Source organism: Vicugna pacos, chromosome 23 (genome assembly GCF_048564905.1).
Source record: "Vicugna pacos chromosome 23, VicPac4, whole genome shotgun sequence".
NCBI classification, from domain to species: Eukaryota; Metazoa; Chordata; class Mammalia; order Artiodactyla; family Camelidae; genus Vicugna; species Vicugna pacos.
The window spans coordinates 37,475,671-37,612,948 of NC_133009.1; the positions used below are offsets into that span (position 1 = coordinate 37,475,671).

The 137,278-nt window shown below is 61.6% G+C and overlaps 4 protein-coding genes and 1 long non-coding RNA gene across 12 annotated transcripts in view; 1 reads left to right on the top strand and 4 right to left on the bottom strand.

Moving 5' to 3' along the window:
- Window positions 1-4,745: 4,745 nt before the first annotated feature.
- Window positions 4,746-45,598, bottom strand: KIF21B (kinesin family member 21B). Its single transcript, XM_072948812.1, is given in 37 exon segments — window positions 4,746-4,978; window positions 5,389-5,499; window positions 5,501-5,585; window positions 6,006-6,205; window positions 6,560-6,730; window positions 7,556-7,673; window positions 7,907-8,071; window positions 8,291-8,471; window positions 9,262-9,398; window positions 11,016-11,054; window positions 14,460-14,570; window positions 16,076-16,150; window positions 16,234-16,439; window positions 17,144-17,201; window positions 17,382-17,433; window positions 17,630-17,795; window positions 18,049-18,150; window positions 18,240-18,434; window positions 18,540-18,687; window positions 18,840-19,072; window positions 19,429-19,497; window positions 19,991-20,098; window positions 23,005-23,204; window positions 24,861-25,052; window positions 25,746-25,845; window positions 26,191-26,272; window positions 26,614-26,814; window positions 26,887-26,950; window positions 27,612-27,801; window positions 28,832-29,027; window positions 29,479-29,594; window positions 29,872-30,039; window positions 30,314-30,448; window positions 30,528-30,677; window positions 32,604-32,786; window positions 33,012-33,234; window positions 45,271-45,598. Coding segments are annotated over 37 exon segments (4,974 nt in total). The 5' UTR covers window positions 45,312-45,598; the 3' UTR covers window positions 4,746-4,975.
- A 201-nt stretch (window positions 45,599-45,799) lies between these two features.
- On the top strand, window positions 45,800-50,153 carry LOC140688818 (uncharacterized). Of its 3 annotated transcripts, none has more exons than XR_012063661.1 (3): window positions 45,800-46,026; window positions 47,281-47,538; window positions 49,070-50,153. It is a non-coding gene; the product is annotated as an uncharacterized lncRNA (long non-coding RNA). The 3 variants fall into 3 exon arrangements; XR_012063663.1 differs by lacking the exon at window positions 45,800-46,026 and adding an exon at window positions 47,089-47,172; XR_012063662.1 differs by lacking the exon at window positions 47,281-47,538.
- Window positions 50,154-57,049: 6,896 nt separating this feature from the next.
- On the bottom strand, window positions 57,050-115,927 carry CACNA1S (calcium voltage-gated channel subunit alpha1 S). The gene is made up of 44 exons (XM_072948263.1): window positions 115,576-115,927; window positions 113,367-113,472; window positions 101,458-101,597; window positions 99,632-99,774; window positions 99,320-99,472; window positions 97,964-98,169; window positions 96,630-96,733; window positions 94,827-94,972; window positions 94,384-94,465; window positions 92,400-92,560; window positions 89,112-89,337; window positions 88,277-88,484; window positions 87,232-87,352; window positions 86,621-86,735; window positions 85,640-85,733; window positions 84,851-84,920; window positions 82,039-82,171; window positions 81,287-81,416; window positions 80,432-80,491; window positions 78,914-79,020; window positions 78,372-78,459; window positions 78,077-78,184; window positions 77,228-77,280; window positions 76,840-76,986; window positions 76,225-76,426; window positions 75,656-75,814; window positions 73,978-74,088; window positions 73,359-73,442; window positions 68,343-68,399; window positions 67,400-67,528; window positions 67,203-67,268; window positions 66,403-66,494; window positions 65,627-65,786; window positions 64,589-64,716; window positions 63,739-63,835; window positions 63,336-63,438; window positions 62,372-62,473; window positions 61,970-62,094; window positions 60,461-60,589; window positions 59,562-59,812; window positions 58,527-58,612; window positions 57,761-57,852; window positions 57,418-57,555; window positions 57,050-57,301 (listed from the first exon to the last, which is right to left on the bottom strand). Exons 1-44 carry the CDS (start codon window positions 115,725-115,727, stop codon window positions 57,050-57,052), a joined length of 5,616 nt encoding a protein of 1,871 aa, XP_072804364.1. The 5' UTR covers window positions 115,728-115,927.
- Window positions 115,928-117,248: 1,321 nt separating this feature from the next.
- ASCL5 (achaete-scute family bHLH transcription factor 5) lies at window positions 117,249-117,821 on the bottom strand. The gene has a single exon (XM_072948257.1). The coding sequence runs from the start codon at window positions 117,819-117,821 to the stop codon at window positions 117,249-117,251; it is 573 nt and encodes a 190-aa protein (XP_072804358.1).
- Window positions 117,822-133,542: 15,721 nt separating this feature from the next.
- TMEM9 (transmembrane protein 9) overlaps window positions 133,543-137,278 on the bottom strand; it is a 13,321-nt gene continuing 9,585 nt past the window's right edge. For 2 of the 6 annotated variants that reach the window (XM_006213234.4, XM_072948813.1), the window contains exon 6: window positions 133,543-134,329. In XM_006213234.4, coding sequence (XP_006213296.1) covers window positions 134,183-134,329 — 147 coding nt within the window. In that variant the 3' untranslated portion in view covers window positions 133,543-134,182. The remainder of the gene's footprint in view (window positions 134,330-137,278) is intronic. The other 4 variants (XR_012063665.1, XR_012063664.1, XM_072948815.1 and 1 more) reach the window with 4 other exon arrangements.

Sequence of the window (137,278 nt, forward strand, 5' to 3'; positions counted from 1 at the left end):
GTGAAGCTTCCAGATTGGCCAGGGTGGGGGCGGAGGCCTCCGTGCCCAAGGGAGTTGGTGCAGTGGTGCGTGGTTATCGAAAGGGGCAGGTAGCTCAGATGTTTGGTGACATCTCGTAACACCACGCCCCAAGGTCGCTGGTCTTCCTTGGCTTCACCCACGCACGTGGTGGCTCCCTAAATGTCTGTTTAGAGTCTGTGGTCATAGGCCCTGGGAGGGAACACAGAAAATACCAATATGAAATCATCACCTAGAAACAAAGGCGGGTGAGTCTGATGCATGGAAATTGCATCTCAGTAAGACTGTTGTGAAAAGTGGTTTCTTAAGATCTGAGCCTGGAGGGTCATCGCATGCAGAGCTCATGTGGGGCCAGCGGCACCACGAGGGCCTTGGGAACACGGGGGATGCTCAAGCAGGATCCTGAGTTACTTACATGAGCGTCACTGGTTCCTGAAGAACAGGGCGACAATGGAGTGCAGTGAGTTCCAGGCACGAGGCTCGCTCCGGCTTCACTTTATAGGAACAGCTCTGTGTCTCCCGGGTGAGGAGCTCCTTGCAGGGCTGCTCAGCATCTCATAGACTTCAAGATATTTTTATGTTAAAATAGTGGGGTTATGGGAGGGTACAGCTCAGTTGTAGAGCGCATGCTTAAAATGCAGGAGGTCATGGGTTTGATCCCCAGTACCTCCAGTTAAATTTAAAAGTAAATAAATAAACCTAATTACATCCCCCCAAAACCCCCAAAACCAAACAAAAACAAAGAAAAACATTTTTTAAATAGCAGGGTTAATAGAACAGAGAGATTTTCAGGGCACTGGGGAGGAGGGGAGTGTGAGGTTTTAAGACTGGGAAGCACTGATCTGGAAACAAACATGGCGCCCGCATTGGAGCGGTTTCTTTGTGTGACCATCCTGTCTGTGTCTCCTCCCCCTAAGTGGCGAGGGAGGGACCCCGTGTCTGGTGTGCACCCCGCACGGCGCCCACCCACCTGCGAGCAGGCACTGCCATGCTCGTGACAGGAATGGTGCGGGTTCGGTCGGGCTGGCCTGGGAGCCGATCTTAACTCCGCGCTTAGCTGAGTTAGGGGCTCCCTCGCTGAGACTTTCCTCATTTCAGAAAGTGCAAACCCACCTGCCACACAGGTAGTGAAAACCCAAAGAGCGATGCCTGGAACCATGTCTGGGATGGAGCAGGTGACCAGGAAACACTGGTGCCATGCCTCCAGCTCCACACCTGTCCCGGGAGGTGACACGAGGCCAGAGGGATCGCAGCTCCCTCGACACACTTCCTCAGTGAGGGACCTCCGAGCCTGCCCCGCCCGCCACTGGCCCCCGCCCAGGGAAGGGCCACCAGCCCAAGGTCTCAGAGTCACACCATAGACAGTGGTCATTCATGTTTTATTTATGACAGTTTCTCAGAACACACACATCCAGTCTGGGAACAGAAGTGTACAGCATGAGGCTTAAATAACGTTCCTACACTATGTACAATCATCGGCGGAGGTACAAAATATCTGTACACCTGTGCGACCCACCCAGAGCAGGGGCGTGAGCCAGACGAAGCCTGCGCCTGGGCAGGAGACAGCTAGAGAAGAGCTGGTGGGCAGGGCAGGGCTTCCCGTCAGGGTTCCTCTCTGACCCTTGGCTCTTCACACAAGGCCCTGCAAGGCCCTTGGGACAGCAGTTCAAAGGGCTGGACTGGGGTGTGGTGGGGGACTGGGAGCTCATCTGAGCACTGAAGTGGGGGAACAGCACAAAGATGCCTTAGGGAAAACAGAACTTTCCCTATAACTCTATCCTTGCACATCAGAGGGCCGGGAAGGGTCTGGGGGCCAGGAGAGGAGGGCTGTAGGGGGCACTGGCCATGCCCTAGCTCCTGAGCCCACAGCAGGAGGCCTCGCCAAGCTGGGAGCAGCATGCAGTTTCCTGGCTGGGTGGCAAAGAGGCAGACACTGGGCTTCAGCCGCTCGGCAGAAAGGAGCTCAGGGTTCTTGCAGGCCGGCCCTGCCTACAGCAAGCCGGTGAGCACACTGGGCACAGGCCGTGGCTGGACGACCAGGGGTGAGCCCGCATCCAGCCCAGACGGCTTCGGGCACCCCGGGAACACGGGCCTTGCCACGGGAGAGGGCAGGAATCTGCAACTCCACCGAACTGGGCGGTGGGAGAAGGTCCCGGGGACAGTCTTCCCTACGGTGGTTTGTGCTTTAAACTGCAGCGGGACTGGACAACCGAGGGCGGAAGACTTCCTAAGCTACACCGTGGCCACGGTGGGTGGGCAGGGAGCCCCTCCCAGATCCACAGCTGTCCCCTCCCGAGGGAGAAGTGGCACTCTGACCACCTCAAAGGCGCGGGTGTGCTGGCCTCTGCCTCTCCGCCTCTCTCCCTCCTCGGCACGCTCCCGGGTCAACTCCACGGGCTGCCTTCGAGGGGTCAGGCCCCAAGAGGGATGAAAACACTGACCTGGTTAACACTGAGGACAGAGGTTGGCACAGGGCCGTGCCGAGAGGACGCAGGCAGTGGGGATGGAGGACACCTCAGCGCTTGCACGGGGCTCAACCCGGGAGCCGGGGTGTGGGTGCAGGCTCGCTAGGCTCCCGGGGCTGGGATGCGCCTGGGCTCGGGTAGAGACCTGGGCCTGCGGGGGTAAGAGGGCAGCACTCCTGGGCCCCCTGCCCGCCTGCGCAGCCTGCCTGCAGGGCCAGCCTTCGGGGAGGACAGGCCTCGGGCCGAGCCCCGTCTGAGCAGGGCAGCCCGGCGTGGGCACCCTCAGTCTACGTAGGACAGAGCCTGTCTGGGGGGCGCCTCCTGGGCTGGCTTGCCCAGGCGGCCTGCCGCCAGCCCTGCATTGTGCTCAAGTCACCACCATTTTGTGCTTCTGACCTTAGGGTGCTTGTGCAGAGAGGGGTGCGGGGGCCTGCCCCCAGCCACGATCCCCGACGTCCCTGAGGGAGCGGGCAGACCTCAGCGCTCTGCAGCACAGCTGGGGTGGCTCCCAAGGCTTCAAGTTCAGAGTCAGTGCTTCTCCCGGACAGCAGAGCTGGCCCCACCGTGAGGTAGCTGGCCCAGCAGAAACAGCAGAAAGCGGGCAAGGATGCCGGGCACCTCTCGGGCTGCAACAGACCCTGCAGCTGCGGTCCAGCCGATCCGGTCGCCCCAGGCTGGGCAGCCAGTCTTTTGTGTTTCTACAGTTTGTAAACAGTCATGCAGACAATTCTTTCCTACAGGTTGCAAGACTGAAGCTTCCCATGGGGGCGGAGAGGGAGAGGGATGAGGGAGGCTCACACTCTTTTCTGAGCAGGCCCCAGGATGGTCAAGTAGGAGGGACCTCCAGTCCCAAAGGTAGACTGTCCCAAGCTCCAGGCACATTCCTGCAGCACAACGGCTCGCTCAGACTTCGCCCCCACATCCAGCAGGGGCCCCTCACAGCAGGACGACTTCCTTAGCCTGAGGGGCAGCTCTGGTCAGGGGGACAGGCCGTACTCCTCCCTCCTCTGCCCTGTGTGCCAGGTGCCGCGGAGGGAGGGGCACCGAGGGCAGAGCCCAGGGCCACCTCCTGAAGACCCAGGTCACCGTGTCCTCTAAACAGAGCCGTGGCTCCCGGCGCCCAGAAAGGCCGGGAAGCACAAGGCCAGTTAACCATCGGAAAAGCAGGCGGACAGGTCAGGGCGGGGGAGGGGCGGGCCCAGCGTGCTCCCTCCCGGGCCCGCCTGCCGCTGGAAGGCGGACTTAACAATGTCTCTGGAGCTGGGAGTTCACAGTCCCAAAGAAACTCAGTGAAGTCCCTCCCTCCGCTGATCTAAAGGGAGAGCCCCCTTCCCTGTGCCGGTTAAGGCTTGAAAAAGCATCTCCGGAGAAACCAGAGAAAGAAGCTAGGGGCTCTGCCTGGTTGGGGCGAGATGCAGGGGGCTGGGGAGGGGCGGGGCCGGGTGCACCATCCAAGCCACGTCCTGGTGGACGGGCCTCTGAGCTGCTTCCTACGTGGCCCACGCAGGGCTCTGGCAGTGGGGCCCCGGGTCTGGGATGCGGGGGCCATGGGCAGGAGACCCCGTGGTGAGAAGACACATGTGGCGCTGCGGGCATGGCTGGTGTAAGGCTGCCCAGGAAGGGTGCCAGCCCCGGACGGAGGAAGGCACTGACGTGGCAGGCGGCCAGAGTCGGGGCACTCAAGTGGTCTCCAGGGCAAGGCGGGGGGCAGGCCCGGGCTGCAGAGCAGAGCAAATGGAGGGGCAGCCCTGGAGGGCGGGAGTAGGACCCCCTTGGGGACTCCTGGCCCCCAGGAGAGGAGGGAAAGAAGATGTGGGAAGAAACTTCAAGTCAGTTTCCAGGAGGCAACAGCAGAAGTAAAAATAAATAAGGTAAACCATTGAAGTATCCTGCTCATCTCCCCAAAGGAGGCTCTACAGCAGCTCCACTGTGGTCCAATCAGAAAGGAGCCCATGCAGCGCTGGGGTCCTCGGGGAGCGGCTACCGGTGGCCGAGGGGCTGAAGGCCAGCTGCACGCCCAGCTGCCGACGCCTGGTTTCCACGGTTACCTGAGGGCTATCTTTTTGGGCTCAGAGGCAGGTGCAGTGGCTGGACCAGAGGAGGCAGGGGAGGCCTGCTCGTCTGAGGAACACGGTGGGGGGGCTGCCTCACCTCCCCTACAGGCCCTGCCCTGGGCCAAAGGCTGGAGGAAGGGCATTGGCCAGCTCGGCAAGAGAAAACCGAGGCCAGGGGTGGAGAGGAGAGAGACTACGGGAAACGCCCTTTGGCTTCACAGCTTAATTTCCTCCCGACCTCCCTGTCCCCAAGGAGGGGGTGGACAGTACCCTGTGAGGAGGCTGGGGAGAGGCCGGGGAGCAGCAGAGGGGCCTCTGGCCCCAGCTTCCTCTCCGCGGGGTCCAGGCTGCTGGGCAGAGGGCCGGGTGGCCCTCTGACCTCACTCCTAGCGGGTGCCACTGGGTAAGCGCCGGGCAGTCCAGAACTTCACCGTCAGGTCACTGGGGTGAGCAAGAGAGGACTGGTCAGCTCCTGAAGTGGGCCCGGCTGGCGCCCACCCGTGAAGGCGGGCCTGGGTCTCCCACTCGCTAGGCAGCGCTGGGCTGGGGCAAGCGATGCTCAGGGCCGGGGTGGCTGAGGGTGGAGGGGTGCGAGGCAGTGGGCGGGCCTGTCATCCAGGCCCCGTAGGATTCTCATCGTGGGTTTTCTCTGCTGTTGCTACTTTGTTTTGTCCTGTCCAGGCCTGAATGCTGCCCCTCTGCCCTCTGCCCCGGGCACCCCTCTCCTGGGGGGGTCTGTCCCCCATTCATGCTCAGAAGGAAGAGGGCCAGGCAGGGCAACCTCTGGGGGGTGGGGGGAGCAGGCAGGATGTGGAGGGAGAGAAGGGAAGGGGAGTAAAACAATCTCGTACCGTGAAGAAGCAGCTCAGATCGAAGTGGAGAAAGAGGGGAAAGGAGAGGGGGAGGCTGAAAGAGGAGGGGGGGCGGACGTAGGGGGGAGGGGGGAGGTCAGGGCATGGTGGTGGCTCGGCCCTTTATGGCCAGGACTCGGCGAGGAAGGCAGGGGGTGAGTCCAGGGACGTAATTCCACAGCTTTACCCGGCAGTCACTGTGGGGGAGAGAGGCGGAGGGAGGGGGTGGAGAGAAGGGACACAGTGGGGACAAGAAGGAAAAAGAAGAGACCCCCTGAGCAGCTGCCCAAGGGACAGAGGGCCTGGGCACCCATGGACGGGCCCAGAGCTGGGGCTGGAGGCAGGGGGCCTGGGGTGGCAGGACTGCTCTGCGGTCTGAGACTCCTGGTCAGGGGTCAGGACTGTTGGGTGAGATGAGGTGGGGGGTGGGGGGTCGGTCCCGGCCTGGGGCCCAGCACCGCCCCTGCCCCCACGCCCGGTGGGCGCTCCGGGAAGGCTGGCGCGCAGGCCGGGGGCGCCTGGGGAGGGGTGGGCTCCGTCGCCTGGGCCTGGGGGGCCCTGCCCAGGCTGGGGGGTGGGGGCACCAGAGCAGAGCCCTGTGCCCACCCAGCACCCACCTGGAGGCGGTGAAGACGTGCCGGGCGTTGGTGCAGATGGCGTTGATGGGGCTGTCGTGGCCCTTGATCTCGCCGATGGGTGTGAAGTTGTCCACGTTCCACACCTTGATGACGCCCGCGCGGCAGGCACTCAGCAGCATGGGGCGGCCCGGGACGAAGGCCAGGGCGCACACCCAGTCCTTGTGCGCGGTGGGAATTTGCTGTGGGGGAGCCAGCCGTGAGGGCGGGGAGTGGGGGAGCCCCCGGCAGGCAGGCCACACTGAGCTGCACAGGGGCCACAGGGCCCAGAGACGGGTCCTTGCACCCCTCTCCCAGGCTCGGACCTGAGACCCTGCACCTGAGGAGAAGCCTTCGGCCCTCCTTGGGGTCAGCTGGGCTCCACAGTCAGACCCTTTCTGAGAGCCGCTGTGTGAAGGTGGAGTCAGGAGAGCCTGCCGGCCAGCGGGGTGAACCCAGAGGGAAAGAGGATGCAGAACAGACCAGCTTGGGGGGCTCTGGCCCAGGACGCAGGGTCCCAGGCCCTGCCTGAGGGCCGCCTCCCCCCACCCCCACACCTGCACGAGCTCCTGCTGTTCCAGGTCCCACTTCTTGATGCCATTGTCTCGGGAGCCGCTGAACAGGACGTCCCCCTGGATGGCCAGACACTCGATGCCGTCGTAGTGCGGGGGCTCAAAGTTGTGCGTGGGGCCCACAGTGCCCGACACGCACTCGCCCAGCTCGAACATCTGCGGAGGGAGGGCGGGAGGAGGAGTCCGGGGAGGGCCCGCCAGGCCGCCCACCCACCCTGGGTCCTGCGCGTGGCCAGTCCCCAGGGCCGCACACCAGGTGGAGGGAGGGGGCCGCCTGGGGAGGCGGGAAGACTGACTGAGGTTAGCACAGGGGAGACCCGCAGGCAACACAGGGCTGCGGTGGACAAGGGAGGGCTTGGAGTAAGAGCCTCCTGCCAAATTTTTTTACTTCATGGGGGAGGGGAGAGCTTGGTGGTGGAGCGCGCGCTTAGCAGGCACGCGGTCCTGGCTTCAGTCCCCAGGCCTTCCACTAAAACAGAAAATTTTACAATAAACAAATATGACACTGCCTGCACTTTAAACAAAAGCATTCATCGTAATCCCACCATCCTCTCTTTCCTTTTTTATCTGCTCCTTCCCAGCTTCTGACCCTGAACGTGCGTTTCTAACGACACGATCAGGAAGAAAGAGGATCAGGGCTGCCTGTGCCCTGTGGGTTTTGCGACGTCTGTCACGCAGTGAGTCGCACTGCAACCTGTTCTGTGGGTTTTCCCTCATTTACTCGACTGTCACTCTGGCCTTAGACATTTGGGTTCGTTCCCCTTTCCGCCATTTACAAAACACCGCTGAAATCTCGGCTTTCTGCGCACACCTTCCTGCTCCTTGGGAGTAACTTTTTAGCATAAATTCCCAGAAGTCTCATTATTTGTCACGACTGCTCCCAAGGCAACGGAGGGGGAGGGATGAGGTGGGGAGAGAGCGAGAACTGTGAGAATGGACCCCCAGCCCTGCCGGGCCTTGAGGTCAAGGTCTTCTCGGTACCTTAACATAGTGGTCCTTGGAGCCGGTCACTACCAGGTCATGCTGGCTGGCGGTCTGGGTGACCGTCAGGCACATCACAGGGCCAATGTGGCCAGTCAGCTTGCCGATGGGCTGGAACCTGTGGCAGGGAGGTCCAAGCGGGGAGGTGGATTGGGGGACCCCGGAGCGGGGCTGGGGGGGTCTGCTGTGGCGTGAATACCCAGCCAGGGTCCCTCCCCCTTGGAGCAGGACGGAGACCCAGACACCAGCCGCCTGTATCCTGGGGGCTCGGAGGAGCAGCCTGGGTCCTGCCAGCCCTGGGGCACCCCCCGCCCCGCGAGTCCTGTGTCCCTCCCCTGGCCCCTCCCTGACCTGCTGAGCTCCCAGATGCGGACGGCGTTTCCCGAAGCGGCATACAGCATGGTGCCCGAGGGGCTGAGGGCGATCTGGTTGACCTGGTGCTCGCCCTGGGCGCTGGTGATGCTGCGCGTGGACGCCGCGGCACAGGCATCGCCTGAGACCACCTGGCCTGAGGACCTGCCGCGAGGGAGACGCAAGGTCAGAGGTCAAGGCGTCAGCAGAGGCCAGGACACCTGGCAAAGCCACATAGAACTGATGGCCCGCTTCTGCCAAGAAGCCTTCCCCAACAGATGGACAGGAGCCACGCTGCACCTGCAGGTTCCTGGTCCCATGAGGGTGGGACCAGGGGGCAAGCTCCGCTCAGCCCGCCGCTGCGAGCCAGGCCGGGGAACTTACGTGAGAGTCCGGATGCACTTGGCCGAGTCCCGGATGTCCCACACCTTGATGTAGGAGGTGGACACAGAGAACACGAGCCCAGAGTGGCTGCAGTACTTGATGGAGACCACGTTGTTGGGGTGGCCCTTCAGAGCAACGATCTCCTGCCCGGTGACCAAGTTCCACACCTTACAGCTGCGGTCTGCAAGACGGCCAGTGTCCTGTCACCTCAGGGGGCCGGGCATGCCTGTCCCTCCACCCACTGGGGCCACCAACGCTGGGAGAGGTGATCCAGGGATGCCCAGAGGAAGGGGCTCCAGGTGTGGGGGAGAGAAACATGCTTGCGCCTGCTCCCGTGGAGCAGTGTGTGCACAGAGACGCAGGACTTCAGTTCTGTGAGCACGGCCGAGGGGCAGGGCCGGGGCAGAATCCCCGCCTGCTGACAGCTGACCAAGTTAACAAATGGTGGTGAGCAAACTTCAGGGGGAAAACTTGGAATCGACCAATCTGACCTAGACTGACAGCTGTCTCCCTCCCGCCACGCAGGTGTAGATAGCGTTTCCTGTTTCTCTGCCAGCATGTCTACCACCCAGCTGCTGCGTCTGCTGGTGACGTTCTCTGACTTTGTTGCTGCGACTAAGGAACGGTAGCTTTGTAGACTTGTGCTGCGTGGCCATCGGTGCTGGGGGGCATGGGGGTGCTGGGGGCCTGGTACTCGGGGCTGAGATGAGCAGACAGGGGGCGGCACCTGACAAGCTCCCTGGAGTTTCCGAGGCAGGTCTGGAAGGAGGAGGTGGACGGAGCCCCTACGGCCAGCTCTGAGGGTACCCGTGGAGGGGATCCCTGAGCCCTGGCAGGCAGTGAGCCAGCCGACCCCCCACACTCCAGCCGGGCAGCTGTGTTCACATCTCCTGGGCAGCCCGCTCTGGTGAAGGGACCAGGAGGGAAGGGGGAGGCCCTGACCCTACCTGGCAGGTCTGGGCTCCACCCACCTTTGGACCCGGTGAAGAGCAGCTCGTCCGTGGCGTCCAGGCAGAGGATGGGCTTGCTGTGGCCCTCGGCCATGGAGACGCACTGCAGCGGGGCCGTCCGCGCGCCCTTGGCTCCTCCGACAGGGGTGATGGTGCCCCTTCCCAGGAGAGAGGGAGAGAGGCACCCGTCAGCCCGGGGACTACGGCCAGGCTCACAGGGGAGGGCCAGGCAGAGGGGCACAGGGCAGGTGCAGGAGGCTCCAGGCACCCCCGCCACAGCCCTCAAGGCCTGAGGGCTGCGCGGGCAGGGGCCTGTGCTCCAGCAGCCCTCCTGGCGCCACGCTGAGCACTTCTGGGAGCAAGCCCCCCAGGCACCACCGGCAGAACCAGAGCACGTGGACCCCACCCTCAGGGAGGTCCCCTTCGAGGCCGGCCCGACCTAGACCTGAGACGCACGTGCTCCCAGGGCCCGGCAGGGCAGGCAGAGACGCGAGCTGGAAGGGGCGCCTCTGCTGCCTCGGCTGCCCCAGGGGGAGGCGCGGGGCGTGGAGAGAGGGTGCTCAGGCTGCCACGCCCCCGCAGAGAGCCGCACACGCAGGTGTGCACCCCACCCCACGGCCTTTTGGGACCAGCACGGTCAGGCCTGTGACTGCTGTTACAAAGGGCTAAGTCCTCCCAGGGACCCCTCCTCGGCTCTGGGGAAGACATCTGGGCCCCTCTGAGAAACGAGACTACAGGACTCAGAGCGGCCCCCCTCCCCACAGACACTCAGGGTGGCAAGCAGGCTTCCCCTGAGCGGGAGGGCCTGAGGATGAGGCTCTGTTTCTCAGGGAGGCCTTTGGGAACAAGGCCCTGCCTGAGCAAGTCCAGGCTTGAAAGTATGTCCTACTTTCCTAGCTCTTTCCAAAGAGAGGGCTGACCCTGACGGTGACACCGTGGCCGAGAGCATCTGAAATGACCGATGTCCCGCCAGCGGCTTCCCAGAGCTCCCGCGTCCAGACTCAGCTGGCCCACCCCGAGGTCAGCGGTCAGAGAGGTCCAGCTGCCCCCCAGCGTCGCACACACACGGACGGCCCCCCATGCCGCCCCACCCCACCCCAGCCCCCCACTTCCGATGCTTGTTTGGGCCCAGCTATGTGGCTGGGAAGGCACCTAGGACAGCTGTGGGAAGATGGCATGTTAACAGGAAAACCCTCCTCTGATGGAGAGGCCGGGGAGGAGGAGGGTGGCAGGCTTGCTGCGGTGGGAGGGTCACAGAAGCCTCACCCCAGGCCAGGGAATGGTGAGCAGCACTGGGAGCCCTCAGTGGAGGGTGGCCCTTTCCCAGCAGGGGCTCAGGCCCCCTAGGTGCTGGGACGTGCTCCTCGAGTTGGGGGGCTGCGTGGAGTGGGCTGTGGGGAGAGGGCCACAGGCCAGGAGAAGTGGGCAGGGGCACTCCTCACTCAGAGCCCAGGTTGGGAGGCGCCCACGGACACAGCTGAGCAAAAGCAAGGATGCCGAGCACGGCGGACTGGTGGATCCCCCCTCGGCAGAGCTCAGCCCGGCCCGGCCCGGCCTCCAGGCTCCGGAGCACCCCCTGGAGCCCCCAGCAAACGACCCACAGCCATGCCTCCCCTCAAGCCCCCAGCTCCAGCCTGGTGCAGTCAGAGGCCACGCAGCACCCCCGAGAGGGAGGAACCAGGGACGAGGTGGGGCCACGAGAGGAGGGGGCTGCATGCTGAGGACAGGGTGCAGGGGGCGGGGGGGAAACAGAGGATGAGCCATTCGGTGTGTACCTCAGGACCTCCGACAAAGAGGAGTCGCTGTCATCAGACCTGGGGGCAGAAAATTAGCTGGATTAGGGGGGAGGGGAACACACACGAGGGAGCAGAGGCGGCAGCAGCGCGGGGAGGTCAGAGGGCGGTTATCTCTGCAAGGGGAGCGGAGAGAGGAGACGGGAGGCCAGAGGGACAGTGGGAGAGGGCACTGGCCTGGGAGCTGGGGGCGCCCCTTGGCTAACGGGGGGCTGGGGCGGGGCCTCCCGGTCCCAGGCTTCGGCTGCCTCACCGCACAAGCTGGGGGGCACCCTGCCCCCTCCGAGCAACACTGTGCCTGCCCCCACCCTCCTAGGGCGCTAGTCTCTCCCAGCTGCTCCTCAAGGACTTGCTGGTCACCAAGCCCACTGTCCCTGGGAGCTGCTGGGACTGTGCCCAGGAGCTGGCTCTGCACACACATGGTTCCTGACACCTGGCCCCTGGACAGGGCGGGGGTCTGGACATCCCAGGGCTGGGATGCCGAAGTCCCACCCAGTGCTGCTGAGAGGGACCTGACAACTGTCAAGGGGTTGGGGGGGCCTGGCTGGTGTGGGGGGGCCTGGTTGGTGTGGGGGGCCTGGCTGGTGTGGGGGGCCTGGCTGGTGTGGGGGGGCCTGGTTGGTGTAGGGGGGCCCTGGCAGGTATGGGGGGCCTGGCTGGTGTGGGAGGGCCTGGCTGGTATGGGGGGCCTGGCTGGTGTGGGGGGCCCTGGCTGGTGTGGGGGGGCCTGGTTGGTGTAGGGGGGCCCTGGCAGGTATGGGGGGCCTGGCTGGTGTGGGGGGGCCTGGCTGGTGTGGGGGGCCTGGCTGGTGTGGGAGGGCCTGGCTGGTATGGGGGGCCTGGCTGGTGTGGGGGTCCCTGGCTGGTGTGGGGGGGGCCTGGTTGGTGTAGGGGGGCCCTGGCAGGTATGGGGGGCCTGGCTGGTGTGGGGGGGCCTGGCTGGTGTGGGAGGGCCTGGCTGGTGTGGGGGGCCCTGGCTGGTGTGGGGGGGCCTGGTTGGTGTAGGGGGGCCCTGGCAGGTATGGGGGGCCTGGCTGGTGTGGGGGGGCCTGGCTGGTGTGGGGGGCCTGGCTGGTGTGGGACAGCCTGGCTGGTGTGGGACAGCCTGGCTGGTGTAGGGGGGCCCTGGCAGGTATGGGGGGCCTGGCTGGTGTGGGGGGGCCTGGCTGGTGTGGGGGGTCTGGCTGGTGTGGGAGGGCCTGGCTGGTGTGGGAGGGCCTGGCTGGTATGGGGGGCCTGGCTGGTGTGGAGGGCCCTGGCTGGTGTGGGACGGCCTGGCTGGTGTAGGGGGGCCCTGGCAGGTATGGGGGGCCTGGCTGGTGTGGGGGGGCCTGGCTGGTGTGGGGGGCCTGGCTGGTGTGGGGGGCCTGGCTGGTGTGGGACGGCCTGGCTGGTGTGGGAGGGCCTGGCTGGTATGGGGGGCCTGGCTGGTGTGGGGGGCCCTGGCTGGTGTGGGGGGCCCTGGCTGGTGTGGGGGGGCCTGGCTGGTGTGGGTGGGCCTGGGTGGCAGGGGGGGCCTGGCTGGTGTGGGGGGGCCTGGTTGGTGTGGGGGGCCTGGCTGGTGTGGGACAGCCTGGCTGGTGTGGGACGGCCTGGCTGGTGTAGGGGGGCCCTGGCAGGTATGGGGGGCCTGGCTGGTGTGGGGGGGCCTGGCTGGTGTGGGGGGCCTGGCTGGTGTGGGACAGCCTGGCTGGTGTGGGACAGCCTGGCTGGTGTAGGGGGGCCCTGGCAGGTATGGGGGGCCTGGCTGGTGTGGGGGGGCCTGGCTGGTGTGGGGGGCCTGGCTGGTGTGGGAGGGCCTGGCTGGTGTGGGAGGGCCTGGCTGGTATGGGGGGCCTGGCTGGTGTGGAGGGCCCTGGCTGGTGTGGGACGGCCTGGCTGGTGTAGGGGGGCCCTGGCAGGTATGGGGGGCCTGGCTGGTGTGGGGGGGCCTGGCTGGTGTGGGGGGCCTGGCTGGTGTGGGGGGCCTGGCTGGTGTGGGACAGCCTGGCTGGTGTGGGAGGGCCTGGCAGGTATGGGGGGCCTGGCTGGTGTGGGGGGCCCTGGCTGGTGTGGGGGGCCCTGGCTGGTGTGGGGGGGCCCTGGCAGGTATGGGGGGCCTGGCTGGTGTGGGGGGGCCTGGCTGGTGTGGGGGGCCTGGCTGGTGTGGGGGGCCTGGCTGGTGTGGGGGGGCCTGGTTGGTGTAGGGGGGCCCTGGCAGGTATGGGGGGCCTGGCTGGTGTGGGGGGGCCTGGCTGGTGTGGGGGGCCTGGCTGGTGTGGGAGGGCCTGGCTGGTATGGGGGGGCCTGGCTGGTGTGGGGGGCCCTGGCTGGTGTGGGGGGGCCTGGTTGGTGTAGGGGGGCCCTGGCAGGTATGGGGGGCCTGGCTGGTGTGGGGGGGCCTGGCTGGTGTGGGGGGGCCTGGCTGGTGTGGGGGGGCTCCTGGTGTGGGGGAGGCCCTGGTTGGTATAGGGGGCCTGGCTGGTGTGGGCGGACAGCCTGGTTGGTGGGGGGGCCTGGTGCTCTCCTCCTTCAAGGCAGGTTCGTGGAAGGAGCAACGTTTTGACCCAGCAAGGGGAGGGGCTGACGTCAGGCGCCAGGCCCAACGACCAGCACTTTGCAGCCTGGGCTCCCCCAAAAGACAGCACCATCCCCCATCTAAAAGGACTGAGAAGCCGTTAGAGCTGAGGGGAGCCTCCTGGGCTGCAGAGAGCTGGAGTGGCAGGGGCCCCAGCAGTGTGGGGCGCACAGGAAGGAACACACGGCGGGCCAGGCCCCCCCGGGCAGAGCCCCACCGTCAGGGCCGGAGCCGGCGCGAGTCAGAGCTCTGGTCTGGGCCCAGGTGGGCCTCCTCTGGGTGGACCCTGGGGCCTCTCTGGGCCTCAGCTCCTCTTTGCAAAACACGGAATACGACCCTCGAGGCTGGTTTGCAGTTCACGTGTGCCAGCCCAGCGCAGCGTGGGGGCGACGCGCATCAGTGTGTGGGTGAGTGCCCAGCGGGAGGGTCAGGAGGGGTGGGCTGGCCCCACCATGTGGAGGGGACAAGGTCTCCTGCAGGGACGGTTCACGAGGGCACTGGGGCCTGGTCGCAGCGTTAGTGAGAAGGCAAGTTGAAGCTGAAGGGGCTTCGGAGAGGAATTAAGAGTCCACAGGAGGATTCAGAGGCAGTTTTGGGAGGCCCTCGAGGTGCCCGACGTGCATGGCCTCCCCTGCCCCAGCTGCCCGGCCCCAGTCCTGGGGCTCCCCTCCTGCCTCTCCTGCGGTCCCGGCATGCCCAGGGCATGGCAGGGTCCTCGCTCAGCACAGAAAGGGCACAGGTGCCGCAAGAGGGTCCAGAACAGCGAGGCCAGGGTCTGCCCGCCGCCCCACCTGCCTGCGGTGAGGACCGGCCCGCAGGCTCCCTGTCCCCTCAGCGCCCCCGCCCCATCCCCGGCCCCTGACTCTTACTTGTCCAGTGCTGATCCTTGGCTCTGATTACTGGTGAGACGAGAGAAGACGTTTCGGTCGTTGCGGGGCCGAGTAGGAGGGGATGAGGGGGGTGTGAACCCGTCTGTGGACCTGGCAGGCGGGCGGGACACAGGGCAGCATCTGTTAGCACCCGCACCTCTGCGCGGCCGTCTGTGTCGCTGTCTGGCACGCGGGGCAGGTTCTCCCTCAGCCCGGCTGCCGCCCAGCCCCCGGGGGCTGCTTTCCACAGCCAGTCCTCCTTCTCCGTGGGTCTGGGAATTCACCTGCTCACTACAGCCTACTAGTCACCCCAAAACAGCGCCAAGGGCTTTCCTGGTTGTTTGCAGACATGAGGACAGCAGCGAAAACTTGAGTCCCCAAGCGCACGCGCTCCGGCGGAGGCCCAGAGGGGCGCCGCCCGCCGCCCGCCGCACACACGCGGCTTTCCCACAGTCTGCTTAGCGCCGCGCTGGGTGTACTTTTGTGCCCTTTGTTGGTGATGTCAGGCTGAAATGGTGCTGCAGGGCTGTGGTGTCCTGAGCTCCGGGAAGCCGGGCATGATTTTTGGAGAAAGTGCACGTGAGAGGAGCTTTGCTCAGGCGTGAGTCCTTGCGCTGTTGGCCATGAGGCCAGTGTGCATGGACTAACGACACCTTTTAGACAAGGTGCCGTGAACAGAACCCCCGTGATGGGCTGATGAGAACGCTGCGGCTCAGAGGCCCAGCCCCGTCCCGCCTTAGTGGCTCAGGGCCACCGAGTCAGTGCTCAGTGACTCAGGAACCGTAGTGCTGCCAAGAGCGGGACCCGACGGTGGGGGCGGGGGAGTCCCAGACCGCATGGGCCTGCCCCGTCCGTTACCGCGGCCCCTCTCCTGGCACAGCTGTCCTCAGGTTCAGCCAAATCCCCCCTTCCCTGGACAGCCATCGTGAGTTCAGACTAAATCGCCCCCAACCACAAATTCAGTGTGCTCCAGGGTGACGCGGTGGCCTGAGGGGCCCCAGGTGCACAGAGGTCATTCGGCTCCTCCCACCAGAGGCCCGTCTGCAAGCCATGAGCCCGGGCTCGGAGACAGGAGAGAGGGACGGGGTAAGTCCTCCGCCGCCACGGCAGGTGCAAGGGGGCACCTGAGCCCTGTCCTTCTCCTGCTTCTCTGTGGGACCCGGGGAGGCCACCAGACAGCTCTGAAGATCTAGATGAGCTGGAGAGGCATCTGGAGACCTGCAGAAGCCCACGGGGCCCTGAGAGGCTGGCCGGCTGGGGACCTGCCACGGCTCTGTGTCACCTCCTGGCTGTCCTTCCCTTCTAACTCCTCCCACGTGACAAGTCCCTGAAAGGACCGGCAGCCATGACTGGGGCAGAAGCACATCGGTCCAACAGCCAGTCCAGGCCGCAGCAAAGCTGCCCACACTGAGCTCCCAGCAGTCAGCAGGTTTCAGCAGCAGGCTTGGTCCCCAGCTCAGGGGGGACCTGAGCTGTGGCTGACAAAGTGGGGAAGGGGCCTATGGGGGAGCTGAGCGGGCCCAGATGAAAGTGTCCACAGCGGTCTACAGCGGGCATCCCGCCCCCGGGACTGGATGGGCAGCGACCCTGCCACAGGGTCTGGAGCATGCCCTCACCTGATGGGCTGCCCTCGGTCATAAGACTTCCTCCGGGTCAGCGGGGACGTCTCGGCGCCTCGAGACTGCCGGGGGCTGGAACGGAGGGTCCAGTGAGGCCCAGGCCCACCTCCTGGCTCCCCCCGCAGGCCCCACCCCCAGCTCGGCCCCCTCCTTACAAAGTGCTCCCTCTGGTGGGCAGGCTGATGGTCCGCGAGACCTTGTCCCGGTAGTAGGGGTCTCGGACGGAGAAGCCCACTCCGTCCTCTTTGATCTCCACCAGGGAGGCCAGGGACTTGGTGATGTTCTTGGTGGAGGCGTCCAGCGGGGGGCCCAGGCACTCGGCCGACACAGCCTTCATCTGGGCAGACAGCGTGGGCTCCCCCTGGGGCGGGAAGGGCTGAGTGGGCCCACTGGCCCGGACAGGACCACACAGAAGGGGGAGCTGGGGAACTTCCCACAGGGGGAGACGTGCCACCTGCCCGAGGCAGAAGGGCTGAGGGAAGGGCCAGGCAGACACCCCTAGACTGTCTCTCCAGGCCCCTGCAGAGTCCAAACCAACAGGAAGGTCTTCACCCTGATCTGCACGTTGTGAACAGTATGCCTTGGCTGGCCTCTGCTTCACCAGCTGATCAGTTTACACAGAAGCTGTGCCCAATTCACTGTTCCCAGTCCACAGGCTTCCCCCTTCTCCCTTTAGTAAACCGTTTCTTGGTTCAGTCTAGCCTTGTAACCCCTCCCTCCACGTCAGGCAGACCCCCTCACTGTTGAATCAGTTATCTGCACGCAGGATACCAGACATCTAGGGTTAGCCTCTGACTCAGCAGGAGGCAGAGTCTAGGGTGGGGAAGAGGGAGGTTTCTGAAAGTGGGGCCTCTGGCTACGGTGACATCACTCCACCCTCTTCACAGTGATTGGGCTGTCACAGGTCACACGTCTGGGCAGCACCACAGCGCCAGGTTAGACCCTTCTTGGCACCTGCATCCCAGCTGGAGGCAACCCTGGGTTGGGGCTGGGGGTGAGGGCAGAGCCACAGGAAGGCAGAGACCAGGCTGCGGGGGGCCTCTGCCCACCTTCTGTGGGGCTTACCTTGAACTTGAAATCGTCATGGCTGGTAGAGCCTTTCATAGTGAACGACTGGGAGAAGCTAAGGAGGAAACAGGGTTGGGGTGACCGGTCAGGATGCTGGCAGCAAGCGTCCTGGCTCCCTGGGACTTGGACTTGTGAGTCCCAGAGAGCCCCCAGCCCTGGGACCCTACAGCATCCCCTCGCCCCAGACCCCCGCACAGCTGCGAGCCCACCACTCACTCCCGCCCCGGAAACTCACCTCCCCTCAGAGAACTCGGAAACCTCCTCATCTGTGCTGGCGTAGCCATTCTCTGCGGAGGGAGTGGAGGGGTGAGGCCCCACGGCGTGCAAGTGGGAGGGGACGGCCTCCCTTCCCCCCTCACCCTCTGGGATCAGGCAGGGCCTCTGGGGAGCCTGGGCAAGAAAGGGTCTGCAGGGCCGGAGGCAGGGAGCCCCGGGAGTGTCTGGGGCCCCGAGGCCCACGCCCCACGCCGCCCCGTCCCGTACCCTGCTGCACGTTGTAGATGAGGGCCTGCAGCTCGGGGTGGGCCTCCGCCTTCTCCCGCAGGGCGTCCAGCAGCTGGTGGTTCTGGGAGGAGCCCGCTATGTCTGTCTGCCTCAGCCGGCCCTCCAGCAGCCGGATCTGGGCCTCCTTCTGAGCCACCTGCAGCCCCTGCGGGTGGGGAGCAAGCTCTGGGGTTACCTTAGCTCAGCTTGGGGCTGTGGGGACCCCATCACTGCCCTCCCCAAATCTGCTCCCAAGACGCTTGGAGGGCCTCCCACTAGTCCCCAGACCTCACCTGTGCCTGCCACGGACTTGAGATGCACCCCAGCCCCCTTCACCTTCCCCACGTTCACGCTGCAGGACACACTCCCCAAATGGGCTGAATCCTCTCCCCAAAATGCACATGTTGATGCCAGCCCACCTTGTCGATGGACGCCTTCAGGAAGTTGTCCAGCAGGAGACGGGCTTCGGCCAGCGAGCAGGAGCTAATGACCACCGACGTGTCTGTGGAATCCAGCTCCTCCTGGGACCGGGAGGCAGAGGGCCTGTGTCACCAGGACGGCCCCACCTGCCCAAGTGCCCGCCGCCCCGGCCCGGCCAGCCCACAGGCACCTTGGTCTCCTCCAGCTGCACGATGGTGGCCTGGCAGTCCCCAATGCTGTCATTGATGTAGTCGATGTTGGCGGCCAGCACCTCGATCTCCTCCGCCAGCTCCTGCAGCCCCTTCTCCTCCTCCGGGCTCTCGGCCTGCAGCCTCTCCCGCTTCCTCCGCAGCGCCTCCTGCAGGAGGAACAGCTCCTCCCTTTTCTGGGGGAGGGAGGAGGCCTCAGGGTGCTGCCGGCCCCGCCCCTGCGCGCAGCTCCCAGAGGGGCTCCAGGCTGAGGGAGGAGACGGGAAGGGGCGGCAGCCCACCTTGATGAGCCGCTCCATGTCGGCCTCCAGGTTGACGATGGTCATCCTCTGCATGACGATGTCGATGATCCTCCGCTCCAGGGACTGCCACTTCAGCCTGGCGGCCTTGCTGAAGCTCTGGCTGGCCCCCTTCTTCTGGAACTTCTTTCTGGGGGACCAAGGCCAAGGGGTCCCGGCAGGACCACCCTCAGTCTCGGCAACCGCGTGGAGCCCCTGACCCAGAGCTGACAGCGGAGGGGACCCTGGCGCTTGCCTCTCCCTGGGCCCGCCCCCATGGGCCAGGTGCCCCCACTGCCTCACCTGGGAGGGCGGGTGCCAGGCACAGCAGGCGTGGGGTGGTTCCCCAAGAAGTGGCCCATTTTGCGGTCCCACTGACGCACGATGCTGGAGACGGAGCGGGCCCCCGACTCGGCCTCGGACGAGGTGGTGCTGGCCGACACCTCGGCCCCGGAGTCCAGCATGGGCGGCTTCAGGCCCACTCGCCCCGCCACCCGCTCAGACATGGGCTTGGTCAGGCGCCTCAGTGCAGAAACCTGGGGGCCCAGAGGAGGGGGCCTGGTGAGCAGGGTGCCCCGGAGCCCACAGAAAGGCCCAGCTTGAGGGTGCCTGGCAGGGAGGAGATGGGGGCTGCTCCGTCCTGGCTTGGGTTTGGGACTGAGAAAGGGCCAAGGGGTCTCGGATGGGAAATGAACACAAAGGAGACTTCGCTCTTTTAAAACGAGCGTCTCAGGCATTTGGACAAGCGCCAGCAGCCTGCCCCTGGGGCCTAAGCTCTCCTGCCGAGACAGGCCACCCAGAGTCAGAGCACGAAGCGAGGGGGGAGCCAGGGCCACGGGGCGCCCCCAGGAGAGGGGACATGGCGGGGCCGCAGGGGAGGAGCCGAGCTCACCTCCTGGGTTTTCCTCCTCAGGACTATCTCCTGCTGCCGCTTCTGGGACTCCAGAGCCCGGATCTGAAACTGTGGGTGGGAGAAGAGGTGGGGTCCACACTCAGGCCCTGAGCCGGGTCTGTGCAGGCTGGGCTGGGAAGGCCTGGCCTGCTCTGCATGTGAGGGCGTGGCTTTCGGGGCAACCCTCGTGCAGCCAAAACTCGTTGGCAAAGGGCTTAATGGCCTTTCCCCGAGGCCACCATGTGGGCCCCTTTCTGCACAAGAACTAGTCTCCGGGCCTCTTCTCCCCACTTCGGGCGGGGAGCTCTGGACCAGAGGGCAGGGGCCTCTCTGCAGGGCTGGAAGCTGTACAGCCTTACACGGGCCTGCTGGGGACCTGGCAGCTCCCTGCCCTGAGCTGGGCTCCAGGCCCTGCTCTGAACCACAGGGGGCTGCACCAGGGCCTGCAGGGGTCCTGCCCTTCGGCATCGGGCCATCTCCTGTCACTGCTCGGGGCGGCAGGAGCTGAGGCCCGGGGCACAGGGACCCTGGGGACCCGGATGTCCTCAAGGCCACCCCTCACCTCCTGTCGCCGCTGCTCCTTCTTGAGCTGAGCGATCTCCCGGTTCCTCTTGGTCTCTACCAGCCGCCGCCGCTGCTGCTCCTCCCGCATCTGCTTCATCAGGGCCACCTGGGATGGCAGAGGGGTGGCGGGAGCGGTGGGTGCCCATAGCCTCATCAGTGGGGGCTGGAGCTGCCCCCCAGCCGGGTCAACCGACCGCCAGGAGCAGCCCCACTGCCAGCCCGGCTGTGCCGGTGCAGCCACCCTGCTGGGTCCCACCACGGCCTCCACCGCTCGGAATGTCGCGGCTCCTGGTAGCCCTCACCCAAAGCCACTGCCTGGTCCAGCCATCCTAGGACTGGCCTGAGGGGCTGGAGGCCAGCCACCCCGCCAGATGGAACCTGACCTCTCTCCCACCCACAGCTGAGCTGCTGACCTGCACACGCCCAGGCCAGGCTCACGGTGATGACAATAAAAACCAGCATCGTTTATTGAGACCACGGTCCACGCCAGGCCCCGTCCTCATGATGATCATACAAGAGAGGCATGATCGCTCCCGTTTTATAAATGAGGAATGAGCTTCAGTGAGACAAAGTGACTTAAAGTAACAAGTGGCCAGACTTCTAGCCCAGGTCATTTTGCCTCAGTTCCTAGCACGGCCACAGGGACAGCATCACTGCAGGTCACAGCAGAGCTGGCCACCGAGCACAGGGCCTGGAGCCAAGTTCTCAGAGGCCCGGCCAGAGGCACAGAGAGCACCACCAGTGTGGTGTGGCCAGAGGTGACCTGGCCTTATGGGGAGCCGCCCCCCTGACCCTCACGTCCCAGTACCCAAGGCACAGAGTGCACAGTGCATAGGGGTCAGACTCCTCTCACATGACAGTGGCATGAGAATCAGGTGCAGGTGGTCCTCCTCTGCCACTGAGGCCTCAGACACCCCGGGAATGTCAGCAGGCTGCCCCAGGTCAGCAGGGAGGAGAAACGACCTGGGGGGGGAGGGGCCGGGTGACTGCGTTGGCTCCTCCCCCAGGAGGCATGCTCTGTTGGGGGGATCTGCAGAGAGAAGGAGGGCTCCCTGCTGCTGGCCTCTGGGGTCCAGGCTGAATGTTCCCCCAAAGGGCTGGGGACGATGAGAGCAAGTGAGGTGTCAGCTAGGACTGGACCTGAATCCACACACTGAAAGCTGCGTGCACACCCAGACGGCGGCCCTCTTCTGGGGTCTGGGCTGGGGGCCTCCCGGGGAGGGATGCATCTTTCTGGACAAAGGCCCATCTGTCTGCCCAGCTCTGCACGGGTGGCTGAGCCCTGCCAAGGTCATCACAGGGGTGGTGGTCTCAGGACGGGTAGATACATTCCGGGCACATGGCGGCACAGTGCCTGAGGTCGGCGCTGTCCTGAGGTGTGCAGAAGACTTGCCCCCTCTCCCTAGGACACCTGTGTAACTGCAGGGCCTGGCCCTGAACTGTGGCAGCAGGGTCTCGGGCACTGGCTCTCAGGGCATCCAGCTTGGCTTCTGTCCTTCCGACAGAGATCCTGGGACGGCCCAAGTATATTCTTTTCAGCCTCTTTCCCAGGCTCACAAAAGCGCAGTGAGCTGGGCAAAGCCGGTCCCCGGCTGAAGGGCCGAGCAGGCTGAGACTGAAACCCAGGAACACACAGGGACCCTCTGTCCTTCACACACATCCTGAGCATTATTACATTATTTTTCCAGGCTTCAGAGATGGTCCTCCCTCATAAGGCTGTACCGTAGGGTCACCTCCTGCTGAGACAGCAGCTGGCCAGCACTGCCGGGGCCACCGTGAGAGGCATTAGCCAGGGAGCCTCCAGGGAGACAGACTGCGGATGCTGGCAGACCCCCCAGAACTGCTCCAGGATCTGCAGGGCGCATAGACCCCAAGTGGAGACGACCAAGGCCCCGTTTCTCCCTCCTGCCACCAGAGGGCGCCCGCTGACCCAAGCCCCCCCCCACCCCGTGTTGTCCTGCAGCCCTGTCTCAGCACCTACAGATGCGGTCCACGGGCAAAACGCCCCCTAGCGGCCAGCGCAGAACGGCTAGTCTGGGCACAGCAGGACGGGCCCTTCTCCACCTGGCCAGGCTGATGGGGCCCTGGACATGTGGCCCAGGCTGGCTGGGGACAGAGTCTGCCCAGGACAGGTGGCTGCGCCTGATGGCTGCGGGTCCACCACTCAGAGTCTACGTCACTCTGTAGCCTCTCTCCTCTGCACACTGGTCAACACCAGCCCAGTCAGCCCCAAGAGCACCGGGTGATCCCCTCTGCGGGGGCCATTCCCAAGGCCAGCCCTCCACAGCTCTCTGGGGTCCTGCCGCAGGGCCTAGCCCAGGGCTGTGGAGGGCTGGGTACACGGGGTGGACAGGGCCTGGGCAGGAACCCGGGGGGTGGAGGACACAAAGGGAGAATGCACCCGAGGGCCTGGGTGAGAATGAGAGCCTGCCTGACACGGAGGCGGAAGACCCAGGAGCCAGACTCGAGTGCCCGGAGTCCCGGCAAGTAGAAAAGCGAGGCAGCGAACAGAGTGGGTCCCAGCGCTGCTCTAGGGGGCTGGACCCGCTCTGAGCCCCAGCTTCCCACACGCAGCGTGGGGACCACACCAGAGCTTCCTTCCCGAGCTTCTCCTGGGGACTGGATGTGGTCACGGTGCTGGGCAACTGGCCGAAAGCCACAGCAAGCATCCCCACAACGGTCACGGGTGTTGTTGTTGTTGTCTTTAGCAACGGCGGCACAGACCCAGGAGCAGTGAAGAGTGGGGCCCTGACGGCACCCTGGCTAAGACAGTGTCTGGGGCCGGGCCGGGGCTGAACCAGGCAACACCGTGTGTCAAGATTACCATCCTCACTGACAGTGATGATTATTTTTAACAAGAAAGTGGGTTCTGAGACTACATTGCCCCCCAGCCCATCTCCCCTACCTTGGCCTCCTTCATCGTGGCCCCGCCCCCAGCCACCACCTTGACGTCACCCGCCCCTGCCCCCAGCCCCGACCTGGGTGTCACCCCAGCCGAGCCCCGGCCCCCACCTTGGCCTTCTTCATCTCGGCCACCTCGGCCTGCAGCTTCTTCAGCTCCCTCTCGTAGCGAGACTGGTTCTTGAGCAGCCGCGCGTGCTCCTTCTGTGCGGCCTGCAGCTTCTGCAGGTCGCGGTTCATCTCCCGCAGCCTCTTCTCGTAGTCAGCCTTGATCTTGTTGGCCTTCTCCTCCGTGTAGCACTCCATGGTACCTGTGCGCGGTGGGGGCAGCGGTCGGCACCACGGCCTGTGTCTGGCAACTGGGCTGCTGTGGGCTCAGATGCCGCAGGTGGCCCGGGCTCCAGGCTCGAACCCTCCACTGCCTGTCCCTCCATGTGAACCCGGGAGGGGGCGGTGCTCAGACTAGAAGGGACCAAGGCCTTTCCCACTGCGATTCTCTGAGGGACCGTGACGGGGTGTTTTCATCTTGAGAGCTCTGAGCTCCTGTTGAGTGTCCCGGGGGCTTCCCACTGGCTCAGTTCTGACCCGTGACTGGAGGAAAGGGCTGGGGCCAGGGGGAAGGGGAAGAGTGGGCAGGAGAAGCCAGAGTGACTTGGGCTCGGGCAGAAGGAGCAAACTGGTTCTCCACGCTTGGCCTTTCCTACCTGAACTGCATCTCCACATGCACGTCCAACCGACGTGGCAAACAGGGGCTGACCCACCTCCCAGTCCCCATGCCCTCGCCATCTCAGTGTCCACCATCACATCTTTCCTGAAGCTCATCCCCGGAGATACCCTTGGCTGCCCTCTCTGAATTCCCAGCCAATCAACCAACAAAGCCTTGTCTCCACCCTCACAATGTATCCACCTCTCACCACCTCCAGGCCAAACCCTCTCCCACCAGGACCTTTACAGCAGTTTCCTAACTGCGCTCAACTTCCACTCGCGTTCCCCACACAGCAGCCGGAGCGATCTTGTCAAAATGCTTTTAAAGCTTACATCCTGTCCCTCAAAACTCCACTCTTCCATCTCCCATGGAGAATAAGACAGATGTCCTTCAAATGGCTGACACTCCTGGTCCCACACTCCTCTGATCTCTTCTGCTGCTTCTGACCCCTCAGTGTGCTCCAGCCATCTGCCCCCTCATCATTCTGCCAACCTGCCAGGCACATGCCTGCCTCGGGGCCTTGGCGTCTTCTGTTCCCTCTTCCTGCAATGCTCTTCCCCACACTCGTTTGGCTCCAGCACTATCTTACCTCCTCTGAGCTCTAGCTCTGATGTCAGCTTCTCAGCGAAATCTCCCATGACCATCCTCTTTAACGCTCCCACCCCCTCCCCCGCATGCCCTGTCCCTCTTCCCGGCTGCATTTTTTCGTAATGCCTATCCCAGCAGACATGCTATAGAATCTGCTGTTTCTCCTGTTTATGTCTGTCTGTCCTCAGCAGAACACAAACCCCAGTATCTCTAGCATCCAGATCAGCGTCCGCTCTGTAAGACGCATTCAACAAAGGTTGCTGAGTCCGTGAATGAATGAGGGAAGGCAGGAATGAATGAGTGGGCTGAGAGCCGCGTAGGATGACAGCCCGGGAGAAGCAGGTTTGTGAACGGGCGCAAAGGAAATACCCCAGGGCGAATGCAGGGGAAGGAGCTGAGGAGGGTTGCGCTCGTGAGCCTGGGGACAGAAAGGATTCTAATAATTAAGGTTCTGGTAAAAATAGTAACAATAAACTGAGAGTTCAGCACAGGGACTAGGGTTGGACACAAGAACTTTCTGACTGGGAGGAAGAGCACAGTGCAAGGTCAGAAGGCCTTGCCCACAGCAGGGCTTTGGATGGAGCGGGGCCTCGGGAAAGGGGACGGGGCCCGGGAGGAGGGGCCTCATGGAGCGGGGGCGGGGCCTCGGGTGGCGGGGTGGGCGGGGCCTCACTGAGGTTCTGCAGCACGCGGTCGCGCTCCAGCTGTGTGTCCCGGATCTTGTTCTGCAGCAGGATCAGCTTCTCCTCGTACTGGTGCTTGAGCGTCTGCAGCCGCCGCTGGCTGTTCTCCAGCTCGTCAATCAGCTTCTGCTTGATTTCGATCTCGCAGGTCAGGTCAGCCAGGTCTGCCTGGTAGTTCACCTCTGCAGGAGCAGAGACAGGCTGGACCCGGCCTCCGGGGCCAGGGGCCAGGTGGAGGGGGCCGGGCCTTCCCCTGGCCAGCTGCCACCAGCCAGTGACCAGCGGCGAGAGGAAATGACATGGCCCACGGTGGGCAGGTGCTGCAGGGGGTGGGGGGGCACCTCTAAAGAGCAGCCTTGGAAGTGCAGGGCCGGGCCCAGGAGGTGGGTGAGGATCAGGCGTCTCGCCCACCCCTGCTGTGCCAGAGCCCGATGCCCACCCACTGTGCACAGCCTGGGAGCCAGTGCAGGCGAAGGAGGGAGAGGACCCAGAGCAGCTGCAGGACTCTGGGGCCAAAGTGGAGGCAGGGCCGAGCTGAGGGGCACGCGTCCTGATTAGAGGAGTGGGCTTCGGGCCAGCCGGACCTAGGTCCGAGGCTGAGCTCTGCATCTGCCACACTGGGGGAGGTCACCAGCCTCCTCAATGGTGACAAAGGGAGGGGTCCTAACACCTCTGAGGATGGAGAGGGTGGGGCATGTGCAGGCTGAGCTAGCTCAGGGCCAGGCACACCGGGCACCAGTGAGGGTTTGCATCCCTGTTGTTCCTACTGTCACTGGTTTCCCGCCTGAGTTCCGGGCCCCAGACATCCACTGCCCCGAGCAGCGTCTCTGGGCGTGGACAGCAGCAGCCCCACGTGCCCCCCCAGGAGCACACACCCTTCTCCTCGGGGTCAGAGTCCGAGTCCACCAGGCTCTCCTCGCTGCCTGAGTCCTCGTCCTCGTCCTCACAGCCGCTCTCCTCTTGCTCCTCGTCCTCCTGGGTACGGGCACCATCAGGGCAGCTGGCCCTCCGCACTCGGGGCGTCGGGGGTGAGGAGTGGGGTGAGGCATGGTGGGGGCCCTCCGTTCACCCTCCCTCCTGGGAGAGCCCCCCACTCTCCAGCAGCCTAGCCAGAGCCCCTCTGGGGGAGCCTCCCACCCACATCACCATTCGGGGTGAGGGGCTACGGGATGGACATCACTGTGGAGACCAGAGATGCCAGGAGACTCAAAGATCACCTGGAGGCTGGCCCAGCCCCTTCCCCTCCCTGTACAAGGATGTCAGTGGGGACCCCCACTGCAGCAGGGACGGGGGTAGCATGAGGGGGTGGGGGTCCCTCACCTCCTCAGCCTCATTCTCATCGGTCTCCTCGCTGTTTTCCTGTTGGATTTTCGCCCTCTTTTTGAAGGCCTCCTTCTCTGGGCTGCGCAGGAGTGAAGGGTGGGCAGGTTAGGGGACTCCCATGCCTTAAGTGTGTGGGCAGGGCTGTGGTGGGGACAGGAGAGGGAACAGGAGGGGGGTGGGGGATAGCAGTGTCTCGTCCCTGCTCTGCAGGGACCTACCGCTCTTCCCTAGCCCCCAGCCCAGAATTAACGCTGGGGGACTCCACCCTCCCTCCCCTTGGAGGAGAGCATTGCATCAGAGAGAGGAGTGAGGCTTCTGTCCAAAAGGTAGGCCCGCTCAGTGAGTCCCCAGGGCACCCCAGGTGAGTGCTGTGCACAGGTGGCAGGGTCTGGGGGCCTGCCCTGGGGAGCCTCCCCTCACCTCTTTCTCCGCTGCCTGACCTCCTTCTTCTTGAGCCGCTCCAGGTCCTGCTTGGCCCTGCGGATGACCTCAGAGGCATCCTCCATGGAGCTGGCTGGGGCGACTGGGGATGCACCCAGGGAGTAGGGGCCCCTGGCTGAGGCCCTGGAGAGGCTGCGACGCAGGGACTCGTTCATGGCCTCGCTCTCCAGGAGCTTGGTCCTGCAGGGGGCGTGGTGTCAGCTGAGCGGCACTGCCTCGGCCCCCACGGGTCCCGGGTTGAGGCTCACTCACCGCAGCTCCTCAATCTCCCGGATGTAGTTTTGGATCAGAGCACCGATGGCCTCGTTGCCGTCTCCTGAGGGAAGGGTGAGGAGGAGGGGTGGTCAGAACGCTAGCGCAGTGGCGCCCTTCAGCTGCAGGCTACTGCCTGGTGCCTGTGCCTCCAACAGGGCAGCACACCAGGTCCTCTCCAGGAAGGGACCTCTGCCAAACAGGGCCGCGTCTGCACGCGGATATGCACAAGCGCTGCTGGGAACAGCGGGGTTAGAAGCAAGCAAGTGCCCGTCAGGAGCGGCTGTTACATAAATCATTCACCACCATCACATGTGGAGCACTGCGTGGCCTAAGAGAATTAAGTAGGTTTATGTGTTTTAACACGGAAGGATTCCTGAAGCATAGCGCCGAGTGAAGAGGAGGTCCTAGGACAACACATACGGTCGCATTTACAGAGAAAGAGAAGCGTGTGTGCACACGCATGCACACGAGCACACATGCATGCACGGATATTCAGACTCGGAGCGAGCGTCCTGAGCAAGGAGGTGTACCGCACGCTGCCCACCGAGGCTCCTGAGGATAGAGGGGATGAGGGACGGGGGCTCAGCGAGCGGGGACTGTCACCTTCCACTGGCCTAGTGCCTGTTCGTGGAGGCTGTGGTCACAGCATGCCCTGGGAGCTGACTGGCGGGAGAGGGCCCAGCCTGCCGGTGCTCCGGGCAGGCGCGGTGCAGCCCACTCACCGGCCTTGGCCAGGAGCAGGTTGGCCTCCTGGCTCATGAGGTGTGTGACGCGGTTGTTGATGGCGTCGATGGCCTCCTGCATGGCCTTCACTCGCAGGCGCAGCGCCGCGTTCTCCTTCTGCAGCATGGCGTTCTCCCGGAACAGGTCACTGTAGCCCTCGGTGCCGTCCTCCCCCATCACCCTCTTGCCCTGCGAGGAGGGGCAGGCGGGGAGCGGTCAAGAGCGGAGAGTGGTGACGATGCTCTGCCCCAGCCACCGCCCAGGCCTCTCCCTTGCCATAACAGCCCTGCCAGGCTCCCCTGCCCTGGTTTCCCATCTCCAGATGCTCAGAACACTTACCCCGGCCCCCATGACAACAAAAAGTCCAAATTATGTGACCAGCCCCTCCAGGCCACCACCGTCTCACTCAACCTCCTTTTCTAATGATCACTTTCCTATCTCCAAACACACTAACCCAAGGGTCAAAACCCGAAGGGCCCAGGCGGCTGGCATAAATGAGTAGGTCGAGGTGTAAGCGACAGGGGGTGGTGGGGACTGCAGCAAACAAAGTCACACTCAGTCTGAAAGGGGCAGCACTGGGCCACTCCAGCCAACTTGGTAGCATACGTTTCTAAAGAAACGTAGCAAGTTTCTGAAGAAAATCTGAAGCTCCCTAACTTTCAGAAAGGTTGACAACTACGTTGCATACTTTTAAAACAAATGGCAAGTCAAACCAAAACCAACTTGCATGCCAGGTTTGGGCCGGGGGCCCCGGCTGGTGACTTCTGCCTCAGTCATATGAAACAGGACACCTCCCTAGAGGCCCTCGGCTTTCCCACCTCTGTTCCTTTGCCCGGGGCTTGTCGGCATCCTAGGATGCCTGTTCCACTTCCTTCTGCTGGTTCCTCATTCATTCCTCAAAACCCACACAAAAGGCACCTTCCTCCGTGAGGCCCTCCCTGAGCAAGTAGGGCCAGCCCTCTCCCCTGCAGCAGCCCCCCTGCACCCTGGGCCACTCGCGTGATCCATCAACTGTCCTCACTCTGTGCTGCAGCCTAGGGGTCTCATCTGGCCCAACACGGCAGATTCAGCAGACGGGAGACCCCCGCACAGAGCGCCTGCCCTGTGCATGAGATCTGTGTGCGAGTCAGCAGGTGAGCCCCACACTCCACGCCGGGACTGGTGCGCAGTTATGCCCCCGAGCAGTGCGGCCAGGCGGGGAGGGGATGGGCCTGCTCACCGCCTTGTACTCCATCAGCTCCATCTGCAGGCGCGCGATCTCAGCCCGTAGCGCGCTGATCTGCTGGCTGGTCTTGTCCTGGTTCACCACCACCTTGTTCTTGATGTTGCGGGCCCGGTTGGCGTACTTGAGTGTGTTCAGAGTCTCCATGAAGTCCCGGTCCGAGGGGCTCACGCAGGCGATCATGATGGTCTGGCTGGAGAGTGCGGGGGGTGGGGTGACAGATGAGGCGAGGGCAGCCCCAGAAGCATCACCTCAGAGCAGACTTCTGCTCCTCAGCGCCCGGAGGCCCCAAGGACCTGGGCAGGCCCCAGGGCGGAACCCAGGAGGTGGGGATCAGGACCACCTGGCCTCGGTGTCCACTGCAACCGTAGCAACCGCGGCGAGGGCGGCTAGTGAGGCGGGGAGGCTGTGCTGTGCCACGGCCAGAACCACGGCCCTGCCTCTCCTGGGCTCCAGCACTTCTTCAGGACCATCCCTCCCTGGTGTGCCGACAGGGAAACTGAAGCCCCCCACACTGACCGACGGTCACGGCAAGCCTTCAGGGGCGGGAGAGCCTCCTGTCCGCGGGCCTTCATGCCCCAGCGTCCCGTCCCTGTGCCCCAGCAGCCCTCACATCTCCCATCGCCCCGATGTCGGTCGGGTACCTGTTGCCGCCCAGTGAGTCCTGGAGGAGCCGGGTGAGCTTGGAGTCCCTGTAGGGCACGTGCACCACTTTCTTGCTCTGGTCCCCCAAGGCGCTGATCACGTTGCCCAAGGCCAGCTGCAGGAGACAGACTTGGCTCTCCAGAGGCACTTGGGGAGAGGAGTGGGGACCCCCCATCCCCAAGCTGTCCACACCTGCCTCGCTGACCCCAGCAGCCCTCTAGTCCCCAAGGGTTTAGAGGCAGATGTGATAGTTGGTGAAGTTGGGCACTGGGGCAGGGGGAGGGTGAAGGCCCAGCAGTGACATACAGTGTCCCGAGAAGGCCAGGACAGCTGTGGGCCGTGGGGCCTGGGGAGGGTCCGAGGCTGAGCTGTGCTGGCCACGGCGTGCCTACCAGGCCACAGTTGATGGAGATGCCCTCCTTGGCCCGCTCGCCGGTGGCCCCCGTCCGCTTTAGCCGCTCCGAGCCGGCCAGGTCCACAAAGTGAAACTTGGCAGTGAGCGTCTCAAACTCGCTCGTGGGAGCGGCGCCCTCAGGAAGCCCAGCCATGGCCTCGTTCACCTGCAGGGAAGCCGGCAGGTGACTCCCAGCCCCTGGCAGTGCTGCCGGGGGATTCGGCAGAGCGTCGGGGGTCGGGGGGAGGCCTCGCACACACAGAGCATGGACAGCAAGTGCACGTGTGGTTCTCGGTCAGTCCTCACCACCATGGGGGTATGGCTGCCCCATTGCCCGGATGAGGCAACTGAGGCTTCAGAAAAGAGAACCCGGGTGTGCTGGCCCCAGAGCCTGGGCTGCGTCCCCACCCCACCTCTGGAGATGCGCGCAGGCTCCTCACCAGGTCAGGCTGGGCACACACACGCATCTGGCACACGTGGATGGTGAAGATGGCGTGGGAGCGGGAGCTCTGCACGTTCATCTGGGTGCTGGCCGTGGTGCGCGACAGGGCGCCCTGCTTCAGGCACTGGATCAGCTGGGGAGGGGGCAGGCATGAGGACTCGGCTGGCCGCGCAGCCCTGCCCCCCGCCCCGGGCGGCTCCCAGGGCGCCCACCTCCTCCTGGGAGCTGACGAGGCGGGAGGTGACGCCCGTGGTGTAGATGCTGCCAGTGGCATCCTCGTGGATCTTGATGTTGGACCTGCGGTGGCGGGCGTCGGGGTCGCGGGCGCTGTCGAAGAGGTCCAGGATCTCCTCGTTGTAGAGCTGCAGCAGGGAGATGGCTGCTGGACACACGTGCAGGGCCCACAGGGGCTTTCTGGTATCACATGCCAGCTCGGCTTCGCAGGCGTGGAAACCAAGGCTCTGGGAGGCTAACTGGCCACCCGGGTCCCCTCTGGGCTTGGGTTCTGGGATTTTTCTCCTGGACGGGGGTGGGGCAGCCGGTCCCCATGCAGAACCATCCTGAGAGGAAGCAGCGCTGAGCGCTCGGCCCTGGCAGGGGGTAAGGGCATGAAGGGGACAAGGGGACTGGAGTCCTCGTGGAGTGAGGAGGATGCGATGGGGCTGGGGCAGATCCCATGATGCTACCAGGTCGGGATGCGGTTCCCGATGAGGGGAGGCAGGGCTGGGAGCAGCACCCCAACCCCCATGGTCCCGGGCTGATGGAGAGCGGCCTGTGGCCCGGCCTCTGAGGGGCATCTGGGGACACCACTGGGAGGGGGCCTGGCCAGGGGCAGTTGCCCCATTTCAGATGGTCTCTGCCTTGGAGACGCCTGCATTTGAAACTGCTGGCAGGGAAGGTTTCACCTGCTGGAATTTTCACCAGGCGGGGAGCGGGGGCTGGAGGGCCGGAGGGCCTGGGAAGCTGGGTCAGTGGCCAACAAAGCCCTCTGCAGGGAGGGGCAGGCCATAGCACTCAGACATCCGAGGCTTTGATGGCCTTAAAGGGACAGAAACACCCCACAGGAAGGGGAAGAGGAAACGGGAGGGGCTGGTACAGATGTGGGGCCTTGGTGTCTGTCTGTCTGTCTTTTGGGACAGACGTACAGCATCATTTAACCCCTTGTGAGTTCCCCCTGGCATGGTTTTCTAGGTACTGGACTGCTCTTTGGGGCTCTCTATGCAAAAGGATGGAGAAAGGGAAAAACAAAGAGATGAGGAAGCTTCTAGAGACACACGGTGCAGGACACACACACACACACACACAGAGGCAGACTCTTCCTCAGAAACAAAAGTCCAGAAGGACAGAGAGAAACCCTCGAGTCTAAAATCAGTTTCCTTAAGAGGGAGGCAGGCCCTCCGCACACCCAGGAGGCAGTGGGGGTGGGACACAGACCTGGAGAGCGGGGACCACATCCCTCCCTCGGAGGACCACCCGGCGCAGTCAGGGCACAGGGCACACGGGCAGGAGCCCGGCCTCACACCCGGCACATGCCCCAGGGCCGGGTCTGTGGGCTGAGCTCTTGGATGCTGGGACCCGGAGCTGCCTGGCTCAAGCGTCCCAGAGCAGGAGACTAGGCAAGCCGGGAGCTCACGAGAAGAATCCAGGTCCACTGGCCTTCCGAGGGGCGCTTCGGAGAGCCACTTATACAGGCCGGAGGTCCCCTCTCCATCCCCAAGCCCTCAGCTGCCATAAATCCCAGGCTCGGCACCCTGACCTTCTCCCAGACAGAGGCAGGGCCAGTTGCAAAGAGAGGCCCCGCTGGGGGAACTTCCTGTCCTGGGGTCAGAGAAGGCTCAGAGGGTCAGGAAGGACCTCAGCCAGGAAGGGACAGGGCAGGCCACTCTGAGGCTGCGGAGGACCCCTGGAGGCCAGAAGAAGGGGTGAGAACCAGAGTTCCCACTCTGTGCCGGGCTTGCGCTTCCTTGTCACCCCTAAAGCCCCGGGGAAATAGGTGTTGTCACTCCCGTTCTGCAGAGTGGAGAAATGACCTGCCCAAGGTTACCTGGCTGGGAAGTGTCAGAGCTGATCAGTCAGGGTGTGAAGAGCTCCTAAAGGCTCTCACTGACCCCAGCCCCATCGGAGCAGGGAACCTCCGGGGTCCCAGCTGGAAGTACTCCAGCTCCGGCTGGGATGTGCCCAGCAGCGGGGAGCTCCTCGCCCACCGAGGCCTCTTCCGCTGCGCCGGCCCGGAGCCCGGCTTCTACAGTCTCGCTGTCCCTGTCCCTCCCCGGCCCACCCATAGGTACCTCCAGGAACTGGGCGCTGACTTTGAACTCAGGCCCAGCCACGCCCTGCTCCTGTGCCCGCCGCTTGCGCTCAGCAATGCCCCCAAAGAGGTGGGCGATGGCCCTCGGAATGATGCCCTGCTCCTCCTCCGATGTCGCCACATCGAAGCCAGTGCCCATAGTGTACGTCTTCCCGGCCCCTGTCTGCAAGGATGGAGGGACGGCGTCACCTGGCACCCCTGGGGGCACCAGCGAGCCCGGACCCCGGTTATCTCCCAGCCTGGATCCCCGCCCACCCGACCCAAAACCACACCCTGCGGAGTCCGCCCTGACTGCCAGCCCTCCCGCTGATGCCAGCAGTCAAAACCGCAGCTGCTCCCAGGGCGCTCGGGCTTGGAGTGGCCAGGTAGGCGGGGTGGGGTGGCGTACCTGCCCGTAAGCCAGCACCGTGGCATTGTAGCCCTCGAAGCAGCCCTCCACCAGCTTGCTCACACAGGTGGAGTAGATCTGCTCCTGCCAGGTGTCCAGGTCGAAGACAAAGTCATAGGTGAAGGCCTTGTCCTTCCCCAGGAGAACCTGGGGCTCCCCCGGGGTGACCGAGGTGCAGATGTGACAGCCCTCAATCTTCTCTTTTGACAGCTGAGGCCGGATCCTGCCCGGGGCGGGGAGAGTCCTGGGTCAGGCCCAGCTGCAGGGGGCCCTCCTCCCCGCCTCTGCCTGCCAACATGCGCCCCTACCAGGCCCCTCCTGTTCCGCAAGTGGGAGGGGAAGGAAGGACACTCAGGAGCCCCCTCCCCGAGAATGAGGGCAGCTCGGGAACACTACAGTAACAGCAACAGCAGGAGCTACACCGACACCATCAGAAGCAGTGGCTGCTCACTTTCCAAGTGCTCTGCACGGCGAATCCATGCTGACGGCACTTTACCTAAATGAATTCATGTGTCCTTTACCTGAAACCTGTGAGGTGTGTATTCCTTACCCAGCTTTACAGACGAGAAAACAGAGGCTGAGAGAGTTTACATGACCTGCCCAAGGTTGGTAACAGAACCTGACCGATCTGACATCAAAGCACACACTCCCGATTGCCTGGGGGGCCCCAGAAGTCCGCGTCCCACGGAGCAGGGGAGAGAAGACAGCTGGCCCCCTCTGGGGAGGCAGAGCCCAGGACCACACTGGGGAAGGAAGGGCCAGGCCTCCAGGGGCTGCAGGGGTCCTTCAGCTCAGGAGCCCCCTCCCAGAGGCCAGAGGAACATCTCAGGCACAAGCTCTGGCCCCTCTCTGGGAGCCGAGGGGGCCAGACCAGGTGCAACCCTGCAGACCTGGTGGAGGTGAAGGTTGGAGCAGGGCGGGGACCTCCAGCAGGGACAGCAGCCACAGGAGGGGCCCACATCCCAGACCCTGGGGGCCCCTGTGAAGAGGAAGAGAAGTGGCATCAGGGCGCAGCCATGGACAGGGCCATCTCCCTCCAGCCACCCCAGGCCCCTCTCAAGCAGCCACTGCTGGGGCGAGGTCCCCATGGCAACCGAGTGGGAGTCAGCGAGCATGCGTGCTGGGCCTGGCAGAGAGCACCTCCCAAGGCCTCAAGTAAAGGGGGCTGGGCGCTGGCGCTCACGCAGCCAGCCCCTCGGGCACTCACAATGAGCCACTTGTCAGCCTCCCTCTCCCTAAGCCAACATTTACCAAGAGAAGAAAAGAGCGGGAGGGCCAGCGGCAGGCATCCAGGGCCCAGGGGCGCCTCGCCACAGAGCCGGGCCCTCCCAGCTACCATCCTGTCCCTGTCCCAGGCTGCCCAGCCCCCAAGGCCCGCTCAGAGCCGCAGACCAGGTGCTCACCTGAGCCTGCTCCCTGCACTCTGCCGGGTGGGGTTAAAGGAGCCGGCGGCACAGGGTGGTTAGGACACTAGGCCCAGTCCACACCCATGGATGGTGGCCTGGCCTTTCTTCAGAAGCATTTCCCCTCAGGTGTGAGGGGTCCGCACACCACGGAGGCCGCCAGGGACAGACATCCCAGGAGGTTACCACCCCCTCCACCTTATCCAGCTGTTCCGGGCCAGGTGGGAGTTAGAACCCAGCTTCTCAGTCTCCCCCCTCAACTGGCAGCTGGGAAGGGAGCTGGGGAGTCCACCCATCCTCTCTGAGCCTGCAGACCAGAAACTGCAGACCCGTAAGACGCCAGGGCTGCAGGGCTCCCCCGGACCACTGACAGCGGCGGCTGACACGCGCCCACGCGGCCACGCCACATGCCGGGCGGCGTCTGAGCGCTGATGTGCAAGCCCTCACCCGAGGGGGACACCGTGGTCCCCACTGTGGGCAAGGGCGCAGACGATGCCCGGCCAGTGGCAGGCAGCAGGGGTGGCAGGGGCGCGAACCCAGGCGCTGCGTGTGCCGCCTCCTCAGTGCGCCTGTGCTTCTGGGTGGCTGGGGGCAGGGCTCAGCCTGCCAAGGGGAGGCGCAGGCAGCGGCCTCAGAGGGGCCCAGAGACCCAGCAGCTTCACCGACCAGCACCAGCTCCCGGAGACGCCCTCCCGGCTGCGTGGGCTGCTGGCAATGGGATTTCTGGATCCAGTTCAAATACCATTTAATTACATGGGCAGATGGCAATGCTGGCGATTGGAGGAAATCAAATCAGGATCCCCAGAGACAGTGGGAGCAGGCAGTGGGGAACTGCAGTCCTGAGGGTCAGAGCCCGTCGGCAAGGGGCCGGCTTCTGCTCCACCAACCAGCCCCCTCAGAACAAGAGGGTGGGCAGAAGAGATGACGTAGAGAAGGGGCCCCCCCGAGTTTTGGGATCCAGGTGTTGTGGGGTGAGCCAGGCATTCACCCTGGGGCCCCCCGCTTGCCCAGCACATCCTGGCATGGGGTCCTCTGGGGTCAGAGAGAGCCAGGCAGCCCCATGCCAGCCCATTCTATGCACCAGCATGTTTTGCAGGTGCCAATGGGACAGGACTGTGACCCAGAGGATAGGGTACCAGCTGGAGACAGTGGGCATGGGCCTAGGATGAGGCCCTAACTCCCAAAGCCACTGACCTGGAAGAGGAGGAGAGTTAGTCCCAGGAATGGGCCCTGATGAGTAACTGGAGATGGCGGTAAAGAGGGTGAAGGCTGCATGAACACGTCCCCCATGCTGGTGTGGGGCTGGGCACCTGCCACAGACCACCTCACTTAAGGGCTGCGATGAGCTGGGGATTTCAAGCCATTGCCCAGAGAGGGAAGTCAAGGTGGTTACACCGCACAGTAACACAGGCGAGTTGGGCACCAGTTCCTGCTCTCGCTGAGTCTGAAGCTGCGGCTCCACCAGCGGCTCCTGCCCAGGAATCTCAACCCCCAGATCGATACACAAACTTCCTCCAGAGCAGCGCCGCTGTCAGAGCCCCAGGGAGTCCGGCCACAGCCCACGTGTGCGCCAGGCTGGACTTGGGCGCTGCCTGGCTTTCAGGGGCCACAGTCCGGCACGGCAATCATCCTGGGGCTCCTCCTCACCACAGCCGCCCCAGTGGACAAGCCGAAGCCCGGCCCCACAGGCAGGAGACAGGAGGGCTGGGAGATGAAGACAGGCCCTGGAAAAGCCATTGCCCCACCCTCCTGTGGTCCAGGAGCCCCTGCCTCCTCCTGTGCCACCTGGATGATCCCTTCCTAGTGTCAGCTTTCTAAGAACTCCATCACCCTCCCCTCCACAGCTCCCCTCCGGGCCCTACCCAGAGGGAGGTCACTTCTGCGGGCTGGGCTGCCCGCAAAGCTCAGTGGCAGCTGGCCAGCACCACCCGCCCAGACAACGGGAAGGAGGCAGCTTCCCGATACACAGAGTGGCAGGTCGGGTGGCGTGGTGGCACCCCTCCCAGCCCTGGTTCTCCCTGGGGGCGTAGGGGGGCAGTCGGGGCCAGAAACCAGGCTCCAGGTTCTTCCAAGTAAACCACAGACACTAGGAGCTGTGGGCCAGACCCAGGACCAGGGTAAGGAGTGAGGCCTTTGCCTCAGGTGCAAAATTAAAGGGAGCAAGAAAAAAACCCAGTCATCAAGATAAATTATGATTTAATGCAATATTTGAAAACTTCAAATTGGCAAAGTGTGCTGCCTGGTTTTGTAAACCCAGCATCCAGTGTTGTTTCTGTCCAGAGATCCCCTGAACATCACCCATGGGCCCCCCCAACCTCCCCCCACCCCTTCTCCAGGTCCTGCAGAAGGACTACAGGCCGACAGCCCAGCTCAGAAAGGCCCGGAATCTCCCAGAACAGAGCCCAGTCTATTTGCCACTTGGCAGACAGAGCGGCCGGGGGCGCTCAGAGAAGGGGCCGGAGCTTTTCGGAGGCGGGATCTGGCGCAGGCCCCGCCGAGCTTCCCCTGCTCACTACTGAGCAGGAGCTGCTGCCCGCAGTTAGTGATTTTAACATCCGTCCAGACGCCCGGGGACAGGGGGGCTGCGGGACACACCCCCACACCCGCTCCATGCCGAGGCGGGGGACAGCCTGAGCCCAGGGCTGCGGGAGCGGCTCAGCTCAGCGGTTCCTGGGCTCCCTGGGGAGCCGGGGGGGCAGGGCGGAAGGGGAGGATGGAGGAGACACAGGAGGCAGGCCCTGGGATGCAGAGACGGCCAAGGAGGAAAAGCTCCCTCCTTCCCGGAAAGGGTTGCCAGCAGGCCGGAGCCCCACCCCCCACCTCGGGGCTTAAGAGGGGAGGATGGGATTTTCCCCTCACCCCGCCCAGTCCTTCGTGACGTCACACAAAGCCGGCCAATCATCCCCCAGGGCTCCGCCCAGTAACCTGGGCTGGGGGAGGGGTGGTGGGTGTGGCACAGCCTCCCAGGTAGAATTTGTCCTGCCAATCAGGTGGCTGGCTCCCTCCTTTGGTCCCCAGTTGGCCTGCCCCGGATCTTTACCCCCAGCTCCTAAGGATGCGGCCCTGGGTTCTTTCCACTTGAAGAAGTCTTACTTTTCCCTGAGAGGTGGCAGGCTGTGACATTAAAATAATCAAGAACTGCTCCAGAATTCTAGAAAATTCTTACAATTGTGGTGCATGGTCTGTGATTCTGGACACCCGTCTTTGCTGGTACCTGGAACCCCGTTACACCTCTGCTGACTCAAAGCCCCAGTCAGTAACAGCCCCACACTTTGGCAGCAAGATGCCTCTTTGCTGGACACCATACCTACCACACTTCGCACGTGTTCGAAGGCGGGTGTCCCCCCTCACCCAGCCTTACAAACGAGGGCTCGGAGGGAAATTCAGCCACTCAGCTCAAGGCCACAGCGCTAATCAGCACCAGGTCTTCTAGGGAGACCGCCCTACCAGCCCTGGGCCTGAAGCTTCGGTGCAGGAGTGCCCTGCAGAACCAGCCTGCGAGCAGCCACTCGCCTGCAAGTGCTGTCGCTCTGGGGACTTCCCGGCTGGGAGACACCCTCGCAGGCACCACATCGAAGGCCTTGAGAAGAACCACAGGCCCGGACTAGAGTCTCCCCTCAGATGGCCAAGATAACCAAGTAACTGGCCCCTTCGGAAGAAGCCCCAGGGACATAAGCCCGTTGCCCTGTCTCATCTCGGGGTGGGTGTGCTGCCCGCAAGGCCGCCCAGGTCCCATGACCTCCTCTCTTCACACCAGCACACAGTCTGCATGCCTGGCTCTAACCACGGGGCAGAGGGGCAGACTGGGCCTGGGCTTGTGTAAATCTCTGTCATGGAATTGTGTGTGTGTGTGTACAGTACATGTGTGTGGCTGGGGACACCGAGAGGCACCCCATGACCTCCTGTCTGCCTGGCACACCAAGCCACTCAGCCACGTGTGACCTGCTGGGGGCCAGCTCTCCCCCATCAGTGACAGAGCCAGACCAAAGTGGAACTCAGCTACAGCGGGAGGGATTCAGATAAGCTCACAGAAGGAACTTCCTGCTGCAAAGACTGAAGCCCGGGAGTCTATGGAGTCTCGCTCCTCAGGAATCATGGTGGCTGACAGCAGCCGGGCCTCGCCTGATAAGGTGGATGCCGAGTATCTTTCGAGAAGCTGTGCGTGGAGCTTGCTGAGACACGTGAACACATGTCGTGCGGAATGATGCCTGCTTCACTGAGGCTCCGACCAGAGAATGGGAACAAACCCAAAGTCACACGATCCCAGTGCTGGAGGTGGAATTCAAACCCAGCCTGATGGTGCCCAGTCTCGCCGTGTCCTCTAAGCAGCCCTGGGGCTGGAGAGAGGTCAGCGCTGGAGAAAGACGATCCTGCCGACAGCTGCCAGCAGGGCCACGCGCTGTCTGCTGGGGAAGCATGTTCCCACTCTGGAGCGAAGGAAGCCGAGGCCTGGGGCAGGGGAGCAGGGACTGAGGACCCAGGCACGGAGCACACGCTCTCCTCTGCGCAGAGCGAGGATGTCTGCACACTTTAACGTGCATCCTCTCCCCCCTCCTCCCCCGTGGCAGCCTGCCAGCTCCAAAACCCCTGCTCTCTCAGGGGAGTCTGGCTCCCAGACTCAGGGCTTCAGCGGACTTAGTGCAGAGAAAGTATCTTCCCGTGGAGGCCATTCCTCTCTGAAGCAGGGTGATGAGGTCCAATTTGGGGTCTTGGCCCTTTCAGCTGCAGGGGTGTGGTGCTCAGAGCCACCCAAGCCCCCTGGCAGCCAGCGGGCCTTGGTGTCCTCCAATCAGACCTCATACTGGCCTCCCAGCCCCTCCCCCAGCCCAGCTCTCCTGCCTGCAGGGAAAAGACTGGCTCTGAACCCCTAAACAAGAAGGCTTTGTATGGGGGGGATTCAAAGGGTAGGGGTTTAGGAGGCCCTGGCCGGCCTGACGAAAGAGGTCTGCCAGCCCTCGCTGCCTGCTGTGTCCCTGCACACGTTCCCAGAGCACAGGGAGGGGTGAGGACGCTTGGAGGGAACCTACAGGGAGCTTGGGGTTCAGGACCCTGCCCCCTCCCTCCTCAAGGGTGTCCTTGACCTCTCGCAGTTCATCCCACTGTCCTGGTCAGTGACTTCTGAGGAATGCCCTGGACATAAGTCCAACAGGGGACTTGTGTCCTTGTCTTGTCCACGCCCTCTCCCCCCTGCGCCTGGGCCTCAGGGCCTCAGCTGGGCCCGGGGAGCCCCAGGGAGGAAGCATCCCACCCCTGAGCAGAGGGGTGGGTGGCCGAGCTGGAGCTGGGGACCCCCAGCCTGCTCTTGGCCACACGGGCTGGGATGTGAGCTGCGGCGGGTCTGACTCCTGGTCTGGGCCTGGGAAGAGGGCATTCCCAGCTCAGCCAAGCCGGCTCAGCTGTGCTCCGGCATCACTCCCGCCGCCCACCCTCCCCCTGGGGCATCTGGCAGGGGTTTCCCATGACCTCCCGGGAGACGCTGCAGAGCCCCGAGCTGTGCCGCATCGGCATCTGGAGGGGGGCAGCTCAGAGGAGACTGGGCCCTGGGCATCTGGAGGGGGACAGCTCAGAGGAGACTGGGCCCTGGGGATGAGCCGCTGCGGAGGAACGCACAGCAACAGGCGCCTGGCCTGCGGGCTGGCTGTGGGGGCCTGAGCCCCCCCGCCCCCGCCTAGCGGGCCCTGGCCCAGGCCCTCTGCCGGGCTCTCCTCTGGGCCCCGGAACTCCAGCCTCAGGAAGGACCGGTCCAGCCTAGAGAAAGGACAGGCAACTCTGATGGCAGCTTCCACCGGGGATGGCAGAGGGAGAGGGACTCAGGTGTCTGGGGATGGGGGACTGGGCACGCCATCCCTTCCACACCCAGAGCAGCCGGAGCGGGGACAGGCAGGGCAGAACACTGCAGCCAACAGCGCAGCCACCTGCTGTGGGCTCCGCTGCCCCCTCCTGCTGCGACAGAGGGGCCATGGCTGACCAGTCCCAGCCTGCTCCCCTCCCCTGGCAGGGAAGCCTCCTCTCCTCCACCCCCAGCAGCCTCTCAGAGACCCTGCTTCCTCCCAACAGTCTGGAGGGTAAAATGAGAGAAGACCTAGGACACTCGGTGGGGGCAGGGGGAGCGAGAGGAGACTCGGCTGTCCCAGAACTTCCCGAGAGCGGGGCGAGGCAGCACTCGGGCAGGGAGAGGAATCCCAGAGACAGCTGCACAGATCTCAGGAAAGGGGAGCACCAAACCCACGAGCACGTGGGCACAGGCAGCCCCACAAAGAAGGCGCAGACCCCTCCCTCGCCACATCGGTCCAGCCCCTCCCACGGTCACAGTCACAGTCACGGCAACTGTGTGTAGAAGCATTTGAGGAAACGGGGGCACGTGGACGCACAGCAAAGCGCAGCTGAAGGAGGAGCGGTGCTTGCAGTGACAAGGGCCCTGGGTTCAAGTTCAGACTCCTCCGTTTACTGCTGTGAACGTGTGCCCATCTCTACCAGGGGAATGACACCTGTACCTCGTGGGCCCCCATGGGCTGAGTGGGATAACGCAGGTGTGACGCCCACACTCAGTGAGTGTGCGGGAGACGAGGGTGCTCAGCCCCTCTGAGCTCAGCGTCCCTCCATCACAGAGTGCATTCTGCAATCCATCTATCCATCCACCCACCCATTCACCCACCGATCCATCTACCCATCCACCCATCCACCCACTCACCCATCCACCCACCCATCCATCCATCAATCCACCCACTCATCCATCCACTCATCTACGCACTCACTCATCCACCCACTCACTCATCCATCCACCCACCCACCTACCCACCCATCCACCCACCCACCCACCTACTCACCCACCTATCCATCTGCCCATCCACCCACCCACCCATCCATCCACCCATCCACCCACTCACGCATCCATCCACCCATCTACCCACTCACGCATCCATCCACCCATCTATCCATCCATCCATCCAGGGCTCGAGGTGAACTCTTCTTTTTACCTAACAGTCACAATGGCTTAACCCAGAAAAACACCTCCTAGGTATCCTGTGAGTTTGGGCTTATTTTTAAAACAGTTTACTCATACTCTGCTCTTCAAGGTCATATGCCTTAAATGGCATCCCAACCGCTGTTCTCCACAAATGAAAGACGGGAACAAGCCCTCTGTTCCCACTCTACAGCAGGTAAAACTGAGGCCCAGAAGGAGAAACGGACAAAGGCGCCATGACCCTGCCAGCGATGCGCTTGGTCAGTCCCCATCCTGCCTGATGCCCCCAGCGCTGCAAGAATGAGGACGCCAGGCACATGTCACCTCTGCCACTTCCTCAGCCCCTGCCCCACCCCCGCTACGAGGTCTTCAAAAGCTAAGAGCCAATCAGGCGGCTGGCTGGGTGGGGTTGGGGGACGGTTTCCGGGGCCTGTGGTTACCACTCGGCTTCCTGGTGGTGACATAAGCCCTATTTCTGCCGCTGGAGGCCGCCCCCAAGACTCTCAGATCTCCGCCGCCCCCCGGAGGCCCTGCCTGGGCCTCAGTGTCCCAGTTCTGGGAACCGGACAACATGTGACACTGAGGGCACAGGTTGGCTCTGACTGGCCTTGGGCTCTGTCACTCTGCAGGCACCACATCCCCACCTTCACTCGGTCTTTTCTGTCTTTGTCCCAAGCCACTAATCCTCTTGATTCAAAATTTAGACAGACATTGACCAAGACTTCAGAGGAGCCTGGGGGAACTGGGGCATCACTGCAGCTGGACAACCCAGCCTGGCGGCAGAAAACAGGGCACCATCTCACACTGTCCCTGGGCCCCTGATGGGGGCCTTTCCAGCCGCTACCAGGGTCTGGCAGCGTCCAGGGATGGATGCGGGGCCAGCAGAGCCCCTCCCCCTCCCCGGCAGATTAAGGAAGGAAGCTTAAGGAAAGCAGGCAGAGATAAGGGGGAGGGGGTTAGGCCACACTGAGGGCTCCCCTCATGCTGTGGGCCTGGAGCTGGGGGCTTGAAAGGGTCTTAAATAAATGCACCACGTGACTTGGCTTCCTTCCCCAATCTCAACTTTGCCAACTTGCATTTCTTAACCACCACCCCCTTCCCCTTCTCCCCTCCACTGGTCAGGCCTGTGTTTCTGCAGCCTGGGGCAAGTCAGCCTCAGCTCTCCTCAGGTAGAGGCCAGCTCTAGGGCAGCCTCGGCCCAGGCTGCTGAGAGTCCTTATGCACAGGGGACTCATGGATAACGGGCCTGGCCTGGCACTCTCTCAGGGCAGAGTTCAGGGGCAGACACCAGACTCCGGGAAGGCCCGGCTGGGGCTTTGGGGGTCTGCTCACATCTAGAACATCTCCCCTTCTCCCACGGCCCCAGGTGCTGAAAGTTTCCTCCTCTGGCTTTCCCCCAGCTTTGATCCTCACCCTGAGGTGATGCCAGGGCCAAGGGCCCGGGGCCTGGCTCTGCTTACCTAGTCTGAAGCCCCCAGACTCACACACACTAACACACACATACACACTCACACATACACTCACACACCCTCACACTCAGGCACACTCACACACCCCGCCAGACCACGTCTGTCTCATGCCCAGCCTCCCCGTCCCAAGAGTCAGGCCAAGGGCTCGCCATGGGTTATTCTCATGGGGACTTGGTTAGATGTAAGAAAGGACTTCCAGAAAGTCGTGAAGACGGCTGACCATGCTGCTGGGCTAGCTCTTGGCAACTCCAAACCCTTGGCTCTTCCCAGCACTGCACCGCTCTCCTCCCGCCCACCCCCCCGGTCCTCAAAGTGGGACAAGTGATTTCTGCGGGGGTGGGGATGCAGGGTGAAAGGGGGTCCCAAAGCATGGAGAACTCTCCCCTATAGCCTCTCACTGGCACCGTCTCTCCCGTCCCAGTGCCAGCCCTAGTCCAGTCCTGTCCTCAGCTCTCTGATTGGAAACTGGGTCCTGTCCAGGCATTGTCTGCCTTCCACGGCCAGCTGCCCATTGAGGTCTGGCGTGTGTGGGCTGGGCGCTCGTGCAGGGCAGGAGGGGAGGAGTGGGCAGAGCCCTGAAGCCCCTGAAGGCCTGGCTCTTCCCATGCTCAGACCTCCCCACCCCTCGGTCCAGATGAGCACCCTGAGACAGAGTGGAGGCATCAGGATGCCATGGGGCAATCTTGTGGGAGCAGTGGTGACACTGGGCACCCAAAGAACTGGGAGCAGTGGGCAGGCACAATGCCCTCTGGGTGGGAAGGCTCCCGGAGCCTTCCGGTGGTGGTGGTGATGGGAACGGAACGCCCACTCTTCCTCACTTTGCGAAGTGTCAAGGCCGTGGGCTTTCCACGCCTTACCACGCCCCAGTCTAGTCTGGGGGCCCTGATGGAGGTGGGGGAGGGGGGCTTTGTCTGGCTGTCTCCAACAAGATGGAGTCTAAAGGAAAGCCCCCTGGGAGGGGCACCCTAGGCCCCCTCCTTCCCAGACCTTGTTCAGTTTCCCTTTTATGAGGGGCCTGGACTCAATCTGCAGCAGCTGCCTTATTTACATTTCTCACTCCCACCCCATAACGCACCTTGCTGCCCTGTCGACCTCAGCAGGATCCTGCAGCAAAGTCGCCCCGGCAGCAGCCTGGCCCCGCCCTGGCTGGCCCACCCAGCACCTGTGGGGCTTCTCTTTGTCTCTGGCTGTTCAGGGCCAGCAAGTCTGTGCCCACGATGCTCTGAGTGCAGCCGGGGGCACAGAGGGCACGGGGTCTCATTCTCTTTCCCTCGACCCCAGGGCTGTGATCAGCAGTCCACTGATCCTCTCCGACCTGCAAAGGGCTGGCCAGGTGTTGGGGGGAGGTGGGGGGACACCTGCCCGGGGCAGGAAGGGAGAAACTCTTCTGTAGTCATCTCTGAGAGGCTGCCCCGGCATCCTGGAATCTGGGTCACCTACAAACCAGGGAATCTAGAGATCTGTCTCAGACCCCGCCTAGACGCGGACCCACACCCCCACCCCCATCACACAGAGATGGATGACGTCCACCTTGCCTGCCCTGGTGACCAGTCCCAGATTGGCACTCTCCCATAACAGACCCTCTCAAAGAGAAACATCCAAATCAAAACCGGGGAGAGGTGGCACCGTGTGGCGGACCCCCACGCAGCACAAAGAACACAGTGTCTCCCACCCTGCACCTCTGTGTGCCCTGTCCTCTGCCCACCTCACTTTGCCAGGATGTCCCTTCAAGTCCCAGGTAAGTCCATGCAGCCCTCCCAGCTCAGCTGTCTGAGGCCTGAGAACAGGGCATCAGTGTCACAGCCTCCTGCCCTCTCAGGGGCAGAATCTCAGGTACACCCCATCCTCCCTCCTCAGCCGCAGCCCCAGCCCCTCCCGGGACAGGCCCCGCAGGGTCCTCTCCAAAGCGGCTGACTCCCCACGGAGGGCCAAGGCCCCTCCCAGCTGTTCCATTCGTCCTCACTCGATCTTTGTCTGCGGAACCGGCCCCAGGCAGCGTGCTGCCTCCCCAGCTGGACCAAGAGCACAGAACCAGTGGGCTAGGGTGGATGCGGGGAAATTTCCCCCATCCAACATGCCCGCAAGAGACAGCAGCCCGTGGGGAAGCGAAGAGGAAACAGACGCTCCAGCCTGGGCCAGGGCTGGGTGTGAAATACCGGATTTCCTTGCTTATTCGATTTTCTGATCATTAAGGGCTCCCAAGAGGGACCCGAAATTACCACCCAAACAAAGCCACCTCCAGCCGCCCGCGGGGCCGCCAATCCCTGCAGGGATCCAGCCAGCACGCGGCGCCCTCCAGCCTGGCCCGCCCGACCTCCGCGGGCGCGGGCCTTGAGTCGAGCAGCGTCTCAGGACCCCCGGACCCCCGCCCCACGCGAGACAAAGCCGAGCCCTCCGCGCACGCGCCCCGCCGCCCGTCCTACCTGATGGCCACCTTGACGCAGCAGTCCCCCTGGCCAGCCATGGTGCTCCGGCGCCGGGTCCCGCGTCGTTCAGGGGCGGGGGTCCGGGGGCCAATGCCCCGGGCGGCGGCTGCGGCTGCGGGAGGCCGGGACGCGGGCGTTGCGGGCAGAGGCTGCGGCGGCTGGAGGTGACATGCTCGCGGGCGGCCGGCGGAGGGCTCACCCGCGATCGGGGGAAGCCCCCCGGGCCCGGGCCCGCGCGCCCCCTCGCGCCATCGGGCAGCGGCGCGGAGCCAGCTGACAGCCCGCGGCGCGACCGGCTCCCTACAGCGCGGCACCCGCGCGCGCACCTCCGGCCCCGCCGCGCCTCCCGCCGCAGCGCGAACAAAGGGGGCGGGGGCCGGCCCGGCTCAGGCCCCGCCCCGTCAGCCCTCGAGCCCGCCCCGCCCAGGCTCCACCAATTGAAGGCCGGAGCCGGTAACAGGGGCGGGGCGGGGGCCTTTAAAGGGACCCCTCGGCGCGTCCACGCGGTCGTTGCGGGGCCGGCGGAACGGCCTCTGTGGGCTGGGGGACGCGAGCCAGGGAGCTGACCGCGCCGGAGCCTCGGCCCCCAGGCCGCAGGCTCAGCCTCGGTGGGACCCCCATTCATAAATGCGGAAGACGGTACACAGAGAAGGGAACTACCAAGGTCACGCAGGAGTTAGTGGCTCCGCGTGCGTAAGAGCCCAGGTCTCCCGGCCCAGCGCTGCTCTGCACAGCGTCCCACAGCGACTGGCGGTTTGTATTCTGAACGTGCGGGGAATGCCTCCCTTCTGCGTTGAGTCCAGGGAATTTGCCAACCTTTATTGAGGGGGATTCTTACCAAGTGTCTAGCTAGAACTCCCTCCACCCACACCCTGCAGCATTTTAAAGTTCATCTTTGGGTTGGTTCCTGGCCAGGCTCCTAGCCCAGATGGCCCCTCCTTCCTGCAGGACCACAGAGGCTCCAGTGACCTTTATGACCCACAGATGACCCCCTCCCCGGGCCTGGCTTACACTCAACTTGTTGTGGCCGTGGGGGCAGAGGGTCAGTGTGGGAGGCCTGAGCTGCCCCAGGGAGGCAGGGAACAAAGGAGGCACTCAGCTCTGGGCACCTGGGTAGAGGCTGGGGGGCAGGTGGACGGGGAAGGGGGCGGGGAGGGCAGCTGCCTTCGGAAGGGTATAAAGGACAATCAGATCCTGGTGACTTGAAACGGGCAGTGATGGAGGAGACCAGTAACGCGGGACGTCTCAGTTGGCCTTTCCTCTGAGCCCAGCCCCTCCCCCTGCCCCCAGCTCCCAACATTGGGGTCATTCATGGGGCGCCTCACCAGCTGCCATCCCCTCCCTCACTTCTACCAGCTCCCTCCTCCGGAAGGAGCCCAAGAAGAGGACCCAGCTGCAGCTCCAGATGTGGAAGGACTTCTCTCGGGGCGGGGGGAAGGGAGTCTGACTCCAGGCTTCTTGCGTCACCCTCAGATGATGAAACCATGTCAGAGATTTGGGCAAGATGTGGGCTCGGGCCTGAGGATACGTCTTTGGTGCCATCCTCATCCCTTTCCCTCCCCCATGCCACAGATAACTGCTCCATCCATAGCCCAGATTCCAGTTTGTGGTCAAACCAAAACCAAAGACAATTTCAAGGGCAAATTTCAGGGGCAAATCATCACCACTCCATCCCCTCCCCTCCATTTTGCTGGAAAACAGCAGCATGGCCATCAGTGCTCCAGGGTGGAGGAGGGGCGGGGGCTGGGGCAGGTCCTGGGGGCACCCTGCACCCTTCGCTGGCATCTAAACCTGGAGGAAGTTCTCTCTAGGCAGGTCACCCCTCCAGGGGCCGGAGTCCAACAGCGTGTTGAGGAGTCAGGCCCTGGACATTCTCTTCCATTTTCCAACCAAAATCAGGTAGGGAGGAGCTAGCGTGTGTGGGCCCTCTGCATGAACAAGGTGCTTTACGGGCACATTCTCACTTCATTCTCCTGACCTTGTGAGCTAGGCTTTATTCTTTTTCAGTTCTGCTGTTGGGTAAACGGAGTCTTGCCCAACACATGAGCAGCAGAGCCAGGACTTGAACTCATGCCTCTGGTTCCAGACTCCCCATGCAGCCTCCAAGCAGCTGCCCAGGGAAAGGGAGCTGGGCTGGCCCGGACTTGTGCTCCAGACTTAGTCCTCCCGGATGATAAAGTTGCACTTCGCAGAACTGCTCCTCTGGGCTTCTCTGGGCCCAACTCTGGCTTCCTGCCTCCAGGAGATCCCCTCTGACTTCCGAGAGTAGGTGACCCTTCTGACTCATAGCGTTACTGCTGGGAAGTGGCGCCAGAGCCCTGCCCCCCCACCCCCCCTCCAGGTCGCAGGATATCGAGCCAGGAGGAGCAGGGAGGCACATGGGCTGGAAACTTGGGCCTCCTAGAGGTCAGGGTCTCAGGGCAGCTCCCCCCGGGACACCAGGGAGCAGCCAGGCAGCTGGGTGTCTAGACCCTGCCTCCTTGGCGCTGCTGGGGGAGGAGGTCAGGCGGGGACCCTGTGGTAGTAAAGAGGCTTAAACTGCAGCCTGGGAAGACTTAATCAGAGGGTCAGAGAAGGCCTAGGAGGGCACCCGCCCTCTCTGGGGTATGTCCAGCCTCAGCCCAGCCCTGCTTCCCCCTCAGATGTGTTCCCACCTCCCTCCACCCATTTCCTCCCTGCTGCTTTTCCTCTTTCTATCCCTCCTTTCCAAACCCCAGCGTTTCTCCACATCGGCTGCCTGTATGCATATCCCTTTTCCCGCGCACACACACACACGCACACACACAGACAGACACACACACACAGACACACGCTCATACACACGCGATACTCCATGTTTGGCCCTGAGCCCCTTCTTGGACTGGAGTCTGAGCCACATGTCTTCTCCTGAGCTGAGCCCCACCCCACTAGCCCAGGCATCTTGGGCCTCCATCTTCTCTCCTGATGGGAGCGGTGGGCATCTGAGCAGATGGGAACCTGCGGGCTGCAGGGGCCCCTCTCCGCAGCAGGAAGCACCCACGCCACAGTGGTGAAAATCCTCAGCTGGGGGGGGGGTGTGGAGTGGGCAGCCATCTGGCCCAGATCTCTCAGGCTCAGCCTAGCTCTCAACAGCAACCCTGCAGTAAGGAATCAGAACACTTAAGAGAAACCCTTAGGCTCTAGAAACGTGCCCAGGGGTGGCCTGAACTTGAGTCCCGTCCCGTGGTTCTTTGAAATTAGCAGCAGGCTCTGGCATTGGGAGGAACTGTCTAAGAGCTGACATGAGTTCTAGGGGTGGGGAGGGCAAAGTCCTGGGCCCCCAGCCCCAGCCCCCAGCCCTGCCCAGCAGCTGTGCCTGGTTCCTGGGAGAACAGGCACTGGTCCTCCCTGCTGGCAGACGGCCCAGCCCACCTGGAGACAGAGCCCGGTCCTGGCCACCAGCAGGAGCTCAGCACCCCAGAGAAGGCCTGCTGGCGCCAGGCACTGAGACCTTAGCTCAGTGGGGGCTCAGCCTGACTTCCTCTGTTACAGTAGGAGACAGACTTAGCCATAGAGGAAACCAGAATTTGTTATAAATAGCAAAAAAAGAGAGAGAACTGCTGTGGATTACAAATACTCTGTCAGTCTTTGAAAACAAAACAAAACAAGCTATTTTTGGTTTCAAATGTCAGTGAGGGTTTAATGTGCCACAGAACCTCAGGCACGGGGTCTCCGTCCATGCTGCTTCTCGGTGCTTTCTCACACAGTGTCAGGGCCACGGCGGGAGCAGCGGCCACGGGAGCCCTCAGATCATCTAGTTTGACAGCTTCATTTTCAGGTGCGGAAACTGAGGCCCAGAGAAGTGGGGGAACTTGTCCAAAGCTGCACAAAAAGCCGGTGAGCAGGCACAGACAGTCCCATAGAGGGCAGTTCCCACGACAGCGCGGTAGGACCCAAAGGCTGAACATCGGAGCCAGGGCTGTGTGTGTGTCAGGTTTGCATGCAAGTGAAGTCTGTGCAAAGTGACAGAAGACAGCCTGGAAGCCAAAGTGTGGTGACCCGAGTCACGGAGATCTGGGTTCAGATTCCGGCTCTGCCACTCAAAGCCATGGGAGGACTCCCACCCCTGGAATGAAGTCAGTCACACCCACCTGTTCTCAGGGCTGCGATGAGGTGGGAACAGGGGAAGCTGTCCCGAGCACCCAGCACCCAGCTCACAAGATGGAAACGCATTTCCTTCATTTCCTGTGGCTTCTCCACCCCTTCTTCTGAGCCCCCACCTCTGACTGGGCAGAGGGCAGATTTGTCATCAAGACCTTAGGGGACAGGAAGGCTGAGAAGAGTGTGAGTGAGACCGGGGCCAGGGGTGTGGCGATGAAGTCTCCTGCCTCAGCGTCGTGGTTGATGGGGGGCGGGGGGGAGTGTCTCCAGCCTCCGCTGGCTGCGGGGAAAGTGTTTGCCAAGGCAGGAGGGCCCCGGCGGGCTGGACCCCTGCAGAGCGCGGCCCCCCCCCCCGCACGCAGCCACGCTGATCTGTTTGGTGGTGTCTCTGAGCCGTGTCTCACTCAGCCCAGAGCTGCCCTGTGCCAAGGTTGTTTCAACCCTCACAATGGCCTATGAGGCAAATACCGTTATTGTCTTCATTTTGCAGAAGAGGAAATGGGCTCAGAGGTCCCTTGGCTGGCGTGGTGGTCATTAGTGCTTCCACCAAGTATTTCCCGACCCTCTGCCTCTGGCACAAGGCTGGCCGGTGTGTCCTCACTCCCATGTTAGGTGTGGCCCTGTGACTCTGGTTGACCAGTGAAACATGGGCAGGACCCATGTGTGTCACTCGGAGGCGGACGCTCCCCGCAGCCCGGCCCCTCCCTCAAGTTCACGTTGTCTGTGGACTGTGTGTGAGAAATAAACTTTGTGCTAAGCCACCAAGGTCGTGAGCTTGTATGTCACCTTGGCGTAGCCCACTCTCCCCGAGCTGATGCTCGAGTGCGGCGCAGAGCCAGAGTTCCGGTCTGTAAAGATGCCGAAGGGCCCAGGGCCTGCCAGCACTCCCGGAAGCCTCTCTGGGCTTTTGGTCTCAGGGCTGCTTGGAGCCCTGTGGGCAGGTGGAAGCAGGCGACGGCTCCACCTGCCTCCACCCCCCATGATGTCTGCGGACTGCTGGGCCCTGGGGACACGTCCCCCTTCTGGCCGGCTGTGCTGAGCCGTCCCTTGGGGCCTTCAGGAATCACCAAGAAGCACTTAGAAAACCCCGAGGGCCTTCAGGGCCACTGCCCGTTGCCTGCCGATGAGACGGGAGGGTGTCAGGACACACCTATGCCAACCCTAACTCGACCTGGCCCCGGGCACTCAGCTAGTCCTCTGTGAAACAGGGCTACTACCAAGGATCCAGTGACTGCCGAGACCCCAGACAAAGCCAGTTTGGTACTGCATCCGTCTTCCCAGAGCCACGTGCAGAAAACAACAGCTGCCGTGTCCGAGCGTGGTGCCGGTGCTGTGCTGAGTGCTTCAGGCCAGGGTGTCATGAACCTCCAGGAGGCAGGGAGTTACCATCCCCTTTAACCGCAGGTCCTACCACAAGTGGCTGAGCGGGGTTTGAACCCGAGCAAGCGGTTTCCTGCCTCCTCCTGTGTCGGGTCACAGTAAAGGAAAAGTGTGGATGGGCCTTGGCAGCTGCTGAGCTGGGACCGTGAGCCGAGGGCCCTCAGAAGCCACCTACTGCACAGGGCTACATGATGGCTGGACGTGGATGGTCGGAGCAGCGTTTCATGGCCCTGAACTGGAAACGGTCCAAATGTCCATCAGCAGATGAAGGAATAAACTCTGGCGTATCACACAGTGGACACTACTCAGCATAGAAGGGGCAGGACCAGGGGTGCACAATACGGTGTGGATGAGCCGCAGAGTAACTGTGCCGAGGGGAGGACGCCGGACCTGGAGCACACGCTGTGAGTCCACTGACAGGAAAGTCCACAAAACACAAACTGAGCTACCTAGCTGTGATGTCAGAGCGCGTGCCGCTGGGGGCCTGGTGGGGGGAGGGGCTGTGAACAGAGTTGAGGGCAGAGGAGGGGTGACCAGTGAGCACTGGGAAATCGTGGGGGAGACAGAACCGTTATCTGGATGGTGCTGACAGCTCCACGGGTGTATGCATCTTTGAAAAACAACCCAGTTGTGTGCTTTGACTACGTGCCATGTATTATAAGCTAATTATCACTCAACAAACTGAAAAAAGGTCACTTGCTCCAACTTCTTTGCTCAAATGGAGGTGTGGAGCATCTGGTGACTTATCCTAGGCCACTAGGACAATCACCTGGAGTCCTGGCCACCTGAAGGGCAGCTGAGCCCTCTGCCCTGCCCGATGTGGCCTGGTACTCACTTAGGGTCCCCCTCCCCCAGAAGGGGGGCAGTGGTGGAGAATTAGCAACACAGAGAGGGGCATACAGAAGGAGTGGGGGACACCAGCCAGGAGCCATACTGGGGGAGCCAGAGAAGAGGTGAAGCCACAGGCCAGGGGACCGGGAGAGGAAGCACAGTGTGAAGGAGACCGTCCTGACCTGCGCAGGCTGGGAGGTCGCCTGCTGGCCATGAGGAGCCTCCCGTCCCTGTGCCCCTCCCTCTCGTTAAGTTAACACAGAACCCCACCTGCCAGGAGCTATCGATTTCCAGCCCCCGAGGATGCAGCATTTCCTTGGATTTTGATAGATACTCGCTTCAGCTGCAGAGCAAGCTGTCAGCAGAGGCACACTTAACACTTCCAAAACAGGAGGCGCTGGAGACTGGGGGAGGGAGGGGGTGGGGGCTCACACAGGATTAACCTCTCAAGTGCCGGCTAGCCGCAAATGCAACCAGACTGAGGATTTTGTGGACAGTCTTGAATGCCAGCCTCCCAGGCAGTGTGTGTGCTGAGTCTCCAGGGAAGATTTTAGGGAAACTTCAAAGGCCCTTTGACCGTGACAGCCTGCATCAGCACGAGCTGAAATTGTCTCTTGAAAAATTAATCTGTGTCCTCGTATTCCTGACCCTTGTATGAGATGACAGTGGAGAGCTTTTGCCTTGAGGGGAATCAGGGACTAGGGAGAGTGTGGAGAAGCATGAGAGCATGGTCTTCCTGTTTGACTTCAGAGCTGGGTTGGAGGGTCCAGAGAGAAGGTGGGCGCTGTGGAGAAGTTCGAAGTCACCACCCGAATTAGCAAGAACAGGATGGGAAGGAGGCCCAGGTCTGTCTCCCACCCCCTATTCCAGACCCATGAGCGTCCCTTGGGCTGGCAGAGGAGAGAGGAGATAGGGGGCTTGGTCTGGGAGGCAGGAAGACCAGGCATGGGGGGCCCTGGAAAGAGAAGAGAGGCCTTCAGGAGAGACAGCCTCAGCGTGGCTGGTGCTGGGGCGGCAGACTCTCCTCATGGTCGCTGCAGGGGACCTCCGCCTCCCCTCTCAGAGGAAGCCCTGCGGTGATGACACTCAGCTGTGGCCTGTACTCGACCCCAAAACAACCCTGACCGGACGCCCACCTTATGAGCCCCTCTCTGGACCAATGTGTCCGATCAGGGCAATCAGGACACGTATAAACGGCCCCCAGAGAAGAGGTGGGGGTCCTGCTCCCCAGAGGGGCAGGTATGGGACTTGGGTGGCACTGGACAGTGGGGAAACCCACCTTCATTCCAGTAGTTAAATTTATAAAATTGCCCATCTGTAGACAAAGGGGATAGAGCATCGGAAACTTCAAATGATTCGACCTGATGCCTGTTGTTAGGCGGTTTGCCTGGTGCATCTCTTGTGTTTGCCCTCCCCCTCTCCTTACCCCTCCCCCTTCTCTCCCTCCCTCCCTCCCTCCCTTTTTTCCTTGCTGGGGATACAAAGTTGCCCTTAAGAAGCTCACCAGATGCTTGGAAAAAACAAACTGTAGATCCTAGTTATGGTACAGTGGGATAAATGCTACAGTAAAAGTTATTGTTGCTAAGAGTTTTCAACTGAAAAAAAAAGCACACAGCATGAGAGCTGAGTTCCGCATTCACTGGGGGCTTACTGAGAACTGTAGCCCGGGAGTCAGGCTGCCAGTAGCTCTGAGGAACTGCTTGGAAGAGGTGCGGGGAGGTCGGTGTCTGTGTGATTTTGGAGAAAGGACGCCTTCAATCAAGCACACATCTTTGTAGAAGGTTGCTGCTGGTCACAAGGAGCAGGTGTTGCAGTTAATTTTTTTTGTGCTTTTCTAGATATGAGGAGATGCAAGAATTTGGGCTCATAAAATCTGAAAATAACTGACTGTCTGAAGGCCTGTTCTGCCAGTCTTCCCAGGGCCCAGAGTGCCCCATTCCTGATCTCCGTCCTGAACCCCTTTTGGGGTGCATCGGAAGTCAATGACTAGTGACTTTGTTCTTGTGGAGCCAGGTGGCAAGTGACATTCTTAAGTAGGCAGAGTTCACTGGGGCCATCAGAGAAGACTTGCTTGAGGAGCAAGCGGGCCGAGACGATGGGGCAGAGGGGTGCTGGGTGCAGAGAGGCACTGAGGCATGGGCTCGGGGCATGGGCTGTGGTTGGGGGAGTGTGGTTGGGCAGGGGCTTGGGAGGCTGTGGGAAGGGTCTTGGGCCAGATCAGTAGGGGATGTGGTGGCGGCTGGGGTGAAGGGATCATCATCCGATCCTCACCGTAAAACTCGGAGTCAGCAGCTCAAGAGTCAGGTCCGGGCCCCGCTAGATGCCTGGCCTCACTGCTTCTCGACCGAGGGCCGTGGGTGATGGACTCAGCTCTCTTGGAATGATCTCAAGAGCAAACCCATTTCATGAACGGTGTTGAGAGACGAAACACTCGATGAACCGGGCTTCATGGATGTTAGCTGTTACAGCTCTGCAGGTGTGGATGCCAGCGGCAGAGACGTTTTAAAGAACCCGTGACCAGAGTGGGCAGGGAGATCCCTCGGTGTGCGGGCGCAGCTCACTGGCTCCCTCCTGGAGCCCGGCTCCTCCCATGGACTCAATGGCCCCAGGCCTCCGCGGCGCTGTCCTCCTCTGGGTCATGGCTTCCTTCTTTACCACCACTGAGTCTCCGCTTCGGATCATTTTATTTAAACAAACAGCCCTACCTCCGTCCCCCTCCTCTGAAACCTTCAGACCCCAGCATCTGACCCATCCTGGTGCTTTCAATTCCTGTTCAACTCCAGAGTTATTTTGTGCTGTGTATTTATGGCAAATCTCTTTTAAATGCTTGTTCCCTGGCTTTCTAAACTGGATTTTAAGTTCCATGTAGAGGATGGTTGCGCGGCTCTGGAGAAAAGCAGCGATGGGATTAGAAAGCCTGGGACAAATCCAGCTCAGCCCCTCCCACTGTGAGACCTCACCCTTTGGTCCCCTCGTCAGTGAAATGTCAGCAGGACCCTTGGTGGGGTGGGGGCAGGGGTCCCCTGGCACCCTACGCTGTCAGGCCCAAGGCAGGAGGAACGCACTACTGGAATCAGATGCCAGAAAAATGGGGATGGGGGTCATGGTTAGCTCTGGGCTGACAGTGCCCTCCCCAGTGGCCTGAGGCCGGAGCTGTGGCTGGAAGCTGCAGGGCCTAGGAGGGGCCTAGGCCCCTGGGAGTTCAGCCTCCTCCGATCTTAATGTCCAGCTCTCCCAGTAGCCAGCGTCTGACAGAACCAAAACAGTAGTTTCTCCTCGAGGCCCGGGTGCTCAGTGGCCGCATTCACACCTTCCAGTAGCCAAGGGATAGGAGCTGTTCCCCTTTATACGGAGGGAGGAGCAGAAGCTTGAAAGGGTATGTGCCTGTCTGATACCAGAGCATGGAGGCAGGTGGGGGGACTCCAAGGCCAGACACCCTGTAGAGGACAGCCACACCCTTCCTTCCAGAATCACTGGGGCCATCCAGAGCAGGGCCTGGAGCCGCACCGGGGCCAGAGCTGGGGATACCTCCCTGCTCTGAAGATGAGCTGGGACTGGGCCCAGCCTCCTTGGTCCTCCAGAGAGCCTCTGTCTGAGCTCTGCACCTCCCAGACGGGTGGGAGGGCTTCCCTCGTCCCCATGCTCAGCATGCGGCTTCGTGCCCCCCTCCCACCGGCTGCACCCCCTCCCTCTGGCAGATCCCCCACCTGGCAGCTGGGCCCCAAGTCTGCAGGGATCTGCAGGGAGAGGATAGGGAGGCAGCAGACACCACCCTGGCCAGTGGCCCCTGGCGACAGGGCCTGTCAGCTCCTACAGGTATGCTGTCTCTGTCCATTGCCCGCATGACAGGAGGGACTTGCCTGCAACCCTCTGAGGAGAAACCCCACCGACTACTCACAGGGAAGCTGGGGAAAGGCAAGCTTGTGTGCATTCTGATAAATTAGAACATCTGTACATTGCAGAGGACGCTGCCTGAACTTTCCCAAAGGGTGAGAGCTGGTGGACAGGACGGCTCCTCAGAGCCCGTGTGCACACAGACACCTGTCAGCCGGGCTGGGAGGCCCAGCACAGACGACGCAGGATGCAGCCATCAGGGCCCTGGGGCTGGTCTCTGCGTTGCCTGAGCCAAATCCATCTTGACCCTCCTGCCAGCTGTGGGGCCTCAAGCAAGTCCCTTGTCCTCTCTGTGTCAGAATGCAAAATGAGGATGACACCTGCTTCTCCTTCAGGGGACTAAATAATTAACGTACGCAGGACACGAGGGCCAGGGCCCGCCCTCTGGCTGGTCTGTGCATGTTACGTACTAATGGAAGGTGCTCCGGTCCCACCCGTAAATGGAAATTTCCCTTTGCAGACTTTTTACAGTGCCCAGAGCCCGTTCACATTACGGACCACGTTATTCAGTTTTTTGCCGTCCTGTGAGGCGTGTAATTTTATCTCCCTTTGGAGGGGAGTCAGTGGAGCAGGAGACATTAGCTTCCGGATCTACAGGGCACCACAGGGGTACATCACCCTGCCTGGTGCGACTCCAAGTCTGGGGCAGCCAAGGAGCCCTCCTGGGGGTGCTGCGAGGTGCACGGGGGCACAGAGGGCGAGCGGATGGGGGCAGGCGAGGACAGAGCCTCTGCCCAGTGAAGGGCACGTCACCCGGGGCCGGGCTGCCCTCACTGGCTGTGTGATGCAGGCATGCCACGTGCCCTGTCTGCACCTCCAATGCCCACCTTTAGTGTGGACTCCAAACCCACCTTGCGGGGCCGTGGGAGACACAGCGCATACTGTGTATGAAGGTGCTTTGTAAACAGAACGTGCCGGGACCCCCATGGAGGACAGTGTCTGCGGGGCGCTTGGTGGACAGCAGCTCCTGCTCCTTCACTCGTGTACTTGGCGTGGAGAGCAGGCCTGGGCACTGCAGGCCTGGGTGCCCCGGGCCGTGAGCAGAGCCCAGGGGAGGCCCTGGGGCCGTGCGGGCGGCGCACTCGGGGCAGAGCGGCTGGAGAGCTGCCCGCAGGACCCCGGCCGGCGGAGGAGGCCGCGGACTTCCAGGAGAGCCCACGCTCTCCGCACTGGGCCTCCCTCTGCTCCTGCAGGGACCGGTCCAGACGGCCCCTCCGCGGGAATGGGCGAGGGGAGAGTGTGTGTCAAAGGGCCCCAGAAAGGAGACAAGCAGAGGGCGGGTGCCCTGCCACAGGCCCGAGACTTTAATGTCCTGCTGGCACTGCCCAGGCCTGTTTGAATAACACCAGAAACTGCACCCAGTCGCACCCCTTGCTGGTGAGGAGAAGGGCTGTCAGCCTCCCTCCCGACCTTGGAGGTGGTTCCTGACCACCCCCACCGGTCTGCTGCCTGGCTGCTGAGACAGGGAGGCTGCAGCGGCGCGGCGGGCCGAGCCCTCCCTGGCCCCACCCTCGGCCAGGCTCGCTCTAAGCCCACGCTGGCCACGCGGCCTTCACAGCCTGCGGGGAATAAGGGTGTCCTGGGAGCCCTGAAGCTGGTCGAGGCTGCCCAGGGAGGACCCGAGGCCCAAGCACCCCGGGGCGCTGGCCACGCCCTCTGGGGCCTCGCGCCCCTTCAGAAGCTCTGCTGCTGCCGCCTCCACCTCCTCTGGTTCCATCTGGCAGGCCTCGGCCAGGGCCTGGCCTGTTGTCTTGACAAAGTTAGCGTCAGTTGCCAGGGTGTCCAGGCCCCCTCGAACCAGAGCCTGCCGGGAGGAGCGGAGGCCGGTGGGGTCTTCCCGGAGGGCCCTCCCCCTCCCCACCCAGGCCATCACAGGGCCACCTCGGAATGGCAGCTGGTGCCATCGTGGCCCCCACTCACCTCTCGGATCAGCAAGGCTGTGGCTGGAGCTGGGCCCCTGGGGATGCGGTCCTCAGTCCTATTGCCAGGGGGTGCCTCCTTGGGCAGGGACTCTCGTGTGGGGCTCCCTTCCTCAGCCACGGGAGACTCCACCCACGCCTGGTCCAAATACATGAAAGCAAAGACCCCACGGGGTTGCTAGACCCCCCTGGGATCTGGGAAGCCTCAGCTCCTCAGAGGGAGCCCCTGGCAAGACCTCCAGGAAGGGGAGGAACCAGAAGAGTCCCGTCCGTCCTGCAATTGCCAGCAAACTACCCCCTCCCTTCCTCTGTGTGGAGTTTGCTCCCAGCCTCTGTCCCGTTACCTGGCAAGGGGTGGGAGGTGCCTGCGCTCCGGGCACAGCTCTCTGGGTCCGAGGTCCCTGCAGCCTTTCCACACGGGATTTGCTGTGGGGGCCTGTGTCAGGGTGGGGTGAGGCCAAGAGGGGCTGCTGACTCCTGCCAGGGGGTCCTGGATCAAGACAGCTCCACCTGGCCAGTCAGCCCCACCCTGAGATCCTCGGGCCCTGGACGGTGGACTTGAGCTGAGGCCAACCAACCCCAGGCCGGGCAGGACCCCCCACTGCCCTCCACCCACCAAGCACCTTGCCCTGGTCTCTGTCCTTGTGGGCTGGGGAGGGCCCGAGTCTGGCCAACTGCGGCCAAGCTGGTCTCCTGTGTGAGTGTGTGTTTGAGAGCGTGTGTGTGTGTGTGTGTGTGTGTTGGGGAGCAGGACAAGCAAGCACCCCCAGCTCCTGTGAACCCCAGCGTCCTCAGGGATCTGCTGACACACAGCCAGTCTAGGACCTGCTGGGAGACTGATTGCCAGGTCATCAGCTGAAGGTCAGAGCTGAGGTGTCTGTGTGTCTGGCTATCCTTCGGGCCAGGAGGGGTATGTGTAAGCTCTGTGGAGGGCCCAGGGAGGCTCCTTCACAGTGCACATCCCCCTCACTTCACTCAGCCACCCATGACACCCTTCTCCTCTGCTGGGCCACAGGCTCCCAGCCAGGTTCCCCAAATGTACAGAGGAGCAGGGCTCCCCAGGCCTCTCTGGAAGATGGTCAGTCCCTCGGGAGCAGATGAGAGACTGACCCAGGGTCCCCCAGTGCTGGCCGAAGGCTCCTCCCCTGGCGGCAGGTGTCTCTGTCTCTCCCGGGAACTCCCCCTTGTAGTGGACGCTGAAATGGAAGCACGGCCGATGAGCCAGGGAGGCTGCTGGCTCTCCTGCCGCCCCTGCCCCTCTGTGAGCCCAACACCCTTTCCCCAGGGTCTAACCCATCGTTCTGGTCGTGGGGCATCCCAGCCACAGAGTTCGTGGTTCTGGAAGCCCCCTCGATGTCCCTAACTAGTTTGGTTCCAGGCCTTTCTGGCCTGTGGCGGTCAAGGCCCTCTGCATTCTCAGGACCTACTCTCTGAGATTTTGATCACAGTCGGATCACATGACAGCCCACCCCCCCAAAAAGACTGTCTGATGCTTCTGCACGTCCGGCACCCAGCACCCCGTGGCGCCCCGCAGGGCTTGCGGGCTGCGCGCGGGGGTCTCTGGCAGGAGGGGGCGCAGGCAGCGCTGACCTGGGAAGGAGCTTCTCACCTGGCCTCTGCCCTGTCCTGCCCGGTCCTGGGGGCAGGGCTCAGCCTTCCCAGGCCAGAGAACCCCAGTCACCAAGCCTCCCGCCTGGAGCAGAGCTCTGCTCGGAGCCCAGCCCACAGGACCCTCTCCCCTCACCCCACTGGTTTTCGTGGCAGTCTACAGCCCAGGGTTGGTGAGATGGGGAACCACCTAGAACCCAAACCCAATGGCCAAACCTTAATAGTTTAGGTTTTTCTACAATGTGCCGCCTCCGAAGTCCCTCTCCTAACCTGTGTGTTCAGTTCCCAGACCTGTCGCAGACAATAGAACAACCGCTGGCACCGAGGCCAATGCCGACCCGAGGCTGCCCCCTGCTGGCCAGAGGAGTCTCTGCAGCCCAGGCCGGCCCCTCCTATCAAGGCTCAGGCTGGGTCCCAAAGGGCGCAAAGGCACACCGTCCACACTTCGGGGTCCCCCAAAAGCCTGAACCGCCAACTGCGTCTGCCTAGCCCCACCCCAGTGCCCCCACATCCCGGGCTGACAGTTACTGCCATTACCTGGAGAACGCCCAGCAGTTGCCATGGTTGCTGCTGCCACCCGTGGCGTTGGCGTTGGCATTGTTGGTGTTGGCTCGAGCCAGGGGGTTGGTGCTTGGATGCGGAGGGAAGTCCTCCAAGAAGACAGGCGATTCCAGCTCCTCCATCTCCATTTCAGTGAACTGGAGGGGCCTCTGGGTGGCCATGACGTGCGGCAGGGAGTTGGTCCTTTCCAGGAAGTTGTCCACCTGGCCGAACAGGCCTCCGGTCCTCTGTGGGCCAGGAGGACGGGGGTACTGAGAGCAGAGACAGGGAAGTGCGGGGGGCTGCCACCGTGGACAGTGGGAGTGAGGCCAGAGGACAATGGACCGGGCTGTGAGGCCGGGGAAGAGACCACCCCCTCGGAGAGTCCTCAGCCTGATGGTGCAGACAGGGCACGTGGAGAGAACTGCATGGGGGAGACGGGCATCCGGACGGGAAACTCGGGCGGTGAGCGAGCCGGGAACCGGGCGCCTGGAGGACTGGCTGTAGTCCCACCTCCAGAACTAACTCCTAAAACGTTGTTGGACATGTCAGGTCATCTCTCTGGGCCACCGTTTCCTCATGAATTCCAAGGAATTTAACGAGGTGGTCATTAAGGACCCTCCAGCTCGCTGGTGTCAGAAGGAACCTGAGATAGAGCTGAGGACTAAGCGGGAAGCAGTGGGGCATCTGATCAGGGAAGGTTTCTGAGGGGTGACTGTTGACTGGGGTTTGTGGGGAGGGGAGGGGGGAGGGGTGGCAGAGGAAGCGGGTGGGGCCACTGACTCCGAGTCCTGAGAGACGTTGGAGGTGGGGGTCCTCAGCCTCCACGCTGTGCGGCTGGGCTCCCGGCCTCCTCTCTGCTGCAGGTGCCCTTTGGAGACCACGGCCTGGCTCACCCGGAATATCCCTTCCTCCATCGCGGCCTCCGCCATGGCTCTCTCCAGCTCCTCCTCAGCCATCAGGTCCCCTGAGATGGTGCGGCGGATCTCAGGGGCTGCCTCTTCCTCAATGGTCCGCAGCCCGGCCTGGGGATAGAGCTGGGACTCAGTGACCCCTCCCCAACTCGAGCCAGGACTGGAGGCCACACTGCTTCCCACGGCCTCCCTCGTTTCTGATCCTGGCAACCAGGGCCTCCCAAAGGCCCAGGTCCAGCCCCACGCCTTCCTGCTCATTCAGTGTCCCAGGGCTCCGCAAGGCCACCACGTCCTGCTCTGTCTGGGATAGTCCAAACCCTGACGTTCCCCAAGGTGTCTTCTCTCAGCCTCACGGCGGTTCCACACCCGCCCAGGCCTCCAGGTCAGAAACCCCTTTCACTCAGCACAGTCTTCTCGGCAGACGACCTCTTTTGCTCGCCCTTGCCATTAGTACCATTTTTTGAGCTGATCAAAGTTCTTATCACCAGCAACAGGACCAGTCAAGACTGGCGTCACTTGCTGGTCTGCAGTGAGAACACAGCACCCTCCTGGGACTTTCCTGTCCAAGATGCATGTCCTCAGTCTGTCAGGAGGACACATCACACAAACCCAGATGGAGGGACATCCTGGCCGGTGACCTTCCAAAGTGTCAAGGTCGTGTCAAGGAAGAACTGGGCAACCGTTCCAGGTGGAAGAGACTAAAGAGATACGGCCCCTAAATGCAATGTGTGATTACGGATCCGATCCTTCTGCTGTAAAGGACGTTTTTGGGACAACGGGTGAAACCTGCGTGGAGCCTGAGGATTCCACAGCCGTAACGCATGAATTTCCTGGTTTTGGTGGCTGCCTCGTGGTTACGCAGGAGGATTACGGAGGAGAATGGCCTTGTCTGCAGGAAATACACACTGAAGTGTCCTGGGTTGATGGAACACTGGGAATTACTTTCAAATGGCTCAGGGAAAGAAAGGTTTCTGTATTATACAGGCAACTTTTAAAATGGTGAGATTGTTTCAAAGTAAAAATTAAAATGTATTTTTGAACACGCAGCCCAAATGCATATGTATATTTTGGATGTATCACTCATGGACATTATAAATACCTAACATAAAAAACTGAAATAAAGAGCAGGTAAGCTAACGCAAAGTTGTGAATGTCTTCGCGTACCCGGTGCTCATTTCAGGCACCGCCCCTCCCCCAGGAAACGTGCTTCCTCTGGCGACCACGGCCCTCATCCCACGCAAACCTCACCCCAGTGTTCAAGGGAGGGGACCGTTGTTTTCGATCATATCATCCGGAGACAGAAAAGCCCCTGGTTCTTCCCTTGAGGTTGAAGTGTTTTCCATGGTGGACCACCCAGAGCTGTCATCTCATTCCGCACTTGTCCCGGCCCCTCCTGCCCACTGTGCCTCCACCCTCAGCCCCAAAGGACGCGGAGAGGGAGCTGGAGGCCCGGCTCAGCGCGCACATCCGTGGGGCCCAGGTCGGGCTCACCTGGATCTGCACAGCGTCCTTCTTGGGCCGATACCCGTAATACTCCTCCTGGCGCTTCATGAACTTTCGGAAGTGCTCCTGGATGAGAAACGTGGCGTAGAACTTCCCCACCGTCACCTCATCATCTGCAGAGGAGCGGAGTCAATGGGGGCTGGTGGGCATCTGACGCTGGGGTCAGCGTGGGGGCCACGTGTCACCAGGCCACCCCTCCTCTGGCTGACTTGGCCACCAGGCAGGCGGTTTCCAGCCGAGGCTGGAGCAGCTGTGATGGCTGCCATAGGGTCCACCCAGGGTATCCACGGGGGCCGGGCCACTCTCAGACTCCCAGAGGGCCCCCTGGAGAGGCCCTCATCCCCTCCCCGCGGCTGCCTCTGGGCTCCGGCCTCCGACAGCAGCACCCACCTCCTATTGGAGGGATGACCTGGTCCAGGAGCTTCATGCTGGTTCTCTTCCAGATCTTCTTGATGATGGCCCGCAGCTCCTCGTTGGCCTGCTCGAAGTTGCCTGGGGGCAGGGAGAAGCGGAGAGGCCCCAGAGTCATCCAGGCCAAGCCGACTGCCCTGGACAAAGCCACCAGGCACTCTCGTTCGGCAAACGTTGGCTGTATTTTCTCTTCTGGCAGCTGCTGTGCTGGGCACTGGCCTTGGGGGAGGCATCACTGCCCCTGGGGCAGCCCGGCCCATGGTCACATACTCACTCCACACAGGCCTTGGCTCCCGGTGCCCAGAGCAGTTGACTTTAGAGGCTATCGTCCCCATTCTCTGCCTCCCCAAACACCCTTTTGTCCCCCACGCCCCCTCCGGTCCCCCCTGGGTACCCCAGGCAGCCTCCCCACTGTGCCAGCGTGGCTCCTCCCTGGCTCTCGGCCTCCTCTTCCTGACCTCCCAGGAAAGCCTTCCCTGTGGCTGTCCTGGGTGCCTGAGATGGTCCGAGCCCCTGCGGGATGGCTCTGTGCAGCTGGTCCCTGTGCGAGGGCTCAGGGGCAAAGCCAAGCCCCTCCCCTCCGACCCCTCCCCGGCTCCCACCACGTCCGACTTCCTGGCAGCCAGGGGCCTGCGGGTTCAGTGGGGCCAAGTGGGAACTCCAGCAGCCGCCCCGTAGCTCCGGCCCAGACGGAACCCCGGTGCCCCCACCGCTGCGGGAACACCACCACTTCCCAGACTGGGTCAGACACAGCTGTGCGGGAGCACATCCTTGGTGACTTTCGCCCTGCAGAGCCCTGAGGGCATGAGGGTTTGGTGGCTGCGGTCCGGGTCCTGCCTCTGCTTCTCCCCTGACTCCTGTTTCCCACCTTTAGGTCTAAGAATGGCAGGATCTGCTGGAATCTCAGCCCTGAGGGCAGGGGACTGCACCCAGAGGCCCTCACCTTCCGTCTTGATCTTGAGCGCTGTGCGGACCAGAGCAAAGAGGGTGGCATTGAAGGTGACCGTACCATCGCTGTTCAGGGGCATGTTCATGCCCACCAGCCGCTGCGGGCGTGCAGGAGAGGGGGTTTGCTGACGCGCAGGGACCCCCGAGCCAGGCCGGGCATCCTCCCCTGATCTGAGGGCCAGCAGGGCAGGGGAGGGTAGGGGAGGGGAGGACGGGGTGGGGCATGAGGCAGGGGGGAGATGAGCTGGGGACTCTCTCAGACTGTAGGTCCCAGGGAGGGGTGTGGGGACCCCAGAGATGACTGCTATAAAATGCCTCATCCAATCCGGCCTCACCGACTTCCCCACCAGGACACCTGTGCCCCTGTGGTGGGCTCCCCTCATTGGCCGCTCTGTTACCTTACACGCCACCCGGTGTGGGCAGAACTTCCCAAAGCCCAGAGGGGGCTGGATCCTTCTCAGCAGGGTCACCACATCCAGATGTTTGATTCTGCCCCTGCAGGGGGACACCCAGACTGGTCTACCTGGCAGCCACACCCAGACCTCCCTTCCTGTTCAGAGAATGGCTGAGGGGAAGAGAGCCAGGAGCCTTCCTTGGGTTTCAGTCAAGCTAATTGGGGGTTCTTGGGTTGCATTAATAGAGGTAGAGGTCATGGATCAAGGGAGGTGGAAGCCCCCCTCCAGGGACGGGTGGAGAGCTGGAGACCGAGTTGGCGGTGCTGTAAGGATTAAGTGAGATAATGCGGGTCATGGTTGGCACAGCGCCTGAGCTCTGGGAACAGTCATAAAGCATGAAGTGATTACCTTCTTAGAAACAGTGTGAGGCAGCCGTGCTCCTCAGGGTTAAAGTGCACACGAGTGCCCAGAGGGTCAGGATACCAGCAATGCAGGCTCTGAGTTGGTCAGTCTGGAGTGGGGCCGGGGCTCTGCCCTTTTATCAAGCTTGGACGCTTGGTCAGTGGGCCACACTGAGTAGCCGGGGCCTAGTGAGTTCCCTGCTCCTAGAAGTGTCCGTGTGTAGCTGGGTGACCATTTCCAATAAAGGAAAGGGGGCTCCTGCCCTGGGAGCTGTGGGATCCCTATGACCCTGAGAAGTTCTCCGATCCCAGGCCTCGGATCATAAAGAGAGAGGAAGCCTACATGTTGTTAGAGTGGAGAGTGACTCCCTGTTGGACACTCGGACGGGGTCTAGAACGAGGGCTGGACGGTTGAGGGAGGGTCCAGCACAGAGCCTGCGGACAGGACTCACTTAGCCTCCGGGTCATACTCTGCCCAGATGGCCTTGAACTCGTCCAGGTGGTGGGGACCCAGGATGGACCAGTCCCGCGTGAGGTAGTCGAAGTTGTCCATGATGACGGCCACAAAGAGGTTGATGATCTGCAGGAGGAGAGTGGGGAGGCAGGTGGGACGGGGGCAGGCGGGGGCCGTCCACGGGGCACAGGGTCCAGGCTTCTCCCTGCCTGGGCTCGGCACCCCAGCCCTCCCGGACGACCACCACCCAACACGAGCAGCCTGTGTCACTCCGTGCTCTGGCCCTGGGGGGGGTCCCTGCCGGGGCTCCTGGGCTCTCCCTTCAAGTCCAGTCTCGGCCTCTGGTCTACACCCGAGAGCCTGGGCCACCGGGCCGGCCGGGCTGCTCTCGCCGGTTCTCTGTTGTCGGGCATCCCTTTGAAATGCAAGGCTTCCTGCACGTGGACCCCTGGTACCCAGTGAGCGGCGTCAGGGCCTGGACTGTGTCCTGTTCCTGTTTCTGTCCCTGCACTGGGCGCAGGGCCAGGCACACATCAGACACGCAAACTACCGTTTTGGTAAATACAGGAAAAAAAGGGTGAGGGAGCAAGGGCCAAGGGCTGCTGAGGGCTCTCGCCTCCGACGTGAGCAGACAGCGCCCTGAGGCTCAAAGCCGTCTGGTGCTGTTTCCAGCTGCACAGTGATCTCCTGGGGGACCTTGTTTCCAGCGTCCCAGCCTCCTCACAGAGGGCAGCCTTCTCCTCTGAGGAAGGGGGCGGGGCGAACGGCTTTACTCGAGGCCCCGGACTATTTAGGGCAGAACCTCACTACATCCTCCTGATTACTAACTGTTAACACTCCTTCCCTCAAAAGTAAAAAGTAAAACCTTTTAGCATCTCTTCTGGGGCATGGAAAAGCACTCAGAACACCAAGCCACACCCAGGACGACCAGGACAAGGGACAGTCTAGCCGGAGCCCAGCGCTGCTGTGTCCCTGAGCCGGTCCCCGAGGGACAGCGCGCACAGGGAGGAGGGGAGGGCGCCCCGCGGCCGCTCACCAGGAAGGCGCACAGCATGTAGAAGCTGATGAAGTAGTAGTAGGCGAAGCTGGTGCCGCACGTGTGCTCCTCCCCGGGGGCGTAGTCCGACTCGGGGTCGCACAGCTTGCCGTAGCTGCAGGCCAGCAGGATCTCCTGCCACGCCTCGCCTGTGGCGCACCTGGGGGACAAGGGCTCCATGGGCCTCTCACTCCCGGCGGCTCCCCGGGAGGCGGCCGGGGTGAGCACAGGCGGGCGGTGCGGGCGGGCTGCCCCTCCGGAGTGGGGGCTCCCCACGCAGCTCTGTGTGAGCGGCCCCCCCTCTACCCCTCACGGGACCCAGCTGGCAGGAGCTGACCAGGGAAAGGCAGTTTCCTGGATGGAGGGGCAAGATCGGTCCAGGACTCCAGCCACTGGTGGGGAAGCAAGAGGGAAAGGGTGCTGAGCCAGAGAGGCGGGGTCAGAGGTCACTGAGGCCTCACCCTCCGGGTCGACCTATCTCCTGCCTGGGTGAGAGGAGAGGAGGGATCCACAGGACCCTGCTCAGCGCTGGCTGCCTCATGCCGGGCGCAGTGCACACTAAGGCAGGGACCGCGTGTGCAAAAATGACTTAGAAAGCAGCCCTGGCTGTACGGCGGGGAGCAGAGCTCCCATCGGAAAAGGACAGCAGAGCCTCGGCCCTTCCAGGTGTGGGGCCCCCACGCAGGAAGCCAGCCTGCCTCCCGCAGACTGGAGCAGAGTAAGCCAGGTCAGGAGTCGGGGTCACAGGTCGGGGTTGGGGCGGCGGGGCCTCCTGCCTGAAGAGCAGCAGCACGGCCTGGGGGAAGGTCTGGAAGTTGTTGTTTCGGTTGATCTGGGTCCCATCCACCATGGCGATCTTCCCAAACATCTGCAAATCCCAGAGGGCTCTGCTCCGGTACCTGGAAGCGTCTCCCAGCTGACCTCCTCCCCGCCTGTGTCCCTACCTCCTCCAAACCCTCCCCAGTTCGCGCCACGTCAGACCCGAAGCCAGATAAATCAGGCTGCAGTCGACCCTTGAGGAATGCGGGGTTAGCGATGCCGACCACCACGCAGTCGAGACCCCAGTGTAACTTTGGAGCCAGTCCTCGGGCCCTCCGTATCCATGGTTCCACAGCCGTGGGTTCAACTGCGCAGCATGGCGGTGCGTATTTATGGAAAAATTCACATACCAGCGGACCCGTGCAGTTCAGACCCCTGTTGTTCAAGGGTCAGCTATGGGGGGTGGACCAGTTTTCCTAGCCGCAGGCTGACTTAGGGACTCAGTGTAGGGGGTGGGTGGGCTCCAGGCGAGGGTGGTCTGAGATCCCCTAGCCTCTAGTGGGGGCCTTGGAGAGCAGTCTGGCCCTGATCTGTCTGTCTGCAGGGTCCCTCCTGGGCTGCTTCCCCTAACGCCATCTCCCTCCACCTTGAGCTGAGCCCTGGGCTGCCAGGAGGTACAAGGCAGGGGCCTGGTGGGTGGAGGGTCCAGTCTGCACACTGGCTAGACCTCCCCAGTCGCCCCTCCTGCCCCCTATTCTCTGGAGATCCAGATGTCCCTCCGGCCAGGGCTCACTTGCCCCCCCTCCCCGCCCCTCACCTGCATGCCGATGACGGCGTAGATGAAAAAGAGCATGACGATGAGCAGAGCCACGTAGGGCAGGGCCTGCGGGTGAGGGCAGAGCTCAGGGCGCGCTCCACCTGCCCCGCAGCCCCGCCTCCCAGAGCTCGCGGGGGGGTGGACCCCACTCCCCGGCACCACCCCGGGCAGCCCCTGCAGGCCCTCTGCCCGCACACCTGGAAGGACTTGATGAAGGTCCAGAGCAGCGTGCGCACGCCCTCCGCGCGGCTCAGCAGCTTGATCAGCCTCATGACGCGGAACAGGCGGAAAAAGGCGCTGGAGATGCGGGCGCTCTCGTCGGGGTCCTGCGGGGCGCAGCCCCGGGTCAGTCTGGGGCAGGGCGGAAGGGCGTGGCGGGCGGGAGGGGCAGTGTGTGCGGGACTTGTCGTGGTGGGGGGACTTCCAGCCCACCTGGTCGCCCTGCTGGGCACATGTGCTGACCCTCCCTGGGCTCAGGGCCCAGGGCTGGCTCAGCTGGAGGCGGGGTGGGCGGGGCGCCAAGCAGTGCGGTGAGGGGACGGGGATTCAGCCCCTGGGACTGGGCGGCCAGGCCCAGCTCCTGCCTTCCTGGGGCTCCTGCCTCATCTCACCTCCCCCCAAGCTGCCCCTGAGCCCAGGACCCTGGCAGCTCTCCTAGCCCTTCCCCTAGTGTCCTCCCAGGGCAAAGTCTTCCAGAAGCTCAGCTCCTCTGTGGCCATCAATTCAGTGGCCATGCCCCACCCTGCCCTGCACACGGCTGTCCTAAGCCGGGAGGCCTCTGCCCACGTGCCAGCCTTAGACACCGGATGACTCTGGCCGGGGAGAGCCCCCTGCCCGGCTTCAGTGCCCCCAAACGCTTGGTGCTGGTGGCCTGTCACTAAGGTTCTGTGCCATCCAGTCCTCTCTGGATGTTCCCATCAGCCAGATGCCCCGTCTCCCAGGGCTCCATGAAAGCCACTGCATCCATGCACACTCCAGCACAGAGCCCCCACCCCACCCCAACCCGGACCCTCCGGGGCCTGCTCGAGGAAGGGGCCCTGAGTGCACCCGCCCCATGCAGTCCAGCGGCCAGGCCGCGCATGCACGCTGCAGGGCAGAGCTGGCGGGCGAGCCGGGCAGGCTCATGCAGCCTGGAATTACAACGTTCCCGCAGCCGCCACCCAGGCAATACAGTCCCCCGCTGGAGGCCAGGAAAGTCTGTGGAGAGAGAGAGAGGAGGGGAGGGGAGGGAGGAGAGAGAGGAGGAGGGACACGGTGGGAGGGAGGTGAGGAGAGGCGTCAGAAAGGACAGACTGCAGAAGAGTTAAAGAGAGAACAAGACAGAGAGGTGGGAGTAAAGACCCCAGGGGGCTGCAGTCAGGGTCGAGGGTGGGGGTGTGGGAACAGCGACAGGCTGGGGTCCAGGGAGCCAGAAGAGGAGGGGAGACTGGAAATGGGCGGGTCCCTTCTTGCCTCCAAGATGCAGCCCGTGTGTCTGGGGTCTATGACGCTGGGGCTGTCCCAGGGGCCGGGGGACATGGGGAAGTACCTGCACGTGGTCACAAGGGAGTCACGCCCCATCGCCCTGAGTCCAGGGGTGCTGGCCAGCTCCCTTGTGCCGCTGAGGCCCTTATGGAGGTCCCATCCTCCAGGGGCAAGGCCCTCCGGGGGAGTCCGAGACCCCCAGTAGATGTGTTTCTGCCCCCAACCTGGGAGCAGGACCAAGGCTTCTATCTCAGGGACCAGGCTCTTAGAGGGCAGGCGTGGGGTTTGTGGGAGCAGCTTTGCCTCCTGTTTACTCTGAGCTTCTCCCATGGGCCACGTGTCAGGAGAAGCCCTGGTTCTGGAGCCCTGGGAGGGCCAGTCATTGTTTTATCTTGATTACTTGTGGGGGGCTGGTTCCCACCAAGCAGCGTTCTCCAGGGCAGCTTTTACCTGGACCCCTGGTTCTCAGCCCAGACTGCATGTCAGAAGCACACAAGAGAACTTAAAACATAGACCTTTGCTGGCTCCCCCATGCTGGCCAACTAAGTCAGCTTCTCGGGGCTAGGCCTGGCTTTGCGAGGTGTAAATGCAGCCCGGGGGGTTTAATATGCAGTCAGGGGTGACAAGCTGTGTTCCAGATCTGTGCTGCCCGCCTGGCACCAGCAGGCACACGTGGCTATTCGGACTACAGCGAAAATTACATAAACTTAGACATTCATCTCCTCAGCTGCACGGGCCACATTTCAAGTGACCAACAGACACACGTGGCTCGTGGCTACTGCTCTGGACCCAGCAGGACACTTGCATCACTGAAGAAAGTGCCAGCAGTCAGTGCTGCCCAAGCCTGTTTCCTGGTTTACACACAGGAACGAAAATCAATATTTAAATTCAAAGACTTAACATGACTTCAGCAAACATCTGCTGTCCCTAAAAATCAGATGGTGACCAACAACACCCTCCAGCCATCCTCCAGCAAAGAAACTGCTCTGATTTTTCCCAGCCTCCCCCACACAGACTTCAAACTTCAAGAAGTAACTATTTATAATTTAGGCAGTGGCTGTGCTCTCAGACCCTGGGGCCTTGGGGCGCTGTTCCCCAGCAAAGCCGAGAGTAGTGGAAATGCACACACAGGCCCAGAGGGCACCCTCGTGTGTCCAGAACCCACCCTGCCTCATCGGCCCCGCCCCGCTGGATGGGCTTAGACACAGATGGAGTTCTGTCTGTCCCCGCCTGTCCTGTGCACAGGGTGAACAGGACCCCAGGCCAGGCCTGCCCCTGACAGCCAGAAGGTGCCGCTCCTTCCGGGCTCAGCCTGTAGGAGCTGAGGGCCCCTTGCACATGGACCGCAGTCCTGTCCTCTGCTGCTCCCTCACCCTCTCCCTCTCCTACCCCCCGAGGTTCAGTCCTGGGCTGGCAGAGTCTGAGGTGCTTATCGGTGGGCAGAGGGGAGCCCTGACTTTGGGGCTGGGCCTCTCCTGATACCCCCTTGGGCAGACCCACTGGGGCGGGGGTCAGCCCCAGAGTCTGCCGCTCTTTATTGAAAAACACATTTTTTGAGATAGAAATGTGACTTAGCCTGAAGGAATCATGCAGTTGCAAGGTGATTATATTCACCGGAAATAGAAAAGTGAAATATTCAAAGAAGATGGCCACTAATTGTGAGGCCTGTCACTTTAACTTCCAGTGTTAATACCACCTACCAAAAAGACATGAAATAGAGCTAAAATTTGGAAATTATAAATGGAAGAAAGAAAAAGCGACAATGTGCACATTTCTTCAATAGTTCTAGGTGCTTTTGTGTGATTCTCCGTGTAGTTAGGAAAGCCACTGCTATTACTGTATTGCATGATCACTTCATTTTTTTTATTCTTTATTTTTTTTACTTTTGTTTCAAAATTTATTTGATTGTAAGTTTATATTTTTTCTTGTTTCATAATGTCTGTGTTTAACAATCAGCTTACAAAACCCCTTAAAACTCAGCCATTGGGGTACATCTTCTCATCACTGAAGTGCACCTCCCTATCTCTGCCATATTCCTTGAAAATGGTAGCTTTTTCCCCAGCTTTTCTTTTTTTGTAATTGAAATATAGTCAGTTTACAATGTTATCTCAGCTTTTGGTGTACAGCATAATAAAACGTTAGCCTTCTGATGACAAAGAGTTCCTCTGCACAGTCACTTAAAAAACAAATTACTTGATGTTGCTTTTGACTAATTGCACTATATTTTGTGTAAGTAACAGATTATTTTAAAAATGAATAAGTAAACTTTGTACTCTTTCTAAGAGGGGAAGGAAAGAAGTCTTTCTAATATAGAGACTCCGTTCACCCCGCAGCACTGACGGCAAACTGGTCCCACACCCTGTGGCCTCGCTGGCTTGAATTCCAAGGGAATCTCAACTCCCAGGCAGTCATCTGGTCCCCCCCAGGCTTTGGCCGTCACTTCCCTTTGTTTATGGAGCTGCTGCCAGTGCTGGAGACAGAGTGACCCTGGGCTCCAGGCCGAAGTGTCCAGAGACACGCATCCCTATTCTCCAGCGCCCAAACCCCAGCACCAGAGCAAAGTCAGGAGGCTGCCCCCCAGTCTTCCTTCTCTTCGAGACACTGAGTCCCCTTGGATGCCCTCCTTCCCGTGGCCCTGGGCTGGCGCTTAGCTCATCCCGCCGCTCCCCCCAGAGCCCCTGAGCTCTCCTGCTCCTGCCCGAGTCCAGCCCCACGCTCAGGGTTCCTCCTGCTGCAGGGAGCCAGCCCTCCCCGGGGTGCTGGCTCTCACTCTCTCGCTCAAGGACTTTGCTCCTGCAGTTCCCCCCGCTGACCCCCCACCCCCCTACTCCCGGCGCTGGATACTCCCATGAGCCCAGGATGTGCTGTAATTTATCTCATTTTCCAGAAACCTCTCATTGGCTCTGCACCCTCCCCAACTTCTAGGCTATTTCTCTTTGTGGCAAAACACCTCGAGAGAGCTGTCCAGCCCCACGCTCCGCACTGCCTCTCCTCAGCCCACTGCGGCCGGGCATCCCTTCTAGGGATTCCTGTGAAACTGTTGGTCCCATGTTGCCGGAATCCAGTCGGTACACAGCTCCCGTTTCCTCCATGTTCAACACAATCGTCACTCTGTCTCCTGCACATGCTGGGCTCCTGACTCCGGGACACCCCTCTCTCAGTCCCCCTGCCTCCATGGCCCATCTCTCCTCAGCCCCCAGTCACCAAACACCGGAGCCCACAGGGCTCAGCCCCTGGACCTCTGCTCTCTAAACACCTTCCCGTAGGGGATCTTACCCACTTCCACGACTAAATGCCAGTTCATTCCTTGAGTCTCAGATTAGATCTCTAGTCTGACCCAGCCTCTGGGCTCCGGGCTCAGAAACCCAGGCCGACTCAGCACCTCCATCTGGAAGCCTCGAGAGCATCCTAAGTGGTCGCATCCCAAGCAGGACCCTCGGTTTCCGCCCCACCTGCACACACAGAAGCTCGGTTTCTTGGACGAAATCCTTGTCGTCGCCGCTGATTTTTTCCCCTCTCACCCTAAATCAAGCTCATCAGCAAATACTGTCAGCTCGACGTTCCAAGCAGACCCAGGTGCCGACCGCCTCTCACCTCTTCCGCTACTCTGGTCAACTCCGTCCCTCAGCGGGGCCATCGTGGTACCCCCGACCACACCCCAGGGCGCCCCTAGAGTCCCTACAACTTGCGCTCAGCGCAGCAGCCAGAAGGGTCCGTTTAGAACTAAGCAAAGACCAGGTTTAAACACTTCCAAGGGCTCTCATCTCGCTCAGGACAAAACCCAAGATCCTAAGCACGGCTTCCAAGGACTGATGTGGTCCAGCCCTGGCCTCTCTCTCTGGGTTCACCTCCATCACTCTCCAGCCCGGCCACCAGGCCCCCTGGAATCCCCAGAGTCGGCCCTCACCCCCTACCTGCCACAGGGTGGGGCCCAGCACCTGGCAGCCCGTGTCCTGCTTCACGCAGGGCTGAGCTTAAATATCACCTGGACACACCGTTGCATTCCCTTGCACTCTGTCTCCATCACACAGACCGGTCACACCAGCCACATGTGTCCTTACAGTCTGTTTTTCTGCCTGGTCCCCCCAGACTCTCTCTCACGCAGTACCTCTAGCACAAGGGGGAGGCGCCCAGTAAGCGTCTGAGGAGTAGACGGATGGCCGCCTGCCCAACGGGGCCGCCTACCTTTCGTTGGACTCACCTCCTCCCTTTACCTCCAGAGTAACATCTTTAGAAGTGTAGGGTGTTCAGGGCCCCCCCCCACTGCCGGCTATGCACAATTCAACACCCCCACCCCCACTTGCCTCTCCAGCTGGACCCCCTTCTCTCCCCGGCACACTCACGTGCTTCTAACCGGAGGGACCTCCTGGCGAGCCCTGAACCTTCTGTTGACTGGGCTCTGGCCTGTGGTGCTTGCACCCTCTTCAGGTGGCACCACCTCCTTGAAGCCTCCCCTGACCATCTGCCCAGAGAGGACCTCTCCCTTCTACGACGGTGCTGGCCGTGGGCCACCTGGCCCCTCACTGTGTCCACCGGGAGTCTGAGGTGTCTGCTCTCAGGACCACAGCCCTGCCTTTTCCATCTTTATAACCAGGGGGCTGGGCTGCACGCACAGTGGGTTCCCCACAAGTGTCTGTGGCCTGAACAAGCTCCTCCCCCCACCCCAGGGGTGGCCCCGCCACCTTGACTCACGTCGATCTCGCTGAGAATGACGTCGATGATGCTGCCGATGACAATCAGGAAGTCAAACACGTTCCAGGGGTCCCCAAAGTATCCCTGGGGGAGGGGACAAGGTGAGCTGTGGGGGAAGGGGCTCGGCAGTCAGCAGGGGCAGTCGGCCCCATCTGAGGGATGCAAAACCCCAGGGCCAGGCGGGGTTGGGCCGTGACACCACTTCCCGTGGCGTTGGGGGCCTCACCCACCCCTGCACCTCTGCCCTTGGCTCTGGTCCTCCAGAGCATGAAGTGTTCCTAGGGCAGCATGGCCAGGAAATAGGGCCTGGGGTCCTGGTCCGCATGAGGGGCTCTTTCTCCCCACACCCCCACTTGAAGCCCAGTTGGGCTTGTGGTGCAGACCTGGTGGGGGAGGGGGTGGGAGTGGGCTTGGGAACCCAGGATACAGTGGGATACTTCCCAGCCCTGGGACTGCTCTTCAGAAGCTTAAAAGGAGGAGGGGACACGAGGACTCACAGAAGGGGCAGGGGAAGCGCAGCCTGAGTGGCCTGCAGGCAGGGGTGAGCAGGCGGGGGTGGAAGTGCGGGGTGGGAGGAGGGCCCCAGGGAAAGGCCCCACCCTGTGGGCCCAGGACGCACCCTGGCCTTGAACGCCATGAGCTTGAGGATCATCTCCAGGGTGAAGATGACGGTGAAGGCCACGTTGAGGATGTCTGAGATGTGGTTCATCTGCTCTGACTGGTTGTAGTGCTGGGGGGGCAGAGGGGAGGGGCTGGGGGCTGCTCCCCATCCTGCATGGTGGCTTCCAGAGCCCCCCCCCACCTCTCTTTAGTCTTAGAAAACGAGGAGTCTGCTCTGGCTGTGTCGTGTCCAGAGTCCTAGCAGGTCTGACGGCCACGCCCCATCCCTGTGGGGGCCCATGAGGGGAAGAGGAGACGGTTTCCACCTGGTCCTGCAAGCATGGTTATCCACACACAGGTCTGCTCTGGAAGGACAGGAGGGGCCCTGTAGCAAGGCTCTGTGACAGGCTCACCGAAGCCTTCGGGCACAGGACTAGGAGGGAAGACCCCTGGTTCTAGGCTGGGACCACCACCACCTGCAGGCGGGGCTCTGGCATCACCAGCCTCCTATACCTGCGCACTGCCTTCATGATGGAGAGGCAGCTGGGCCGTGACCTTAGCCCCCGCGACCCACCACTGCGACCATCCTGACAACAATGTCCTATGACATCTCCCAGGAATCTCTCACCCTTTTTAAAAGAAAGTTGACAAAAATCCCACTTCTTCCCCAGAACCTTCCCAGGCAGTTCAGAAGGATCTAACGCTGCCCCGCCCCACCCTGTCTGGGCAGAGCTGCCTGATTCTGCTGCCTGGCTCGGCCCAAACTTGAGCTGTGGCTCATGAGCCTCTGTCTGCTCCGGGCCTGTGGCTCTGTGACTCCCTGTCCAGACGGGGTAGTGCGTGGTCCTACTGTTGGCTGTGTCTGGGTTCCTGGGCCATGGAGCTCACTGTGCGATTCTATTTATATGGCCCGTAAGGGATCAAATGCTTAATTAAGTCTTGATGACAATGCTTCCGCTCATGACACTGTCTCTAAAGTGTGCTCGTCTCCGAAGAGACACCTGTTCTGTGAATAGTAAATCCATTTTTCTTGGGACTGGAGCCAAAATTCCAACCAGCTCCAACATCGAGATTTGCAATAGCAGAAGGAAAACAGAGAGCACGTTCTACTTCCGACAGGGCCTTCCTCACAGCTGCCTCCTGCTTCCAGAACGTCCACAGCCATGCGTGAGCTCGCATGACCTCCTTAGTAACCTGTTGAGTGCCTGGCCACAGGGCCAGAGACTGCCTCTGCCGTGCACAGCCCCTCTGCCCCGCACAGCCCCTCACCACAGAGTCTGGCCCATAGCAGGTGCAAGGAGAGTGTGCTGGGGCTACCAGCCTGGAACCTGGCCAGGCCCCGCCCAGGCCCCGCCCCGTCCACCATGACCCGCCCCAGGCCCCGCCCATCCCACCATGACCCGCCCCAGGCTCCGCCCGGGCCCCGCCCAGCCCACCATGTCCCGCCCCAGGCCCCGCCCAGCCCACCATGTCCCGCCCCAGGCCCCGCCCAGCCCACCATGACCCGCCCCAGGCTCCGCCCGGGCCCCGCCCAGCCCACCATGTTCCGCCCCAGGCCCTGACCGGGCCCCGCCCCGCCCACCATGACCCGCCCCAGGCCCCGCCCAGCCCACCATGTCCCGCCCCAGGCCCCGCCCAGCCCACCATGTCCCGCCCAGGCCCCGCCCGTCCAGCGCCTGTCTCGGGTCCTCCCTCACCTGCATGCCCAGGCAGATGGTGTTGAGCATGATGAGGGCGAACATCAGGTACTCGAAGTAGGAGGAGGTGACGACGTACCACACCTGGTACTGGTATGGGTTTTTGGGGATGTAGCACCTCAGGGGGCGGGCCTTCAGGGCGTACTGCACACACTGGCGCTGAGACAGGACATGGCGCGCAGGTCAGCACCCGGAGCCCTTCCCTCCGCCCTCCCCATGCCCAGGCCCATGGGCTGGAAGGACCCAGCATTCAGCAGGCCAAGGGCGGCTGTGGCTAAGGGCCCCTGCCAGGCTGTTCAGGGGAAGAGCCGCACCGAGCCGCCCACAAGCCATCAGAGCCCATCCCTAGCACGGCTCCCCCGTCCCAGGGGCTCTGGGGATTGTGAAGGTTCCAAGAGGAAACCCCACCTGACCACTGCGTGCTGCTTCAGATGGGAGACGGGTTGGAGGTGGGGCTGGGCATCAGACGGAGGGTGTGGGGTCACCCCGCCCCCGCCCGAGGGCCCCCTTCCCTGCCCCAAGCCTCGGCCGGGCTGGCAGAGGCCTCTGGCAGGCGGTCCAGCAGCTACCTGGTTCTTGTCCAGCTCGCAGTTCTTGTACTCCGTCTCCCCCTGCTCCTGGAAGGTGACGATGACAAAGCCCACGAAGATGTTCATCATGAAGAAGGCGATGAGGATGATGTAGATGATGAAGAAGATGGCCATCTCCACACGGTGGTTGTACACGGGGCCCTTGTCCTCCTCATTAGCATCAATGGCCTTGTACAGCAGCCTGGGGAGGGCAGAGGGAAGGCTAGGCTGGGCTGGGCTGGGTGTTGAGGCGGAGCTAGGCCAGGAAGGCTGGGCTTCATTCCACTGGCCATGGACACCTAAACCGGCTTTCCAGACCGTCATGCAATGGGGGAGAAGCTAGGACCCTGCCAGGAGGCTGGACCACATCCTGGAATGGGACGCGCCGCGCCCCCTCATCGCCCAGTCGGGCTCCACTGCGGGCAGAGGCCCACTCCCGCTTGAGTCCCCTGGTTGGGCTGTCTCTCGAGGGACCAGTCAGCACACCAGTCCTGCACGCACACCGTGTGGCTTGCTGAGCACCTGCCACATCTGGCAGAGTGTAAGATGGCGTGAGTTGCCCCCTGGTGTGGCCCCGACCGAAGCTGGGTGGGCAGGGTCCCAGCCCCCACTCACTCCGGCCATCCCTCGAAGGTGGACACCGTGAAGAGTGACATCATGGCCGAGAGCACGTTGTCGAAGTGGAAGTCGTTGTGTATCCACTGGCGGGGACGCAACTCCACCTGCGTGGGGTCCCCATCCTTGTACACGTAGTAGTAGCCCCTGAGGTGGGGGGGCTCAGTCACCGCACTGTGCACCTGGTTCCTCGCCCCACCCGCCCCCCATCCTCCAGGCCCTGAGGGTGAGGGTGCGGGAAGGAGGGGAGGTCTAGACCAGGGTCACCCAAGGGAGGGGTTTCTGTGAGGGTCCTTCCTGGGCCCAGGTTCCTCAGTCCCCCAGTGGGAAGACCGCCCTGCCCCTCAGGCCAGCCCCCTCCATGCAGGGGTCCCTCCGGCATGCACACCTGCACTCCTCCTCTGTCATCTTGGACACATCATTGCAGCTGAAGAACTTCCCCTGCATCCGGGAGGGAGGAAGGGAGACAGGCTGTCATGGAAACAGGATTGAAAGATGCCGTGGAAGGGAGGAGGGAAGGCAGGGCCTGGGTCTTCCTCTTGGAGGGCGGAAGGCAGCCTGACCATCAAGACAAGGCCCCAGGACAGCCCACTGGTCCCTCAGCCACCCTGAGGCCCCTACCGGGCAGACAGCCGGGAGGTGGGGAGCCAGCTCCTTAGAGGACTGAGTTTGCTGGGTGCCCCAGGCTGGGCCTGAGGAAGGGAAATACACTGATTTCCAGGTGGAAGTGAAGAGACGAGGTCCCCCAGGAAAGTGAGAGCAGCAGGAGGGCAGCTTCCAGACGCGACACCGGTGACCCCACCCCTGGCAGCTCCCAGGAAGACGAAGGACGCCAGGCCCACTTGCAGGCGCGCGGAGGGCAGAGGCCCAGCTGCCTGAGGAGCTGGAGCTGCTGGGGCGGGGCGGGCGTGTGTCAGACAGCCCGGCGGGGTGAAGGAGTGGGGGGGAGTAGCAGGGAGGGTGGTGGCAGGGCCGGCAGGTGGGGCCTTCACCTGGGACAGCCAGGAGGACAGCAGGTACTGGTGGTGATGGTGGCCCACAGAGCCTGGGGATCAGGGAGGGACATCACCCAGGAGCCCAATTCAGACTCACGACAGCTTCGCCCTAAACCTGTGCATGCTGGACCTCTGCCTTCACAGTGCGGGGCGCCTTTGCTTAGAGGGGAAATGGACCAGCTCCTGCCTTGGCCCGAGAGCTGGCACCGGAGCTGGGGAAGTGAGGGCAGGCCAGGGCTCACCTTGAAGAGCTGGACACCGATGCAGGCGAACATGAACTGGAGCAGCGTGGTGACCAGGACGATGTTCCCGATGGTGCGGATGGCCACAAACACGCACTGCACCACGTGCTGCAGAGGGAGGCCAGTCAGCGTGGTCCCCGCCTCATCACCAGTCCCAGCTTGTGGGGGGCAGAGAGGGGTCCGTGGGCGGCACGGCTTCCCAGCCTCCCCCTCAACCCTGGTGGCTGGGCTGAGATGTCCGAGGTCAGCCCTGGCAGCCCTGTCCCTTCCAGGGTCCTGCCGGGCCCTCTCTCACCTTCAGCCCTTTGGCTCTGTTGATGGCCCGGAGTGGTCGGAGCACTCTCAGTACCCTCAGGATTTTCACCACAGAGATGGTGCTGGACCTGGGGGAGCGGCAGGAGGATGCTGAGGGCTGCCCTCTCCAGCCCTCCACCTGCCTCCTGCCCCCAGCTCTCCACACTCACCCCTTCCCTCAAGCTGCCTGTGCGCCTGCCTGGGATAAAGGGGCCCTGCTCCCAGGGCTAGTATTGCATCACTGTTGGAAGGGTTTCCTCCAGGGCTGCCCCAGACCCCGCCTCTCCCATCAGACAGGAGCGCCTGGACATGGGGCCATGCTCCCTGTGGGGCAGGGCAGGACCACCTTCTCCCCTCTGCACCCCCTCCTGGTCTGCAGCAACACTCTACCCACTAAGCCCTGTCACTTCAGTCCAGCTGGGGACAACCCAAGGGACCCTCGACCCCCATCAGTGGCCCCGAGAGACCCTCCCCGTGCGGCTTGGTGCCGACCAACCAACATTGGTGGGCTCCCACTCTGGGACCCCGGGCCGCCTCGCTCACTCAAGTCCCATGGAGATGAGGGACACGGCCACCACCAGCAGGTCCAGCATGTTGAAGTAGTTGCGGCAGAAGGAGCCCTTGTGCAGGAAGGCCCCGTAGGTGGTCATCTGGGGAGAGAGGCAGCACCCCGGGGGGGAGGAGACTGGGGACTCTCCTTGCTGGGTCCTCAGCGCACTGCCCCACCCTCTGCTCCTGGCCCTGAGAGCACGGGGACCTCTCCCAGGCAGCAAGGCCACGGGAGCCCTGGGGCTCCTTCCGCACGGAACCATGGAGGGGAAAGCCGCCCCACCCCCTGCAGAGCCGTACAACTGCTCCTCCACCCCGGAAAGCGTCCTCAGGAGTCAGCTGCGCGCTGGGCATTGCTGGGTCAGGCTGAACTGCTGTCAAGGACTGAAAACCTTGCTCAGGCCTCTGACCCCCTCCTCCTCCACATCCCTGGACCCGCCTTCTCACTCGCCTCTCAGCGTCTTTCACGTGGTCCCTAATGATCTCCCATGCCCCCGCACAAACACGCAACGCCCTTAAATTCTGGCCAGCTGAAGCCTTTTCTGGCATTCAAGGCCCTGTATGATTTCATCTCAACTTCTCTTTCCAGCTGCTAAACCCAGACCACCGACTCCCCTGCATGTATGCTATACACCAGCCCAGAGGGGCCACTTTCTCCTCTCTGAGCATGTCCCAAACATTGCTTTACAATGCATTTGTCATTGTCTTGTCCTCCTGAGCGGCCCCTCCTCTCTCTGATGGAGTCCTATCCAACTCCAAGGCCTAAAATCACCACCTTCAGGAAGTCCTCTTGGACCTCAGGGAAGACACTGTCTCCCTCTGATCAACTCTTAAAAATCAAGGCCCTGAACGAAGGGACTGTCCACCTTTCACACTGCAGCCTGCTCTGGGCCTGCTCCCCCTGCCCGGCTCCCCGCTCCCCTCCTGGGTCATGGAGGTGAAAGCTGGGGCTACTGGGTCTCTGATCCCCAGTCCCCACCATCATGGTGTGAACCTAGTGCGTCCACCTTGAGAAACAGGAGTGATGCGCTGTGGACAGGGAGAGGGAGGGTCGGGAGAGGGCGGAGCTGCCAGAAGCCCACCCAGGTCAGCGGTCACTTCTCTGGGGTCCTGGGAGGAGGTCTCTCAGTCACTGGTAACAAAGGCCTGTGAACAAACTGCTGCTCCCGAGTCTACTCCTAGGCTACTGTGCCTTCACTCTGGAGGAAAGTGCCCAACGCTTCACGGACACTGACGGTGCTCTGCTGAGGAGCTCATGGGCTGCAAGTTGACTGTGCTTCATGCCTGCACACGCACCTGCTGGCCCACTCACCTCGGACTATGAGCTGAAACCACTGGTCTCCTGGGCCCCACCAGTCTTTCCCTGCTGCCCTCAGCCTTCTTCTTGCTTTTCCCTCCTCCCTGCAACCCAGCCCCTAAGTGAGCAAAGCCTGTGTAACTGGGAGCCACATGTGCTCTGGGTCCCGGCCTGGAGATGCCCCTCACCCAGCCTGTCCCACTGCCTTCACTCACCTTGAGGACAATCTCCACAGTGAAGACAGAGGTGAATGCGATATCAAAATACCCAAGGATCTGGTGGCCAGGCAGAAGTCATGAGAAGAGAGGAAGAGTGATGATCTCATCAGGGTCTTCACCCCACCACCATCACCACCATCACCTCCACAATCATCATCACTATCATCACCACCACCACCATCACAGTCATCAGCATCAGTATCACCGTCATCACCACCATCATCACTACCATCACCACCACCATCATCACCACCACCATCATCACCACCATCATCACCACCATCACCACCACCATCATCACCACCACCATCATCACCACCATCACCACCACCATCATCACCACCATCATCACCACCATCACCACCACCATCATCACCACCACCATCATCACCACCATCACCACCACCATCATCACCACCATCATCACCTCCACAATCATCACCACCATCATCACCACCATCACCACCACCATCATCACCTCCACAATCATCATCACCATCATCATCACCATCATCAGCATCATAAGCATCAGCATCACTATCATCCCCACCACCACCATCACCACCACCACCATCACCATCAGCAGCAGCATCATCATCATCACCACCATCCCCATCCCCACCATTATCACTGCTAAAACCCGGCAACAAGAGCCTGTCTATGCCACATGCTGTGACAACACTGTTCAGAAGGAGTGGGTTGGGCAGTCTTGGCCCTCCCAGGATTTAAACGCTAAACAACTCTGATGCCTACAGTTACACAGAGGATACCGCTGAGCCCCGGGCATCAGAGTGAGGTGTGCGGGTGATGGAGGCTTGGAGCGGGGAGGGGTGCTGGGCTGGGTGCTTTCACCTGATTCCTCACGGACTCAGCCCTGATGGGGTCCTCGGCAGCCAGCGCCGCACTGCTGAGCAGGATGAAGAGCAGGATGAAGTTGGTGAACCAGGTGGCGTTGACAATACGGTGACAGAGGATACGGATCCTGCAGGGGTTGGGGGGTAGGGTCAGGGGAGCTGTGAACTGGGCGTTCAGGTCTCACCAGCTTCTGTCCTGCACAGGGACCCTGGAGCCCTCCCTCCTGGGTCAGCCTGCTTCTGGGTGGTCTCCAGCTGGACACGCAGGGTCCTGCCCCACATTCTGTTCCTGCAGCCCTGATCCCAACCCCTAACGAGCCATCCCCCAACATTCCACTCCGTCCCACGGTTTTGCCACCAGAACAGGACAGGCTGATCGCCATCATGAGGCAGACAGATGGAGCTCCATGAAGACTGTAGTCTGTATTTTAAGGTGTGAACCTGTGAAGCCAGTAAGGACTACAGCCTCACCTGGCTCTCGTCTCCTTGTCCCGTCTACAATTGCTCTTGGAAAGGAACCGATATGTGGGACCCCTCTTAGGCGTAAGTGAGGGAAAGGTTTAAAGGGTTACTTCTCTCAGAGATGCTTGCGTTTTAAACGGGGCATAAGATCTTAAGATAAAGGAATGACTTTCTCATAGTGTATTGTAGGCCCAGAGAGTAGGGAGAAGGGGGTCTTCTCAGAGCAGGAAGCAGCGCTCTCTGACAGCCCCACCAGCCCCCCTGCCCGACAGCCGCGGGCCCACCCACCTGTTGGTGGGGCTGAAGATGAAGAAGGCGCTGGCATCTGGGATGGGCACGGCCTTCTCCTTCAGCTGCAGCTCGGCCAGCGGACGTGGCCGGGGGCTTATTGGCACCTCGGGCTCATCTTCTTCATCATCCCCTGTGGGGAGGGGGAGAGAAATTGGAGTGACTTTCCATGCTTTCCTGCTCCCCGGCTCCAGTGCTCTGAACCAACTGTGAACCCTCAGTGGCCAACAAGCAATGTGGGGTGCAAGGATGCCAGCAGAGTCCAGCCCAGGGACCTCCCTTCCCGCAGGACACCAGTCTGAGCTGTCCAGACAACTGTTAGGCTCAGGACCCCCCAGAAGTGCGGCCAGGAGCAAGGTGGGGGAGACTTCTGGTGCATCTTTGCTGCCTCAAATGCTCACAAGCTGGGGGTGACATGGGGGCCTGGGTTCTGGGCCCAGCTCTGCCCCTGACTTGCACGCCAGGCGGGCCTCTGTCCCTCCCAAGTTCAGCTCCCCAGATTGTGAAATGGATGAGGGGCAGGAGGCTCATTAAAATAAACAAACTCCGAGATTCTCTCCTGGGCTTGTGTTCTAAAGTCACCCCGAAAGTGGACCATCAGGGAGGAGCCGCCAGCATGAAAAACTAATAATATTCTTCCTCTCTGGCCAGTGCCCGGTCTCGGGGAGAAGCGGGGTAGGCGTGGGGAGGCAGGAGGGGCCCCCAGCCTCGTCTGCTGGGTCTCAGGGCCTCGTGAGAGGGAGCTGCCCCGAGTCCTCAGCCCCCAGAAGAGGAGCCGGCGATCGGGCTGGGGACGCTCTCGAGGGTTGGGGCGCCCTGGTCTCTCAGGGCTCACCGTCTCTTGCCTCCCCCCTCCCCCAGGCAGACCTCCGGCTCCTTCCATGAGGCGGCCTGTGCAGGGTCTCAGCTCCCCCAAGAACCCGTTTCTTCCTCACAACGAGCATCCTAATGTGATCCTTCCTGTCCCCCCCGGGCCACCAAGGGCCCAGAGACACAGTGGACGCTAACTGCAGACACGGTTAATCCTCAGAAGCAGCCCGTCTGCCCTCTCTTTACCCGTCATTCGGATTTCCTCTCTCCACGCCCGTGTGCCAGCTTCATCACACTTAGATTTTTTTTATTTTATTGTTTCTGTTTGTTTTGGAGGGAGAAGTAATTAGGTTTGTTTGTTTTTTTGTTTGTTTATTTAACGGAGGTGCTGGGGATCGAACCCAGGACCTCGTGCATGGTAAGCAGGCGCTCTACCGCTAAGCTCTACCTTCCCCGCACTGTGCTTTTATTTTGTCCTAAGCTGGGATTTTTGGAAAGGAGGATAAACACGTTCAGCCCCCTGGGTAAGAGGCTCCTCCACCTGCGCGCCCCGCAGCCGCCCCCATCGCCCCTGCCCCTTCTCTCCAGCCCTGCCCCCACCCCAGGTCACCACCCTCCCACCTGCACAGCAGCCGCTCTGCCCACTAGGAGACGCTTGTCAGATAATGAGACCAAGACGAACTATCCTGACACCAAACGTTCCTTTCTGGCAGAGATTCGAAGGAACACTACTGGTCTTGTCTACAGCAGCTCCGCTCTCCCCAGACTTCACTTTGCAATGTCCTCATCCGTCTTCATTCATTCCACTTACTGATTGCCTACTCAGTGCCAAACACCGTGCCACTCAGGGCACAAAACGTCCCTCTGGTGCTCAGGGTCACTGGCACAAAGCCACGCGGCTCAGCCAGTCCCGCAGACAGAAGGGGAACTGCGCCGATGACCACGGGCTCGGAGGACCCGGGAGTGAGCCCAGCAGGACGGGAGAGCTCTTTGGCACCAGCCTCTCCCAGGAGGCCTTCTAACCCTCACCCAGCCTGGGTGCTGTGCCAAGTGTTCCCTTCCAGGCGCCGACGAAGTGGATTTCTGCTGCGGCCACGGGCTGCGTGTCGTTCACCCCTGGCTGTGTCTCCCTCCCGTCCCCAACCTTGTCTCCTTCATCTGGATTCTCCCACAGTGCAAGCCATGCTTCTGCTTATCCCAAATCAGCCCAGCCTCTAGCCCTGCCCATCCCTAGCCCCACATGGGGGGATGCACCCCCTTCAGTGACCCACGCTGCGTGGCTGGTGGGGCTGGAATAGAAGACGTGTGAGTCTCTGTGCTCCTTGAAGCACACAACGCGTCACCTCTCGTCTGGGCCATTTTAGTACTCTTCCTACTGGCCTCCCACTGCTACTTTTGACCAAGTGTCTCCAGTCTCCAAGAGCAGCACGAGCCGAATCGTGATTCTAGGACGATTCCTGTGGCTGCTCTCCTACTTGAAACACTCCAGGGGGCAGGGTAGAGCTTGGTGGTAGAGTGTGCACCTAGCACGCCCAAGGTCCTGGGTTCAATCCCCAGCACCTCCATTAGAAATAAAACCTTATTACCTGCCCTAAAAATTTAAAAGAAAATTTGAACCGCTCCAAACCCAGCTTTGCCCCAGGCCCTACAGATCTTTTAAGCCCCACTCCGCACCCGCTTCTCTGCCCTCATCTTGAACCACCCCCTCCACGCACACACACAGCGCCGTGCACCGTCAGTAATCACTATAAAATGACAAGCTCTTGTCCCACTCAGGAAATGCTGGCTGAATTACACGAAAATAAAGTACGTGCATTTTTCCATCGTGCGTTTGTGTAGGAGAGGCAGGCAGGCAGGCGGCCCATTCACCAGGTGAGGTACACAAAGGATGCCTCTGTGTCCTGATGTCCTCGGGGAGGGTCCAGGGAGGGGACACACGAGACACTTCATCCCGGGGGGAAGTGAACCCCAGCACGCCCTGCTGTGGTCCCAGGACGCTCACCTGGGAAGTCGGCCGAGGGGTAGGGGTCCTTCACCTCATTGACGTTGGACTCAAACTCGTCGATCTTCAGCTGCAGGAAGGAACACGACGAAGTGGAGGTGAAAACCAGAGCTGCCGCCCCCAGTACTGAACACTGACTGGGGGCCTGGAGGTGCCGCTCACCTGAGGCTCCCTCCAGCCTGGGGGTGGGGGCCGCTACGGTCATTCCCCTTTACAAAGGAGAAGCCAGGCTCTGAAAGGTCAGACAGGCTGCCGGATCCACCAGGACCCCGGCCTGTCTGAGCCTGCGTGCTGCAGCCCGAACAGTTCTCGAGAGGAGAGCCGAGTCCCCGCCAGGACCCCCGCCCCTGCCCTCTGGCCGGGACCCTGCCCCCGGTCCGGCTCCTGCCCCTCTGAGCTCTGGCCCTGGAAGGCCGAGCAGGGCCAGGCCGGAACAGGGACAGGCAGGGCGGGGCTAGAAATGGGGGGAGGCGGTCTGGGCCTCTCAGCGGAACAAGGGGTGTCAGGTGGGGGGGGCCGCCCTGACCGGGTAGGAGGCGGGGATGCACAGGAAGCCTGCGCCTGGATCGGGGCAGCTGTGGCGCTGAGTTCAAAGGATTCCCTGGGGGGCCGTTGACCCCCCCAGCTCAGCGGGGAAGCTGCCCTCGCCTGGCTGAGACCCAGGCAGACAGCCCCTCTCCTGCCTCCTGCCGCCCCCCAGCACCCTGGGACACAGCTGCACGGGGGCCTTCCAGAGCCCCCGCCCTGTGCCGGCCCTGGAGCGCCCCGCCCTGCCTGCGGCAGGCTCACCTTGGCTGTGGTGGGGATGCCCTCCCCCTTGGGTTTCTGGTCCAGCTTCTTGGTCAGCGTTGTCTTCTCCTCCTCTGACTTGTCCGGGAGCCCCCTGAGGTGGAAAACCAAGAAACCCCAAAGTGGAGGCCTATCCGTCAGGTTCTGGGGGACCCGCTCAGCTGGATTGCACCCTCTGCAGACCCTGCCCATGAGGTGGAGGAGCCTGGAGGGAGCAGGACAGCCAGCCTGGTGGGAGGAACAGCGAGGCTCAGCGGTCAGGCTGGCCACACCCCACGTCCGCTGGTCGATGAGCTGAGTGAAGGTAGCTTTGACCTGGTTCATGGACGTCACCGCATGGGAGCACGGTTTGGTCCAAGACAGGGCTCAACTCTTGGGAAATGTCTGGACTACAGTGCTGACCTCTCCCTCCCTTCCTCTCCCGTTTTGCCTCCGCCAGGACTGGGCACGCCATGCTGGGGGAAGCAGGTGTGAGTCTTGACCTCTTAGTGGGGCTCCCCACTGGTGCGGACGCCACCTGGAAGCTGGTTGGAAACGCAGACCCTCCCCCACCCCAGGCCCCCGAATCTGGGTCTGTATTTTCACCAGATCCCTGGTGGTTCCTTCACAGTTAGAGTCTGAGAAACACAGTCTAGACCATCAGTCCTGCGTCTGCTCCTGGGGAGGGCCCCAGGCTGCAGAGGCTGAGCAGAGGGACCGACGCCCCCCAGGATGTGCAGATCCTCAGGGGCAAGCCTGGTGGGAAGGTTCCTGGACCCTTGACCAGGGAACCGGTCTAGCCTGCCTGGCTCTGCCCTCAGCCCATCTGAGGATCCACTTGCCTCTAGGTCTGTCCCCAGGGACACCTCAGGGGGCTCCACCACCTGCTCCCTGGGGCAGGTGTCAGTGGCTTGGCGCCCCCCTCACCAGGCCCCAGGGAGGCCCCCGCCCAGAGCTGGGCCCAGCCTGCAGGCCCCCCCCACCCCAGTGCACCCCACTCACTTGGACATCTTCCTGCGCCTCCGCTCCTCGGCCTTGGCCTTCTGGGCAGAAGTCAGGCTCTCCGCCTCTGCCAGGTTGTCCACGGCGATGGCCAGGAAGACGTTGAGCAGGATGTCTGGGGCGTCCCGCTAAGGAGCTTGGGTGGTGGTGGGGGAGCCTCTGGGGTGGGGTCCCTCCCTGCCCCCGCTCCGTGGTGCAGTCATTGGGGTCCCTCTGCTATGCAGGCATGGGCCCCCACGGGGCATGGCCAGGTCCCACCCCCGCCCCCCTCCATCCACTCCTCTCACCTCCGCCTGTTCCCGGATCCTCTGTGCCCGCCCTCAACCTCTGGGCCCAGCGGACCCCCATCTTCATGGCTCCCCAGCCGAGCCTGCCCCCCCTGCTCCAGGCTCCCCGTCTCTCTGGGGCTGATTGCTCCCACCTGCCAGCAGCCACCCTGCGGGTCCCTAACCCTCCTGCGCCTGCGAGGGCTCGCCCTGCAGCTATGCCTGTGTTCGCTGCCGGCTGGCCCACCCCCAGCCCTGCGAGCCGGGGCGCCCCCCAGCAGAGGGCCAGCTGGCAAGTGGGCACTTAGACCCCGCTTTAAGCCAAGGCCCCTCCCAAGGGGATACAGTTGCCGCAGACGAACAGGATGATGAAGTAGATGGACACGAGCACCCCGGGGTATGTTGGCCCACCGTAGGCCAGGATCCCATTGTACATCACGGAGTTCCAGTCCTCGCCCGTCAGGACCTGGAGGGAGACAGGAGCGCGGGGACATGGAGGGGCCGGAGAGTCTTCTGCGGGCACCATGTGGTCCAAAAGTCCCCCTGCAGCTCTGCCGATGCCCCCAGACCTGTCCTCCCTTCCTCCAGGCCCAGGGTGAACAGTCCCTGTTCTCCTGTACCTCTCCCAGGGATCAAAAACCCTATTGTTGGCTCTCTGGGGCCATGGAGTTGATCGTGGGTTCACAGCTTCCCTGCACTGTGTCCCCAGTGCTCCCCCGACCAGGCCTGCTGCCATTCTGGCCCCCAGCAAGAACGTGGAATGTCGAATTCCTTGAAAGACATGATGCCTGACCAGCCAGTGGGGTGAACGGAAGAAAGAGGGTGATGTTATGTGTAGGACCAGTGGTTGCCACACTGCACACTGCCCTTCCCACTGGCCATACCGCCACGACGTCCCCACGAGTACCGGCTCCAGCAGAGAGGAGACTGTCCACTCTATGCTAAGACGTCTCCGAGGCCCCTCGGGGAGGCCAGCGCGCTCCCTTCAGCAAGCGTGCGCTGAGCCGCATCTCCGCGGTGGGAAATGCGTTGTACACCTCGGGGCTTTTGCAGCCTCGGGGAAGGAGAGACCCCTGTCTGACCTTGAGCTCAGAGATACCAGTAGCACTTGGGAGAGAAAGCAGGCACCTGGGCTCCCCGCCCACCCAACCCCTTCCTTCATCTCTCCTCCTGTGGGCCAGCACTCTGCTGGGAGCCAGGACAAAGGCAAGTAAGACACACTGGGCACAGCGCCCAGCTTCCGGAGCGTGGAGGAGACGGACGGCAACTATTGCCTGGAGAGGGACAGCGGATGCAAAGCAGCAGATCAGAGAAGGCTTCCTGGAGGAGGTGATGCCCACCCTGATCTGGAAGGGGAGGAGGCGAATCCAGCACCCGACGCACAGCTTACCTGGAAGACGCTGATGAGGGCCTGCGGGAAGTTGTCGAAGTTGCTGCGCCGCACCTCGGTGTCCTCGAAGTCGAACCTGCCCCCGAAGAGCTGCATGCCCAGCAGGGCGAAGATGACGATGAAGAGGAAGAGCAGCAGCAGCAGGGAGGCGATGGAGCGGATGGAGTTGAGCAGGGAGGCCACCAGGTTGCTCAGGGACGTCCAGTACCTGGAGGGGGAGGGTCGCAGTGGAGAGGAGGGCCCCCCACCTGCCAGGGTTCCTGAGATCTGGGCGGCTCAGGGGAAGGCTGGGGACTTGGGGGATGCAGGGGAAGGGCTGCCTGGATCCCCGCTTTCCTCGCCAGAGCATCTCAGCTCCCCTTAGTGGGGCAGCCATTTAGCTTCTGGGACCATCAGTAGAGTCAAGACCAGTGAGGGTGAGGACCACTCCTCCCATGCCCCCTCTCCCCGTGTCCCCGTGCCCAGCACAGCCCCGGCCCAGGCAGAGGCTCTAGGAATCAGTTCCTGCACACTCTCCCCCAACCCCTTTCCTCTGCTTCTCTCTTTCTTTCCCTAACGGAGGAACTGGGGATTGAACCCAGGATTGTGCATGCTAAGCACACGCTGTACTACTGAGCTACGCCCTCCCCCCACCCTCCCCTTTCGTCTTCCTTTCCTCCCTCCCTCTCCCTTCCCCCTTTCTTTCCCACACTCCCTTGTCTGGCCACAGCAATGGTGAGAGGAAAGAAAACCACAGAGGAAGGAGGTCAAAGGGGGAAGACACTCTCTCTGCAGAGGGAGAGGGGACTTCCAGGAGGGCGGGATGGGCAGAGAGAGCAGGGGGCGCTCCGCTTACTTGGTGATCTTGAAGATCCGGAGGAGGCGGATGCAGCGCAGCACGGAGATGCCCAGGGGCGTCATGGCGCCCGACTCCACCAGCAGGACCTCCAGGATGCCGCTGCACACCACGAAGCAGTCGAAGCGGTTGAAGATGGACATGAAGTACTGGCGCAGGCCCAGCCCGTACATCTTCATCAGCATCTCCACCGTGAACAGGGACAGCAGCACGCGGTTGGCCACGTCTGCAGGCGGCAGCGCAGCCCCGCGTCACGGTCCTGCCCCGCCTGCCTCAGCCAGCCCTCCACCCTGACGCCCTCCCCGCGTCTCCAAGCACCCTCCTTTTCCTACACTTGGGATCCAGCAAAACCTGGCGAACCTTCACCGTTGAAGGAACACTAATCCAGATTTCTAAGAAGTTAAACACACTCTATTTGGCAGGTCCGCCCTCATCACTCCACCAGCCAACCAGTGGGCGTCTGAACTCCGTGTCCCTGGCCTCCCAGAAGCACCGGGCAGAGCTGACCAGCCTCCTGCTCTTCAAATGCTCTTTTCCCTTGGCTTCCGTGACTCCACAACCTTCTGGGTTTCCCCTGCTTCTCCTGCCCCCGCCCAGACGCACCCCCTTCCTCACGCCCGAGGGCGGAACGTGATCTGTGCACGTGGTACACACTGTCATCTGGGGATCTGGCGAGATCTTGTAAGACCACAGCTTCAGTTGCCACACCTGCCAACGACTCCCAGAGTCTTCAACCCAGACCTCTCCACTGAATTCCAGACCTACCTTTTGGCTGCCTCCCCAGTATCTCACTAAGATGTCTAAAAGGCACTTCAAACTCAACAGGCCTCAGACTAAGCTGATGGGCGCTGTCCATCTTCCCCCACCCCCCAGAATTCCTGGTCATTGACTGTCTCCCCCATTCAGTAAGTGGCACCACCATCCATTTATCTGCATAGGCCAGCAACGTCACAGTCATCTCTGACTCCTCTTGGTGCGCAGTGTTCACATCTTATCCACCTTTGGTCACTGACTGTGCTTGGCACATCCAAGGGGCTCTCAAGAAGATTGGTTGCAAGGAATAAATGAATGGATGGCTGGATGAAGGGATGGATGGATGGGTGGGAGGCTGGGTGGGTGGGTGGACGGACGCACGCGTGCACCTGATGTGCAGCACTGTTTTCGATCTCCTCCCCATAGAAAACAAGTCTTCTTTCCTAACTATTCTCCTTTTCTCTCTTCCATCGTTTTAAGCTGAGCTTCGTTTGCACTCTTTTACTAATTCAGGCTCCTGGGTTTGCCAGCTCCTGCTGGTCGTGCTGGATCCTTCTTGCTCAGAGTGGCCCTGCTCTCATCTGGTTTGCAACTGTTTCTCGTGGGCCCATCTTCAGGAGACACCTTTCCCGGCAGGAGTTCTGTCTGCCTCGGATGGCGAAGCATCCTTACAGAGGGCCACGTTCACTCCTGCTGGGCACCCCAGGGCTTTCTCTCGTCTGCCCCGCACTTTGATGCTCTTCCTGCTCTCAGGGTCCCTGTGCCACGAGGGATGTGCAAGCTGGGCCGCTTCCCTACCCAGGCACAGGCTGGGCTCCAGTGTTTCCCTGGAGGCGTCTTTCCTTCCTCCCAGAGCCTCCAGAGGGATCACCTCCCAGGTTCCTCCGTGGCCCAGCAGGCAGTGAGACTTCCGCCTCCTCGCCTGGGGCAGCCCTCCCAGGGCCCACGTCAGCGGGCCCCAGGCCCTGTCTCCTGCCCTGTGTGGGCATCCGGACCCCAGCCGCCTCCTTCAGGGTCTAGACCTAGAACGTTCCTGGAGGTAAGCTCACAGGCTCCTGCCTGGGATTCCAGGCGCTCTTCATTTCTGCCACCCGGAGACCGCCTTTGCTTTCTTGAAATACTGTTATTATGGCTCAGGCAGTGTTTGGAGTGGGCAGGCCCAGGTCGGAACTGCCCCCCTTTTGTCTGACTCCGCTCCTGGTCACCGTCCCGAGCTCCCCACACAGGGGACGCCTGCCACGGGGATGCGGCTGCCTGATGGGCCTCCCACTAACACGGTCTCTCAAGAACTCACGTCTGATCATGCACTAAGCTTCCTTGGCCTCATGGTGCCTGCAGTTTAAAGTCCTGACTCTTTGCTGAGGTATTTAGGGCCCTCGACGATCAAACGTGCCCGGCCTGCTCTCAGGGACACACCACCTTCCATGGCTCCTGGGTTCACCAGGCTGCCCCGTGTCTCCACACCTCTGCACCTGCTGCTCCTTCTGGAGTTCCCTCCTCCCTTGACCATCTGGGGCTTGTCTGCTTATTCTTTAAGGTCCCCAGAGCGCCAGCATGCCCTCCCCTGTAACCCTTCTCCTGTTACCTTATATTCACCTTCACCACTGCCCCCCCATATTGGCCTGACGACACTTACTAATGTCTGTCTTCTCCTCTGATTAAGGAAGCTCCTTTTTAAATCTGTTTTTCCTTTTTTAAAATTTACAATGTTGTGTTAGTTTCTGGCATACAGCACAGTGATTCAGTTATATATATAGTGTGTGTGTGTGTGTTCTTTTTCATTACAGGTTATTACAAGCCATTGAATGTAGTTCTCTGTGCTCTACAGAAGATCTTTGTTTATCTATTCTATACATAGTAGTTGGTATTAGCCAACCCCAATCTCCCAATTTATCCCTCCATACCCTGCTCCCCCCCGGTAACCATAAGTTTGTTTTCTATGTCTGTGAATCTGTTTCTGTTTTATAAATAAGTTTGTTTGTATCTTTTTTTTAGATTCCACATATAAGTGACATCATGATATTTGTCTTTCTCTGTCTGGCTCAGTTCTCTTAGTATGATGATCTCCAAGTCCATCCATGTTGCTGCAAATGACGTTGTTTCATTTTTCATGGCTGAGTAGTATTCCAGTGTGTATATATAACACATATACACCACATTTTTTGTATGCAGTTGTCTGTCTGTGAAGGAAGCCCCTGAAGGCAAGAGCAGTGCCTTCCCTGACCGTGCAGCCTGAGATCGGTTTGTGGGCCTTACAGATAGCATACGTGTAGCAAGTGGTTGGTGAAAGTCTGCTGTTTCTGGAGTAGAACTTGGATGTACGGGGTCCTCAATGACTGGTAATCTGTATGTATGTACAGCCTCTGTGATTGTCATAATTTGCCCAGACTCCTGGTGGTCATTGTCCCCGGTGATGCCATGAGAAGGAAAGTCCACCTTCCTGTGGCTTCTAGAAAACAGTGTCAACATCTAACCACCCTCTTCTGCAAAACCTGAGGCCCGACGGCCGCCTGGGCCGTCAGCCACGCAGCTCACCTTGCAAGTGGGTCAACCAGAGAGGCTGGTGGTGGTGCTCGGAGGCGATGGACAGGGTGTTGAGGGCAACGATCAGGATGACCAGCCAGTAGAAGACCCTGGACTTCACCACGTCATGGCACTTCCAGCGGAAGATGCGGTTCCACTGCCTCCAGTGACGGCTGAGGACAGGCCGGGAGGCCGGAGGCCGAGGCTGCGTTACGCCGAGTCCCCACCTTCCCGAGGCCGCTCTCAGACCAGCTCCGGCCAAGGGTAGTCTGACCACCCACCCCTCCCCCAGGCCGGGCACAGAGTGGGGCCCCATACATTTCGATCGTAATTAAAGCCACACTGGGAGGCCCCGTTTTGCCCATCATAAAGGCAGTTCTTTGACAAACTGATAACATCTGGTGTTGGGGAGGCAGTGCAGAAAGGGCGCCTTCTCTGTCAGCGCGACCTCTGCGCAGCGTTTACCGAAGTTTAGAATCCGCGTACCCTTGACCCAGCAAGCTCATTTCTAGGGATCTGCCCGGCAGAGATGCTCACTCACACTTATGCACAGCTGTTCCCTGAAGCGCTGTTTGTATTGCCCTAAACTGGAAAGATTAAACAGACTGTGCCATATTCATGCGGCGGAATATTTTACGTCCAAAGATATACCAAAGGTGTGTGAGCGATCACGCCGCACAAAGATGTGGAGGAATCTTAAATGCACGTCACTGAGTGGAAGAGGCCACTCTGAGACGGCCGCACACGAGTAAGTCCGACTAAATGACGTTCTGCAAAAGGCAAGACTGTGGAGACAGCAGGAAGGCAGTGGCTGGCTGCTGGGGTGGGAGGCGGGGGTGAGCAGGCAGAGCGAGGGTTTTAGGGCCGTGAAAATTCTCCGGGTGCTAGGACAGTAGGTGCGTGCCGTTACACATTTGTCTGAACCCACGACACGTAGGACCTTACAGATAGCATACGTGTAGCAAGTGGTTGGTGAAAGTCTGCTGTTTCTGGAGTAGAACTTGGATGTACGGGGTCCTCAATGACTGGTAATCTGTATGTATGTACAGCCTCTGTGATTGTCATAATTTGCCCAGAGAGAGGCTGACGAGGCGTGGACACCGGGGGAGGACGCTGTGTCAGTGTGGGTTCATCTGTCGTAACAAGTGGTCCATCTGGTGGGGCTGCTGATCCTGGGGTGGCTGTGCACGTGGGGGGCAGGGGGTACACGGGAGATCTCTGTACTTTCTGAACAATTTTGCCGTGAACCTGAAACTGCTCTGGAAAAAGGGAAGTCTTCAGGAAAAAAAAGGTGTGTGTGTATAAAGTCGCCCTTCGGAGACAATTTTACGTTAAAAATATCAGTGGCTAGTTTGCATGTGTGTCGTAGTCATTCACCCAAAACCCCTCCTATGTGTCAGGTGCCGTGGTTGGCTCTGCAGTGACGGTGGTTAACATGAGAAACCGCGTCACGTACAAAGAGAAAACAAAAAAGCAACCTGGGTGGGAGTGTATGTGTGTGCGAGCGTGTGCGTGTGCGTGTAAGAGAGATGAAAGACTGGAGGGGCCTGGGAGCGATGCAGAGCTAACTGTCACCATGGTTACCTCTTCGAAGGCAGTGAGGACCTTTCTCTTTTCCTCGGTGTTTTTCTCTATTGTTGTGTCTTTCGAAATCACAGTTATGTATGAATTTGTAAAGGCAGCAGCCAGCTGGATGAACACACGGTCCTCTTGAGACAAAGGCGCCAGAGCTTCCAGCATCCCTGTCTCCAGCCCCCTGCCTGCAATGCTCCCGCCTCCCCGCTTCCTCCTGGAGCAGAGGTTCTCATTACCTACACGCCTCCCCCAGCTTTCTTCCCTACATGGTATGTAAATAGGTCGGCTACTGAGTGCCCTGTGATTATGCTAAGAGATTGGGGAAGTGACCCAAAAGCCACCCAGGGGAAGAGGACTGGGCTCTCCCTGCATGTCTCAGGATGCTGGGGCTGGGAGGACGTGAAGCTGGGCAGACACTCACACAAACTGGATGATTTTGTTCAAGCCCGCGATTTCGTACAAGCTCTCCGTGTCTGAGCCGCCTTCATCCAAAGCCAGCTTCCCTGGGGACAGAGAGGTACAGTTGGCCAGGCTTCTAGACCTCTCAGTGTGGACACACCCAGAAAGGCCCACCGACTGAGGACACCTGTGACAGTGGCCCTGGGTGGGCCTGGACCCCTCCCTCTGTGCCTTCCAGAGCCCGCGTCTGCAGGGAGGCCGGGCTACCAAGGGCAGCCCGGTACTCCGCTGCTTCCTGCGCCGGGAGGGCCCTGGACAGCCAGGCTGCCTCCATCCCCTGGTGCGAGGCTTAGCCTCTAAGGGCGGGGGTTTTTCTTGTCTGCACAGTGGCGATGTGCCCCTCCCCGGGCTGCGGGGGCTTGGGTGGGGAGGTGTCTCACTGGGGGGGGGGGTCCCAGCCCCAACCTTCTTTCAAGTCGTCCACGTCCATGACCTCGCCCTGCGTGATCCAGCTCAGGTAGCCCCGGAGGTCCTCCTCCAGCTGCTGCTTCTCCCGCAGCTTCTGGAAGGTTCCCCTGGACTTGGCCTTCTCCCGTTCCTTGGTGAACTCCCTGCGGTGGGGCGAGCAGATGGGGGAGAAGGGAGAAGGGGGGAGGATGGAGATTCCGGGGCTAGGGACTGCGTTCTGGGGCTGGACGTGCCCCTCCCTCTGGCCTGGTGCCTCCTGGGGTGCCGGGCCCTTCAAGGTGGCTGAGGGGCAGCCCCCCCAGCCCCCCCTCCAGGAGCGCCTTGAGCCCTGGGGGGCCTCCTCCATTTCTCCTCCTCATCCCGTCTCACTTCTGCCGCCTTGTCTTGGGTGACCTTTGACATTGGGGTTAGTGACATGACCGTCCATTGCCCTAACGGGATCCACTACGTATCCTCCGTGGATTTCTGAGCCGCCTGGATCCTTTGGGCTCCCTGAGCAATTCAGCTCTGCTTACAGGCCTAAGGCCCCGGGCAGTGCTCCCGGGCCCAGAAGAAGCCAGGCGGCAGCACCACGCGGACGGGGACCGGCGGTCAGCGAGGGGTCAGAGCAGCGGAGGCTGCACTCGGCCCCCAGTGGGGAGGGAATGGAGGCCGGGGGCTCTGCTCGTGTGCCCACCGCCGGCCCCGCCCTCAGCACTGTCTGGGGTGGCCCAGGCCGGGCCCTCGACTGTGTTGTGCTGGGGCCACTTTGAGGTCCCACAAAACCCAAGGCCCCTTCTCACAACAGATTTGTAAAATGTTCCACATGAAATCAAGGAACCAGTGGCATTAAAACGTAGCTGTTGCAGCGCAAAGACGTGGCGATAGAGCAGCGCAGATGCGCTCCCCCGTCCCCTGGCCGGCAAGGCCCAGCTGCTGGCCTGTCAGCTACCACAGCTCAGAGCTGCAACATTTGAGTAACTGCGATGTAACGAGTGAGCCTACTGGGACGAGTCACCAGCAGGGCTGCCACCGCTGCGCCTTGCTGCCGGCACGCTTCGTGACAGGAGACGCTGAATTTCAGTTAGAGTTAACAAGAACAAAGGCAAGCTCTTCCCACCCGAGTCCACCAAGTCCACGGACCCCTGAGTTCTATGCGCAGCGTGTCTGGCGGGACGCTCCTGGGGTGAGGGAGGGCCACCTGTAGGCCGTGACTGTGGCTCGGGTGGGGGCACCGCAGAGAGGACAGCTCTGGTTCTAGTACCTAGTGCCTGTGATGAGCTGGGCTCTGTTTTAAGTACTTCACAGGTATTAACTCATTTAATCCCCGCAACGATCCTGTGAAACAGGTACTGAAATTGTTCCTATTTGACAGATGTGGACCCTGAGGCACAGAGAGGTTGGGTGAGTAGGCAAAGGTCACACAGCCACCAAGCAGTCGTGCAAGGATTTACACTTGGGCCGGCTAGCTCCAGAGTCTGTGTGCTCAGTGCCGAGCACCCTCTCACAAACATCCAGGGGCAGGAGGCGGGGGTCTCCAGGGCTTCAGGCAGAGGGAGGGTGGATGTGGCGGGGCAGAAGGAAGTGAGGATGGGAGAGGGCTTGAGGAGAAGGGAGAGGATGAGAGCGGAGGGCTCCTGCCTGCACCTTCTGTCTCCTCCTTGCTAACGGGGAGCATGCCCTCGGGCTAAGGGGCCCAGGGAGGAGTGAGGGCTCTAAGCCGCACGTCCCTGCCCTGCTTCTCCTCCCCTTCCTCTGTCTCCCTTCCCTGTCCTCCCCTCCCCACCCCTCCCCCTCCCCCACTGCCTTTGAGCCCCTTACCCACTCAGGACGCCCAGCACCAGGTTGAGGATGAAGAAGGAGCCCAGCAGAATGAGGGTGACAAAGTAGATCCAGGGCCACTCGTTCCCGATGGCGTCGTTGACCTGGTCCAGACGGAGGTGTGAGTCCCGTCCCAGACCTGAGGGCTTAGGCCCCCTTCTCAAGCCGCCCCACTCACTCCATCTGACCCTGGGGACAAGGAAAGAGGCCATCTGGGTCCAGAGAGGGGACCCTTTCTAGCCTGAGGACCTGGGATGGGGCCTTGCTGACAGGCCACCTGGCCAGGCAGGAATGACCCCTGCCTCCCTCCAAGCACGGGCTCCCTGCCCTGCCTGTGCCCGCAGGCTGTCTCCAGTCAGCTTCCTTACAGCCGAGAGGCTTCCCAGCAGAAGAAACACTAAGAAGTCTGGGCCTGCACTTGGCCGGCTCCTCCAGGAACCACCTCTGTGACCCTGGGCAAGTCGCCTACATCTCTGAGCACCGTCCCATTGGCCTCATGAGGGAAGGACGTTAATCTGCTTCTCGCAGGCTTGTCATGGGCAAAAGCACTCGTGACAGTCCCCTAAAATGTTAATAACTGGCCACTGTACCCTGAGCTGACGAAAACCATACTAACCCCGTGTATTTGCAAAGCACTTCGCAGTTTTATAGCTCCCACCCCACCCCGTAGGCGGGTCACTCTGGCTAGGAGCTTGGAGCTGAGTGGGTTGGAGGTCAGTGCTTGGCTCTGATGCTCAGGAGTCCAACAGAGGCCAAGTTCTGAACCTCTCTGGGCCTCCGTTTCCTTATCTGGAAAATGGGATGAATGCCTTCCGTTGTCAGAGGATGAAGTGAGAAACACAGCCCAGCTCCTAGTCACACCGAGTCGTGATGCTGTCCACCGGGAGAGCTTGCGCACCGCTGGCCGTGGGCGGCGCTCCGGTAACTCAGCTGACCCCCCACTAGCCATCATAACTACCCTGCGACGCAGCTGGGATTTTTATTTTACAGACGAGGAACCTGACATCCAACCATATTTCTACGGGAAAGCGGTCTTGCCCAGCAGCAAGAAGAGAGGCTCGAAGGGCCCTCCCCGCCAGGAGATCTGAGATTCTTGGCCGTCAGGAGCGAGCCACTCCCAGCCGGGCTTAGGGGGAAGTTAGGAGCTGAGACCAGGACCAACGGAGCTCCTGGGTCTGTGCGCACACAGCAGGTACCCTGGCCTGCCCAGTGGAGGCTGCGACACCCACCTGGGGTGGGTGGAGAGAGGCAGCGGACCCTCAGTCTGGGGCTGGCAGGCCCCACCCACTCCCAGCAAGCCGGAGCCCGTGCGGCGGGCCGGGGCCCAGACCCACCCAGTAGAGGACGTCGGTCCAGCCCTCCATGGTGATGCACTGGTACACAGTGAGCATGGAGAAGCCGAAGTTGTCGAAGTGGGTGATGCCGTGGTTGGGCCCCGGCCAGCCGCCCCGGCACTCGCTGCCGTTGATGGTGCAGGGGCGGCCTGAGCCCGTCCGGGCGCAGGGCGACGGCTTCTCATTCTCCACCGTGGCCACGATGTCTGCAGGGAGCAGAGGGCAGGTGAGCACCAGGTGGCAGGCGAGGGTCAGTAACGGGGGAGGGCCTTGACAGCAGGTGACAGTTGGGCGTGGCGGGACTAGGATGCCTTCGCAGACCTCACAAGACCGCCCCGCTCCGAGGGTGTGGTGGGGACGGTGGGGCGGCCGGGCCGAGGGCGGGGACACAGACACGGGTATGGATGCGGGTCAGACATGGATACAGGCTGGGTGCAGGCATCTGGATACAGGCATCTGCAGCAGCTCAGGCCCAGGGCCTCACTGGAGACGTGGCTTCCGTGGACCACAGCCTCTGAAGCAGGTGTGACAGGTCATTTGTACCCACAGAGCTTTGAAACGGGAGGCAGCGGCCTGACAGGGCGGATGTGTGGGCAGGCCCTCGCGCTCGACCTGGGAGCTCTGTCTGGGAGGCTGCAGTGGAGACCTGCCTGGTGCTGGGGTGTGCTGGACAGACAGCCGGCCTCGGGGTGGGTCTGCCCTTCGGGGTGTCCCCAGCAGGCCTTAGCATCTAGGGTGTGATTTATTACTGTTCCTTTGAAACAAATCAATAAATTAATATTATGACATTGCTCTTCATTCTAATACTGTAAACATTAATGGACAAAATATATACAAACAAAAAACCTCTTGGGGATCTTCAGTCATTTTTGAGAGTGTGAAGAGGTCCTGGGGGCGAACAGTTTGAGAGCTGCTAGCTTGGAAGGCTTAGCTCGAGTTCATCCGGGCCCCGACGTAGGTCATCTCTGACCATGAGCCCTCTGGGCCTCGGCTGCTGGGTCCGGTTCAGACCCTACTCTGTGCGCCTTGGACTAAAGCTGAGACCGTGGCTCCGAGGCAAGTACAGACCGAAGTTCAGGCTGATCCTGAGTCTGCATCTCAGCCCACAAGAGGCCAGAAAGCCCGAAGGCACCAGACTTACCTGGGGCTGTGCTGCCCAGGCCCCCGCCCACTCTCCCCTTGACCACTGACCCCGGCAGACCTGTTTTTCCTCCGATCTCCCCTGTCCAGGAGGAACCCACTCCCAAGGTCAGCAGGTGTGGGAAGTAACGACCTGGTCCTGGGGCTTCTCCATTCCTGGGGCGACCCCTCTCAAGACGTCCCAGCCCCTGCCGACGGCCAGCCCCGCAAGCTCACCCGTCCCGATGAAGTAGCAGGTCTTGTGCATCTTGCCCTTGAAGAGCTCCAGCCCGATGATGGCGTAGATGATGACCATGAAGAGGACCAGCAGGGCGATGTGGAACAGGGGCAGCATGGCCTTGAAGATGGAGTTGAGGACCACCTGCAGGCCTGTGGGGCAGGGAGGGGGAGAAACAGGGCTCATCTCCCCTCTTGGTCTCGTGACCCCCCACCCCGTCCCGAGAAGGCTCTGGGACACCAAAGTAGGAGGGGGCCCAGAACTGGCACGAGGAGGCAGCTTAGGGCAGAGGGAGGGAGACTGCCACCCACTTGGCACCCCGGACACCAGCCGCAGGGGCCTGAGCACGCGGAAGGCTCTCAGCGCCTTGACATCCAGGCCGGCTCCCTTGCTGCTCATCGGGGCTGTGTTGCTCTGGATAATGTTAACCTGCTCCAGGATCACGGTGAAGACCCTACGGCGGAAAGAGGGAGAGAACACAGTCCAGCGGCCAGCTAAGCCACTGCCCAGGGGTCAGGGACCCTGGGTCCCGTCTGTACTCAAGGGACCTGTGGAAAGACCCGGGGAAGCGGGGCAGGCACGGTTCCTCAGCCGCTAGCTCTGATTTGGTGATGTCTGTCTGGGGAATTTTAGGAGAGATGCCAAGGCCGTGTTCAGACTCAGTGGAAAGAAGGTCCCTATGTGATGCCCACTCTGGGCCCTGAAGCGGGGTGAGGTATGAGAGCCCCCGGCGCCAACAGTCAGGCCTCGGGGCTGCGTGCGCCCGGCTGGGCCGGCGGTTCCGGCAGAAACCATCAGGAGGAAGCCTGGAGCAGGTGTTCTCTGCAGGCGCTCCTCCCACCGAGCTTCAGACAAACCCTTTGCTGTCTTCCCTGCCCTCAGTTTACTCAAATTGCCGTTATCCTTTGAAGTCCACCTCAAATCCTTCTTTGTGAGTCCTTCCACGGACAACCGGACCCCCGGGCCGCACCGCGCGTGAGACAGCGGGGCGCCATGCGGCTTTGTTCTGCACACGCTCGCCCTGGGCTCCAGCCAGGGCTGTTCACCGAGGGCCGAGGCTGGCTCCCAGAATTCTTTGGCTCCCCCTTGTTCTGGGTCGTTAGCAGATGATCCATAGAATTTTTTATCAACTAGAAGGGCAGCATAGTGGGTAAGACAGTGACCTCTGGAGCAGGAGTGCCTGCATTCAAATCCTGGGACTGCTCCTGGCCAGCGGTGTGACCACAGGCAGGTTGCTTGACTTCTCTGAGCCTTAGTTTCCTTAAATGGAGAGAATAGGAGGCTTGTGGGAGAATTAAATGAGATGGCACAGGTAACACACGTAGTGAGTGCTTGATAAACGCTGCTATTATAATTAGGTGATGGTTACTGAATGCACGAATGGGCTCAGTCATATCCTCCCCCTCAGAATCATATACTGACGCCCTGACTCGTGCGACCTCAGAATGTGACTGTATTTGGAACTTCAAAGATGTGCTAGGTGGAAACAAGGCTGTTAAGGTGGCCCTAATTCAATCTGACTGGTGTCCTTGGAAGAAGAGGAAGTTCGGGCACACACAGAGACGCCAGGGGTGTGTATGCAGGGAGGAAGGGCCACGTGGGGACACAGAGAGAAGGCTGTCGGCAAGCCAATGAGAGGGACCTCAGGAGAAGCCAGAGCTGGGGGCACCTCGGCCTTGGACTTCCAGCCTCCAGAACAGGCAGAAAATCCACTTCTGTTGTTTCAGGGCCCAGACCGGCATCTTGCTGGCGGCCTGAGCAGGCGAGTACAGGTTATGAAATGAACGTCCTCATGAACCCAGATAACAGGTGCTCAGCAGAGGTCCGTGGAGCAAATGAACAGGTGAAAATAAAGGCTGAGAAATTCATGAACGTCCAGCCACTGCTGGCCACGGGACCCCCTTCACATTTCCCATTTTGTGTGATGTGAAAAGGATAAGGACACGCAGTGCCAGGCCCAGCTGGGCGGGCGTGACCTGCCTGGCGGCCATGCTCTCACCCACACCACTGCTCCTGGGGGTGGCCCCGCCCCAGGCCCCTCCACCGCGGGCAGTGGTGGGCCCGGCACTGGGCCCCTCCTTCCCCTGGGCCCCCCGACAGCCCCGCTGGGCTCAAAGCCCCCACGCCCGGGCCTCACCCCAGGAAGACGATGATGAAGTCCAGCACGTTCCAGCCGCTGCGCAGGTAGGCGTCCTGGTGGAACAGGAAGCCGTAAGCGATGATCTTCATGGCGGCCTCGATGGAGAAGACGATGAGGAAGAAGTACTCCAGCTTCTCCTGCGGGCGGGTTGGGGGGAGGTCACACCACGGCTCAGCTGTCGTTCCCCAGACCCACTGCCTCAGGGCCTCCGCTCCTGCAGTTCCACCGCGGGATCCACACGCGTCCCTACATGGCCAGCCCCCTCCCCACAATAGCGTCCATCACAAGGCCTCCGCCACCAGCCATATCATGTGTTCCCCTTCCCATTTTGTCTTTTTTTTTAACTAATTAGTTTTTTAAATTTATTTAACGGACGTACTGGGGACCGAGCCCAGGACCTCACGTGTGCTGAGCACGTGCTCTGCCGCTGAGCTACACCCTCCTCCCATCCGCCCGCACTTTGTCTTCTAAGCACTTATCCTGAGCTAAAAATGCCATATGTGTTTTATCCAGTTCATCTCCTCTCTCCCCAACTAGAGTACAAACTTCGTGAAGGATTTTTGTGTGTATTTTTCCGAAGCCACTTCCAAGGCCTAGAATTGGACGAATAGATGAACAGTCTGGGCAACGAATGTGAAGACCCCGGCGGCTCCTGCTTGGGCGCTGCTGAAGGGCAGTTGCACGTGTTGAAATTTAGAGGGTCATTCTGGCTTACCATGAGTTACCTTGATTTCCAGCCTGTCTGTGGCCCATCAAAATACGCTCTACATCTGCCTGAATTGTTAAACGAAAGGGCGCATTGAGCAGAAGAACGTCCCTGTTCAAGATTAAGTGCCACTTCTCCCGGGACGCCAATGCCGGTCCTCCCTGGACGGTAACACTCCCTTCCCAGGTGCCGAGGCCCTGCTGACTCAGGGTATACGTGCTGATCTGTGTGTGTCCTGTTTTGAACCCTTGAAGGAATGTATCCCTGACTTGGTAATGCTCTTTGTTCTGACAAGATATAAAATTGTGCTGAAAACCCTGCTTCTCCGGAGCAGCTCCTCAGAATTATCTGGGAAGCAGGCTTCCAGGCTAGTCCTCAGTTTGGCTCAAATAGAACTCTTTTCTATTCTTAATATAGATTGTTGACAATATTCGTTGACAGCATCTTTCTTCTCCCACATCCTGAGGACAGACGGTAGGAGATGGGGGGGATCCTGGGGACTCCAGATGGCCCTCCCTGGCTGGGCAGGGTCTTGCTTCCCCTCATTTCTCTCTACCTCCCCTGGCCCTCCCGCCCTCCCACACCAGCTGCCTGTAGGCGGCCACTTAGGTCAAGCACCATGCTTGGGGGGCCTCTGTGCGTGGAGGAGGCCCTGCAGATCAGAAGCCGAGGGATTCAGCTCAGCACCCTCTGCAGAAGGCCTTGCCGACCCCTCCAGGCCCTTCCTGCACCCGGGTCCTTCAGTTACCCCATCCCTGGCCCGGTCACACTTCTCTCTCCTCTGGGCCCAGGAGAAAGCTATTTCTACAGAAGCAGGTCACTCTATCATGGCTGCAGGCTGACACCGCTGTCCTTGCAGCCTTCCCAGCCCTGGCCTGGGGCTTCCGAGAGCTCTGCACTGCCCCCTAGGCCTCCCCAGACAGACCCATCCTCCTGGAGCGGGCTGCACCCTGCACGACTCCAGGAGCACCTGCAGAGAATGGGGCCGGAGTCCTCCGGAGCTGACCCACAAGAAGGCCCGAGCCCCACAGCCCAAACCTGCTGTCACCAGCAGTCACCAGCGCCCACTGTGAAAGTCCACCCAGCCAGGCCTCTCCACCAGCACGCCGTGGAGTCATCACCAGCTAATGGCCACCCCACTGATGACTCAGAAGAGAATTTACTTTTGCTTCCAAGTGGGCGGGTGTGGGAGGCGAGGGACGAGGTCTCCAATGGCTCATGAACACGGCTCTGGTCCCGGAAACCTCCCAGCATGGTATTCAGAGAACTTCCCTGAAAGCATGATTTCCCCTTCTGTGTGGAGGGGGAAACTGAGGCCTGGATGGACTGAGACTGCCTTCCTTAACCTCCTCCCTCATCCCCTCTGCCAGCTTGTAATCCCAGAGCTTTCTCCTTCCTGAAAACTAATGTGGGACTGAGCAGCCAAGACGCACTGTTCCACTGAAGGGCCCGTGTAGGGACTGTGGCCGACTCGCCACGAGGCGGGAACTGGGGACGCTCGCCCCACCAGAGGAGCTACCCAGGGCAGTCGGGGGCGGGGGGAGCACAGGCAGCAGAGTGAAGTCGAGCCAGCGTTTAAATCTGCAAGCGGCTGCCACCCCAGGGGCAAGGCGGAAGGGGGGCTGCGGGGAGGGGAAATGTGCCCAAAATAGCTGCCGCGCTCACAGGCCGCGGCCGCCCTGCCCTGGGAGGGCCGCCCGCACCTGCCCCTGCCTGTCCTGCTGCCCGGCCCCGGGGGGCTGGCCGCGGGCCTTAGAGGGGCTCGCTCAGGTCCCAGAGCTCCAAGGCCCCGCTCTCCCTCCCCCTCCCCCAGCCGGGCCCAGGACCACCGGGGTCGTAACACCCGCCCCAGGCCCCCGCGTGTGCACGCGGCCCGGGCCCTCCCAGGCGGGGAGGTGGAGGGACGTGTCCCTTCCTGCGTCATAGGACCAGTGCCATCGGCGTCACCTGGGGCCCCAAGCCCCTGCAGCCTGGCCTGCCTTTCACGGGTATTTCACTGTCTGCTTTCTCTCACATCCCAACTCCAACATCACCTTATCGCGGGGGTCCCCCAGTCCCCTCCCTTCCCCCGTCTGTCTTCTTTTCTGGCTCAAGGTTTTTGTGAGCACCGCTCGCCACACTGTGTTTCTCTTTCTTGTGACTGTCTCCCTGACCTGAACAGTCAGATGCCGTGTCACCTGCATCTGGAGCCACGCCAACCACGTGGGTGTCTGCCGCTCTCTCGGTTGTCACCCAGTTGTCACTCTGAGATGAGCAACGTATAGGCTCTGAGAAGCAGCATCTGTGAACTGTCGTAGCCATGTGCCATGACCTCCGAGCACGCAGGTGGACCACAGACCAGTGTGGGCTCAGGAAAGCCACATGGCAAGTCCCCCACACACAAGCTGTGTGGAGGGACCACCGGGCAGCTCACAGCTGGCTGAGATTTAAAAGCAACGAACTGGTCTTTCCTCACAGGTCATCTGGGAAGCTCTGCTCTAGAGCACACCAGACTGCGCCGCACACAGTAGGTGCTCAAGAAATGTTTGTTGAATGAATAAACAAAGGAAATTTCAATCTCTGCTGTTGCATACTTCAAAGGCAGGTGCAGCCTCACGACCTCTATTCCTGAAAAGGGATACTAGACTCCAGGCTGACACCAGAGCAGGGGAGACCGTGTCTGCCCCTCGCCCCCTGGCGCCCTGACCTCAGAGGAGGACCACGAGCCCATCTGGCTGTGCAGTGATGGCTCCGACACCAGCTCCCCACAAGGATGGGCCTCAGTCACCTGACGTCCCTCCACAGACAGGCCTGTCACTTGGGCTCTGGGTCCGCGCTTGGCTGGAGGTGAGCCTGGTGTGGGACCTTGATCCACAGAACTTGCACCTGCTCCTGGGGCCGTGGGAGCCAGACTCTCCCAAAGTCCTGGGCTGAAAAAAGCAGGGCTCAGACTGCAGCCCCCTCCCACTGTCTCTATTTTTGGGCAAAGTCCTCCCTCTCCCAGGGGCAGCCATCCTGATCCAGGCAGCTCCCCTGCCCTGGTCGGCCCAGGGCTCTGTGGGGAGGTGGGGGGAGTGGGCTGGGCTCCCCTCCTCAGGGGCCTTGTCTGCCTCCATCTCCCTGTCAGGCCACAGAGGGGCCGTGCCACCCCCTTCGCCCCCAACTCCTGCCCAGGCACTGCGGCCTGGCCTCCAGTGTTCCAGCCCCTCCCGAGGCCCGTTGGAGTCCACAGAAAGGCCCTCACAGGCTGGTCTGGGGCAGGGCTGACAGGAGGCCCCGGGGCCCAAAGCTCCTTCCTTGGGGCCAAGCACGGTGACCTCTGAGGACGTAAATCTTACTGGAGGGGACGCAGCGCTGGACTCGTATCTGTTGACTTTTCCAGGCACATCGGGTTCAATGAGCCAAAGTGGATTCGGCTGAAGGAGAGGGGTCGGTGCTTGCAGGGGCTCAGGCTTGGTGGTGGTGGGGGAACGTGGGGTCCCCGCAGCCGTGCGCGAAGCCGGCTGGTGGGCGCCGCTGCTGGAAGATGCTTCACAGTGTGGACGACTGCCTCCCTCCTGGCGCCCTCCCCGTCTCGTCCCTTAAGTAGATGAGACTTTGTTTCCTAAAGCTCGAAGGTGGGAAGTGGGGTGGAAGAGAGAGGCCACCTCACCAGCCAAACGGAGACCGTGCCCAGGGCTCAGAGTTTCAAGCGCAGAGCGGCCTGGAGCCTGCTTCCCCACAAGGCCCTGACGATGCGGCGAGCCTGTGAGGGACCCTGGGGACCCCGAGAGAGCAGGCCCAGCCTTGCCAAGGGTCCTCACTTCCTCAGGCTCCTTCAGAGGGCGGCCTGGGGGCACCACGGGACTGGACGATCCGGCCCTGACCGGGGTGGACGGAGGCGCTAGGGGCCGGGCGCGGAGACGGGCGGCAGGCGGCACAGAGCTCGCTGCGCAGCCGCGACCGAAGTTCTCTCCGTCCCAGGTGGAGATGGGCTTGGAACCCAAGCAATGGTGGTTTCTAGGAAGACGATGGTGCTTCTCGGGCCCTGAGCTGTGGGCTGGGTCCCTCCCCACTCTGCTATCCCTCCTCCTTGCGCACGAGGGAGGCGGGCTTGAGGGGAGCCAGGCGCGGGCCCCCCTGCAGCACTCAGTGAGTGGGGGCTTGGGGAAGCCAGCCTGGTGCCCCGTGGCCACACTGTCCCCACGTGTCCAGGGCCCTGGTATCTGTCTCCACGACCACCTCAGCCTCCAGGTTTGGAACATGACCCGAGGGAGTGAGGAAAGTGGCTATATTTACCCTGGTGAACTCTCACCCAAATAGACAGGTCTGAGCGGGTCTCCCCGACACCTCGCCTCCCCCACCCCTCTCCCCACCCGGAGAACCGGCTCCCGCGGGTCTAGCCACGGGAGCCAGCGGAGCTGAGTAACAGAGGAGATTGTGCACGGGGTGGGTGCTGACAGGGGACAAGCGGAGGGCAGGGCGCCCACCCAGGAGAGGGCGGGAGACGGGCTCTCGGGCAATCCTGATGCTAACAGCCATGGTTTACCAATCACGCCTTACGTGCCAGGTCCTGCTCTGGCCGCATACACACATGTAATCCTCAAAGGGACCCTGCAAGGGGGGCACTCATCATTTCACAGACAAGGAACGGAAGCACAGAGGGGCCAACTAACTTCTCCAGGATCACACAGCTAGCGAGTGGCAGAGCCGAAGCGTGAATCCAGGCTCTGTGGTCTCAGCCACCAGGACATGCTGGAGGGGGAGAGAGGGCCCCCGGGGACGCCTGGATGTCAGCTCCTGCCCCGCCTCCGGGCCTAGGCTCTGCGGGACTGGGCTGTGGGCTGGGAGGCAGGGAGGGCAGGGGGGACGGAATGACTACTTGGGCGTCCTTGTGCTCCAGGCCAGGCACGATGTCCATGCGCCCATCGACACGACAGTGCTGGAGGGCAGCCCGTGCTCTCGGGCACAGTGGGAGCACTGAGGCTCAGAGGCTTCAGAAAGCTGCCAAAGTCCAGCTCAGAGGCGGTTTTGGCTGCTATGACTCCCACGAGACTGAACAGCTTGGGCCAAGCGCTCAGGGCATCTTCGAAGGCTTTGTCCACTATGCCAGTGTCCACCCCGTTCCTGGGGTGCAGGGTGCAGATTAGAGGTGGGGGGTGCCGAGTTCCCACAGTGGGAGGGGGCAGGCTCCAAGCCGGGGCTCAAAGCCAGGCTTTCCTTTCACTTTGCCAGACCTGTGTCTGGTGGCCCCGGCTTGGACGCCTTGGCCGTGCAGGTCCCGGTCTCTGAAGGGCAGGGCCAGAGATGGGGTCCTTCTGAGAGGAGGCGGCGTGGGCTGTGGCCCCAGCAGTCATCGGGCACACTCTGGACCCTATAAAAAGACAGCTGCCCTGGATGCCAGGGGCTTAGGCGGCAGCAACTCGAGCCCCAGGAATGTGCAGGGGCTGTGGGTCTGCTGCCTGGGTGGGGGCAGGGGGCAGGAGGGGGGAGGGGGCCAGGACGAGCAAGCCTTGCCCCGTGTTGCCAGCAGTACCAAGGCCAACTTGCCCTGTGTTACCAAAAATCACCCAGGACTTGGAAGTCACACACAGGGAGGGCGCCGTGTCCTTACAACGTCCTGTCGGAGCGTTTTATAACGGACCTCGCAAGGATTCTTTCGCTGTCTGGAGAGGGGTTTCTCGGCCTCAGCTGAACCCACGTTTGGGTGGGATGGCTCTCTGCTGGTGGGAGGGGCTGGCCTGTGCGTCGGGGGGCGGGAGCCAGCACGCCTGGCCCCGCTCGCTGGGGTGGACATGCTGGTAGTGCGGGCACGGTCAGGACACATTCCCGCCAACTTCCAGACGTCGCCAAAGGTGCCTCTCTCCCCTGCCCAAAAACCACTGACGTGGGGGCTGTAATTTTGTTTGACCCTCGGGATTCTGCCCTGTAGAAACACAAATGGCGTCTGCCTGACAGAAACCGTCCGTCACCACCACCCTGACGACACAGTCTCACCGTCCTGCAGGACACAGCCAGCTCAGTGTCTCGCATGGCAATCCTAGCCAGTCGTTTCTTCTCCAGATTCACACACTCTGTTCCTCGAATCCTCTTTGAACCAGCTTGGCCCTCCTACTTGCTCTCCTACGAGTTGAATGAGCCTTTGTCCTCCTTGCAGATTTGAATCACAGTCACGTTCTTACTTTTTGAGAACCGCACTTTGACTCAGGATTGTTTGGTGAGATGGTAGCGAAGGCGGCCAAAGCGGTTGCTTCCAGCCTGAGCCCAGAACTGGAAGCCCTGGCCCCTGACGCTGTTGTTTTCCACGTGGGTCCCCTCAGCTGGCCCAGGCTGGAATGGAGATCCTCCCGACGGGACGCAGTCAGGGGTCCCCCCAGGAGCAGGGCTCCCTCAGGCCTCAGGGAGCAGGTGGGCCTTCAAGGGGCTGGGCTGAACTTGCAGGATTCCGGTCTGGGCTGGCGGCCAGCACCCTGGCTTCTGGTCTTGGCTTCCAGCTGCCCTTGGGCATCTCCCTGCCCTTCCGCTGGCCCCCGTGGCAGCTCAGGGCCTATCTCATCCTCCCGCTTCTCTGACAGACGGTGCCCTTTTGTGGCCTGGGTCCCCCAGCCCTCACTGCTGGGAGAACTCCGGGGCGGGCTGTCAGGCACCGACTCTGCAGGCCTGAAGCAGCCTCCTCCCCTGGGCCAGTGCAGTCGTGCCTAGAGGCCGGGGCGGGATCTCTGAATGTGGGTTCTGGGTGGGCAGCCAGTCCACAGTCAGGGGGAGGCAGGATCACAGCGAGGCCAGGAACCTGCTGTCCTGGGACCTCCCCACCAGCCACTCCCCAGGGAAGCTGAGACCCCTCGCCTCTTGTGGCCCCTTCTGATGTCCAGAGAGCCACACCCAGTGCCCCACTAAGGACACAGGTCTGCCCGCAGGGCCCACCGGGCATGCGCAGTGACTTAAGCTTGCTGTGCCTGCTCTTACTCATCTGGAAAAATAAGAAAAATAACAGCGCCTGCCCTGGGGGTCTGTCGTGGGCCCTGATGGGATCATGCGTCGAAAGCCTTAGAGTGGTACCTGGCTCAGGGCGGGAGCCCGAAGGTGCTGGCTGTTGATGGCGGTGGTGATGATGGTAAGCGGCTGGAGGGTGTGTGGGGGGCCCTTCAGGTAAGTCGGATGCTGGGAGGGGAGAAGACGAAGGGGCAGAGAGATCGGGACAGTGGTGGGCGGGGTGAAGAGGAGTTTTGTCTGAAGCAGTCCTTTGGTCATGGCTATTGGGCTTACACCATTTGACTCTAGAACAGCCCGGGGTCTCTGACCAGGGGCTTTGTGGCTGGGGGGCCCACCGCGAGGCACTGTGACGCCCGTGCCATCAAATTCCTTGGGTCAGTGGGTAAGGCAGCACACCTCACACGGCCTCGACTCATCCAGAATCCTCTCGGATGTTCACAATGTTGTCCCCTTTTACGAATGCAGGAACTGAGGGCACAGAGAAGTTGAGTAACACCGCTGTAGCTCCAGAACCCATTCTCTTAACCACCAACTGCTTCTGTAGCCCGGCCAACTTCAGGGTCCATGTCCTCTGCTCCAAGAAGTCACAGCCCTCTCCTGGCCGTCCTCTGACCCGCTGTGTCTCCCTGGGACTCCTGGTCCCCTCTGGGCCTCAGTTTCCCCTTCTGTCTGACCCTGGGCTTCCCCAGTGACACAGAGCAGGCAGTCAGAGGACAACCCCAGCTCAGTCCATCACCCTCGGTGAGAGCAGGGGAGGAGGAGGAGGGCGGGAGAAAAGTCCCCGGGGGGGCCCGCCTCCCAGGGAAGCTCACCGCCACGGCAGCGGTCAGGGCCTCCCCCCCAACGAGCGAGGGCGCCAGCGGCCCCGGGGCAGCCCAGCAGGTCCTGTGGGAAGGCTTTCTTGCTCCCTGACCACCCCATCACCCCAGCTAGTCTGGAGTCATCCGAAGTGAGGAAATGTCTGACCCCCATGCTCAGACCTGCGGTCCACTCGCCCGGTGGACACAGGCCCCAGCACATGTGCCACCCGGGGCTGACCTCACTCTGCCTCTCCTCCCCCAGCCCAGCCTGCTCCTCCCCAGGAGTGCTGTCTCGGGAAGTGATGTCGCCATGTGCTCCGTCACCCACTCGGAAACCCGAGTGTCACCCTCTCCTTCTCCCCCCTCTCCCCAACGCTCAGTCCCCACACCCGGCGGGCACCAGGTCCATGGACTCCCCGCTGCTAAATCTCAATGTTGCCCTCTTATCCATCTTCATTGTCACCCGGGCCTCAGCTCTGCTCCCCCATTTCATGTCTGGGCACTTGAGAGGCCTCCTCACCCTCCCCCTCCTTTCCACCCCACCGTCCCCCCAACCCACACTCCAGGCGGTGGCCTGAGAGATTGTCTAAATCCCAACTCATCTCCATCTCTTGGCCCCGGCCCTTTGCACATGTGGTCCCCTGGGCCCTCCTCCTGCAGGGCTGTGACAGCCCCTCCTCCATGCCCAACCCTCCTCCAAGACCTGCCCATCACTGGCGGGCCCAGCACAGAGGGAAGTTCCAGCCCTGTTCACAGTGAGTGTCACTAAAGGCGCTAAAAAGCCCCCCTCTGGTAGCCTACTGTGATGGGTTTAAGTTGCCTCTTTAATGCTGTGTGGGGAAGGGCAGACCCTCCTGGCACCTCTTCGGGATCCAGCCATGCCCCAGCCATGCCCCAGCCGGAGGCGGGGACTGAGCAGGCACCGCCCTTCACACAGCCCTGCTGCTTCCACCCAAGGGTATGCAGCCCCACTGCAGGAGACTCTGGGCACCGGAAAGGGGCCGGCTGAGGCTGGGCCCCACAGAGCCCACCTGCACGGGCTGCGGTGCGGTCAGCCCAGGGTGGGTGCAGCCACCAAAGAGCACACGTGCCCAACCCTGACCCTCCCAGGACCATGCTCGGGCCGTACCAGGCGGCCCAGGAGGCAGGGGCTCAGCAGAGAGCCTGTCTTTCGAGGCAAGGGTGGGGTGGGAGGTGGTAGAAGCCGTGAGCTGTGCGCCAGCTCCTGGTCCACGCACCCTGTCCCCATCGGACTTCACTTACAGAACTTGGACTCAAGATGCAGTTATCTGACGCTTCGATACCACGACCACGGAGCATTGGCCCCAGGCACACACGGGACCCTCTTGTAGCCGGGCCTGGTGGGACGACCCGGGTTCCCCTGCCCTGTGAAGCCATCCCTGTCCTTGTCCTCTAGGATCAGGGAGCTGCCCTGACCCCATGTCTCGCTCAGGTCCCCTCCAGGACGATATTCCAGTGCCCCCCCTTGCCCACTCCTATTTCATTTTAGCTCCTCGTTTGGCTGACTGGATTAATTAAGCTGCGAAGATGAGGACTACGTCTGTTCTCCAGCGAGCCCCTGCGCGCGCCAGGGGTGTAAGAGGCGTCCATAAATACTCGGTAATTGGTGTGTGCCTGGGGGTCCCTGGCCTCCCTCCGAGGCCTACGAAGCAGCCAACAGAAGGCCGGAGACCACCCCCTCCCTCCTGCCCGAAGCTGCTCACTTCCCTCGTGCTGGATTTCGTGGAGATGAACACATAACTCGCAAGTGGGGGTGGGGAGGCCGCCGCCAGCAGCCGGCCGTGTGACCTTGTGTGTCGCTCTCCCTCTCTGGGCTCCACACATAGGCTCCCCCGCTGGTAGCAATAGCCCGTCCAGCTCTGACTTCGACCTGAGAGTCGCTGCTTTGGGCAGGTTTCCCATCAGATCTGCCTGTCCCAGGGAGTGCAGCCCCCTCTCTCCACGAGAACGTACCCAGGACTCTGTAGCTCAGCCCACGGGCTGAAGGCCAGCGCACAGCACTGCTTGAAAGTGTTAGAGCGACTGTCTGCTTCAAGGTGGGAGACGACTCAGCCACTGAGGGATGATTCAATACCCTCCAGGAGGGTGGCGTTCCTTTCCAAAATAGTCAGCGTCTTAAGGAGTTGAAATGGAACTGAGGCCCCGAAATATGAAACCCTAAAGGGTGGGGTGGACCCAGGGCCCCCCTGGAATCCAGAGCGTAGAGAAGTGAGCAGCCTCGCGGGGCTGGGGCTCTGCAGCCCCACCACCCCTCCAGCCCCGCCGCCAGGCCGGGCCCACGTCAGAGCTCACTCTGCTTCCACACTTGGCCTTCAAGTCTTTCCACTTATAGCCCGGCACTCACTCAGAACCCCAGCCTCTCACCACCTCAAGATAGATTCCCATGGAAACCAGCATAAAGCGGAGGCAGAGATAAATGCTGTCCTTTCGGGCGGCTGCTGGCCCCCTTCCTCCCACCCTGCAGAGTCAGTGCAGGAAAACGCCGCTGCCACGGTGGCTGGCCCCACCATCCTGGCCCCACGGAAGCCTGGGGGGAAGATGCCCACCGCTGTCTCGTGGGGCTTGAGGCACGTCAGCACAGCGGAAACAGGCCGGGTGTCACAGTCAGAGGCCTGCGCCTGAGACCCTGTGTGAAGACATGCTTGTGGGGTGACCCTGGGCAGGGGAACCAACTCCCCAAACCTCAGTTTCCTTGCCTTGCGATTGGTCTAATCCTGGGACTGACTTCACAGGGGTTGTTACAGGGAGTGAAAAAGACAACGATGCGGAACACTTAGCGCAGAACCTGGCATCTAACAAGCGCCGGAAGAACATCGAGCGTTTTATCAGTTCTCTGGCTCTCGGCTCAGTCAGTCTTTCCCCCTCTCTAAGCCTCCGTTTTCTCATCCGCAAAGCAGCGTGCGGTGGGAGGAGGCGGGTCAGCCTGACTCTGGAAAGCCCTCTCTGGCTCTGGCACTTTACGGCCTGGGGACATGCTGCTGGGGACACACATGCTCTCCTGGGACCCCTCCATCGAGCTCTCCCGGAAGGCCAGCTCCGTGGAAGCAGCTTTCTTCCCGATTACACTCCGGGAAGGGGACTGAGCATTCAGCCTCCACCGCTGGCCTCACTCAGCCTCAGTTCGCGTGTCTGTCGAATGGAACTGCTTTAGGGGCTGTACCGAAGGTGACATGCGCTTAGTCTCCACGAGCTCAGCGCCGTGCCTGGCACAGCGGGCCCTCGCTCAGTGCTGGCTGCTCATACGATGAGTCCAGCCTGGGAAGGTTAGGTTTGCCTGCAGAGCCCTGAGCCGCTCAGCCAGCCCTGCTGGCGGTGGGACACGGGGTCTGTATCCTCAGGGGCTGAACTCCAGCATCATCCACCGTGCGCAGCCCCCCAAGGGGCCTCCCACAGCCCAGGCTGCAGGAGGACGGGAAGGTCCATCTTACCAGGCCGAGGTTCAGAGGGTTGTTGTCATCCTCCGGCATGGGCAGGTACACGGCCAGCGCCACACAGTTGGCAAAGATGGTGAGTAAGATGATGGTCTCGAAGGGTCTGGGGCAGGGTTAAGGAGAGCCCTCGAGCGAGGCGCGGGCTTTGCAGGGGTAAAGGGAAGAGCTCCGAGGGTCTGCAGTGACTCCAGTGCCAGGCTGAGGGGCCAGCATGCTCTCCTGCAGGGCATAGGCCCCGGCTCCGCGGGGCAACTGCCTCCCTCTCCCCCGTAAGAGGGGACGTCCACTGAGACGCCTGGGGACTGAGAAGCTCTGACTCCCGGCTGAGGGCTTCTCAGGGACCCTTTTTTTTTAAATTGAAGCTTGGTTGATTTCGTGTTGCGTCAGTTTCAGGTGTGCAGCACAGTGACTCAGTTATGCATACATATATATATATTCTTTTTCAGATTCTTTTCCACTACAGGGTATTACGAGACACTGAATACAGTTCCCTGCGCTGTACAGTATCTATTTTATGTGCAGTAGCGTGTACCTGCAAATCACAAATTTATCCCTCTCCCCCACTTCCCCTTTGGTAACCATAAGTCTGTTTTCAATGTCTGTGAGTCTGTTTCTGTTTGTAAATAAGTTCATTTGTGCCTTTTTTTTTTAGATTCCACGTATAAGTGATATCATATGATATTTGTCTTTCTCTGTCTGACTTCATATGATTATCTCTAGGTCCATCCACGTTACTGCAGATGGCATTATTTCATTCTTTTTTATGCCTGAGTAGTATTCCCCTGTATAAATATACCACATCTTCTTTATCCAGTCATCTGTCGCTGGACATTTAGGTTGTTCCCACGTCTTGGCTGTTGTATATAGTGCTGCTTTGAGCATTGGGGTGCATGTATCTTTTTGAATTAGAGTTTTCTCTGGATATATGCCCAGGAGTGGGATTGCTGGATCACATGGTAAGTCTATTTTTAGTTTTTTAAGGAACCTCCATACTGTTCTCCACAGCGGCCGCACCAATTTACACTCCCAACCAACCACGTAGAAGGGTTAAAGGGGCCAGGGAGTCCTAACCCTCCCCTCTAAGCACCTGCCCCCTCACACCCCGACCCACCACCACTTCCCCCGTGCCCGAGGAGCCAAGCACAGACAGCCCACAGGGCCCTCAAAGAAATGGGAAGGGAGGCTGTGGCCGGTGCAGGCTGGGCTCAGCACCCACGTGGCGGGTCGGAGCACGGGACATGAGGGGTGATACCTGGACTCTGCAGCCTGAGGCACGGACCGTGACCGACAGAATCAGAGCCCCAGAGCTGTGTGCCCACCTCTCAGGCCCCTGCCAGCCCTTTTGCAGTGCAGCCCCAGGCTCCCTGCGCTTGCTGGTGAGCAGCGTGGCCCCTTGGGGATGCGGGCCGTTAGAGGCCGGTGTGGAAGGAGTTGAGGGGCGGGGGAGGCAGGGCTGAGCCACCCCGGACTGCCCCAACTCGGCCCGTGCTCTCCTGGTCCTCTTGTTCCTCACTCTCCTTTCTTCTCAGGAACAGCTGGTGGGAGCCTGGTCTTCCAAACCCTTCAGAAATATTTCAAATATCCCGGATCGGCTCTCAGAACCCACTTGACAGCGGCCTCCCGCCCCTCAGCAGCGCCTTCCTCCTTTCCCCAAATAATCCGGAAATATTCGTCATTCTTCCCCCAGAGCTAATGCCGCCTCAGAGAGGGATTCAAGCCCCAGTCCCTAGGGTGGTCCGTTCGAGCCAGGCTGGCTTTTCACAGCAGAGCCTGGTTCGAGCCCATCTCTCCTCCAGCCCGTGCCCAGAGGGGACCACCACCCCTCAATGCTCTCACCCCCTCCCATCAGGGGGGACTTTCCCAAAGGCAGGCCTACCATCTCGTGTCCCATGTCACACGGAGGCTGAGCGGGGCCCCTGACTCTGGGGACTGGGAATTTGGGCACTCCTTCCAGCAGCCCCAAGAAATGTGCCAGCACCTTCCAGAGACACCCCACAGGCACTCGGGCTGCCTCCAGGACCTGGGCCTCACACTCAGCCCTGAAGGCCCGCCAGCCCCCCTCCCCCTCCCCCTGGGCCGAGGGCTTCCTTCCCAAGGGCGCCTGACACCAGCTGCAGGTCCATTCTCCTGACCCCAAAGCCTCTGATCTGTGACCACCCCCCTCCCGTGACCCCCACCCCTGAGGCCCCTTGGCCCTAAAGGATACTTCCATTCCACGATGCTGATGCAGGCTTTCCTCACGGGGTTCTCGAGGGTCAAACAGAACAAGGCCCGGGGCGGCCTGGGCAGGACCTCGGGAACAGGCTTCTTGGGCTGTTTCTTCCTCAGGCCCTCATCCTGGGGCAAGGACGGCTCCATGGCTCCCCGGTACCCTCACGCTCCCCTGCTCACCCAGCCTCCGCCCTCTCCTCCCTGCGTCCCCAGTGCCCCTGCCTCGGGGACTGGGCGGGGGAGCCGCTGGGCAAGCCTGCCCTGCTGAGCCAGCCGGGGCGGGGATCACTCTCCCTGCTCCCTGTGAGTAAAATTAGCCTCCGCTGGCTCCCTGCTGCCCGGCCTGAGCTCCTGAGGCCAGACAGCTGTCACCCTCCCCAGCCCAGCCAGTGACATCCCAGTGTGGCCCGAGGAGGCTGGGGGTGGGGGACTTGTACGCAGGCCTGGGTTGGGGCAGGATGAAAGGGTCACTCCTTGGGCAACAGAGAGTTCAGGAAGAGATCTGGAGCCCCAAGCTTCAGGGTGGCTCCTTGGTGCCAAGATTAGTCCCCCGCGCCCACCCCAGGACACTGTCCAAAAGAGGCGCCGGGTGGCCCAGTTCAGTACCTACAAGACTCCTCCCACCCTCACTCCACTCCCACACACGGGTGGGATGCACCTTAACCCTGGGCACAGCAGCCCCACGGGCACGGTGACTGCAGGTTTTGAACCTTCCTCCCCCCACCTCCCACCTCCAGCTGTGCAAGGGGCGGGTCTACCTCTGGGGCTCTGTCCCCTCCCCACATGGTCCCTGCCATGGACTAAGCTCTGGGTAAATGTTAGTTGAGTGCATGCACTAACAGAACACCTCCCACACCCTGGAAGCAAGCCCTCTGAGGTGGAGTGGGAATGAGGAAGGGGCACCAGGGAAGGGAGCCTGGACCACGACCCAAGAATCACAAATCTCAGCACGGCTTTATTTAGCCCCTTGGTGCAACACAGCGCCAACATACCCATGTGGTCCCCACGCCCACAGAGTACAGTCTGAGGGGGAAAAACGCAGTCCTCACCCAACCTGGAGTGGGGAAAGAAGGAAAAGGCCACAAGGCAGGGTGAGGGATGTGGGAGTGCCTTCCATTAAGGAAACCAGAGGGCGCCACCAAGGCACACGCTCCGCCTCCCCCGCGGTGTCTGTGGTTGATCTGGGCTGAGTGGGAGGCTTTCTGGCCTTGCCTCGCCCTCGGGGCTCCTCTGGTGGGCGGGGTGGCAAGCAAGCGTCCCAAAGAAGAGGCTGGTGTCTGAGGCCATCTCGTGGAGACCGGGGCGTGCCATGCGGACCAAAGCAGGCTCGCTCCCTGGGGACTCCCCGGTGGCCACGGAGGACTGAGCAAGGCCACCACGGCCAGTGGACACACGGGGACCTGGACTCCGACTTTCCCTGGCGCGGAGCTGCACCTGAGCCTGAACTCGAGCTCCGGGTGGCCGGCCTGGAGGGGGCGCGGCGCGCACCGGCGCTTCCCCAGGCGCGCGCCCTCGCTGCCCCCAGCGGGCGGCTCTGGTCTCTCTCGTGCCCCTCGTTACCCCGCCCTGCCCCGCCGCCCCAGCTGGAAGGGGACGAAGTCTGGGTGGCAGTGGCGGCAGGAGGGTGTCGCAGACGTGGAAGCGCCGCACCGCGGGGGCCCCAGCCCGTCAGTGGCTGCATTCCTCCGACTCGAAGAAGGGCTCGGAGGAGCAGCAGGAGGGCTCCGAGGAGTCGGGCGCCAGCGAGGCGGGCGCCGGGGGCTCGCCGGGGCCGGGGCGGTCGGGCCGCGGGCCGGCGGGCGGCGCGCCGTCGGGGGCGGCGCTCAGCAGCTCCTGCAGGTACTTGATGTAGCGGATGGCGGCGCGCAGGGTCTCCACCTTGCTGAGCCGCTTCTCCGCCAGGGCGCCGGGGAGGTGGCCGCGGAGGCGCGCGTAGCCCTCGTTGACGCAGCGGACGCGCTGGCGCTCGCGCTCGTTGCGCTTCTGGATGAAGGCGGGCTCGAAGGGGTAGTCGCAGACGCCCAGGGCGCCGGGGAAGGGTGCGCAGGGGAGCACGCCCGCGTAGGCCTCGTAGTAGGGCGGCTCGGCGGCGCCCGGGTACAGCAGGAAGGGCACGGCGTCCAGCGGCTCGGCGCGGGCCAGCGGCGCCGGCCGCGGAGGGGGCCCGACGGCCAGCGGCAGGCAGCCCGGGGGCCCCGCGGGCCGGCGGTCCACCAGCGCCCGGCAGAAGTCGTCGTTCATGACGCCGCTCGGAGCCGCAGCCGGAACGAGACCCCGAATCGCCCCCGCTCGGGGTCTTCGCGCCCTGACTGCGCGGCGAGTCACATCGCCAGCCGCGGCGCTGGGTCCCCGGACTCGTCAGGGCTTCTCTTCGCTCTGGCGGGAGGCGGCCGAGGAACGCCTAACGCGAGCCATCGGGGCGGACTGTGCGGACACTGAAGCAGCTCAGCGGGCACCTCTCCAAGCCGGCCGGGATGCGGGACGCCTGGATGCAGAGCTGGGCCTCCGCCGGGGCCGGGCCCTCCCACGGCGCTAGCCCTGCGGCTCCGGGGGCCCTGAGCCTGGTGGTGGTCCTCGCGGCCCTCGGGATCCCCAGGCTGCTAGGGGGCGCCGGCCCGGGAGAGGGTCCCGGGGAACCGTCTCTAAAGAGGACAGTGAATACATCAATTAGGAAAGTCTCGTCCTGTGGGCTCCTCGTGCCACCCCCACCCTCCAGGGCGACTGCGAGCACCCAGAGGGGAGGAGGTGGGCTGCAGCCGCAGACGGTAGAGCTGGGCCGGGTTCAGACCCCGCGTTCCCCCCAGGGCTTGGGTGACCTCTCTGAGGCGTGGTTTCTACCTACGAGATGATGGAAACATTCCTCCGGGAGATTAACAACGTATGGGGATCACACGAGAAAAATGTTCCCCAAGACGCACCCTGCAGGGCCGGCCGCGTGCAAGTGCCCAGCGGAGCGCTTCCCTTTGAGCCCGAGGATACATCTAGCCAACGACGCCTCCCAGGGCCTCACACCCGGAGGCTCAGAGCCTGCTCACTGAGTTAGCAGTAGGGACTCCAGCGGCAGCCTGGCTGCAACCAAGGCTCTGACTCTTTATGGAAGGAAATGCATCTTTGATTCAAGAAACCCACGTGTGATCAGGACTTCCGAAGCTCTCCACCCATAGAGAGGCACCCCAGTGTGCTCTGTGTCCCAGTCCCCGTGGGGCTGGGAGGCGCCCTCTCCACCATCCTGGCACTTAGCACAAGTGCCCATCCTTCCCCGTCTGTGTGCCCAGAGCCTGCAGGCCGTAGATTCTGCACGAGTACTTGCTGAGTAACTGAGAGGGAGGACGAGGCAGCACGCGGGCTTGCCGGGGCCGGACTGAGATACACAGCCTTTCCCAGACTCCAGCACGCTGTTGTTTTAGAAAAGAACTGGCCTGGGCTGAATTTCGGTGCCATGAATCCTCCTCACCCGTGGTTATCGGACTCAACGTAGCGGCCATTCCCTCTAGGAGGTCTCTCTGATCTGCCCCCTCTCTGTGTGTCCACAGGGTCCTGTAAATGCCACCCTAGCACGTGGCACACTGCTCTGTGTGCCGTCCTCATGGAGCACCTCAGCTTCACTGGGTGAGCGGGTGCTGCATCCCACGTGCAGAGGGGTGGGCAGCTCGGACGCTGGGCCAGGCCTTCCGCGAGACAGAGAGGGGCTGGCTCTGACCCCACAGGGGGAAGTCCGTGACGCACTCAGATTCCCGAGAGTCTCCTGCACCTTCCTGTCTTCGTCCCTTATCCGGCCCGGGTCTGTTCCCAGCTGGCTCTGACCCCATGCTGAACGGACACCGGGAGAAGTCAGCAGTACCCTGAGCATCTGCTCTCGGAACTGGGAGCGGGCGGATGAGGCGCCAGGTCAAATTCGCACACCCCTCCCCCGCTCCACAGCCTATAGGGCTCCCCTTTGAAGGGACAGTGCCTTCAAGGGAAGGTTCTAGAAGCTCTCTTCCAAACAGACCCTCGGCTCCATCAGGACCAGTCTCTGCCGACACTCCGCCCATTCCTGACCTTACACCTCAGCTCACACGGACGGGTCGCGGGGCCCTCCCCAGGTCCAGAGGTCTCCAGCCCCAGTGCGCATTCTCAAGTCCGTGCGCCTGCGTCTCCGGCCGGGCCGTGAGCCACCAGAGGCCAGCGCTTTCTCTTAGGCAGTGCCTCTCAGTCCTCCCCCAGTGCTTGACGCGGAATGGGTGCCGTTTGACGAAAATGTGAGATGGACTGTCCTCTCCCACGCGATCCCTGTCCATTCATATTCGACTTCATTATTTAAATGTAAGTTGATAGAGGTCAGAAGTTTATTTGCATCTAATGACAATTTTCATAAATACGACATTCCATCTGTTGGTGTTGATCCAATACTGGATACGTACGTATGTTCCTCACGTGCTAGCTACGTTTTTTCATAAGACCATCAGAAAAGTGCACCCAAGCAAGAAGACCTCACAGCCTGCACGTGTAGTTCTCGAACTGGTTCTCTCTCTACTTAGCAAAGGACTGAGAAGCCGGCAGCGAGCTCAGGTGAGGCCACGGAAGCAGGTGAGCTGTGGTCTGCGCTGTCTTCCACTGGCTGCTTTACCTGGGGAGGAGCCGAGGACACCGTGCAGTAGGTTATCCTCAGGGGGCACGAGAGCACGGTTTTACCGCGGGCGTCTGTGCACCGGACAGCTCTGGGCACTGGGATGGGGCGCTGAGCAGGGCACAGTACTGAAATAATCATAACGGCAAGTAAAGCTGTCACTCATTACTCTTCGTGCTCAGGCACTGTGCCAAGTGCTTCCTGTGATCGCACGTTTAATTCCTACCCCCTTCTCAGGAGGTAGGTGTTAATTTCATCTGGTTTTACAGGTGAGAAAACTGAGGCCCATAAGCGTTAACTTACTAGCCCACGTTTCTACAGTGAGTGACCTCGTGAGCCAGTACGTCCTGGCCCCCCCCCTTTCCTTACCCCCGCCTGTTCCCCCAGTGTTTCTCTTGGAGCTTCACGTTTGAACCACAAGGTCAGAGGGGCTTGCGCTGACCTAACACACGCGTCTTATTAAATTGATTCCTGTTGGAGGGGCTGTTCCACTGCAGATTCAAGTCATCACGCTGAGCTCCTGCTCTGGTGAGAGAGGTACGGAGAGTCACCTGGGTGGTCCCCTGAAAGATGCTCTCTGGAGGATGGCCGTGGACTTCTGTTGTTGAGGGCCAAGCCCCGGGAGCCGTAGCCCCAGGAACCTGGCGAGGAGCCCCCTCTCCCGAGCTTAGAAAACCCGAGTGCTGGGATCCTCCTCATCAGAGTTCCGCAGACCTGGGCGGGATCCGACCAGCAGCAGAGAACCAGTCCGGGTCTCCGCTCCCCACTGGGCGGAACCAGTTGTGGACAGCGCCACCGTGTGGCGGTGAGAAGCAATGGCAGTAGCTTATTGCATAAATTCCTGGTCTGATGGAGTGAGTCTCCAGGTCTTTTAGAAAATTCAGGGTAAGGGAGGACCCCCAACAAAGAGCCATGGGGCTTTCTGTTAACATCTACTACTTTTCTCCCAGAGAGGGTGGATTAATTCACGTCACTTAAACTTTCGTTACATACAGATACATAAAAGATGCATAATTAAATGTGTTCTGTTACTTGTTTTGAACAACCAAAAACAGCAGGTTGTATCAGCCTTAAGCAACTTACTAGCTGAAAGTGTGGTTCTGAAATTGTGAATTGTGCTTGAGGGCGTCCCCCACCCAAGCGAGCCCGGCGGGGACTACCGAAGGAAGGAGCTGGACCAAAACGTGGGTTGGTTTCAGCAGCCACAGAACAGCAACTGTGGGCAACATGCTTCGCCTTTATAAGGGGCCTGGTTCCTCGCCTACCCGGCGCTCCTTGCCCTCTGCACCCCCCACCCCTGCTGCTTCCTCAGCTCTGTCCCCTCTGGTTTACTTTCACCGGGAATGGAACAGGCACACGTGGTGGAAGGTCCCCGAAGCTCACTGCACGATGCAGTGACACCAGCCTCCCTTTGTGACCACGACGTGTGCACAGCCACACCCCACACAGTCAGATACTGCCCAAGGAACTTCATGACCTCCAATCCGACTTGCAACAGAGAGGGTAAGAACGTTGCCAGCCCGGCCCTGGGCTTCCTTCCTAAAGCCCTGCTGCTTCTGATTCTGTATCATGTAGGATTTGCTCCCCCTCCCACCCCGCCCAATTGTTAGCTCCTTGTCACTGTCACAGACAGCCTGAGGGTCCAACTGCCCACACCCCCACCCCCAGCCCCAGTGCACAGCATTATAACTCCTGGACGCAGTAGGCGGACCCCAGGCCCTCCCCCTCCTAGGTGTCCAGTGTCACCCAACCTCGTCTCCCCCGTTCCCCGGCCCCACACTCTCCATGGCCCAGGCAGCCAAAGAGCCCTCTGCTCGCCCTTCCTGACACCGCCTCCCCACCCAGGCTGTAAACTGCAAGAGCAAGAACTCCTATATCATGCTTCGTCTTTGAAACACACGGTACCTGCTCCATAAACGATTGCTGATTGACACCATGTATTCCGGGGAGGGCTGAGCCATCTTTATCAGGCAAAGGGGCTCGTGAACGTTGAGTAGGCTGGACTGTTTACGGAGCAGACAGCATCATTCTACCTCTCTAGCTTCCCTCACTGTCTTCAGCAAGACTAGGGCCAGAGCTGGGGGAGTCTGAGGTCAAAAACTGTCTGAATGTGTCACTTCAAACCCAGAACGTGGCTCAGAAGTGGCTTTGGGAGAAGTGGGCTCATGATCCCCTGCTTCTCCTTCCACTCAGAGAGCCCACCAGCCTACATCACAGAGACGGGACTTGTTGGCACCTTCATGAAGACTTCTTTTCAGAGCCTGCCCTACCCCTGCCACCCCAAACCGGGAGAATTTGTAAGGAAACGGACCACAGGACGGCAGAACACGTGGGCGTCAGCCATCCCCTGCCTCCAGGAAAGGTGGCCACTGTATTCTTTCCCCAAAGGGCCCCCTGGCCAAATGCTTTGAGAAATGCAGCCCCTTTCTTCCTTCCCTGGAGAGCCCAGGGTGCGCTCGCTTCCGCGGGAAAGCCCTGCGGGAAGGAAGCTGCTTGCGTGTAACCCAGAAGCCCCCAGGTGGACCTCAGAGCACTTTTTGTTGGTCTCAAGCCTACTGACATCAAGTAGAATACACTGCAGGGAATGCGCTTTAAAGTCTGCAGGACAAGCAAGTGCTGCTGCTTTTTCCAATGAGAAAGGTCACAGTCCCCCTCGGGAGTCTACCTTGTGGCCTGTAACTGTTTCTAGGAGGATGACCTGACCAGTCCCGCCGTATGCGTGTCCAGCGCCCCCACGTAAACTCATCAGTCATTTCGAATCTCCGTGATGCCGCCCCGGATCTGACCCAGGAGAAGGGGCAGTCGGGCCTGGCAACCACGGGCCCACAGAGTGCCCATGGGGGCTGGAGACCGATGCCTCCTCCTCCAGGCAGCTACAGGGCTTGGGCCGCTGGGTTGGGCCTCCCCACCCCGCTGGCCTCGCCACGAGGGAGGCATTGCTATTCGTGGGCCTCTGCCCGGAGCCCGCCTAGACCCTCTCACTGCCCTCAGTGCTGCCCCCAGGCCACTTCCAGAGAGAGGAGCCTGGAGAGCTTCAACCCAGTGACCTAGCCAGGTGCTCAAACACAGGGGGCTCGGCTGGGACTCCGGAAGGAGGGGAACGGCCTGGAGAAGGAAGGCTGGCGTGGATCAGGTGACTCCCGATGCCTGGCCTTGCTTGGTGCTCTGCGCTCCAGTCTCGTGTAACCCTCACACCTGTTTACAGATGAGGAACTCGAGGCTCAGAGAGGCTGGGAGAGCCACTCAGGGTCACACAGCCGAGCTGCAGCTCAGCTGTTCGGGGTGGTGCGCGAGGACCTTCTCGGCCAGGCAGGGCTGCCCAACTTTTTGGCGAGAGCCCTGATCTTTACAGGATTTCCTGGGAGCCAGAGACAGGAGAGGGGCTTGGTCCCTCCTTGGTTCCTACAACACTGGGGTGTCACAGGAAGGCAATTCCAGAGGCCGCTGCCCTCGGTCCCCGGGAAGCATATCAGGCTCCTCAGAGCACCTCGCAGGCTGGGGAGCCCTGTGTGAGAGGCAGCCCCACGAACGGGAGGCACGGCTTTAGGCCAGACCCTCCCAGACCGGATCCGGGCTCTGCCCTTACGGACGGAGGGACCTCAGGCCACGTGCTGATGCTGCAAACCTCAGTGTCCTCACCTGCAAGATGGGGGCAATGACACCTCCCTCAGAGGCTATTGGAAAGGGAAGAGGAATGGATGTGAGTCATGTGGTCCTTGTAGGAACGGAATCCTGGGGAGCTGGCGTGGCCAGTACGGCCGGGGTAGTGCTGGAAAGAACCCCTGAGGCTTCAAGATCCTGGGACACGGCTCTGACAGGCCCACATCAGCAGGTGTCACCCCCAACATGGCATCTGGACACAGCACTGATGCCCACGCTCAGCGGCTGCCAGAGCCATGTCTGTCCTGGTGGACGGCTGGAGGGGAAATTCTGCACACAAGGGCCTGACTCTGCTCACACCTCTGAAGGACTAGGGTGACCAGTTCACACGGTTCTCCAGATAAGCTGAATGTGATCAGCCTGCATCCCAGCACCTGCAGAACTGGCTGCCAGGCATCTCCTGAGCCCCGTCCCGCAGCCCTGCTATGGGTGGGGCGCAGCAGAGGGCCACCTGGACGGCACGTAAGTGGCAGAGCCCACCTCGCACATCTGCTCTGAGTGTGCTCGGGAACCCTCATACAGCCCTGGGATGTCAGCATCCCATGTCGCAGATGAGGAGATGAAGACACAGAGAGGGTAAGCAACCTGCCAAGGTAACACAGCTGGTACAGGCAGAGCTGAGATGCATGTCCCTGCACTGGGGCTCCTGAAGGGGCACTGCTCGCTGTATACACAGACTGAGAGAAAGAAGCCGAAGGAGGGGAGGAGAAAGGAGACACACCAGCGTGAGGGGGAGGGAAGCGTCCCGTCTCAGCCGCCCCCGCCCCCGCCCCGACTCCCGGAGCTGGCCGCGGGGCGGCCGTCCTGCCCCGTCTGCTTGGGTCAGTTTGACGACCAAGTGGAAACGTTTGTATGACCGCTCTGTGAGCCGTAAAGTTCTAAACATAAGAGGATCACAACGATCTGTTTCTGTGGTTGCCGCTGTGAGAGAAGCAGCCGCTGTGAGAGAAGCAGCCCCGCTCGGGGCCATCCTCGCCAGGGCGAAGGGTGGGGGCCGAGGGCCGGGCAGCTTCCGCACGCGTCCTCTCCAGCCTGCAGCGCGCTTTGGGGAAATTCATTCCTGCGTTCGCCACCAAGGGACCTGCTGGGTTTACCTTCAGAAACTGACGCACTGGCTCGCAGCCACTGAGTGCCTGGGATTCTGAGCCTGCTTGGAGCGGAGAGCTGACTTTCACATGGGACCTCCTCCAGGTCAGGCGCGCTCCTCAGTGACCCTGATGTGCACGCACAGCCATGGATTCCTCACAGGAAGGTGGGGACTATTATTATCCTTGTGACAGATAGGACAGCTGAGGCCCAGAGAGGTCAGGTAACTTTCCCAAGGCCACACAGCCGATGGCACTTGAGAGACACTGGTGTACACCTTGGGACTGGCCAGGAATTCTCCTCTGTCCAGGAATGAGTCTTTCTGAACAGCCCAAGAGAATGAGTAAAACTGAGATTCAGGAGGCAGGCTGCTCTGGACGTTGCTCCCACTGCTTCACCCCGACCCTTACCTCCCCCTGCCCCCACTGTCAGTTACACCGAAATGGGCAGGAAGAGGCTGCTAGCTTAGGAGCCAAGACGTCAGGACACTTGGCCCAAAGCCACCAATCAGCGCTAATGTGGCTCAGAGAATAAAACGTTACCATAAAGTGGCCCCTCGCCGGACTTCAGAGAGAGCGTGGGTAGAAAGAGCTCAAAGGGGTCCAAAGCCTCCATGGGGGTGGGGGTGGGAGTGCCTGAGGGGGCACCGAGGGAGGGAAGGCAAAGGCAGGACCCTGGCTGGAATGTCGGTTGGGAGCCCAGTGTCCAGCCCGCCTCCTGCTGGAGGGAGGCACGTGGCTGTCCGAACGCCCCTCCTGTGACTTCGATTGCTGCCTGCACCGGGCGTGCGCCCCAGGGTGGTTCCCAACTCTTGGGAATAATCGGTGCTAATTTCAAAGGTAAAAAATGAGAAAGGAAAGTCACCCTGCGGGAAGGCAGGGGCAGCCCAAACCAGGAGCGTCTGCGGAAGACAGCAGCTTTGACAGGGAAACGGGCCACGTCTGAGCCTCCCCAGGTGCAGACCAGTGGCTTGGAGCTGGTTCATGGGCTGAGGGGCAGACGGGCGCCTCTGCCCTACTGGGTGCCCACCGGGCCATCGCATGGCATCGCCCCCTGCGCTCCTGCCAGGGCCCAGCACCGACCTCAGACAGAGAACTGTGCTTGGAGCCCAGGTCACCACCGACTTGGAGACCAGAGGACAGAGGCTCTAGCTCCCTTTGCCCCAAAGGGACGCTCCCTTCCATGTGTCTCATGGGGAGAGCCCTCAGGGCCACAGAGCAAAAGTCTGAGGTTTCCCGAGGCCCCTCCTGACCACCCATCGACTTAGAGCATTTGTGGGTGGAAAGTGACTCCCGGCCACAGGGCTTCCAGAACACAAGGTCACCTGGGTCTGCAGGAGGGAGGAAAGTGAACTCACGCTGCTCACACACAGATCTCCCTGGATCATCGCGGGTCCCCACGAGGAAGGAGGCTTCAGCCATGTCACAGGGAGGAACCGAGCTGGTGGAGCCCAGGTCTGGGGCCAGGGGGACAGCAGCCCCCAGGTCCCCCTCCCGTGTGTGCAGCTGCCCCAGGCTTCTGCCATCTGCTCTCTCAGGCTGTTCCCACGTCTCAGAGAGCTCCCTGCATCTTGGCAAAAGGTGGCTTACGACCAAGGGTCTGGAGTCAGCACGGCTGAGGGTCGTGGCGTTGCCAGTTCCCCACTGCAGGACCGCGAGCAAGCCCCCTCACCCTTGCCACTCTGTGCTGGGGGCGGAGGGGGCACCAGCACCCACGCCCTGGGGGAGACCTCCCAGGGAAGCACCCTGGCTGCTGCCGGACCAGCTCCCGCCCCAGCCCTGCCACGAACGCCGGCTCCGGACACACCCCGCCCGCCCGCGTCCAGAGCACTGCTGTGCCGAGAAACTCCCACCGGCAGTTCACGGCCAGGAACCTGCCCGCCTCGCCTAGTGCTGCGGGGCCTTGGCGGTCCGCCACCCTCCTGCTCCCCACCGGCTCTCCCCGCGCCCAGCTCAGCCCCGGCCCAGCACCCCCCCCCCCCGCCTTCTCTCCCTCAGCCTGGGGCTCTCCCCTCCCCCAGCACCAGCCCTCTCATCGCCTGTCCCAGTCCTACCCCTCCTTCCAGGACCATCGGGGCCTCTTCTTGTGCACAATGCCCCCTGCCCTCTCCTGTTCTTTCTCTTTCTTCCCCGAATCCCCAAGCCTGAGGGTTTGGGAACACTCTCCCCAGTGCCCTCTGGCCTGCTGTTCACCTGCCATCTGTGGGCATCGCGGTCCCTCAGGAGAGGGGAGCCGACAGGTGCCCAAGCTTGTGGTCACATGTGAGTGTCACCAAGCTGACCAGAGAGGGTCACTGCTCTCACAGGCCACGTCTTGTGTGCCTAATGTCTGTGACGGACGGAGCAGCTATACACAGGTTCTGGGCCTGAAATGTGAAACGTTTCTATCCAGACACCTCCTGTGGGAGTGGGTAAAGCATGGGCCCTAAAGGGGAGGAAACAGCAGGCTTTCATGGGGACAGACCTTGGCTGACTTGACAGGGAGGGAGGCCACTAGCCACTGGGCCTGCCCTGTGCTCGCAACTAATTTAATCCCCTTGGGGTAAATTCTTACCCCATTTTGCAGATGGGGAAACCGAGGCTTGGAGAGCTTCAGTGGGCTCTAGTGAGCTCTCATTTCTAGTAAACAGCAGGACTGAAGAAACAGCAGGCACGTTTATTTCTGTAGCACTTGCTCTGCGCTGGGTGCCAGCGTGAGTTCTGGGCTCACTCGCTCCTCACGACGGATCGGCAAGGCCGATACCGCTGAACAGGTGGTGGGAGAGACCCCACGAGCCAGGGGCCTGTGGTCACACAGCTCTGACCTGCCGGGGCTGGGATGTGACCCCGGCCGCCAGCTCCGGAGGCCATGCCCCGACCACGGCCCTGCAGCCCCCGCAAGCCCACTCCCACGTCAGACACAGCACAGACTCCCCCTGTCCTCAGCCTTCACACTTAGCTCCTCTCCAGGAAGCCTCCCCCTCTGATCTCCACCCAGAAAATCCACGCTTTCGTCGCTGGATGCTGGCAGGGGTGGGAACCCGGACACACCCAGGGACAGTGGGCTCCCAGAGGGCAAGTCCTCGGAAAGATCCCCCGTTGGTGGCAATGCCCTTGGCTGCACGGCCAACCTCGCCTTCTCCCCTCAGAGGTGGGAGCTGTCATCCCACCTGCAGGTGGCTGCCTCTGTTTCCCTTCCCTCTGCAGCCGACCAAGCCCTGACCACACAGCGCTCCTGGCCTCGCTCCCCCAGGCCTGCCACTGGCCTCACCCTTTCAGGACACTTCCCTGGGCCGCCACCTCCGCAGTTACCTCTCCTGGGCTTTTCCTCCTGTGCTGCGGCTCCGCCCTACGGCTGTGACCCGGGGGCCTCCGGGAGGACCAGCCCGAGGTCCCGCCGAGCCTGCTGCGTCCTCCACAGCCTCTGGCCAGCTTCCCGCCCGGCACAGGAACCAGGTACACTTCACCTGATTAAGCTTCAAACGGCGACACACCCAGAAGGGGAGGGGGGAGGGCGGGGTGGGGGCTTCTCTGATCTGGGATGGGCTCTGAGGAGGAGACAGGGCCACCCTGGCCTCAGGTGATTGGCTCCTGCTCCGAGCAAGGCACCTGCAGCTCCGGCTGGAGCCCAGGGCGAGTGGAGATGCTGTCCTCCCGAGCTGCCCAGCCGGGGCCGAGGCGGGATGCACAGGGGCCCGTGTGGGGAGGCTGGAGAGCCTCCAGAATGGGCGTCTATGCGGCAGGAGGACTTGCGCCGGAGCTCAGGGAGTGCCTCGTGGCCGCACAGGGTGGAGGCCCAGGAGGACACGGGTCTCCTAACGGTGGGGAAGCCCTGACGGCTGGGGGCAGACAGCCTTCTCTCTGGAGCAGCTTTGGGTGTTGGGGCTGTCGGGTGATCACTGGGTGCTCCTGGGGCTGACCTGGGAACCAGGACAGGGGCCGTGCCTCTCCAGGGCTGGGGAGGGCGCCGCACAGCCAGCAGGGTGGGGGGCTGGCGGGCACCAGCGCTGGAGGGGCCCTCGGGTGTCCCCAGGCCACTCTCCTGGGTGGTCATCTGAGAGGGAAGGGTTGGCCAGTTTAGCCTGAGCAGCGAGAGCCCAGCCCTGTCTGGCGAAGCTTGCTGATCCAGGGGACGCAGCTGGAAGGTCCTGTGTTCTGGACCCTTCTTTGTCACCTCACCTGGTGGGGGAGGGGTTCCTCATGGCTTCCTTGCAGACAGAAGGCACGTGGAGTGGGCTGGGGCCCACAGCATCCCTTCAGCAGTGGTGGGGACACGCCTGACATGTGGGCACGCACCACACCCAACGGCTTTATGCCCACTCCCCACATGCGACGAGGGGCTGTTCTCGTTTCTCAGCTGAGGAGACAAAGATTAGTTTGCCCAACCCACGCAGCTGGGTCAGTGCTGGGCCTGGACCCAGGCAGTCTGGCCTGGTGTCCCCGTGCCTGGCCTCTGCATGATAAATCCCTCCTATCTGGGAGAGTCCAGGGTTTCTGGGTGGGGTCTGTTTGGAGCCTGGTCTGAGCCTCCCTGCACCATCGAGCCAGCGGAGCCTTGGCAAGACCCCCCTCGGTGCTTTGTCTCCCCACTGGACCATCTAGGGGTTACATAGGCCACAGGCATCAGAACTGATGGTACCCCAGAAACCAGGGCCCCAAAGTGGCAGCTCCTGCCCAGATTTCTGCTGCTTCTGAGAACCGCTTGACTCAGTGCTTCCCTAACATCTTCCCTCACATATACCCCTTCCCCCTTTACTTGTCCTTCACATTAATACCCACAAACTCATGCAGTTTATGTGCTAATCACGTCTCGTTCTAATGCACGTTAACGTAATCACATAACTACTAGAACAGGAAGCCTTCTTCCGGGTACCACCTAAGGTCGCCTCGCGTGTGCGGACCACACTTTGAGAAAAAACGGGCTGGCTTCTAGTCCTCACTGTCCATCAGAAGCTGAGGCTGAGAGAGAAGCTGCGTCCGGTCACGTGGGGGGAGCAGCAGGGCCAGGGCGGGGACCGGCACCTGACACCCACCCTGAGGCAGGGGCAGCGCCCTCGGGTCAGCCTGCCTCCAGGCCGGCTCCCTGCTCAGCTCCACACTTGGGAACCGCGAGCCCCGCCCCCACCGCCAGGAAATTCAGGGCAGAACTTCCACACAGTGGGATCTGGCTGAGAGGTCAGGGTTCCTGGGGTCCTCCGGCCCGATCTCAAGGAGGAGGATGTCCGCATGGCGTCTGCCAACGCCTGCCTCGCTGGGTGGGGTTTGGCCGTTACAGCGTGAGGCAGTTGTGAGTTAGAACCGCCAGGCACAGGGAGCGCGAGGGTTGTTTCAGACACAGTAACAACTCATTCCTCACTCGACCCAGAGCAGCAGTGGGGAAAGAAGCCTGCCCCCGCACTGGCCGGAGCTCGGCTCGCCACCGCCCTCCACCTGATGAGCGTCTGCGGCAGCCCGCCGGGGCGAGGCACCATCACGGACACAAAGGGGCTGGGAGGCGTCGGGAAGCCAGGTCCTTCCTGCCTTCAGGCTGGCACTGCCCTGCCTGCTCCCTGGCCCCTGGGAGTGGCCTGAGCCGGACAGCTGGTGCCCAGGGCTGGACACAGCAGCCAGGCCCAGGCATTCCTGCCCCACCCCTCAGTCACCTCTTCAGGGCCCCCGGCAGGGCAGTGGCCGGTGGGAGCCGGTGAGAAGGCGGCCAGCTCCTGCCAGGGCCTCCCGTCAAGGACACAGAGCCTCACTGGCACCTTTGGCCAACACCCTGACCCCTGGGGGAGCACGTGTTTGGGGGCCCGTTGACACCCCCTCAAGGGGCTGCAGAGGCCCCACCACTTCATTAAAGGCCAGGGGGGCAGGCAGACAATGGCCTCAGTCCTCAGGCCTTAGGGAAGGGGGCGCTGTGGACAGCCTGGCAGAGACGTGACATGATCAGGGTAAAGCGGGCTCCCCAGCGCTCCTCACGAGAACCCCAGCAGCCCCGTGACAAACGATGAGCTGGGGTGTCGGGGCACAGAGGACACAGACCCCAGCTCCCTGGAGGTCAAGTTGGTGAGACTTTGTGAGCAACTGGACGTGGGAACCACAATCCAGGGTAGAATCGAGAATCAAATGACCTCCAGGTTTCCGGCCTGATCACCGTGGGGAGCGGTGGTACCTCCAACAGAAGTGAAGGATGTGAGGAGAGCCACCTTCTGGGCAAGGATGAGTTTATCTGTGGACCTGCCAGTCCAGACGGGACGGGCTCTGTGGCGCCCAGAGGGAGGGCCCAGCTGGGAGCCAAGCAGGGGTCTGGAGCGCAGGGGTCCGATAGGGCTGGGGATGAAGGCTCTAGAATGAACGCCAGGAAGCCCCAAAAGAGCCTCAGGGAGAGAATTCAGACGTTCAACAAATTCTGGCTCAAGCTGAGAACAGACCCCTAAGGATCTCAGTGTCAGACCAGCGGGGGGGCAGGAAGGCAAGAGACCGGGACAGGCCTGGGTCTGGCAGTTATGTCACCGGCAACCTTGCTGCGGGAGCGCGGGGGGGAGGGCTGAGTGAAAGGGGCCTGGGGACAGGGAGACCTGCTGTAGCCAGAGGCGAGCATGGAGCCCGCAGGCGGGCCTTTCAGGGCGGGGACTTGAGCATGTTGACAGGCTGGGAGGGACCGGGAGGGGGACAGGGCTGAAGAGGTGAGGGCGGTCTCAGGAAGAGGGGACGGGTGGGCTGGCTTTGAACAGGAGGGACATGTCATCTCCAAGATCAAAGCAAAGGAGTCAAGATAGCAGGAAGGAAAACCTGCAGACGAGGGTAAGGAAGTTGAGCGATCACATCTCATGGCCTTGATTTTCTTGAAGCAGCGAGGCGAGATTCCCCACAGCGGCCGCGGGCGGGGGAAACACAGGAAGCCTGCCTGGGACTAAAGGCCCTGGGAGGCGTGGGAGATGGGGCGGGGACCATGAGCGCAGGGGCCCCGCTCAGTCCTGTGAGCAGAGCTGAGTCGCCCAAGGTGGGTCAGGGAAGTCAGCCCGGGCTAGGAGCCCCAGCTGGGGTCTCAGGCAGAGAAACAGATGAGAACGAGGAGGTGGAGCCAGCCTGGTGGGGACAGAGGAAGGGGCTCCGGGAGCAGGCCCCTCCCTCTCCACCCGACACATGTCACTTCCCTCCAGGCCCCGAGGGGTGCGCACTGGGCCTCAGGCTGTAGGGACCAACCCCACCAGTTTTCCCAGGTGAGACCAACCCTTTGCACAACAGTGTGGCCGATGCGCATGGAGACAAACAGGGCTCCTGAATATGACGCCAGAATCGACTTCACAGCCGAGGTGGGAGGAAGTGGCCTGGTCTCTGCTGCACTGGCTCAGGGACCCTGCTCTCCACCCTGCTCGGGCGCCGTTCGTCACAAGACAGCGAGGCACTCGGGAGCGAGTCTGAAGCCAGTTTCTATGTGAAGTCAAAGCGCCCTGAGAGGCTGGGCTCCTGGCTGAGTCCCTGTGGAAAGGGGGCAGTCACCCCTCACCACTCACGTTCCCTCATTTTCATACACCAGGCTTCTTTACTGCGCCTACAGCGCACGCCTCAGACCGCAGCCTCAAGGTGGCCAAAGACAGGCCGGCTTTCTTGCAAGACGCCACCGAGACTCAGAGAAGCCCTGTGCTTGCGGTTCCCCCAGGCAGTGTGGTTTTGAGGGATGACCTGTAAGTTTTAGACACCAACTTCTGGACTGGTTACTCCTGATAAGCTAACACATCTGTCTGCCCACTTCTGGAAAGCCTTGATTTTATCTGCCTCTCAAGTTAGAGCATCCGCACCATGGAGGGACAACAAGGCCCACGAGGTGCCCAACACAGCCGGGCAGAGAGCAGAGGGGGACCAGCACCGGCTCCCCTGCCCAGCCCCCACCAGCAGCGTGTGGGCCTCCCAGGACTTCACAAGCTCACGCTGGCGAGGCACGCGTGCTCGGAGCCCCAGCCCACCAGGCCCCTCTCCGCCGTGTGCCTACTTGCCTCCGACGCCAGCCCAATGTCTCTGCTCCTCCTGGAAACCCCATCGCCCCGCCACCCCTCCCACACCCTTCAGCGCCCGCAGCTGGCCCTGAACTCGGGCGCACTTTGCAAAGTAAAATGCCCACCTCGCCAAGAAGCCGGCTTGGGGCTCCACGCAGAGGTTCTGGACACACCGATTTGGACCGAGACTCCATCAGATCCAACTGGACGCCCCGGGTCCCTGTTTCTGCCCGGGTCCCGGACGCACCCCGCACCCCACTTTCGGGAGGGATGGAGCCCACCTGGAGCTGGGCTCCCCAGGGGCCCTTCTCCCTGCAGCGCTTTTCCCAGGCTGCCCCCACCCCTCTCTGAGCACCTGCTGGTTTTCATTTGGGGAAACAGACGAGCTTTGCAGCGAGCACCGTTTTGTGTAGTTGTAGGACGTCAATGTCAGACGCTGTTCAGTTTCAGGAGACCCACACAAAGATGAAATGCAAATAAACTCGGGTCGGCCCCTGCCCTCCGTGGGCGCTGCCACAGCCCCTGGACCGTCCGGGCCCCGCCCCTCTGCCTGGACCCAACCAGGACAATGCTTTCATCCCCTCTCTGGGTCCCGTGCTCACTGGGTCACTTGTAGTACACTCGGTTCTCTAAGTCTCGTGACGTCTGCAAAGTGAGAAGAATGACAGTTTAATGGTGCCTCCTTGATTTACAGACAAGGCGAGGATGACCTTTCTCCGCGCACTGGTACAAGGAAGCTCAAGGACAGGTGGTGATCCGAGAGCAGGACCCAGGTGCTCAGAGCACAGCCTCGGGGCCCGCCAGGCCCGGCAACTGCAGGCCGGCGCGGGGGCGGGGGCGCCACCCGGCTTCTGGAGTGGAGCCAGGGCCAGGCGGCGGAGTAGGCGAGGGCATGGAACGGTGTCCAGGTGTGACCCCACGGGGCCGTCCTGAGGGCGAGGGTGAGGCTGAGCTGGGATGGTGGCAGGGGGAAGCTCCTGTCCTGAGACCGCCCCCCAGCCCCTCCTGCCCTGTCGTCCCCTTCCCTCCACCCAAAGACCACCTGAGCAGGCAAACCAGGGACCATGGACCCTCATTCTTCCTGAACTAACCAGCCAAGCATGACATTTCTAAAGAGAAGGAGAAGGAAAAATGTCTGGGGCTTTTGAAGGGAAGCCCCTTTTAAAGGGAAGGCGGCCCCGAGGGGAAGGAGAGGCCCTGGCTCCGCCCAGCCGGGAGGCGGGCCGCTGCGGCCTGCGGTCCTTGCTGTGACCGTGACCTGGCCACACCCCGGTGACCTGGCTGCACCGCCGTCTAGCTGAGCATCTTGTGCCGATCGAAGACCGTCTTGCGCTGCTCCTGCACCTGCAGCTTCCACCGCTGTTGAGCGCCCTCCACACGCTCCAGGACTGTGTTCGCCCGGGGCCCGAAGGAGGCCGAGGCCACCGCAGAACGAGTGTCCTGTCCGGGAAGAAAAAGCAGAGGCTTCGTACCTCAAGCCCAGGTGAAAATGCTGGGAGAGCAGCCCCAAAGTCTGGCCTTCCACCGCCTTGGAGGTGGACCTCCCCGAGGGCCCAGCAAGCACTGTGCACCTGGCACTGGCGCTCAGGACCCCGGACTCTGCAGGACAGGCCTGCCCCTCCCTGGGGCCTGGGAAGGGGGTGCCCTGTCAGGCCTCCCCTGGCCAGCATGGAGGATCCTGTGGTTTGAGGAAATGGACCCAGTGCCCCCAGGGAGGCACCAGGCTCAGAACTCCAGGGCCCTGCCAGCCACTGCCCGGGGCCAGTAGAGACACCCCTGGGACCTGCTCTGCCCGGGGCTAGGACCCCCAGCTCACTCCCTGCCCCCTGGGAGGAGGGAGCCCGGCAGGGACAGAGCTGGCGCCTGCCCTTCACGGCTCCGGCCACTCTCGCAACACCCCAAGCTAACTCAGTTCCTCCCCCTGTCCCCCTCCCCTGGCTGGAAGGCAGCATCTTCCCTAATTACCACTTCTCTGCCTCGGAAGCTCAGAGCCCGTGCGTTTCCTGCGGACCCGAAGCTGATCTCTGGGGGGAATCAGCCGAGGGCCGGGCCCGCAGCCCGCGGGGATTTCCTCCCCAGCTCTCGGGGCCTCTCATCTCCTGCCACACGTCTCTTAAGGGATTAGCGCACCTCTCTAAACCCAGAGTCGCCCAGTAAATTCAACTCCACTTCTCATGCCCCGATCTGGCACAGCTTCTGTCACCAGGCAGCTGCCTGGCTAGGGAGATGGGAGGGGAGGCAGGGGAGGGGAGGCCGAGGGCTGGCTGCCCCAGGTGAGTTAGAGATGGACACTGCCCCCCGGAGCCCGCTGCCTGGGCCCGGAGGAAGCCACTGGGCCAGGCTAGGTGAGGACCACAGCAAACCCGGAGAGGCAGCGCCGGGTGGGGCCACGCTCCCTCGGGGCCAGGAAGCCTGGGCTCTACGCCTGGGCTCTGGAGGCACCTTCTCCTGGTCTTGGCCACTGAGCAGCTGTGTGATCCTGACAAGCAACTTTAATTCTCTGAGCTTCAATTTAATAAAGCCTGTCTTCTTAGACTTTTTTGACCACACTGTCGGCCGAAATTTCATTCACCTGATGACTGAGCGCGCACACGGTTTCACACAACACTCGGTGTGATGCACTCGGACATTCTCTGCTCCGTCCCATTTTTTCCCAAAGCTGGTCAAGAATTGCTACCTTGATTTCATGCCCTAATGGGTGATGACCCACACTTTCAAACAACAGGAGACAAGTGCAGCCAGGTTAAGTCCAGAAGCATCCGTGAGTGAAGTCCTTAGGACACCGGCTGTCACAGACGGAGCCCACCAAGTGTTTTGCTTCCGCAGTGGAAAGGAGACCTTGGAATCACACAAACCTGGCTTTGCCTCTAGGCTCTGACACCCACTGGGACAGGACCCCGGGCAGGTCACCGTCCTCTGAGCCTGCTTCCCTCCACAGACAGCGCCTAAAGGAGCAGCTCCCGAGGGGTGACGAGTGCAAAGCGTTCAGGGGCGCCTGGCGGATGGCAAGCGCGCATTTCACAGCAGCAACCGTGAGGACCAGACCCAGCTCTGGGACTCCCAGGCAGGGTCGGGAGAGCTGGCCGCCTGCTGCCGGCGTGGGGAGGCCTTTGAAAGGTCACCTCCCTCCAGATCCGTTCCTGACGGGAGCCGCGCATTAAGGGAACAAGTGGAAATTCACGGCGTTACCACAGCATCACTCGTCTTCCCTTCATGTAAAGTCTTGACAAACAGCTCCTAAGTCAGGGAAGCGGCGCCTGAGAGGCTCCGCGCTTCCAGGGCTAACAGCCTGATTAACGGGTATTAGACCCCACATCTGCTCTAGAGACGCCCAGAGGGGCCTCCCAGCTCTGCAGCGGGAAATACCACACTTTCAACCCTCTTCCCTCTGAGGCCAGGCCTCGGGCAGTGAGGACAGGGGAGGCAAGCCTGGGTCCCACGGGCCAGCAGGACCATGTCACTGGGCACCAGGCGCTCACCGGCGCCTCACTCGGCTTGTTCCCAGGTTCCCGAGACTGGCGTGGGGCAGCGGTGTTCTCATCTGCAGATGAGGGAACCGAGGCTCTGAGAGATGAATCACTCGCTGCCCAAGGTCACACAGCTGCTCAGGAGCTGAGCCAGGATCCGAACCGATGTCTCCGAAGTCTGGCTTTCAAGGCCCTGGGCTGGCAGGACCGCACGTCCAGCCTCGCCTCCCCTGCTCTCCCGGGCTCCCCGCTGCCCCGTCTGCCCAGCCGCCCTCTTCTCCCCAGTCCTCTCCCGTCCCCAGCAGCCACCACATCATCCCTGCTGCACACCCCTCTCCTGACCCCGACCCCGCCTGGTGGGCTGCGATACTGGGGGACCCGGCAGAGCGCAGGCCCACGCAGTGAGGGGCAGACACACCCAGCACCTCACAGAAACCCTTCCTTCTCCCTCTTCAAAGGGGCCCAGACCTTCACATCTAACGCTCTGTTTGCCGTTTCTGCCCAGCAAACACGCTGGCTTCCTCCTTTCAAAGGGCGTCTGAGCCCAGGGATTAGCCCTAATGCTGCTGGAATCCCGGGGGAGGCCGCGCCCGGCACTCGGGCCCACCGAGACCCGCGGAGCCTTCAAAGGGAGCGAGCCTTTCATCCCCTCCACCCCTTCCTCTCTGTCCTCCCACCCCAGGCAGGAGCTCCTGGCTGCAGGAGCTGGGGGGACGGAGCCAAGGGGCCCCCATCCTGGGACGTGATCAACCCCCGGATCTCACCTTTGATACCTGACTTCTCGGGCCAGGGAGGGGAGCCTCTCCTCAAGGTCACTGCGTTGCACAGGCCTAGAACCTGACCTCCTTCCTCTGGGGTGGAAGCTTAGCCCCCGCCCCGGGAGGACTCCAGCCTTCTCAAGGTGAGCACTCCCACGACCACA

Bases quoted from the DNA above. Each gene is read 5' to 3' on its own strand.
- ASCL5 (XM_072948257.1), bottom strand. From the start codon at position 117,821: ATGAACGACGACTTCTGCCGGGCGCTGGTGGACCGCCGGCCCGCGGGG.
- CACNA1S (XM_072948263.1), bottom strand. From the start codon at position 115,727: ATGGAGCCGTCCTTGCCCCAGGATGAGGGCCTGAGGAAGAAACAGCCC. The intron at 86,736-87,231 runs GTATCCCCTTGG...GGGACGCCCCAG, and splicing joins CCTGTTCGTCTGCGGCAACT to ACATCCTGCTCAACGTCTTC. The intron at 77,281-78,076 runs GTGAGCCCTGGC...TCCCGGATGCAG, and splicing joins TCGGTGTCCAGCTCTTCAAG to GGGAAGTTCTTCAGCTGCAA.